We start from the raw sequence: 144,179 nt of genomic DNA, 5'->3' as shown, positions 1-144,179 counted from the left end.
AAGTGCCATGATAAACGCATGTTGTTTTTGGTTTCTTCCTGAGCAGCACCATATTTGATATTGAACGTCACAGTTGATGCACAGGATAAAAGAGAAGCAAGTCATTCTAAATATCAATATGGTGTCAATCTTAATGAAGCCTGCAGAAACAGGGTGTTGAAGATCTGATGGCACTTTTAAAGAGAAGAGAGCTTCTTCCAGTGTTCTGACCAACAGTCCTCCACATAAATTGGTCACTCACCACACAGTTTGAGGGACTTTGCTGGCACAAGTGGTTGCTCACACAATGAGTCACTAGATTTTATAGCAATTATTTGTGAAGTAGTTTGAGACATTTTGACATTATAGGTGCAAGTAAAATGCCATCTTTTTGAGTTCTTTCTCACTTATGTAAACGTACAGGAGTTTCCTGTTGAAATATAATCTTGGAAACAGAAGAAAACAATTGAGTAAATATTCTTAACTCAAGCCCAGAGGAAATCTCAGAGAACAACTGAAATGTTAATCAATTGGGAAACAATGGATATTACTGCAGGGGTTAGTGACCCAACCTCCTTCAATTGTTTCAAGTGAAAGTCAAGGGAGTCCAACATAGTAATGGGACTTTGGAAAAATATAGCTGTAGCCATAGCTTCCTGGCACTTACTGATTGTTAGGTGAGACATGCGTTTGTGGGACTTTGCTGTGGGCAAATTCGCTGTTTCTTTCACCCAGAACACAGTCACTCCACTTTACAATATATCCTGTGAAGCTTTTTGAAATGTCCTCCTGATGTGAAAGATATTGTTCCAAACGTAATTACTATTTTGTGCCTTGTGTCTTTTGTCTTTACCCGAAACCTGCCAGGATTAACAGAGATTCTGGAGCGGACAAAATTTATCATGATAAAAATAGAGTAAAATAGTAGTGCAGAGATAGAAATGGAAAGAAGAAAGAACATGAATGGGGAAAAGAGTGACACAACAACAAAATGACATTTGTATAGCACCTTTCATGTCGAGAGGACGTCCCAAGGCACTGGACAATCAGTGTTTCGGACTCTAGCTGAGGGTTTGGGATCGCGGAGTGTGGAGGGCAGTGGGGGAAGGAGGGTGACTGAAGGCACAGTTGAAGAGGAGGGTCTTGAGACAGGTCTTGAAGGAGGCAAGGGAGAGGGCAAGGTGGAGTGCGGGATGGAGTTCTAGAGAGTGGGGGCAGAGTGTCTGAAGGCCCGCACACCAATGGTGGGGCGAGCGAGGTGGTGGACATGAAGCAGGCCGGAGCTCACTGAGTGGAAGGAGCGGACAAGTTGGTAGGGGGTTAGGAGGTCACAGAGGCAGGGGGGAGCAAGGCCATGGAGAGCTTTGAAAGTGAGGACCAGGATCTTGAACTGTATCCTCTGTGTGATGGGAAGCCAGTGGAGTTGGGCGAGGATGGGGTGATAGGGTCACTGAGCCTGGTACGGGAGAGGACACGGGCTGCAGAGTTCTGGCTGATCTGCAACCTATGGAGGGAGGAGCTTGGGAGGCCAACAAGCAGGGAGTTAGCATAGTTGAGCCTGGATGTTACGTATGCATGTATGAGGGTTTCAGCGGCCTGCGATGTGAGACAGTGGCGGAACCGGGCGATGTTGTGGAGGTGGGGGAAGGCAGAGCAGGTCATGGCACAGGTGGGGTAGAAAGGACAGTTGAGGGTCAAACAAGACCCCAAGGTTCCAGACTGGCTTAGTGAGGTGGAGTGTGCAACCGTGGATGGTGACGCTGTCAGTGCCTGAGGTGAGGGGGAGCTGACGAGAGCCAATCAGGAGAGCCTCGGTCTTATTGATGTTCAACTGTAGAAAGTTATCTCTCATCCAGGACTTGATGTCTAACAAACATTCTTTGAGAACAGCAGTGGTCCTGGAGTCGAGGGTGAAGGCAGAAAGAAAGAATCGGGTGTCACAATACCCGTAATCTCTGAAACTCCTTCCTTCTACCCCTCTGTCTCACCTCCTCTCTATCTGTCTTCAAATCTCATCTAAAAGCTTACTTCTTTTTACTGTACCCGCAGTCAACCATCCATCCTTGCTCTCTCCCAGCATCTGACCCCAACTTTGTGAAGCACTTTGAGACATTATCCTGTGGAGTCCTGTAGCTCAGTGGTTAGAGCACTCGCCTCACAAGTAAGAGACCTGGGCTTGATTCCCGGCAGGGCGAAACGTTGGGCAAGTTTCCTTACTCCACACACTTCTGTTTACCTAGCAGTAAGTAAGTAGGAACCCGGTTGTTACTCAATTAGCGGATCGCCATTAGTTATCGCTATAGCGGATCGCTCAATTAGCTATTGCTATTCCAGGGATAATAATCCCTTTAAAAAATAATAACAATATTAATAATTTGGTCACTCAATTTGGTCACGACTGTTTGTGGGACACTGCTGTGCCAATTGGCTGCCACGATTCGCCCACAAATATACAGTCAATTCACTTTACTCTATATTCTGTGAAGCACTTTGAGACATCTAGAAGATGTGAAAAGTGCTATATCAAATGCAAGGATTATTATTATTATTATTATTATTATTATCCTATATAAAGGGTGCTGTACAAATGCAAGTTGTTTTCTTATATTCTGCAGCCTTGTTAAATACCAATAAGCTAACAAGCTTTGGAAGCTTTTCTTCAGTTTGTACAATGACTTCTGCACCTCCATCCAGGGTCTCCACATCTCCCAGATCTTGTTGAATCTGGCAAAAATGGCAATTCAACTTATTGTTTCCATATTTTGCTAAATATGTTTTCAACTATATGTTTATACTGGAAATCATACAGAAAATGTGAGCAATAAAATAGAAATATTTGGCGTAACAATCTGATCTTCATATGGGAACACTGCAAATTATTGCCACATTTATACTGTGCCTTTGCACCCTCCAGGAACTGGGTTTAGACTATCCAAATGAATTACATTTACAAGCCTTACCTTTTGAATGAGAAGAGTTTCATCCCATCATCTGGGCTGGATTTGATATGGGGCCCAGAGGAGAAAGATTATTGAGAGGTTCACTGATTAAAGTAGTATATTTTTCAATGTGCCTTTACAATCTTCCAAATCATTTCAGAAACATTCCTAATATTCCAAGCCAGTTCACCATCCAGATCTTATATTATAAACAGTAATATTTAGAATGAACACTCACAGACTCCATTATGCAACATACAAATGAGCTAGGCAAGGCAATTATTCTAATTAAATAAGTCTCATCACAATGTTTTATTTTCTTTGAACTTTCGCCAAGGCTGATGTCCAAACTATGTGGGATTGAAGAAATTGGTAGGGAATAGCTGCCAAAATGATAAACGTAACTATTTAGAAATAGATTATTTAAAAGATACCCTGAGCTTCTTAGTGAAAGTAATGGTTGGCATTTAAATATATTTTTTCTGTTCCAGAATGGCTTGAAATGAAAGTTCTGATTGTTTCTGAATGCATCTGATTTGAAATATCACTTGTAATATCTCCTGCAACCCTACTCCCTCGGCCACGTCTTCTTCTCTGCCAACTCTGGACTGCTTCATGCTGCTCAGCTGATCTGCCCCCACTATTTAAAGCTACCCATCTATACTTTTTTTATTTACGTGCTGCCTCTTGGTGACATCATCCACAGACACCAAATCTATTTCTCCTTTAGTCGCATCCCCAGTCTTACCGATGGTTAGAGCACCTCAGTGGTTAGAGCACTCACCTCGCAAGCAGGAGACCTGGGTTCTATTCCCGGGGGCAAAATGTTGTGCAAGATTCCTTACTCCACACGCTGCTATTCTGACTGACTGCTTATCTAGCATCGAGGTCTGGATGAGCTCCAACTTTCTGCATCTAAACATGGACAAGATGGATGGCATACTCCTTGTCTTCAAATAACATCTTCTCACCTGCAGTCCTAAACTCCTTAAAATTCCCTACTGATTTCACAGACTCATCAAAAATGTACACAACCTTGGGATCAGGTTTGATCCCCAATTATCCCTCCCACCCTACATCTGGTCCCTGTCCAGGACTGCCTTCCTCCATCTCTGCCATATTGCCTACCTTCGATCCTATCTTACTTCAAATGCTGCAGCAACCCTCATTAATGCTTTCTTCACTTCCCACCTCAATTTTTCATTTACACTCCCCAGCTCCACTATAAATAAGGTAGAAATGATACAAAACTGTGCCATAAGGCTCTGCATCCCCATCAAGTGAGTTCTTGCCAGTCTTCACCTGTTGCAGAATGCATCGATTTCAAGATCCTCACTCTCACTTTCAAATCACTTCATGGCCTGGCACCTCCTTACCTCTCCTATTTGCTCACATGGTCTGTTGTCCTTACTCAGCTAGCTTGATTCTTCTTCATATCCCACATTCCCTCCACCCCACCATGGGAGGCCATGTTTTCAGCGACAATGCCCCAAATCTCTGGAACTCCCTGCCTCAATCCCTTCATCTTGCCCCCTATGCTCAATCTTCAAATCACACTGACCTTTTCGACCATGCCTTCAGTCACCTCCCCTCTTTTTCCAGCTCGGCATCAAACCACATTTCTGTTAAACCCCCCCAAGATACTATCTGTATGAAGGAGCCTATATAAATGCAAGTTGTTGATCCCGTATTTTGAACAGATTTTCTATCTAGCACTTAAAGCTGTCCTACATTCCATAATAGTCTACTTTGTCCATTTATCTCCCATGTGGAACCCTATTAACTATATTTTGAACATCTAAGTGGATAAAATACTAAGCTTTTCCTTTATTCACAAAGTCAGTAATATCTTTGAGAATCTCCAGATAGTTACTGGAGCATGACCTCCACTGCCTGAATCAATCTAGCCATCCTTTATTAAGCTCTGCCCTTTCAGATGCTCCCTCATTGGAGAATGTAAAATTGTTTGGAAGATTTTGCTATATGCAAATAATGATAAAAGCTCCATTCCATAATTTCCAGGTCAGTCTCTATTTAAAATAGAAATAGAAATAATAATAATAAAATGTGAATGGAAAATGATGTAAATGGAAGAACATCTGAAGTAAAAATATAAAATGCTGGAAATCCACAAACAATATACAAAATAGAGATCCAAATTCCTATTCCTAAACCTATTCTGTTTGTTAAATTGCCAGAAATAATCAAGAGAGTGCATGAAAATGGTGGATAAAAATATGTCTTTAAACTCTGCTTTAAAGACAGTTTTGAGGCTGACTGCACCTCCCCCCTTCCAATTCAGAAACAAAAGGGGTTTCTATTCTATCTGATGGCAGTGTGCTGGGGTAAAACTATAGCACCTTATTGTCTTTAAGGCTTTTGGAGCCTCTAAGGCTTTGGACCTGGCAGCTTCACACTGCTGCGTTATTCCAACTGGCTGGGCTCCTCTCCAAATTCTCCATGGGAACACAATCCCCTGCTCCCTGCTCACAGTCGTGTGCCACCTGCTCTCCTTGCAGTTTGAACGATCAGCCCCAGCCTCAAGTGGTCCCACTGCGCAATCCGCACGTGCAGACCTATACTTTAGACATATACTAGACATAGCGCCTTTGGTGATGGAGGAAAAAATGGCTATGTGTCTACTCCTGATCTTTGTACAGAGATGTCTGCTGGAATGATCATGTGCGTGGATAATTGGGTGAGCATAGCTTCCAACACCTGAGAAAGCCGATCAGGTACACAACCCATCAAACAACTGAAGGATGCAAGCTTTCAACCATGTGTTCCATGTCATGGTTTAAGTTTGTACAACTGCTGAGGACTCAGCATAGTTTTGGATCTTCCGCTCCAAATCACAGCTCCAAGATGCTACCCCACATGAAAGGCACTATATGGATCACAAGATTGATCTGGATGAAGACGGTGTACATCCAATCACTTCTCTCCAGAACATACACCGTATTGTTCCCCCCCCCCATCAATGCATCAAGTTGCTTTTTCAATGAGTCCAGTATCCTGGCCTCCACCACCTTTCCTAGCAACCTGTTCCAGTTGTTGTTTACCCTCTGCATAAAGAAAAACATCCTGGTATCTGTCCTGAAATTACAATTCTAAACCTATATCCACTTGTTCTGTTGCCTTGATGCATCCTAAAGTATTAATCCAGGTTTACTTTTTCAATCCCATTAAAAAATGTATACACCTATCTGAGTTGTCTTCTCTCAAGACTGAAAAGCTGTAGCTTGTCTAATCATTATTAGCTCATAAGTTGTTGTTGATTTTGATTAAATAGGTTCTGACTATGATGAACCTAAGCTTACTGGCCTTCCAGCACCTTGGGACATGCTCTTGACGTGAAAGGCACTTTATAAATACAATTTGTTGTCATTACTGTGTTGCAATGGTGAACCTACATTTGTGTCCTCGTCTATCAGCTTTTTGTGCTTTAATTCTCTGCACTCCCCAAGTATATTCCCTCTATTGGACGTACAGTTTACTGATAGTGTTAGCAAGTTAGTTGAGTTTGTTAGAAGTGAAATAAAATCAAAGGGGAGTTAGCTTTATTCAATATTCCCACCAGCAATAGAGAAAAAAGGGCATTATAAATCAATTCTTTCTTTACAACAAGAAATCCTTGCTTTAGTATTCCCCCGGTACTTTCTTTTTCTGTAGCTGACAACACCAACGAACTTATGAGAAGGAGCTGTAGTAGTTCTGTTGACTTTGATGAAGTTAGTTAGGTGCTTAGGAGCAACCTTGGAGCCAAAGCTGACTGTCTCCAGCAAAGATTTGTGCTGACAAATGTCCAACAGAATGCAGGCACTTTGAAGGGAAGAGATTATTTTATAATGCACTCTCCCTCAAATTCTGGTTGAAGGGTTCAGACCAAAATCCCTCTTGAAGCAATACTCTCCAGGTGATGGCTGAACCATTTTACTTCCAATCCAACCATCCCCTGTGCATTTCTTCCTTGCTCACTCTAGCACTTGCTTTATGTAGTATATATGTAGTATGTAATAATAATGAAAATCCTTGCGTTTGATACAGCACCTTATCACATCTTCAAGACGCTTCAAAGCACTTCACAGAATATACTGTAAAGTGAATTGACTGTATATTTTGTGAGCGAAACACGGCAGCCAATTGCACAGAGTAGTGTCCTACAAACAGTCATGGATCGAGTGACCAAATTATTATTTTTTTTTGAAGGAATTATTACCCCAGGAAAAGCTATCCACCAATCGACTAACAACCGGGTTCCTGTTTACTGCTAGATAAACAGAAGCATGTGGAGTAAGGAAACTTGACCAACGATTTTGCCCTGCCGGGAATCAAACCCAGGTCTCTCACTTGTGAGAGTATTTCGTCCACAAAATATACAGTCAATACACTTTACAGTATATTCTGTGAAGCGCTTTGATACGTCTCGAAGACGTGATAAGGCACTATATCAAGTGCAAGTATTATTATTATTATATATTGATTGATTTGTTTTATTTTTAGATGAATGTAGTCTTAGTAACTTTGTTGTTAATTACATTAAAAAAAGGGTAAATCTGTGATTGGGATCAGTATTGAAAGAATTAGGGACAGATGCAAAGTAAGCTGAATAAATAATCCAAGGAGCACAATAATATTTGTGTTCCTGTTAGTCACGAACGATGGGTGTAATATTGCCTCTAGAGACACGGGGCCAGATACGGATTGTGAATATCCTTGGATGGAAACATATGATAGAACCTTTGTATATTGCCCTTGGGGTGTAATAGATTACATTCCACAAGCAAACCCTAGTGTAGGCCAAGACAGTATCCAGCCAAACATTTTGTGTTATACAAGGAAATTTAAGCAATAGACATACTTGAAGTTCAGCGCTATTATAAACAAATATAGATTTAAAATTTTGAGAACAAAAAGTGGTTCTCTATCTATTGGCACAGTAAAAAGGATCGAAAGATTAGGTAAACTTAGCTTTAGAGGGAAGTGGCTCATGTGGAGTACAAACACCAGTACAGACTTGCTGGGCTGGATGGCCTATTTCTGTGTTATAACAATCTGTGCAATTCTATTTAATTGAATAGGCTAGTTATTATCAACAATAAGAGTATGTTTGTTCTATGGTGTATATGTATATGCCTAATATACATTTAGTTAACTAAGGATAAAATAGGAGGGTGACAATCTATGATAGGCTGCTTTTTGTATTATCTGTGGAGGGAGTGGGCTTGCTGGCTAAATGGCTTGTTCTTATTTTATTATGTGCTTCAATGCAAGGATATTTTTGGTCAATGGCTGATCTGAGCTGTGGTTTAAAGAGGAAAAGCAGAACAAAGTGCTGGTATTCACTATGGGGATTCTTCAATATTCAAGAAATGTTGCTCAGCTGCTCTCAGGCACCCAGTGACTAGTTACAGAACATGATTGATAAGACTAGTCGCAGGTCACCTACCTCTCCTCTTAGTCACAAATTACTTGTGATGCTGCAAAACCCAAAGGGAGAAAAAATTGCTTTTTGACACTGAATTATTACATCTTAAAATATACTAGTAAGTATACCTTCTCTCACCGGCTGTATTTGCCAATTTGTGTAGTGCAAAAACAATGCCTCAAGAACTGTTTATATTCCACTTTCGCCACATAATAAAAATAATAATGCATTGTATATAGCACCTTATCACATTATCGATATGTCTCAAAGCGCTTCACAGGATTTACTGTAAAGTCTTTTTGACTGTGTATTTTGTTCCACTAAATAAAGTAAATCTAAACTCAGATGGATTTTCTCCTTGTGAATCTGTTATGAAAACTTCTCGTTGTGATCGTATTTGTACCTGATTTTCTTATACTTTATTTCAGTAGGATCATGGGATATTTATAGATCTTTTCCAACCACTTTAGGTCAGCTTTGCCAGAGATAATCTGCAGTTTGTCCATTTCTTTTCATTCCATTGTTGTATTGATTTGTTATTCTCTCTAAGAGGTATTGTGTTTGTGCACTTACCCTGCAGATTCATTTTATACTGTTTTCCTGTAAAGTATTGCCTAATTATTAATTCTGAACTTTAGATTTTTCAACACCTGACAGTTTTCAAGTATCTGTTGAAATGCTTTAAGAATGTTTATCGTGAAAAGCTTCCAAGAAAAAAGTTCAAAGCAACTCCTGCCCAAACTTTAGGTACATTGTACGTTCCAAACTCTTATTTTAGGTTTGCTGAATTCTTTGGAATGGGACACACATTGGATGGTTTGAAGTGATCAAGGTACTCAAATTGTTATTAACAACACTGAGGCTTGTTGTAAAATACAAAGACTCGCCTTTTAATTTTTATAGTGCCTTATCACATAAAAATGTTTCATTAATGCATTATATTTGTTTACTCTACCTGGTTGAACCTGCACTTGACTGGAGTCTGTGGAGTACTGAACCACAGTTTGAGATCATAGCTCTGATCTCCAAACAGTCAAACTTGCAGTCAATTGTTCCATTCAGATAACTGAGAAACACATTACTGAAGGAGTCAAATGGTGACCGCAGTGTTACTCATTAATTTTTTTGGCATTGTTAAGCCCCCTTTCATACAGAGGAATTCAAAGCTTGTATAGCTGCTGTCTATCAATAGATTGACAGCCCTCCTAAGGCCATTAACATTCAACAGACAACATTCAACACTCTGAGAAAGCAAGCAATGACTAGAGTTGTCTCTATCTCTCTAAAAATGTTTCTTCATACTACTGTGGAAATAGATAAACATTCTAGTTTCCTAAAACAGTGCATTTCGCCTGCTCTTGTACCCAGGTAAACACAGAAACCACTTCTTGTTAATTTGAAATTTCTTAAGCCAAGGAATGAAGGTTGCTTCCACTTTCAACCCTCGGGCTGTTGTTATTGGTGATTTTTAAATCAGTTTTCAACAATGCACATGGAATTACAGAATCACAGACTTACAGCATAGAAGGAGGTTTTTTATATCTGTGTTTTCTCCTGGAAAGAGTAAACCATTTAGTTCTACTCATTTGCCCTTTTCTTATGTCTTTTAATATTTTTTCTTTTCAGACATTTGTCCAATTCCCTTTTGAAAACTATTATGTATATTCCTGAAAAAAGTTCCCTGAAGCGATTGAAAAAATGATTTTTGTTTGATCAGCCAGGTGCCCGACTTGTGCAGAAACCCATCCGCATGTTTAAAAATATTCAAACTTGAACGAGAGTTCCACATATGTATGCCACATATGTATGGAAATTTCTTTGTGTCTGGAATAGAGTTTGCATTCTCTCCTCAAGAGAGACGGGCTCTGGTTACCTAATTCTGGAAGGTATTAGGCACAATTTGGGGAGATTCAAGGTTCAGGGACTCCAGCTTAACCACCAAAAACAACAAAGCTTACCATCCTGAACAGTTTTTGTAAAGCTTTCCACTACTTGACCAGCTAGGACCACCCCTACCCATCAGACTTTTGGTTGTAGGGTTAACAGGAGTCAGGTAGGAAAAATTCCTGGCCCCAGTGGCTGATCTGCCTCTCCCATTGCTGCTGATGAGCCAGGCTGGTGTAAGAGTACTACAGACCCACTTGGCTCAGGAACTGGACCATTGAGATTCCAACAGAGGTTTGACTCAATAACATTCTTTTGCAAAGCACATCACCTTGCATCAGCTTAGCCCCAAAGAAACCTTGCTTACCTCCTCCGTCAACCCAGAGGATAGGAATTAAAAAAAGAAAAATTCTTATATTTAATATAAGGCCTTTCATGTCATGAGGGTGTCTCAGAGTGCTTCACAGGATATACTGTAAAGTGCAGTGACTGTATTTTGTAGGCAAATGTGGCAGCCAATTTTTGCCATGAAGTGGATGCCCAATTTGTAGGCCAATTTGTAGGGATTGTCGGCTAAGACACTAGCTGGTTATTTGACGACAACAACAACAACAACAACATCTAACAAGCACAGGTTCAAGACATCATTTGGTGTATAGCAGGCATCAGGAACTCCCTGAGACCCCTGGTGAGCAGCGCAGATCAGAATGAAATACATGAGAGAATTATCACCAACCTGTTGCCCACATTTCAGACACACAATCCTGCTCATTGAACATCGGCTTAATTATTTGAATGTGAGGATCTTCAACGGCAGCTGCTTACCTCTCTGCTTACCAATCAAGGTGGATACCAAACCCCGAATATGTGTTAATGCTGATGAACCCAGACTCCAGTTACTGCGCTCCAGCAGTCATTATCCCAGTCCTCGGATACCTTGATATTCGAGAGATCCATCAATCCTGAGAACCAGCCTTAACCTACCTCTCCGACCTACTATCCCTCCACCTACCTGCCCATACCCTCCGTTCCTCTGGCTCCGGTCTCCTCCACATCCCCCGCCCCAACCGCCCTACCATCGGTGGCCGGGTCTTCAGCCTCTCAGCCCCGAGGCTCTGGAACTCCATCCCCCAGTGCCTTCGCCGCCTCCTCCCTTTCCTCCTTCAAGGCCGGTCTCAAGACCTTTCTCTTTGACCGTGCCTTCAGCTCCCCTCTCGACTCTCTACCCCCCTCCTCGCTCCCTCCCTTCCCTCCCCTCACCCTGACCATTTCCCCCCTGCTCGGGTCCTGACCCAACTGTACAGCGCCTTGGGACGTCCTCCCGCTGTGAAAGGCGCTCTATAAATGGAATCCTGTTGTTGTTGTTGTTGTTGTTAATTAATACCAACTTTATGCAAGTCCTCGTGTGAGGGGCTTTGAAAATCCATGTCCTCGTGTGAAGTGTTTTTTTAAGAATCTCTTTTAAGAACTACAGATAACAGACTTCATAGTTAAAACTGAATTTAACACTTTGCCAAATTCTGGATCAGCTCAAACGCTGCACAGCATAAATTTAGATCCCAAGTGGAATTTGTTGCTGTGTTAAATTTGTCAATATTTGCAAGATGACATTAATATTAAACAAATAGCCTTGGCATATTGACTGCTGTTTAAAGCATGATGGTTAATTTAACATAAATTCTTACTGGCCAAATGTTTTCCCATATTTCCTTACAAAATGAGGTAACGCAGACTAGAAAAACATAACAAGGTGCAAACAATTCCATCTGTATTTGTTTAGCATAAAGTGATAGCATAAAATAATAATGTATTTTGTACTATCTACAGCTCCCCCTACTGGAAATGTTACATTTAAGTAGATTATTATTATGTTAGCTGATTAAGATTGCAAACAGCTGAAAATTCATACTGACAATTCTGTCAAGTACCTAGTGTACATCAGTGAGAGCTGGTAACAATTATATTTTCATCATAATTCATCTATCGTGCAATTCAAAAACATAAAACTATTTCTTGGTTATTTGAAATTGATTTGTTCTGATATATGATGAACACAAGTCTACATAATTGTTGCTGGTGCCTCTAATGTTGTTTATACACGATGTTAGCAGTGGTGGAAGTTATGCTATGTCCAGGTTCTTCTGGTGTGGGTAAATGTCTTGTGCTCATGAATACCTCAGTAGTGTAAATCTGTATTGCAGTTCTTGCCAGATCGTGCCATTGATGTCAACCACAAGACCATTCCCAACAATTATTGTGAAGGACTTTGAACTCATAGTCAAGGCTGACACTCCAGTGTAGTGCTGGAGATACACTGCATTGTTGGAGGTGATGGGACTTCAAACCTAGGCCCCATCTAACTGTTCAGGTAGACGTTAAAGATCCCATGGCACTATTTGAAAAGAGAAGGGTGTTTCTCCCAATGTTCTGGCCAACAATCCCCTAAATAAAATTGGTCACTCATTTCATGGCCATTTGAGGGATATTGCTGTGCACAAAATTGCCTTATTATTATTATTAACAATCCCCCAAATAAAATTGGTCACTCACTTCATGGCTGCTTGTGGGACATTGCTGTGTGCAAATTACCTGCCACGTTCATCTACAAAATGCACAGTCACTACACTTCACAGTATGAGACACTGTCTGGCGTGGAGGGCGCTATACAAATCCAAGTTGTTGTTGTTATTGTAAAATCTCTGCAGTTTTGAGATGTCTCGGTGACATGCTAACGCTCTATATCAAATGCAAGGATTATTCTAAGGATTATTATTGTTAATGTTGCATATTTCAGTTATTATTTCAACTTTGCCAGTCGTTGGTGCTTCTAACAGTTCAAATTGGTTCTTTAATACAAAGTGGAGCATTTAAAGGCAAACTGGACTCACTGTAAACAGCCACACCCTGTCTGTGTTTCTTCCTCAGGAAGTAAGCTTTGTCTTTTTCATGCAACTGACATGAAGCATAATTAATTTTAATACTGGGTATGCGGTGAGGGTTAACACTATCTAATTCATCCATGTAGGTGATGTACAGTATTATAGTTGTTATCTAAATTACAGTCACATGTGATTTTGAGCAAATAGGGCACTGAGACCTCATTTGTGACAACATTTTAAATTCAGAACATTTGTTTTTGTTGTATAGCAAAACAAATGCCATTACTTTATATGTTACCACAATCGTATTTATGTTTGGAAAGTAGATTATGCCATCAGGTAATTTTTTAAAAAGTCATATGGTGGACATGCTTAGACTGTAAAATATATTTCTTTAATTTTACAAATATACTATTTATCGCAAGCCATGGCTAACCTGGGAGTACTAATTAACTATTATAAGTGAAATAAGATGTGAAAGCACAATAAACCTTTGGAATTTAATGCCCAGTGAGTAAAAAAACAAGCCTTCGAGAGCCTGAAATCAGATATTATCTAGACTTAATATTGTGGAGGAATAGTGGAGAGTAGTTCTATATCCTTCTCTGATGAATTTATGCTCTTAGCTGATTCCTGTGCTTAGCTGCTCTGGTTTGTAGCTCGCTTATGGAATATTGACACTGTAACTAATCCTCAAATTAGTTCTGCCTTAGCCTGTAATTTTTGTATAGTTTGTTATTTTTGTTTGTTATATCAAAGTAAGAAATAGCGTGTGTCCATCTGAACAAACTGGATATAAAGGATTCTACTTTGTCTAAGTTAGCTACATATAAAGTGCTATAGGGCACTTTAGATGGACGACATTCAACACGACTTATTCAGCGCCTTATCATGTCGTCGAGATAAGTAAGTTTCCTTACTCCACACAAACACACACGCACGCCTTTGTTTATCTAGCAGGAACCCATTTATTAGCCGATTGGCAGATCACTTTTCAGGAGGTAATAATCCCACCAAAAAATAATAATAAATTGGTCATTCAATTCACGACTGTTTGTGGGACACTGCTGTGCGCAATTGGCTGCCGCGTTTCGCCCACAAAATACAGTCAATTCATTTTACAGTATATTCTGTGAAGAGCTTTGAGACGTCTAGAAGATGCGATAAGGCACTGTATCAAATACACGGATTATTATTAAGACAGCAGATTGAGTTGATACAATTCTGGCCGGGTTAAGATGATAATAATAAACATTGCATTCGATAACCTTGCCTTTCACAACATCAACATGTTTCCAAGTGCTTTATAAGAGTTACTCAGGAGTGACTGTGCATTTTGTAGCTGAATGTGGCAGCCAATTTGCAAACAGCAATGTTCCACAGACAACCATGAAGTGAAGGATCAACCTTAACTAAAGGACTGTTGGCTAGGACACCAGGAAAACAACCCTTCTCCTTTTGAATAATGCCATAGAATGTTTAACGTCCACCCAAATATACAGAAGGATCTCGGTTTAATGTCTCATCCAAAGAACAGCACTTCCAACAATTAAGCTCTCCTCAAGCACTGTACTGTAGTGTCAGATCAGACTGTGCATTGAAAGTCCCATTGTGAGGCTTGAATCCACAACCTCTGAATCAGAGGTGAGAGAGCCAGGCTAACACACAAAATTCTGCAACGAGGCCTCTTTAGTTATATAGAATGACAAAACATTTGAGAGCAGTTTAAGAAACCCAAGTTACATGGAGTAATATTATATCTATTCTCCCCAGTTCAAGGGTAAAATACATATTTATGCATTGCAGATCAATTGCTGTGTTCAGCAATGTCAAGCACTGTGGGACACTACCCCATATAAAGGGCACTATATAAAAGCAAGTTGTTGTTGAACTTATTGTTTAAACATACCTAACTATTGTTCTAGCCTCAGAATATTTATAATAATAATAATCCTTGCATTTGATACAGTGCTTTATCACATCTTCGAGGCATCTCAAAGAACTACACTTCAGAGTGTAGTGACTCTGTGTTTTGTGGGCGAAATATAGCAGCCAATTGCGCACATCAGTGCCCCACAAACAGTCGTGGATTGAGTGACAATTTTTTTTTGAGGGTTTATTACTGTTTTTTATTTGTCAATAATTTTTCAAAATTATAACAAGATTTAAATACACAAGTTCAGAATAGGCAACAAAGGGATGTGTTGAATATAATAATATAATATTTACATCTGATATGGAGCCTTATCATATTATTTAAATATCTCAGAGCGCTTCATGGAATTTTAACTGTAAAGTATAGTGTATTTGTAGGTGAATGCGTATGTAAGAGGAGGTGAGGGGAATTACTGTACATGTGCCAGGAGTTCCAAACACAAAAACTGTGCTGATTTTAGATACAGATCACAACATTAATTTTGTAAGGTACAAATTTTTAAGGGATGTGCTGCCCCTTCAAAATCCTAAAATGGAGCTCGTTGGTTTGCAGATTGACTCATTGGTTTGCAGGTTGCTTCAGACAAAGTTCAACAATTGACAATGGAGAGGTAAAAGAAGATATACAAAGATTACAAATTAAAACAGAAACATGTATTTAAGCAGTCACCATTAAATTACAATCAACACCAGTTGACAAGTGTTGCAGTTATTCATTAAATAGAGAATAATGCACACCTGGAGTGTTCACAAGGCAATAATCTCATCATAAATCACTACAACAGTTTTGTAGCTTTCAATTTAGAGACGACCTCAGCCTTGAAAGCTCACCTTCCAAAATTTTATTGCACAATACATACAGAGAAGCATTTTGCTTTTCAGTTCTGTATTTGGTGGTCTGTTGTAAGCTACAAATTTTCAAGGGATGAGCTGCCCCTGTGTATCCATTAATTGTGTGTCCCAGTGTATCCATTAATTGCGTCCATCTAGTTTATTGTTGTGTATGTATTGTAACTGTATGTATTGTAAGCAATTGATTATCTAAATGGGGTTGCTTAGTAATCGCACCATATTAAAAGAATGTTGCAAGGCAAAGCTGTGCAATGAATTTATTCAATTGAAAAATAAGTGCTTTGAGACGTCTCGAAGACGTGATATAACGCCATATCAAATGCAAGGATTATTATTATTATCAGCTCAGTGGATCATTAAGAAGAACACAGATGTGAGGCTCTGAAAAGATGTCATGCTTCAGTACTGGGTCTTATAAACACCAAGACCTCAATCAGTAAAAATGTCATCCCGTTTTAAATTAAAAGTGGGGATTATTTTCTCACCTGATAACTCAAGCGTGTCAGCCTGGCTCAATTGGTAGCACTTTTGCCTCTGAGTCAGAAAGTTGTGGGTTCAAGCCCTACACTGAACTCACATAGTCTAAGATGACACTCCAATGCTGTGCATTGTCAGAGGTGACACCATTCAGATGAGATGTTAAACCGAGGTCCTCTTGGCCTGTTCTTGTAGGTAGTTAAAAAAATATTCCGTAGCACTTCTTGAAGAAAGAAGGGAGTTTCTCACGTTTCCTGACCAACAATTATCCCCCCACCCCCCCAAAAAAAATTGATAATTCATGGCTGTTTGTGGAACATTGTTGTGTACAGTTGGGCTGTTGTGTTAACCAAGACATACAGTCACTCCAATCTTGTGAAGTACTTTGGGTCATTGTCCTGAAGTGATGTGAAAGGAGCTATGCCAAATGTAAGGATTATTATTATTATTATACATAAGCCCCTTGACTCTTATCCAAGAGCATTCCTTTAACCTGAATGCTATGAGAAATCTTCACTCTCTTCGAAGTATAAAATTAACATACATTTAGGATACTACAATTTAACATAATGAATGTGTTATGGTAAACAGTCTATAGGCTGCTTACTATTAAACAGTGACTGAACAGTTTGTTTTTCAATAGAAAATGTTGCATGCAGCTATTGATCACTTTCAACTGGAATTGTGCTTCAGTACGTGAGTTATGAATGACTCCAGGAAGGATGTAATATGTTTCCTTCATGTGAAACAATGTTAATTCTCCAGAGAGGATGACACTTGCGCTTCTATGTACTTTTCCATTCAATGACATATTATATTACGTAGGGCCAGTGAGGAAGCTGAATGACTGCAGCACTTTTGGGTAATGGCTGTGTCTTTTTTCATGGCACTTTATTTTTTATAAGTTCACAATAACAATAAAACATTGAGGTCTAATGCATTCTGATTGTTTACATTGTTATCTTTCTGCCATATCTTTGAGGCATTGGAAGCTATTTTATTCAGTTTGCTATTGTTAGCAAATGGAATGAAATGCAGTAAACTTGAGCAGACTCATTAAAATTGGCAAATTTATTCCTGCAATGACCTAATATAATAGTAATAATAAATATCCTTGCAGCTGATATAACGCCTTATCACGTCTTTGAGACGTCTGAAAGCTCTTCACAGAATATACTGTCAGGAAGGACATTAAGGCACTGGATGAAACGGGGCAGCATATTGCACACAGCAGTGTCCCACAAACAGTCGTGGTTTGAGTGACCAATTTATTAACATTATTATTTTTTTTGAAGGAATTATTATCCTGGAAAAAGTGATCTGCCAATCAACTAACATCCGGGTTTCTACTTATGTTAGAGGTGTGTGGAGTAAGGAAACGTGCCCAATGTTTTGCCCTGCCTGGGAATCGAACCCAGGTCTTTTGCTTGTGAGGCGAACACTCTAACCACTTAGACTCCTGAAGTCCTACCATGTGAATTGAGCCCTTTATCCTACTGATGATGTAAAGTCTTTGTAGAAGTGGTCAGAGGATTAATGTCAAGGTTTAGGCCTTGTTGAAAAAAAAACTTACCATAGGCCACGGGTTTATGAGAACAGAGATACTTTACATTGCCAGGGAATGATCAAGTATTGGACCTCAGAGAGCATCTTCTCAAAGTAGAGTTGTGTTGTCTTCCCCAGAAAGAGCTGCAGGCATACTAAAACATTAATACCACTCATCCTGTTGTTCTGTTACAGTGCCTAAACATTTATGCCAGGAGGAGCTTCCAAGAAGGTATTGGGAATATCCCTTTAGTCTTAAATGCTGCACTACCAATGTAACTAATGGCATCGATAAAATAGAGAGTAAACAGAGTTTGCAAAGCCATCTATTTTGAATTTAATAAACATGTTTTTACTCTTCATGCTTTCTTAAGCAAGATTCAATCGTCTTAATACTCGTGCTTTAAAATGGTATAAGATGCTATGCCATTTAAGCTCAGATCTGCTAGGATAACTATAATTGACTTGTTAAGTAAGGTTGGTGAAAATCAATTTTTGTTTCTCTGATTTTTGTCAGAAAACATTGATGATTATTTTTAATGAATTTTTTTGCCATTTTTCTCAAATTTTTACAACAATTTTCGCACATGGAGAACATAAAACCGAGATTCATAGATTCATAGAATGTTACGGCACAGAAGGAGGCCATTCGGCCCATCGAGTCTGTGTGGCTCTTTGACAGAGCAAGTCACTTTCACTAACTCCAATCACCAGCTTTCTCCCCATAACCCTGCAAACCCGTCTTCCCCAGATACCTATCCAGTTCTCTCTTAAAAGCTGTTATCGAATCGGACTTCACTACCCTTTCAGGCAGATCATTCCAAATTCGAACAACTCGCTGAGTGAAAAAATTTCTTCTAACCTCCCCTCTGCTTCTTTTGGTAGATATCTTAAGACTGTGACCACGGGTCACAGACACACCTACCAGCGGAAACAGCTTTTCCTTATCTAGCCTGTCGAAACCTTTCATGATCTTGAAGACCTCTATCAGGTCCCCGCGTAACCTTCTCTGCTCTAATGGGAAAAGTCCTAACTTCTCCAGCCTGTCCTCATAGCTAAGGTTCCCCATTCCTGGTATCATTCTCGTGAATCTCCTCTGCACCCTTTCCAGTGCCTTAATGTCCTTCCTGAGTAAGGTGCCCAGAACTGGACGCAGTACTCCAGCTGAGGCCTAACCAGTGTTTTGTATAGATTAACCATAACCTCCCTACTCTTATACTCTATGCCCCTACTAATAAAGCTCAGTACACCAAATGCCTTTTTTACTGCCTTATCTACCTGCCCCACTACCTTTAATGATTCGCTTACTTGAACACCCAGATCTCTCTGTACGTTCACCCCCCTTAAGATTGAGCTACCAAGTCTATATTGCCTCCTATCATTTTTCCTACCTAAGTGTATCACCTCACACTTATCCACATTGAAATCCATCTGCCACATGTCAGCCCATTCCACCATTCTGTGTATGTCTGCTTGCAGTTGGTTACAGTCCTCCTCACTATTTGCTACCCCACCTAACTTGTATCATCTGCAAACTTGGAAATAGTGCTCTCTATGCCCAAGTCCAGATCATTAATATATATTAGAAAGAGCAGTGGTCCCAATACCGATCCCTGGGGGACACCGCTGCACACCTCCTTCCATTTCGAGAAACACCCATTAACCACCACCCTCTGCTTTCTGTCACTCAGCCAGTTCTTAATCCAAACTGCCACTGTCCCCTTAATGGGCCTCTAATTTTTTTATTAATCTCTTATGCGGTACTGTGTCAAAAGCCTTTTTGAAATCCATGTAAATAACATCCACCGCATTTCCCTCATCAATCCTCGCAGTCACCTCTTCAAAAAATTCTATTAGATTTGTTAGGCAAGAGATAAAACAACATTCATAATAATAATTCATCCACGTTTATTGTACGTATGCATGTTTCAGACACCCGTCGTTGAGTCACTTTCATGCATTTTTAGCCGCTTGTCTCTAACTCAACTTTGACATACAAAGAATAAAACGATCTCTCAATGACTCACAACAACAACAAGATTCCATTTATTGAGCGCCTTTCACGTCCGGAGGACGTCCCAAGGCGCTGTACAGTTGGGTCAGGACCCGAGCAGGAGGGAAATGGTCAGGGGGAGGGAAGGGAGAGAGTGAGGAGGGGGTAGAGAGTCGAGAGGGGAGCTGAAGGCACGGTCAAAGAGAAAGGTCTTGAGACCGGCCTTGAAGGAGGAAAGGGAGGAGGCGGCGAAGGCACTGGGGGATAGAGCTCCAGAGCATCGGGGCTGAGAGGCTGAAGGCCCGGCCACCGATGGTAGGGCGGTTGGGGCGGGCGATGTGGAGCAGACCGGAGCCAGAGGAACGGAGGGTATGGGCAGGTAGGTAGGGGGATAGTAGGTCAGAGAGGTAGGAGGGAGCGAGGCCGTGGATGGCCTTGTAGGTGAGGATGAGGATCTTGAATTCGATCCTCTGGGGGATGGGGAGCCAGTGGAGGCGAGCGAGGGTGGGAGTGATGTGGTTGCGAAGCCTGGTGCGGGACAGTACACGAGCTGCAGAGTTCTGAATGACCTGCAGCTTGTGGAGGGAGGTGGCGGGAAGGCCGGCGAGGAGAGAGTTCCCATAGTCCAGCCTTGAGGTGATAAAGGCGTGGACCAGAGTTTCAGCAGCGTGAGGGGTGAGGTAGTGCCGTAGTCTGGCGACATTCCGGAGGTGATGGAAGGCGGTGCCAGTTGTGGAGCGGATATGGGGGAGAAAGGACAGCTCAGGGTCGAGCAGAACCCCGAGGTTCCTGACTGGTTTTGAGAGGTGGAGAGTGCAGCCTTGGATGCTCACATGAAAATATCCTTACCAGTTCTTTAGTAATGGTGTGGATCATTTATCACAAAGAAACATTAATATTTGTATTTCTTTCTTGAACAGAAAAAATAGTTTCTTGAAAGTAAAGTAAACAAATTGTATTTGAGATGTCTCTGCTTCCATTTCTCTTACAGCCGCAATCCAAACATAACACAGCTGGAACTGTGTCACACAGTGGGAACTTGTTGTCTTTGTGCAGCACTGCATTTGCGGATAAAACTATGAATGGCAAAAACACCAATGTGACTGGCAATAATTCAATGTCTCCTGCTATCATGTTCCACAGATCTCTCCCAGCAAAGCTGTTTTTAGATTGTTCAAAACCTTATTAACCTTATGAAAGCCAAAAAAGCCCACTTATTTCAGGAGCAAGAGAAATATTGAACCAATGTCAGAAACAAGCTCTTCATCTAGTGGTAAGACTGTATTACGTGCCCTGATCACTATCTTTTTTTCTGCACTTTATAATACAGTTCCAGAGTAATAATAATATCACACGCTTTGGGGCATTCTCCGGACTTGAAAGACACTACTGTATATAAGTGTAAGTTGTTTTGTAAAATTGCATTTTTAATTCATTATTTTATTTTCCCTTTCACAACAGAACATAATTCATTAAATTACAACTAGAGGGGCACATTTAAAATTGTGGAAAAGGATAAGAAAAAAAAGAACCAAATAAACATTGTGAAATGTTTATTTGGTTCAACCGAGATGCTGAGGCTCCCACAAAGGTAAATAAACCCCAGGATGGATGGTGGAAGATTGATATCAGATAGGCTGAGAGACCTTCTTCCACCTGCATCCACCATTATGTTGTCCCACCCCAAAACGCCAAGACTTTCGCAGGCATCACGTCCAGGCCAGACTTTTCGAATACCTTTCTGAACATAAACCCCAGCTCCTCCCTGCACAAGCTATAGATCAACCAGAACACTACAGCTCATGCCCTCTCTCACACCAGGTTCCATGAGCCATATCCTCCCTCAGCTCCACTGGCTCCCAATTCTCCAGTTCAAATTCAAGATTGTTGCCCTCATGTTCAAATGCCTCCAGAGCCTCACCCCACACTTTATCTGTAAACTCGTGCAACCCTTCCATCCTGGGTTGCCACCTCTGCTCAGCAAACATCAACCTGCTTCATGTCCCCTCTGCCTCACACCCAGTTTCCCCACCTTGAAAGCCTGTTTTAAGATCCTTCTTTTTGACTGTGATTTTGGTCAGCCTTTCACCCTACCTTCCTCAGCTCCCACATCGCCAGTTCAGGCTCTAAGCATCTTTGAGATGTCCATATGACGTGAAAGACACTATATAAATGTAAAATTGTTGTTGTTACTGTCTTCTGACCTTTTGATTTAAATATGAATATTTTATTATTGCTGAGGTGTTTGAATCTTACAGGATTTGTTTGAATCTTGAAAGGTTTTTTTAAGAACATATGTATAATTATTCTCCAGTGAAATATCATTTTCAAAGATTGATAGTAATATAGTTCCTTCCTAACATAGCCAGTCTTACCCTCATTGTCCACTGACTAATAATAATAATCCTTGCATTTGACATAGTGCCTCATCATGCTGTTGGGATGTCTCAAACCACTTCACAGAATACATTTAAAGTGAATTGACTGTATATTCTGTGGGCGAAATGGGGCAGCCAATTGCGCACAGCAGTGTCCCTCAAGCAGTCTTGGATTGAGTGACCAATTTTTTAAAAAAAAAATTCAAAGGAATTATTTTCCCCGGAAAAGCATTCCGCCATTTAACTAATAACCGGGTTCCAATTTACTGCTAGATAAACAGGTGTGTGTGGAGTAAGGAACCTTGCCCAATGTTTCGCCCTGCAGGGAATCAAACCCCGGTCTCTCGATTGCAAGGCGAGTGCTCTAACCACTAAGCTACAGGACTGTATTTTGTAAAGGAGTCTCTCCTATAGGGTTTTGCCTTTGGAAGAGTAGTTATCCTATGCCTTATGGTTTCCCACTGTTAAGCTGTTTTCAACCCTGTTGAATCAATTCAGAACCTTTGTTTTGCTAAAGTCAAAGTCCTGGATCTGACATAAGCATGCTGAATGTTCAATGACAATTTTGGTTGGCTCCCTGATACAAATCTCCAAGACGTGCTCATTGAATATGCTTACTGTCTCCCACTGTGCTTTTATTTTTTTTAAAATACCATTTTAGGTCTTAGAATTTTAATGTATTCTATAATTGCTGCTATATTATTGAAATAATTTCTTTTGATTTATGCTCTGCATCTGGTGCTTTGTCCCTTTCAAGCCCTTTCTTACCTCCTCTAATCTATCTCATGACCTATTTTATAGTATTGCAGTCAGTTCACTGTTTCTCTCTCTTCCTACAAGCTTTGTAAATCTTTCTGCCTTTCTTTATTAACCTCCCTTTTTCTTTTCATGTTTATCCATTTTGGCCCTGGTGCACTTAGGTAAGTACTGTGTACTGCATGCTCCACAAAATGTTTCTGAACAATATCCATTTCTCAACACTGATTGAGCAGTGCCTCCCAGGCTATTTCATCAAGCGCCGTGTAAAGACAATTGGTGAGAAATTCCATCTGGTTCTAGATATATTCTATTTATACTGAAATATATCCTGTGAAGTGCTTTGAGATGTCCTCCCAGCATGAAAGGCACTATGTTAAATGTAAGAATTATTACTTATGTCGCATTTCAGAACATCCAGGATTTCGAAAATTGTTAAAGTGTTAACTTTCTGTAATACTTAAAAGAACTTACAAACATATAACTATATAATTAAGGCTGTATTTAAGAATTTGTCAAATTCTGAGCTGTCTGAAATACTACACAAGTAAATCTAGACACAGGTGGAATTTATTTTTATGATAAATAATAATCCTTACAGTTGATATAGCACCTTATCACATCTTATGTGATTATCTTAAATTTGTGCTCAAACTGTGAATTCGTATAATGATTTAAAATCTCACACAACCTTGTGTGAGGTTTTCTTACTTCAGAATATCAATAAGAACTCAGTGAATATGAAAACCAACAATCAATAATTTCATGTGAATAAAAGCTGTGTCAACGTGAGGTCAGTAAATAGTACTGTAAAGGCCTTTGACAGCATTTAGTTCTGCAACCTGATTTATAACCTATCGAAAGCAGAGTGAATATAGATCAGTGAAATCAATGTTCAAAGCAGCTGTATGAGTGCCCCCAAAGCCCCATAGTTTTGAGTTGTATCCCATGGAGCTGTGACATTAAAGCTTAGGATTGTGGCACATTGCAGAAACATGCCCACATATTGTTTATCATAATTCTATGTGGCTGGTTAGCAGCTTTTCATTTTATTAATATGATCAGCATTGACACCAATAGTATCAAAATGATGTGCACAGCCCTAAATAGTCAACTTGACCATCTGCTGTTAATCTGACAGGTCCTCTCTCTGGTTGGAAAACTGAATGTAAAGCCTCTCAAAACAGACAGGAATGTTGATTGTCATGCTTGACGTAGGGCAAAAAAAACAAAGAAGCATCCCTCAGAGGGCTTGTGCAAAACAGATTAAAAAACAATGTCATAAAATATCACTCATAGAAATACTCTGCAAGGCATGTGGTGGAATCATTTAGGGAAGTTAATGTTTTGAAGCACATACACAGTTCTTGGTATGCTATTGTGAATGGTTATATTTTCAATGCAGCCTGTTCCCTAGGTGCTAGTTTAGAGCAAATCATAGAATGCGTACAATGATTCTGCTGATGCAGAGAGTGAGTTTTCTATTTTGTGCATTACCCAGTTGACATTTTTTATTGTATACATTATTTATAGTAAGCAATTTCTTTCAAGAATATAATTAAATACTTATTTAGTTTACGTAAAATGTCTGTTCTAAATAAAATCATAGAAATGACAGCCCATGAAGACATTTAACCCATTGATACTTTACCATGCTAATCCCAAATGCTTGCTCTTTCTCTGTACTGTACTTACTTAAATTCCTCTTGAAATACCTATCCAATCTATCGTCTGGAACTTCCCATTTTTTATGATAAAGCGCTGTATCAAATGCAAGGATTATATACGAGGGAAAAATGCATAGAAGGGTATGATAGAATAAGTACAACAACACAACAACAAGATTCCATTTATAGAGCGCCTTTCACGTCAGGAGGACGTCCCAAGGCGCTGCACAGTTGGGTCATGACCCGAGCAGGGGGGAAATGGTCAGGGTGAGGGGAGGGAAGGGAGGGAGAGAGGAGGGGGGAAATGGTCAGGGTGAGGGGAGGGAAGGGAGGGAGCGAGGAGGAGGAAGAGAGTCGAGAGGGGAGCTGAAGGCACGGTCAAAGAGAAAGGTTTTGAGACCGGCCTTGAAGGAGGAAAGGGAGGAAGCAAGGCGAAGGCACTGGGGGATGGAGTTCCAGAGCCTCGGGGCTGAGAGGCTGAAGGCCCGACCACCGATAGTAGGGCGGTTGGGGCGGGGGACGTGGAGCAGACCGGAGCCAGAGGAACGATTCATGTTGAGTAAAAACACTGGGACAGACCAGTTGGGCCGAATATTTCAGAGCTGTTCAGTCTATGTAATTCAATGTAGCCAAATGTTATATAAAATTTAACATACCTTCTTTACCTTTGAATTCAGTATCCAGTAAACTCTCAAATCCCATTCACCTATTTAATGTGTTTTTGCACCCACACTGTATAAATTTTTTTGATTGAATATTTCTTGGTTTATGCCATAAATCAAGAAATATTCAATCATGAAAAAACTGGAAACAAAATATTGATTTAAAACAGACTCACTGAGACTAGTGCAAATGTTCGGTGGGACACTTCTTTATTTTTTACTAACCCATTGATATGTCAATGTCAATGGGTTATTAAAAACTGTCCTTGAGTGGTTTAAGTGGTTTAGGTCGTACCTCTCCCACCGTCTTTACTATGTTTCCACGAATGGCTTCTCCTCCAGCCCCCGCACTGTCTCGTGTGGTGTCCCTCAGAGCTCTGTCCTAGGTCCCTTCCTCTTCACCCTCTATATGCTCCCCCTGTGGTGACATCATCCGCAGACATGGAGTTAACTTCCACATGTATGCGGATGACACCCAACTCTACCTTTCCTCCACTACCCTCAACTCCACGACCACTGATGTCCTGACAGCCTGCCTGTCCGACATCGAGTCCTGGACGAGAGACAACTTTCTTCAGCTCAACGTGCGCAAAACTGAGACCCTCCTGATTGGCTCACGTCAGCGCCTCCGCACCTCAGGCGCTGACAGCATCAGCATCCAAGGCTGCACTCTCTACCTCTCAAACCAGTCAGGAACCTCGGGGTTCTGTTCGACCCTGAGCTGTCCTTTCTTCCTCACATCCGCGCCACAACTGGCACCGCCTTCCATCACCTCCGAAACATCGCCAGACTACGGCACTACCTCACCCCTCACGCTGCTGAAACTCTGGTCCACGCCTTTGTCACCTCAAGGCTGGACTATGGGAACTCTCTCCTCGCCGGCCTTCCCGGACCTCCCTCCACAAGCTGCAGGTCATTCAGAACTCTGCAGCTCGTGTACTGTCCCGCACCAGACTTCGGGACCACATCACTCCCACCCTCGCTCGCCTCCACTGGCTCCCCATCCCCCAGAGGATCGAATTCAAGATCCTCATCCTCACCTACAAGGCCATTCACGGCCTCGCTCCCTCCTACCTCTCTGACCTACTATCCCCCTACGTACCTGCCCGTACCCTCCGTTCCTCCGGCTCCGGTCTGCTCCACATCCCCCGCCCCAACCGCCCTACCATCGGTGGTCGGGCCTTCAGCCTCTCAGCCCCGAGGCTCTGGAACTTTATCCCCCAGTGCCTTCGCCGCTTCCTCCCTTTCCTCCTTCAAGGCCGGTCTCAAGACCTTTCTCTTCGACTGTGCCTTCAGCTCCCCTCTCAACTCTCTACCCCCTCCTCGCTCCCTCCCTTCCCTCCCCTCACCCTGACCATTTCCCCCCAATGCTCGGGTCCTGACCCAACTGTACAGCGCCTTGGGACGTCCTCCCGATGTGAAAGGCGCTCTATAAATGGAATCTTGTTGTTGTTGTTGTTTTAATTTGTCCGGCATTAGCTTTTTCGAATGCTCTCCACAGCCCACTTAATTCTTAAAGTGGCTACCAATTTCAGCTGCATTGAGTATCGCTCCTCTCGAACACATTTCAGCTGTATTGCTTTCTGTTTGGTACTAGACAAGCAGAAACTGGCTTGGAATGGATAATTCACAAACAGGGATGCATTTCTCAGTCTCATATCTCACCCAGCTTATCTTCCAATTATAATTTAACTGATGATCCACTAAGAAGATTAGCTTGGTATCCAGAAAAGAATATAAAGGATTTAGTAAAATAAATAAAATAACAGGAAACTAAATACAAAAGTTAGGCAGTTTCAAAATGTAGTTTCAACAGCAGTTTCTTCTTGAAACAACTTGGTACAGTAATTCTCTAAACTGTGTATTTTGTCTCTCTCCCTTTCTCCAGGCCTGCTGTGACAGTTAATTAATGAATCAATCTGTACTTTAATATTGACTGAGTACTCAGTTTTAAAGCCTCTTGACATATATAATTTGGCTTTCAAAACAGTCTTCCATCATGTAAGTTATACTTCCAAATGTTTTTCAGCAACATATGTTGTATATTATAAATGTAGCGAAAGGCATCTCCAATGCAATCAGGAGCCATTCTCATAGAATTCAACCTCTCTGTGTTATTTTCAAAAATATTCTACTACAATGTCCATTTGCAGATAAATGACTTCATTTTTGGAAATTGCAGTCATTTTTATACAAAACCTATAAAAGGCAATCCGTTCCTCTCGAATACAGCTGAAATCACTTATCGTATGAATGCTGCGAGAATGAAGGCACTTGAGGTGCATCTATCACCCAAGGGCAACATATACTGAGGATTCACAACCAAATAAACAATACAAGCTTGTATGCGGTGTAAATCAACCCAGAGTGGCTCACAAACAAAAAGTAACTCCTACGTTGTATATTATGGAATCTGAGTATTCACCAGTTTCTATATATTCAAAAGTCCTGGTCAGATCCAAACCAATTACAGAATGCGTCATGATGTTCATTTATGACAACCATGGTGTGTCCACGTTTCTGTTTATCTAGCAGTAAGTAGGAACCCAGTGGTTAGTTGATTGGCAATCATTTTCTGGAAGTAATAATCCCTCCAACCATGCTCCTGGAGAGGATTACAGTGGGTCTCTGTCTTCACAGTGACGTGCCTGGTGAAGGGAAATCAGAGGACTTAACTTAGATGATTAGATGATCCAAAGCTTGAACCAGGCAGGTCCATAACACTCCAGGCACCGTTGATAATTGACAACAACAAATTGCACTTGCATAGCGCCCTTCACTTGGAAAGACATCCCAGGGCGCTGGACAATCAGGGGTTTTGGACCCAAGCTGGGAGTTGGGGTCAGAGAGGAAGGAGGGCAGGGGTTTGGAGGTGGGAGGGTGGCTGAAGGAACGATCGAAGAAGAAGGTCTTCAGACGGGAGTTGAAGGAGGCAAGAGTGGAGGTGAGGTGGAGGGATTGCGGTATGGAGTTCCAGAGTGTGGGGGCAGAGATGCTGAATGCCAGACCGCCAATGGTGGGGCGGGAAGTGCAGGGGATCTGAAGCAGGCCGGTATCAGCCGAGCCGAGGGAGTGGACAGGCTGATATGGGGTTATGAGGTCGGAGCGGGATGAAGACCATGGAGGGCCTTGAAGGTAAGAACAAGAGTTTTGTACTCAATTCTCTGAGGAATGGGGAGCTAGTGAAGCTGGGCAAGAATGAGGATGATAGGTTCCTGGAGCTTGGTGAGGGAGAGGACACGAGCTGCAGAATTCGGAATAATCTGCAGCTTGTGAAGAGTTGGGAAGTCCAGTGAGCAGGCAGTTGGTGTCGTCAAGCTGGGTTATAATGAAAGAGTGGATCAGGGTCTCGGTGTTCTGCGGTGAGAGGCAGTGGCGGAGGTGGGCAATGTTGTGGAAAGGCGGAATGGGTCACGGCACGGATGTGGGATTTGAAGGATAGCTGAGGGTCGAAAAGGACACTGAGGTTTCAGATTGGCTCAGCGAGGTGAAGAGGGCAGCCATGAATGGTGATAGTGTCAGCAGCTGCTGTGAGAAGGCACTGCTGGAAGCCAAGCAGGAGGGCTTCTGTCTTGCCAACATTGAGCTGGAGGAAGTTGGCTCTCGTCCAGGACTTGATGTCAGACAAGACAATTAGCCAGGACATCAACAGTCCTGGAGTCGAGGATGGAAGTGTGAGATAGAGTTGGGTGTCATCCGTGTACATGTGGAAATTGACCCCATGCCTGCAGATAACATCGCCGAGCGGGAGCATGTATACATTGAAGAGGAGGGGACCGAGGACAGAGCTCTGAGGGACGCCACATGTGACAGAGCAGGGGCTAGAGGAGAGGCCGTTGGTGGCCACGAAGTGCAGACTGTAGGAAAGGTACGATTGGAACCAGGCATGAACAGAACAACAGCAACTTGCACTTATATAGCGCCCTCCACCCAGGGTAGCATCTCAGAGTGTTTAACAGTGGCGAAGTCTGACTCCGAGAAGTGGGGGGGTGGGGGAGGTGGCCATAAGCACGGTCGAAGAGGAATGTTTTCAGGTGAGACTTGAACCATTTAGATGGAGGTGAGAGGAGAGGTGGTGGAGAAGAATAGAGTGGTCAACAGTATTGAGAAGGACGAGGACAGAGACAGCCCTGGTTGCAGGTGGACAGAATGTCATTTGTCATTTTGACCAGGGCTGTCTCTGTGCTGTGAGCAGTGTCACGGTCACCCCTTTTGTTTTCTATGCTTTTCTACTGTTTAAATATATTGAGTAGCGCTTTAAATACACTTTTTTATGTATTTAACATTTTTGATATTTATTGGTCCCATCAAGTCTGATACGATGACAGTGTCGATTGCAACAATTTGGCAGGTAACTGACTATTCTAATATGCAAAGTAACTGGTGCAATACAATTACCATTCAGTACCTTAATTTGGGGAGGGGCTCAATGCCCATAAAAGAACAAGCACTCATAGTCGCTATTTTTCTCCACGATGACAACAAAGGTATGTGCTCTGACTATTAATGAGTAGTAGTTAGAGGTTGGTTCTTCATGCACTTTTACATTAACTTGATTACAAGTGACTGCTAGCATGTGTAGTGTGATTAATAATAATAATAATCCTTGCATTTTCACGTCGGGAGGACATCCCAAAGCGCTTCACAGAATACACTGTAAAGTGAATTGACTGTATATGTGTGGGCGAACGCGGCAGCCAATTGCGCACAGCAATGTCCCACAAACAGTCGTAGATTGAAAATGACCAATTTATTATTGTTTTTGGTTTTTGGAGGGATTATTATTAGGCTCTGTGTGGAGCAAGGAAACTTGCCCAAGGTTTCGCCCTGACTTGCCTGGAATTGAACTCAGGTCTCTTGCTTGCAAAGCGAGTGCTCTAACCACTGAGCTTGTTTGTTATCTCATAGTTGTGTTTGTTGATATTTATCGTGTCGTTTAAGATTTAATGCCGAGGGTTGTGGAATTCATTGAAGTTGCAATAACATTCTGTTGAGCAAACTTAACTGCTTAATTCGAGCTTTCTGAAAAATCAAAGGAGGGAATACACAAACGGGTTCAGCCTAGATCACAGAGGTGTAAAATAAACCTCTGATTGACTGAAGCTTCCCAATTTGCTTTCACTTAAATAGCAATTGGTAATACCTGTCATTGTGGAAGAACTCATTAGTCAAGTTACACCTTGTTATAGGGACTTGCATTCATTAGTGAGGATTGAACAGAGAGGCCACCCAGTACACTGCGAGGGAGAGCGAGCCATATCGTGGATGTACATATAAAAGTGACAGAACCGTCACAGCAGCACAAAACCCAGATTGGAGGGGTTTATGGACGGAATGCCAGGAGAGGAAAGAGCAAAGATGAAAAGCGACAACTTGTTCCATGACCTTTGACAGAAAAAGGTTTGAAATGGGTCATTAATTGGATAGCAGAGATGGGTCAACGGAAGGTTTTTTGAAGGTAGGTTTGATGACAGCTGTCTTTGGGGGGGGTGGGTATGGTACCAGTGGATAGGGAAAGGTTAATGAGGTCTGTTAATAGGGGGGCAAGGAAGTGGAACTGGGAGGTGAGGAAAGGGGTAGGATTAAGGGTCAAGGGAGCAGGTTTCATACGGGAAATGATGGCAGTGAGTTAAGAGGGGGAGACAGAGTCAAAAGTGTGGAGAGTGGGATGGAGTGGGGGACTGGAAGGAGAGCGGGTAGTGGGTGCCAGTAGGGGGGGGCTAGAGGCAGCAGAGCAATCCCCTCAACTTTGGACTTGAGGAAATCCATCTTCTCCTCGCATTTGTTGTTCGAGGAGAGGATGGCAGAGACATGGAAGGGTGGACAGAGGAGTTGGTTTATGGTAGGAGTCTACGCTTATAACATAATAATCCTTACATTTAATATAGTGCCTTATCACATCGTTGGGACATCTGAAAGCGCTTCACAGAATATACTGTAAAGTGAATTGACTGTATATTTTGTGGGTGAAATGAAGCAGCCAATTAGGCACAGCAGTGTCCCACAAACAGTCGTGGATTGAGTGACCAGTTTATTATTACTATTTTTTTTTTTGAAGGAATTATTACCCCAGAAAAGCGTTCCGGCAATTGACTAACTGGGTTCCTACTTACTACTTGGTAAACAGAGGCGAGTAGAGTAAGGAAACTTGCCCAACATTTCACCCTGCCGGGAATCAAAACCATGTCTCTTGCTTGCGAGACGAGCGCTCTAACCACTGAGCTACAGGACTCCACAATTTCCTTACTCCACATGCCTCTGTATAACTAACAGTAATTAGGAATCCAGTTGTTAATTGATTGGCAGATCACTTTCTGAAAGTAGTAATCACTTGAAGTCGATCCGTTCGATGATGGGGAGCCAGTGGAGCCTGGCCAGAACTGGAGTTTAGTCTGGGTCAGTAAGCGGGCAGCGGAGTTTTGAATGAGCTGGATCTTGTGAATGGTGGAGAGACTGGCAAGGAGTGCGTTTGAGTAATCCAAGTGGGAGGTGACAAACCAATGCATGAGGGGCAAGGACAGTTGGAGCCGGGCAATGTGGCGGAGGCTAAAAGAAGGCAGTCTTGGTCAGGGACCAGATGTAGGGGAGGAAGGTCAGTGGGGGTCAAACCGGACGCCAAGGTTGCGCATTGGTTTGGTGAGTCTGAGGGAGAGCCCAGAGAGGTTGAGTTTAGATCCAGTGAAGATGTTGACCAGTAGGAGTGAAGATGTTGACAGGAGCCAAGGAATATGGCTTCCGTCTTGTCCATATTCATCTGCAGGAAGTTTGCACTCATCCAGGCTTTAATATCTACCAGACAAGCTGATAGAACATCAGCAGATCTGGAGATGGTACTGGAGAAGGCAAAATAGATTTGTGTGTCATTTGCAAACATGTGGAAGTTTGCCCCATGTTTGCGGATGATATTGCCCAGAGGGAGAATATAGATAAGGAAAAGAAGAGGGCCAAAGATGGAGCCCTGGGATACCCAGGTGGGGGCGGGAGGAGAAACCATTTGCCAAGATGAAATGGAGGCAGTTGGTTAAGTAGAAGTCAAACCATGCAAGTGCCGTCCCACCAAGGCAGATGAGGGAGGAAAGGCGGTGGATGAGGATGGTGTGGTCAAACGCAGCAGAGCGATCCACGAGGACGAGGTGGCAGAGGGAGCCCTGGTCACAGAAAGAGGACATTGTTTGTGACTTTGACAAACGCTGTGTCTGAGCTGTGGGGACGGCGAAAACCAGACTGCAGGGGCTCAAGGAAATAGTGGAAGGAGAAGTGTGACCAAAATTGACCTGCAATAATGCATTACAGGACTTTGACAAGGAAGGGTAGGTTGCAAATGGGCCGGTAGTGTGAGAAATTAGAGGGATCAAAGTTTTTTTTTTGTTTGTTTTAAGTATATTTGGAGGTACTTTAGTTTACAAATTAAGTAGGGTTGAATTGTTAGCAAACTTTCTGATATATTGAGAAAATTTGGCTGCAGATTATTTCTACGTTGAAGGTTTTGTCATCATTCATGAAAAGACTTGTGCACATGATGGAGATTAAGATAGGATATCTCCAGTTGATTATTTTCTGAATGTTTAATTTAGTTGAGTGATGGCTGGAATAATAAGTGATGTCTATTTTCTGTTTGATACATTAAATTGTCTTTGATATACACCAACTGACAGTGGCATTGGCAATATTATCCTGAACATTTCATTCTGCTGTCATATTGGAGCAATGTGATAATCAGTAAGTGAATTGGATTCCACCCTTCTGCAAGGATTTTTTGTAACTATGATGAAGTACTGCTCTGCAGATGAGCTTTGAAAGCTGCAAATTGATTGCAGCATTGCTTCTGTTTATTTGTGCTTTCAAAATAAAGTTCTGTTATCTGAAGCCTGAAATTTTTCATTGTCTTACCCTGTTGAGAGAACAATAGGGTGGGTGCTCTGGAGGGATGAGATGGGATGGGCTGAAGGGCCTTCTTCATCCCGACCAAATCTTGTGATCTTTTGTTGCGGCAACCAGAACTGTATGAGGTACTTCAGTTGCAGCCTATGAATGTGACTACTCTACAGATGTCTCTGTAGAGCAGCCGGATCCAGTTCAAAATTGCCTCCTCAAAACCCATTTTGGAAAGCACCTCAAACATGTAGTCATGCGATACTCTGTCGAAGGCTTTCTCCTGATTAAGACTGATCAGGCAGGCGTCCATCTCCATCGCTCTCTCCTGCGCATAGGCAATGGTATCCCTGAGTAGTGCGATCCTAGCAGAGATTCCTCGGCCCAGAACCATACAGGTTTGGTTAGGGTGGATCACAGTCTTGATCCACTCGGAGATTGCCTCGGCCAAGATCTTATAATCTACAACGAGCAGCATAATCAGCCGCCATTTCTTCATTTCCTCCTTCTGCTTGTAGAAGAGAGTGACCATGCTTTTTCTCAAGGAGTTTGCTATGCTCCCTGCCAGCAGCATACTATTGTATGCTCCAAGCAGTTCCGGGCCCATCACGTCCCACAGAGACGAGGAGAGCTCCATCGGGAGGCTGTTGCCCCCACCCGAGGGTCTTACTTGTCTGGAGGGCATTGACGGCCCTGTTCAGCTCATTCAGGGAGAGCAAGCGTTCCAGGTGCCCCCGGCTCCTCTCATGCAAACCCTCGGTGATGGCCGACAGAAAGTCATGGGCGGCCATGCTCTCCGTGGGCTTCTCACAGTACAGGTCAAAATAAAATGATCTTGCGATCCTTTGTACGTCTGCCTGCACCGTGTGTACATCCTCATCCCTCAGTCCAGCGATCTTTTGATATGAGGAGTGATAAGGTAACAAACTTAGAACTTTTTCAACTTCACTTTGTCAATTTCTATACCATCCATGAAGTACATGTGCCTCCTCTTACTTCATATATCCGTATCTGTATTGAACTTCATTTGGTAGTCATCAGTCCATTTCCATACTCCAATAAGCTCTCTTTGTAAGACTGTTTCTGATTGCACAGTTCACCCAGCTTGGTGCCATCAACAGTTGTTTGACTACCTTACACTGAGTCAGCAAATCCATATCATTAATGTATACAACAGAAAGCATCCCAGTTCAGACCTCAGAGGCATCCAACTTAATACCTCGCCCCATTTTTTAAAGCTGTACACTGGAGGTTGGTTGCCATTTCTCAAGTCAATTTGAATGTTACTGAGCTGTAATCATTGTCATCCAGTCGATCAACTACGTCTGTTGAATAGTGCTTGGATCACGAACTAAAACCAAGTCAAGGAGAGAACTGCCCTTTGTGGGCTCCCTGGCACACAGTCAGCAAGCAGTCATATTACATTGCTCAGCGTATGGTATTCCCAGTGTATGTTGGGGAATATCCCCAACACTATATGGGGGACTTCATAGTCACTTTATTTGTCACGTACACTTCTAATATGTAGTCCATTTCTTTCACAGGCATTATGCTTTACCAAGAATACTATCCAAATGCATTTCATCTTCTGACAAGAGGCTCTACATATTAATTAATCAATCTAGAATACTTATAATTATAAAAGTTAGTGGAAACAGTGTGCAATGTCTTTCTTGTTCTAGATTTTAAGTGTAACATTTGGTTGTAGTAACTGTGAGCTTTTTTGATCTTGCAGGACATTAAAGTGACAAAATGTAGAGCTTGTATGCCGCAAAGTGACCAAATGTGATTTTACAATGTTGAACCAATATCATTGGGACCGCTGTTGCTATGAAAAGTTAATGTGTGCTGAGGGCATGAAGGATAATTTCAACAAATATACACCATCTGATAGGTTATACCTGTTTTTCTTTGCTGGATTTTATGAATCCACACTCAACATGAGTTGCTAAAAGTGTTCTTTGCTCTGCGATGGTTCTCACCCCTCCATATACCCTGCGAATGTCAGTAACGCGAAGAGTACAAGGCGGCCTCAGTATTAACTCCTAACTCCGTGAGTGCAAATTCCCATCCTCTGATAATTTGACTGCGTCAGGGACACACGATGACAGGTATTCCTGATCAGCTTACTGAGCCTGCGATCGGAGGCTTTCCCGAGTGCCTTATCGCACTACCAGGCCACTAGGTATGGTAGTACGATAAAGCTAAACCTAATGATGTTGCAATCACTGTTGTCCAGATGCTGTCCAACTGAAACTGCTCGACTTCATTCTTTAGAACTAGACCCAGCACTGCTTCCTTCCTCATTGGACTGGAAACATACTAATCCAGAAAATTATCCTGCACACATTTCAGGAATCCTTCCCCCTCCTTGCCCTTTACACTGTTATTTTGTCAGTCTATGTTAGGATAATTGAAGTCCCCCATTATCACTACTCTATTGGTTTGCATCTTTCTGAAATCTGCTTACAGATTTGCTCGTCTATCACCTTCCCAGTATTTGGTGGTGTACTAACAAGAGTAACAGCTCTTTTTCTGCTCCTTAACTCTAACCCAATAGATTCGGTTTTTGGACTCTCTAGCACATTGTCCATTTTCAGGGCCGTAACTGCGGCTTTAATCAATATTGCCACCCACCCCGCCCCCCCCCCCCACACCTCCTTTTTTCCTTCCCTATCCCTCCTGAATACATTGTAGCAAGAAATATTCAGCTCTCAATGCTACCCTCGTTTGAGCCAGGTCTCCAATATTGCCACTACATGAATAGGAGATTCAAGGGTATCACAACACTTATGAAGTCTTACATTTGATACATTGATTATTGCTGCTATATCAGCTCAACGAGTCACGTACTCGAGCATTTGCTGCAACAAAATGTTACTTGTAGGGGCGGCACCGAACAAATTCCGAGTGCCAAATTTACATTCAAAGGGAGTTCGTTACAGTGAGTAGACATGGATCGGATTCGAGTCGGTTCCACCAACAGCAAACCGGGTGATGGGAGTCAGTGGAACTTGAATTAAAACAGGACCTGCTGAGATCTAGTCGCAAGAAACTGAGAATACACACTGTTGACTTGGGTCACAAGGGCCCATGTGAGGACTGAGCTCATGGTCTCAGCTGATATTCCAGTGCAGTGGGGGGCAATGTCAGGGTGCACACAGGTCCCTTGGATGTAATGTTAAGGCAACAACTCCTCCACCAGTCCAGTGAGAAATGGAGATCATCTCCATGACCTGACTCCACCCCATCTCTGTGACTCTCACAACAACAACAACAACAAGATTCCATTTATAGAGCGCCTTTCACGTTGGGAGGACCACCACCACCACCGCGGCCGCTCCCTTGCTCAGCAAACACGGCTCTGTCCCCACCAACTCGAGATCCACCACCACCGTCACCACCGCCATCGGGTGGCCAGCAATTAACACAGCTTTGTAGCCCAGAGCCCCAGCACACACTCGCCCCAAAGTAGCCCAACGTTACCAGTTGACTCCCATTGGCTTAGCGGAGCGGCCAATTTAGGTCAGTGCTTTTGAAACTGCGGGAGAGAAGGTCTTCGAAGGAAGTTTATTTTTTTTAAATTTTTTAAAAAAAAAAGAAAAAAAAACCGCCTTTCGTAGGTTCAAGTTTAAAAACAATCGAAACGAGGCACCCGCCCAAAGCCGTTATTTCACGCGCAGCGCCACAAAAACCCGCCTAATCGGTGGCGAACCCGCCCAACGAGCCTTGAGCATCACGTGGCCGCCTCGAAGCCTCCGAACGTGTGGAGGGCGGGCGGACTGTGCCAAAACCCTGACCTGCGCAGGAACGAAGGGGGGGGAGGGGGGAAACAAGCGCGCGCGAGAAGGCCGTCCATCCCGGTGGGGTGTGGATTGGGGTCGCAATCCCTGCGGTTGGCGAAGTCCGTTAGCGCGTGTCGAGAAGTGCGGGGCGGGGGGAATGTGCCATATGTTGCAACCCGTCGCGCAGTCACACGTGCACCCTCTTTGTTGGTGAAATGGGCGCTTCCGCTGGCGGGTGGTATAAGAGCGCGTGTCGGGCGGGCCTCGCCCTCTCGCTCTTTCCAGCAGATTTTTATCGGCTCCCACTCAACGGCTTGTGGAGAAAATGGCGGAAATGGTAAATGGCGGCGGCGGGAGGAGGAGGAGGAGGGTGTTGTTGTTGATGGTGGTGGTGGTGGTGTTTTCGACGTTACTTTCTCACCTTTCGTTCTTTTTGTATTTCACACCTTTTTACACACAAAAAAAATAATGTTTGACTTTGACGGTGAATCCCCAGAGAGGGGGAGAGAGAGGGGGGGAGAGAGGAAGAATGGAGTTGGGGTGTGGTGGTGGGGGGTGTGAGGTGGTGTCAGTGACGCAGGACGGACGGCTGCAAACCCCAACAGGTCGAGGGCGCCTTTGAGCGCGTTCTTTACCGTCCCCGACCGACTCTAATCTTCATAATAATAATTAGTAATAAGCGTTAAGAGGGGGGACGGAGGACATCGAGAAGATAAACCCGGGCAGGACAACCTCTGGATGTTGCGCGCGTCCATCGTCAACCCGTCTGACTTATTTATTTATCGATTGATTGATTTATTTATTCCCCTTCACGACAAGGCAACAGCAACTTAAAATAAAATCGCTCCTTTAAAACGAAGAGGGTTTTTAAAAGTTCGAAGTTCCCACCTCCCGCTCTTCTCGACTCGGGTCAGTCGCATCTCGTCGAAGGCCGCCCCATTTTTGTTTTGGCGGGGAGTGAAAGGCGATGCTGATTTTATATATGTGTTTATATATATATATACACACACACACACACACGTATACAGGAATCTTGTTAAACGATCAACTTGCGTTGCGTCCTGTCACACACTCACACCTTGTGCCACTCCCCCCCCCACCCGCCAGCCTTAAAATGGCCGTCTGCTCTGCTCGCCTCTCGCAGTGCGGTTCGTGAGCTTGGCTGTCGGACAGGGATGAGGGGGATTAAAGCCGTGAAGTATTTATGAACCCTCCCTCCCTCCCTCCCTGGTGACCGTCCTCTCATGGCAGCGCGGGGGCCGTTGCTGTGTGTACTGTGCACTGGAGCCGAGGGGGAAACCAGCGCGTCTCCTCATCCAACCGCGTGCTGTAGTCGCGGCGCTGGGGTTTTGCACCCCCCCCACACACACACACACACACACACACACAAAAGACCTCACTGGCCATAACTTCAGCAAACCATGTTTCAGATCCTTTCGAAGTTTAGATGTTGGGATGAAGTTCGGATGTTGGAACGTATCCCTGACTTTGTTTCATATTCCTGGTCGTGTCAAAATAGGTTGTGTTATTGTGCGAAGATTAAGGGAAAGGTGATGATGTGGATTGTGGGGGTGTGTGTGGGGGGGGGTCTAAGCAGGTAGATTTGTACTAGTTTTCATGGAAGTAGTTACCCGTTTATTTCAGTTGTGGCGTTGTGCTAACTTGAGATTTCTGCTCGTAGAAAAGCTAAAGACCTATTCAGTACAAAAATTGTATTATAAGTGTAATTACTGAAAGTAACCTATTTTCGACCTTTGCCAGATATTGTTTTTGTTTTCCCACTCGAGCAGAACAATTTGTTTGAAGTAGTTATGTGAGATAAGCCAATCTTCATTGAAAATGCTTGTCAAACTTTGTTAAATGCCAAGATGTATTTCTGAGTACAATAGAGACCAGCAAATAAAATCTATTTGATTTGGGGAATGTAGGCCTTGACCTTCTGACCTGTACTACCTACTGAGCTAAGCTGATACTCTGTAACATGGTGAAGAGAACTTTAATTTTCAAACAATGTCATTGTTATATTTGCCATCTTACCCTTTATAATAATAATCCTTGCATTTGATATAGTGCTCTTCATGTCTTCTAGACATCTCAAAGCGCTTCACAGAATATGCTGTAAAGTGAATTGACTGTATATTTGTGGGTGAAACGCAGCAGCCAATTGCGCACAGCAATGTCCCACAAACAGTCGTGGATTGAAAATGGCCAATTTATTATTTGTTTTTTGGAGGGATTATTATTAGGCGTGTGGAGTAAGGAAACTTGCCCAAGGTTTTGCCCTCTGCCTGGAATTGAACCCAGGTGTCGCGTTTGCAAAGCGAGTGCACTAACCACTGAGCTATAGGACTCCACAAGCCAATCAGTCTTGTACTGAGTGGCTAATGTTTTCATTTTTTTGTCAAGTCTTATTGTTTTTACGATTACATTTCTTGTATAATATTGACTTGGCTGAGCAAGTTAAGGAGTTTGAACTTTTTTGAGTTGTTGTTGTAGATGACTTGTATCTTGATGGATCTCATTTATAAGTCCATGTAACATATGGGCCACTGCAGTTCTTTAGTTGAGAGAAATCCAAATGCACAGGATCAGCTTCTACCATTTTAGGTTCAGTGTTCCAGACAATTTTGTTCCTCTTCAGTATTGCTGTACTATTTTTGTATAAACTCGAGGGCAACGTGTTTCAAGATTAATTTACCTAGTGGTCCTTGATAACGTCTAACTGATTAAAATATACTGATCTTAAATATCCAATTTTTTTCACGGATTTTGCCTAGTTTGAAGATTCATGTGACCTTCCTTGCAGCTGTCTTATCAGGATGTTTAATAATCTTTGAATTTGATATAACGCTTATCACGTCGTTGAGACATCTCAAAGAACTTCACTGAATATACTGTAACGTGAATTGACTGTATATTTTGTGGGCGAAACACGGCAGCCAATTGCGCACAACTCTCCCCCAAATAGTTATGGATTGAAGTAACTAATTTAATACTTTTTGAAAGAATTATTACCCCTGGAAAAGCGATCCGCCAATCGACTAACAACCAGGTTCCTACTTTCTGCTTGGTAAACAGGTGTGTGGAGTAAGGAAACTTGCCATCATTTCGCCATGCCGGAATTCGAACCCAGGTCTCCCGCTTGCGAGGCGAGTGCTCTAACCACAGAGCTACAGGCTTAGTTGAACATCCATTAAAACCAGTTTTTTTGATAGGTGCTTAACAATTTTAATCTTTTACAAAACTATTTTGGTCTAAAACCACAACACTTGTTTTAGACTGCTGATCACAAATGTTGTTTATAAGATTCCTTTAAGCTGCTGATATGAACTTTCACAGAAAATCACTTTAACTTAGGAAATGGACACTGATTTGGACACATCTTAATGAAGATTCCACTTCCTGTTCTCAGAATTTTCCTTTTCACATACTAGTCATTCTGATTAAAATTGCGAATGGAAGTATTTTTTATTGATATGTATCCCTAGTAACCAGATTTACAATATGCCAAGCAATTACACTTGGCACTCTTACTGTGGTGAAGAGGGGAGATTTTCAGGCATCAGTGTAGGCTCAATTCGTGGCATCAGGGGTTCTAGAGCATGAATTGAGTCTACGCTGATATCTGGAAATCATCCTAGTTCACAGATTTTTGCGTCAATTTAACTTTTTGCTATCAACGATTTCTCCATGTTTAAATCCCCAAGGTAAAACCTAAATTTATAGCAGCCTGAGTTAGTGGAGATTTCTTCCTCATATTCCTAAATCTTTTATCTTCCAGTCCGGGAGAATTAATGAAGCACAAGATGGTGATGCTGGTCAAGAACTGGAGAACCAGTCCTCTGCAGCACCCTCAATGAATCGAAGATATGTTTTACCAAGTGGAAGAATCATGCCAAACACTATTTTTGTTGGTGGAATTGATTTTGAGGTAGGATATATCTTATTCAATGATAATAATTATATAATGATTTTTTTCTGCCTGGTGGTAATTTTTATCATTCAGTATATTAAATGGAAATGTATACTGTAAAATTGATTTTTTTTGGTGGCCCATTGTGCAAATTAAATGATGTTTGAAAAATAAAAAAAATCACTTGCTTTTGATGTGATAGAGAAGACAACCCTCAGTGATTGCCTAAAGATATAGCGCCACAATAATAGTGTCACAAAGTAAGAGCATAGGCCTGCTCCATGGGGGAGGGGTGGGGGGTAGTAGGTGCCAAAGTAAATGGGTTTGCAGTATATTCTAAATTCTGAAATTCACTTCAGTTTGACCCAGGTATTACTACGCTGCAGGTTTAGATGCAATGTAGGCACACAATGGACAGCAAAATATCAAAGTGCATTACTTTCTTATCTGCCTGGCCTGTTTTCTCTGCATGATGTACAGGCACAGAGAGCTTCCTGACATCAACTGCTGCTGCTCTGTGGCTAGCATCATTCCACATGCTCAGTGAAGTCAGCAACCCCAGAAGTGCTGAACAGCTATAAAGTGACCAATTATAATGTAGAATAGTATTTTATGGACCCCAATTATACCATTATGTGTTTTTAGTGGTTATTTGTGCACCTGTAAAACACTAAAATTGAAAAGTCTTGCCAAATAATATTGGACTAAAGTAGTATTTTTGAGGACACTTTAGATCTTTTAACCCTCAGCTGGTTTGTTTGACTAATGCTATTGTAAATTTAAAAATTGCTTAAGAATCAAACTGGTGGAACCCTTCTCTCCACTTCCTACATCATTCTTAATGCTGCTGTCTGAAGGTAGATGCTTAGCTTTCATCTCATGGCATTCAACTGTTGCTTCATAGGATCGTGACTACTAATTTTTTTAAATGAAAGCCCTGATCAGTGCTAATTGGTTTGGCAGGAATTAACTTTGGGAGTGGAGTGGGGTTGGAGCAGAGAATCTTACACATTCACATTATTAACATCTCTATATTGCAATAGCCACTAATGAGTATATAACATAACATGTAGGAGCAGGAGTAGGCCATTCAAGCCTTCGAGCCTGCCCCGCCATTCAATCATGGCTGATCTTCCAATCTAACTCCAGCTAATAACCTGACCTGCCTTATCCCCATATCCCTTAATCACTTTTGCAATAAGAAATCTATCAATTTCAGTCGTGAATATGTTCAAGGACTGAGCATCAACAGCCCTTTGGGGTAGTGAGTTCCATACATTCACCACCCTTTGAGTGAAGAAGTTCTTCCTCAACTCAGTGAGAAAGGGCTGGTCTCTGATTTTAAGGTTGTGACCCCTGGTTTTAGTTTCTCCAACCAGCGGAAACAATCTCCCACTATCCACTCTATCACGCCCTTTGATGATCTTATAGGTTTCCAGAAGATCCCCTCTAATTCTTCTATATTCTAGGTCAGCCTATCCTCATAACTCAACCCCTTCATCCCTGGTACTAACCTAGTAAATCTACGCTGCACCCCCTCCAAGGCAAGTACACCCTTCCTTAAATAAGGAGACCAAAACTGCACACAGTATTGCAGGTGTGGTCTCACCAGGGCCCTATACAGTTGCAGCAAGACTTCCCTACTCTTATACTCTAATCCTTTCATAATGAATGCTAACATACCGTTCGCCTTCCTAATTGCTGCTGCACCTGCAGACTAACTTTCTGTGATTCTCGTACAAGGACACCCAAGTCCCTCTGGACGCTAACACATTCCAATCTCTCCCCTTCTAAAAAATAATCCGCTCAACTGTTTTTGCTACCGAGGTGGATGACTTCGCACTTCCCTACATTATACGTTATCTGCCACCTACCTGCCCAATCACCTAACCTATCTATGTCGCGCTGCATTCACAAATTGATACATTGAAGTATGATTGCAACTATGAAGCAACCAAAATAAGCCTGCACTGAGTAATAATAGCACAGTAATAATTTTCCTCGCATTTGATGCTGTGCCTTATCATGGTATTGAGACGTCTCAAAGCAATTCACCAGATAAATATGCTGTAAAGCTGATTGTCTGTATTCTGAGGGAATAATGAGGCAGCCAGTTTGCACACAGCAATGTCCCACAATCGGGCTTGAAATCTATTTTGGGGATTTGTTGACCAGGACACCAGGAGAAACTTGAATAGTCTCATGGGATCTTTAACGTCCACCCGAACAGACAGTGATATTCTCCTTTTTAAAATAATTGTTTTGTGCTTTATTCAAATTCTGTCAAGTTATTATTCTGTCACTAAGAGGGTTGTTTTCGACAAGCAGCTCTCGGATTTCTGCCAATGGTGTTTTGATGGAGGTGGATGAGATCTTTATATAGTAATGTGAAGAGAATTGCTTCTTTTTGACAGCTTGGTTCCATTCTAATCAGGAATACTGCATTTTGAGAATTGCCCAAAATATACGTCCTTACACTAGAATATAGAAAATAATTGAGAATATTGCCTTCTCCAGAACTGAGTATTGTGTAGTTTTAGTGGGAGTTGCTGCAGCTATGGATATTCATCATTTACAACAGTGCACTGGCATTGGTTCTTTAAAAGCAAAATACCTTGGAATTAAACCTTGAACCATTGACTGCTTGTAGCATTTTCACAGTATTTTCTTTTCTTCCTGTATCATAGATTTACAAGTTTGAAAACGTCATTAAGAAGCCTGCTTTGCAATAGGTTTTGCTGATTTTCTTAAGCTTAGTCAGCCTTTAGCTGCTCAGGAGACAGTTTTGTCTAATCAATGCGCCTGAAACTTCCTGAATCTATTTCACTACATTTATGTAGCATTTTAGATGTCCAAAATTAGCAAATTGATGAATTCATTCTGAACTATGAAGTTGATTTTCTGTAGTTCTTTAGAAGCTTACAGAAAACTGACTTCAAAATTAAGACTAACAATTTGCAGATGCTTTAAAACGTACAGGAAATCTAGACCATTCTGTATTTTTCCATATAGTGGTGGTCAACTATTCAATTTTTCTTATTTTTAAATGCTATAATTGGATAGAAGAGGGAGATAGATTTTCCTTAAAGAAAAATGTGTAAAATTCAATATTAGCTTACAAAACAGTCAATCCACTTTACAGTGTAGTATATTTTTAAAAAATGTTCCTTTTGATGTAGTGCCTTATCACATCATGGAGATGTCTCAAAGTGCTTTACAGGATATACTATAAAGTGGTATGACTGTATTTTGTAGGTGAAATGCAGCAACCAATTTGCAAATAGTAATGGCCCACAAACAGACTTGGAGTGAGTGACCAATTTTATTTGTAGGATTGTTGGCCAGGACACAGCGAGAAACTCCCTTCTGTTTTCAGATAGTTTCATAGGGTTTTTAATGTCTACTAGACAGGCAGATGAAACTTTGGTTTAAATTGTCATCCAAAGGACAGCACCTCTGACAATGCAGCACACCCCAAGCACTGCACTGGAGTGTCAGCATAGACTGTATGCTAAGTACCAATAGTGGGCTTGAACCCACAATCTAATTCAGAGGTGCAATAGTACCGGCTGAGCAAGACTGACACTATACTTTGTGAAATTCTTTGAGACATTCTTCTGATATGAAAGGCACTATATCAAACATATTTTCTGTTGGGGAGAAAATTGCCTAGTTAAATACAATCTCCATGGATGCATGAGGTTTGAAACCCATCATCAGAATTGGTGAAAGTATATTACAATGGGTTGAAACCCAACCATTTCATTTGGATTTGGAGACACTGTCTTCAGAGCATTGTCTTGAAGTCTTTATTTAGCTTTCTTTCATGAAAACAAAAGGCTAAAAATTGTATAATGTTGCATTATGGAACAAATTGAGTTGTATTTATAGTTTTAAATGCCAAATATGTTTCTGATCTTTCCTATTATAGATGAGTGAAGATGAAATGCGGGGTTTCTTTGCAAGATATGGTGCTGTGAAGCAAGTTAAAATAATCAGTGATGGAGGTGGTGTTTCCAGAGGGTAAGCAAATGTATTGGGCATATACATTTTATGCTTAATTGTTTGGAACTACAGTATATTCAGAAATTGTTTGCTAAATGCTATACTTTTTGTAACTAGTTTATGGCGAGCAGAGAGCCCAGCAGAGTGAGGAGGGAACTGAGTGAGGTGGAACAGAGTGAGAATTCTGTTAAGGAATTTGGTGAGAGTGGGAATTCTTGAGCAAGAGAGAACTCTTTATGTTAGGAAGAGTGGGAATTCTTTCTTGAGCAAGAGAGAACTTTTCAAGCAAACAGGTAAGCAAGTCAAATAGGCAATTAGTCACAGGCCAGGTGTTAGGGATTGGTTAATATTTGCTGACCGGTTGAAACTGGTTGTGTCAGAGGCCTATATACGGGAGATTTGCAAGAGCCTCACTCAAGCAGCGAGCCCAGCAGAGTGAGGAGGGAATTCTTTCAAAAAATCACTGAATACTGGAGAGGTGCCGGGGACTGGAGAAAGGCAAATGTAACTCCTAGTTTTAAGAAAGATAACAAAAGTGACCCAGGAAACTACAGACCAGTAAGTTTGGTGTGCATTGTGGGTAAAATTATGGAGACTCTTATTAAGGGTGAAATCATGGAGCATCTGGACAGAAATAACATCATAAAGGATACCAATATGGGTTCATGAAGGGAAGGTCTTGCCAATTTAATTTGCTGGTTTTCTTTGATGGTGTGACAAGGGTGGATGTTGTATAACTGGATTTCAGTAAGGCCTTTGATATAGATGCTCTTGACAGACTGGTGCTGCAAGTAAAGAAAGCTGGAATTGGTAGAGGTATATTACAGTGGATACACAACTGGTTGACCGGAAGTACCCAGTAGGTGGTGGTTACAGGTGGTGGTTACAGACATGGAAAACGTTACCAATGGAGCTCCACAAGAGTTTGTTTTGGGACCTCTTTTGTTTAATATTTTTATGAATGATTTGGAACTAGGAGTTGCAAGCACAGTGGTTAAGTTTGCAGATGAAACCCAGCTAATCAAGGGGGTAGATTGAGAAAACTGAACAAGCTAGGTGACAGGAAGATTTGAGCATACTTGGGAATCGGGCAGATTGGTAACAGATGAAATTCAATGTGGAGAAATGAAAAAGCTCTTCACGTGGGGACAAAAAATCCTGGAAGAGATTATTTGAATGGAAGGAAAAATATGTATGGAAAAGGACCTGGAGGTCCTGATTGACAATAAATTGAAGCTCTCGCAACAATGCTCTGTGCCAGTGAGTAAAGCAAACCAGATGTTGGGATGTATCGAAAGGTCAACAGCAAGCCGAAATAGCGGGGTAATTCTGCCAGTGTATAAATCATTGGTGAGACCGTATTTAGAGTATTTAGACTGGGAGTCGGTGCGGCCACCAGGTGTAACTGTCCTATTACAACAACTTGGATTTATATAGTGCCCTCCATGCTGGGTGGCATCTCAGAGCGCTTTGATGTGTAATGAGCTTGTTTAGGTTAAAACTCATCAACGATAGGAGTTGGGAATGGAATATTGTAATTGAGAACCCTCAGATTGGTCGTCCAGTTCCTGGGACAGACAAAAGGGTTATATAATGTGGTTGCCCTATAATGTACCCACGGCTTGTGGGTTCTCATGAGTCATGGGAAAGAGATTGTGTGGGGTAAGTATCTCTTTCACTTCTCAGCTTTTAGGTTGGAGTTGGCTCTAATAGCATGTGTAGAATGCTCCAAGGTGTTAGTCTGGCCCAATTGATAGCACTCTTGCACCTGGGTCAGAAAATTGTGGATTTAAGCCCCTTGTGGGTATTTAAATATAGTCCAAGGCTGATACTATTGCAGCACTGGGGCAGTACTATTTTGTAAGGCACCATCCTTCAAATAAGTTGATAAACTAAGGTCTGAGCTATCTGTTCAGGTTGGTGTTAAAGATCCCATGGCACGACTCATAAAGAGAAGTGTGTCCTAGTCAACACCCCCAGAAAAACCTGATCATTCAATTCATAGCAATATTTGTGGGACATTATAATTTGCAAATTGGCTACCATGTTTGCCTGTATGAGGCAAACAATTCAACTTTTTAAAAAATTGGCTCAGCATAATATGTCTGATGAATCTGTTGAGGCTTATTTTGTTGTCATATTTGTCTATGTGTCCTATTTATTTTCAAAAACAGATATGGCTTTGTGTCATTCCATAACGATGTTGACATTCAGAAGATTATTTCTGAAGTAAGTGATTTTTTATATGCATTTTCTTTTGAGTAGTTAATGATTTATAGAGAGAGCATGTTCTAGTTTGCTTTTTAAGTAACTTATTCTATCCTGATCTTGGTGATGGAGAAAATCAGATTATGGGAGTATTTTCAAAGTGAATTACTGTCATTTAGAAAAGATGAGGAACATCCATTAAAAGATGCCTCATAACACCATTTATACTGTCAATAAGTGCATTCCATTTCAGGGAGATTCAGGAATTCCTTGCTGAATTTAGTGATTTTTAAATAAATCTCTGTAGGAAGGAGAATAAATAAATTGCATCAACATTTTCTTTTATTATTTTTCCAACAATATACTCAACTTTCATATGACAATCTGCCAGGTTTCAAGAGGGAAGTACACAGGCATATGAAAAGGGATCTGGGGATGAGGCAGGGAGGTCAGGTTGAATTGATTTCCTTGTTCTGAGCTGGTGCTGATTCGATTGGTTGAATGGTATCCTGTGCTGTAGATTTAACTCCTGGTATAAGTCATCATTCTCGCAACAATTCTTCTAACCTTTCGGTTAGGATTTGGACAGACCCAAATAAACCTTGCACAGACAGTAATGAGAAAAGCACAATATACGAAAAACATTTGAGATGTGCATAAATATTATTAGGGAACAGAATTGTCGGTAAAGTTATGATCGGCTTAGCAGTTGAGACTATCGCTTTTAAGAAGCAGCACTGTTTTGATGCTAAAGCTGGCGTAAAGCTGAGGTAGCAACTGCATACCTCATGTGTATAAAAGCACAAAATTGTGATTTTAAAGTGTGATGCATGCTGATAAGCCAATTGGCTTTTTGGATACATGCACATTAATGTTGCCAGTCACTTGATTGGTCATGTCATGATGGCCTAATTTGAGAAACGCTGCTTATAGGTGATGGGTATATTTGTAGATTTTATTTCTCTACTGTAGCAAGGTACATTAAAGCATAGTGGAACCCCATTATAATGTTGGTTTGCTAATAGTGTGACGTCGAGTGTAGGCTCTGACATTTACAGCACTTGCCAAAATACAAAAAGCGGGCAGAAATCCAATCTGCTCCATCACTTTTCAATCTACGACTGTTTGTGGGACATTGCTGTGCGCAATTGGCTGCCGCGTTCGCCCACAAATATACAGTCAATTCACTTTACAGTCTATTCTGTGAAGCGCTTTGGGACGTCCTCTCGACGTGAAAAGCGCTATATCAAATGCAAGGATTATTATTATTATTATTATCACTTGTTTTAGATTGTGAAGTTGCACTTCAAAATAAGTCATTGCGAGATGACTTCTTTTGAGTCATGAGATGATGCATTACAAAGCACAACGTTGTGATTTAAATCATGATGCATGTTATAAAGCTAACTGGCTTTTTGGATACATGCACATTGACGGTGCCAGTCACTTACTTGGTGATGTCGTGATGCGGAAGTGCTGGCCATCGATAGAACCCATTATAAAGCTGATTGGTATTTTATGGACCTACAAATACCATGTTTAATGGGAATTCTACGGTACGTACCTTATCCCTAGACTTTTCTCCCTTTTTAAGGATGAAGAAGACTGCTTGTAAACAATTGTTTGCTGTACAAAGAAATGTACAGGGTCAGAGAATACCATTGTGTTGCCTACTATGCCAATTGAAGTTTTAAGAAGTCCTCTACTATATACTATACTCATTTTTCAATGTGATTCTGACTTGAATTTGGTGACTCAGTGGTGTCCGCCATCTATTTCACTTTTCAAGTCTACCATTACAAATGGCTGTTTGCTGTTAACAAATTGTGTTTGGGTAAGAGGGGCTTGATTTGTTTCAATTACAGTCCCAAATCAACTTCAAAGGCAAGAAATTGAAGATTGGACCAGCAATCAGGAAGCAGCAGGATTCATGTAAGTTTTCTTTCTTTCCATTAGCTTCCAAATACAAGCCAGAATTTCCTTCCATCCCATAAGGATGGGAAGAAGAAAAATCACCTAATATTGCCCCTTTATATAATCTCACAGTATATCAAGTGACCTTCCCTCCCAGCTCTGCTCTGATTCATTTTCAGGCCGAACTTTGTCTTTTAGATTCCCTTTCACTATACACATTTGACATCCTTGATTTACATTGGTAATTTTTGTAGGTAGTGCATGTTGACAGTTTGTGGTGGTTTTATCGCATTATCGCCTTTGGCAAAATTATCTTTTATTTTGAAGAATCATAGGCCTCATCCGTCACTTTTTATGTGACTGCTTGCTCATTTCCAACCTCCAACTCATGTAATTTCCCTGGTTGAGTCTTGGAGAAATGTTGAATTTAATTTGCCTTTAGGATGGAAAATAAGTGATAGCTGGCAGTGAATGAGCAAGTACCTTCAACAAATCTCTTACATCTCATGCTAGGTATGGCCAGGGATGAGGCATGGAGTATTTAAGATATCAACTCCCACAGTAACAAACCAGTGATCCAAAATCTTATTTTGTTTAAAATGTCTTGACTTTTTTTAAGGTGTATAGGTGAATTTCATTCTTTAATAAAATATGAAAGCCAAAAGCAGATATTTAGGCAATGTCATCTTTGCTTCTATTCTGTTATCAAGATCCAATTCAGTTAGTTCAAGCCAGGCCAGCTCCCCTGATTGCATCACCAACCTCTTGCATGTACCAAAATACGGATGCATGCTATCAGTCACCTGGATTTCCTGGATCTGCCTCGCCGTATGTACAGGTAAAATGAAAATAAATGCTAGTTTTATTTGCACAGTATTTTCATCTTGCGAATGTGTTTTGCTTCAGTTGATTTTGAATTTCTTCATCCATGGTATAGTACTTTTTTTTTTAAGTCCTTCATGTACCACCAACATTACATTGGCAAAGAATTTTAACACATTTTTAGCACCATAATTTCTTTGAAAGATGCAGATATCTACAATCAACTTGTGATGACTAATCAGAATGTATAAATATTGCAACTCGATGTCCATTATCAGAACTGGGGAAACCCACTGGATGCAATTCTGGTACACCAAATGACTCTTTATAGTAGAACCCTAATTGTGACACAGCCTTCTTCGATTTTACCAGTACTTGGCTGATTTCCTCAACAGATTGTCTGAAGAATCCCTAAAGCAGATAGTATACAGAATATTAACTACAGTTGTGCAGGATGGAAATGGGCTATTTGGCCTAACTAGTCTGCGCCAGTGTTTATATTTCACATGATGTCCCCCCACCTTTCACTTATAACCTTAGAATCATAGAATATTAAAGCACAGAAGGAGGCCATTCAGCCCATCGTGCCTGTCCCGGCTCTTTCGAAGAGCTACCCAATCAGTCCCACTCCCCTGCTCTCTCCCCATATCCTTGCAATTTTTTTGTTTTCAAGTACCTATATAATTCCCTTTTGAAAGTTACTGAATCTGTTTCCACCACGCTTCAGGCAGTACATTCCAGACCGTAACAACTGTTTATAAAAAAAAATTTGCCAATAACTTTACTTTTACTTATCTTAAATCTGTGCCCTGGGTACTGAACCACCTGCCAGTGGAAACAGTTTCTCCCTATCTACTCTTATCAAAACTTCTCATAATTTTGAACACCTACTAAATCTCCTCTGCTCTAAGGAGAACAATCCCAGCTTCTCTAGTCTCTCCACATAACTAAAGTCCCTCATCCCTGGTACCATTCTGGTAAATCTCCTCTGCACCCTTTCCAAGGCCTTGATATCCTTCCTAAAGTGTGGTGACCAGAATTGGGCACAGTACTCCAGCTGAGGCCTAACCAACAACTTATAAAGGGATAGCAGAACTTCCTTGCTTTTGTGCTCTATGCCTTCTGTTTCCTTCTCCCTCAGATTTTCTTTTAAATACATTTTTGATTCAACCAGTTTCCAGCAGTGCGTTTCATATTCTCACCACCCTCTGCATGAAGTTCCTCTTATATCCTCAGGGCTCTGTCCTTAGTCCACTCCTCTTCAGTATCTATATGCTCCCTCTTGGTGACATCATCTGCAGACATGAGGTCAACTTCCACATGTATACAGATGACACCCAACTCTATCTCTCTGCCTCCACCCTTGAACTCCAGGACCACTGCTGTCCTGACAGAATGTCTATCGGACATCAAGTCCTGGATGAGAGTTAACTTTCTTCAGTTGAAAGTCAACAAGACTGAGGTTTCCTGATTAGCTCTCATCAGCACCTCCTCACCTCAAGCGCTGACGGAATCACCATCCATGGTTGCATACTCCACCTTGCTAAGCCATTCCGGAAACTTGGCCTCTTGTTTGACCCTTAACTATTCCTTTCTACCCTATGTTTAACCCATGGTCTGCTCCATGACCCGCTCTGCCTTCCCACACCTCCACAACATTGCTCGGCTCCGCCACTGTCTCGCGCCTCAGGCTGCCAAAACTCTCATACATGCTTTCATTACATTGAGGCTTGACTATGCAAACTCATTGCTTGTCAGCCTCCCCAACTCCACCCTCCACAGGTGCAGATCATCCAGAACTCTACAGCCCGCGACCTCTCCTGGACCAGGCTCCGTAACCCTATCACCCCATCATCGTCTGACTCCACTGGCTTCGCATCACACAGGATCCAGTTCAAGATCCTGATCCTCACCTTCAAAGCACTCCATGGTCTTGCTCCCCCCTACCTCTGTGACCTCCTTGCCCCCTACCATCCAGCTCGCTCCCTTCGCTCAGTGGGCTCTGGTCTGCTTCACGTCCCCTGCCTCAATCGCCCCACTATTGTCAGGCGGGCCTTCTGCCACTCTGCCCCCACCCTCTGGAACTCCATCCGGCGGTCCCTCCACCTTGCCCCCCTCCCTTGCCCCCTTCAAGGCCCATCTCAAGACCCTCCTCTTCGACCGTGCTTTCAATCTCCCTGCTTCCACCCTCCCTGACCCCCAGCTCATGTCCGAAACACTGTCCAGTGCCTTAGGATGTCTTCCCGACATGAAAGGTGCTATACAAATGTAGTGTTGTATAACACAGTGGATTTAATTGATTTATTTATGCCAATTTTATTACAAATCTAGCACTGATGGGAGTGGAGTTGGCTCAGTTGGATATCATGTGGTGGTAAAGAAGGACGCAGCAGATGCTTCGTGGATGATGACCATATTTCGAAATAGATGCTCTGCGAAAACAATCTTATGCCATTTTGAAATCATTGATTCGGTTGCCACTTTTGGAAAAGCCATTCAGTACAAGTGGCAGTTTGATAGATTTCAACTACACCAGCTTGCCTTCTCACTATTAGCTCTTAATCACTAGAGAAATTCCATCATCTTCAGCTCAGAAGTCTATTACACTTTAATTTCTGAAAATGTTCCTACTGACTTCACTTCTTACTAACTTCCTACATTTTAATTTCTGTTCCTTGAAAATTGAACTTTCTTTGGATCATCTTTGTTGAGTTGGTTAATTCTAAGGAATGCCTGTTTGGGACATTCTGTCCCTCAGCATTGTTATTCAGAATTACAGAAAGGAAGACATGATGACCGATGAGTAGTTAGATCTATTGCAGTGGTTTACTGATCTTCCACTTGATGGTGTGCCACTTGAAAAGCCTGCCCTATTCAGTTGGATTTCAGCAGTCGTTCTTTTCTTTCAGGAAAGTTTAAAGTTTGTTAAACCAACTGGAAATGATTCTGTTATTAATTGGATATGGCAGTAATAGTCATAAATGGACCTTGTTTTTTTTGTCTAGCATCTCTTTTGTTCTTAATATGGGATATAGTACATAGGTAGTTCAGGACATATGTGCATACGACCGTCAGGAAGGTGGACCTTGGTCTTTTTTTTGTCTAGCATTTCTTATATTCTTAATGCAGTTTTCCTTGGATTTTGATTTTTCTTGTGATTTCACTTTTATTGAAATTGCTTCATCCTTGTATGTAGAAACTTTTAATTCTAGTTTTTTTCTGTAGACATACTCATACCCTAGCCCTCCAGCTGCAGCAGTACCACAAGTCCAAATGGGTTATCAGTATCCTGCTTATGCTTACCAGGTAAATTTTAGCAATTAATAAACAGTGCTATGAATGTTGGCTTGATACTTTAAAATGATTAATATGCATTGAATGGTTAACTCATTGCTCACCATGTCAAACCAGTATGAAGCAGCAACAAATAAGACAAAAAGGGTTTACCGAGAGCCCTGTCTAATCAGCTTCCTGCTGCTTGTCCAGCTAGGACCACCTACCTACTTGTTATGTTTTTGGCTTGGAGCAGGAGCTGAGTGACAAGAATCCCTATTCTCAGTAACAGGTCTGACCCTTCAAGTCCTGTCAATGAATCTGGTTAGTCTGTTATTAGTAGTGTCCTGGAATGCTGAGATTAAATGCAGTATTGGGACATATTGACCTCACTGCTTTAGTTGTAGATTTTTTTAAAAACACTGAAGAGATGAAGACCATGTTCATCTTCTTAATGATCTGCATTTGTGTTTTTTAACATTTGTGATATTTATAGGTGCCACCCCAATGGCCTCCAGGAAGTCAGTGGAGATGGATGATACCTCAGGTAATTATACAACTTCAATTAAGGTAATTGGACTAATACAACAAAACCCATGGAGAGTAAACCTGAATGGTGTCAATATACACTAAGCATCCAACAGGACCATTGCTGAGTCTTTTTGCCATTTTTGCTGGATTGTTTATCTCATTTCTGCCTTTTGTTCATATCCCATTGTACCATATAGTTTTTTCTCTTTCCTTTTTCTTCCTTGTCAACAGTAAATGCATCAGTGCAACAAGTTCTTTACACATGTTTCATAGCAAATTTGATGACTGAAGTTGTTCATCAAAGTTGGTTTTGCAATTTTTGTTGTTGGTTGTAAAGCAAACTTGTAATTTAAAAATTGGATGTTTTTTTAAAAAAATCAACTAGTGAAGTATTAATCTCTTCTATGATGCAGTGTACCCAGAATTGTTTGGCTATCCTTACAAAACATGGCAGTCAAAGCATTGAAACAAGCTTTGGCTATGGTTGGGAGAAGGTGATCAACTCTTTTACCTTCCTTTTAAATAATGGGAGTGTTTAACTTCCATCAGTAAATACAATGCAGATTTACTCCTTTTTCATAGTTGGTTCAATAAATGAGAAACAAACAGATGTTTCTATACTTCAAATTAAAGTGCAAACTAGTTGCAAGAAACTAAAAGATTGTTTCATTTCTTTTCAATATTAGACTACCTCAGCAACCTATATGAATTTTCCATACCCTGAAATGATCAATCCAGGACCTGTAGTTGTTCAAAGAGAATGTGAAGCACAGCAGGCTCCGTCTTCAGCTTTAGATCCTGTGGAAAAGGTAATAAGTGGCTGATGAGACTGGATTAGTAGTCATTCAAATAGGAACTGAATAAGCACTTGAGCAGTAAAAATATTAGGATGTATGGAAAGAGTTGGAAAGTGGGCTTTGTAGTGACTTTACCAATTATCACCATCACTTCATCTCCGCTTACGATTTTTGCCCTCCTCGCCGGTCTCCCCAACTCCACCATTCTCAAAATCCAGCTAATTCAGAACTCTGCCCCCCGCGTCCTCAACGCACCAAACTACTCCCTTTTTCACTGGCTCCATGCCACAGAATGGATTGATTTCAAGATCCTCATACTCCTTTGCAAATCAACTATTTACCTGGCATCTCCCTATCTCTCCGACTGCTTACACCCCACTCCCTGCTGTCTCCAGCCCCTGCATGTCCCTTTTTTTTGGCAGCCGGGTGTCTGTTACATGCAGAAACACATTACCGTGTTTAAGAGTATCCAAACCAAACAGAATTCCTTGAATCCCAGCTACACATGGAAATTCCGTAGGTAAATTGTTGGAATGGAATGCTGAGTGCCCCTCATCCCCACCTCATCAATGGCCATGCCTTCAGCCACTATGGTCCTGAACCAATGGGTCTCTATTCATCAATCCCTCCGCCATGTCTCCTTCCCTGCCTTCAGATTATACCTGAACACCAACCTCTTCGACTGTGCCTATGGTCATCTCCCTCTTCTCCCCAGTTTGGCGTCAAGTTTTGGCACATTTAAGTGCACTGTTCATTGCTCTGGTGAAGGTTGCTATATAAATGCAAGTTGTTGTTGTAGGACCTTTTGTGGATATGAAGACTATGAATAATGGGTCATCCTGCAAAATAGAAATTGGCTACAATGATAACGTCTTCCATCAGGAATTGTATTACAATATGCCACCACTTTGTCTTTTTCTTCTGCCTTTTTCTTTATCTCCCTACCTCCACATTGTACCTATAACAAATGTACTTAACACTGCTGGTTCGATCATGCTGCACATGTAAATCATGTACTTTGGGAATCATGCACACCTGTTTTTTTTGGCTGGCATTGCAGTTCTATTTCTACAGCAGATCCCAATAAGTTGACCTGTGGATAATCAACATGTGGTTATGTGACATTCTACTGAACTGAAAGGTGATAATATAGGTAGCAGAGGAGCAGGCTCAGTGAATTGTATGGTCTTTTATGCTGAACATTTGTGCAAGTCTTATGTGAAACTATATGCAGTCATTTTATTCAATTAAATATGCCCCATATTATGGTGCACACATCAATGAGCTGTTGTTTTATTGGATTGTTTAAAATTGTGGTTTAAGCTTAATATTGTTTGAATGTAATAAAGCTCCTTTATCGTTTGATTATATTTACAACTTCACACCAGTATAGAGTAAACTTTGTTATCTGTTCAACTTTCATCACTTGGAAAGGGAGGAGAGAAATTTTCTCTCCTCCCTTCCCAAGGGAAGAAAATTTTTCTAGAAGGGAGGGAGAGAAATTTTCTCCCTCCCTTCTAGATTTTTATTTTTCAGGTTATTGTTCCTTAATTTTACTGACTTGTTCTATTTTTCTAGATGAAACATTCAGTCTTTCTTGTGTGATTCACACCTGGCAGATAACCAGTTGTTTCAACTATTTTGTTTCTGATGTAGCTTTGTTCTGAATAGTATTGAAATTTGTTGCATTTTTGGGAGGAAAAATATGTGCTTGTCCTCTATGTGCTGCATTGTGATAACCGTTATAAAGGACTACATTAAACATACATTTTTAGATGTTGCTCTATAATTGGAAGATTCAGATTGTGCCGTTTCATTGTGGGTGAGTGGGGGGCAAAGATTTTTGAGAAGCATTGCCTTTCAGTTCTTTCAACAGGTGCTGAGCCATGTGAGATTTTGAAAGCAGGAAAGCAAAGGGTGGGTAGTAGTGTTTTCTGGTTAATATCAACAATTGTCTCCAACACTCAGTGGAGTTCCTCAGGGCTCTGTCCTTGGTCCCCTCCTTTTTAATATCTATATGCTTCCTCTTGGTGACATCATCTACAGGCATGGGGTCATTTTCCACATGTATGTGGATGACACCCAACTCTATCCCTCTGCCTCCACCCTCAACTCCAGGACAACTGCTATCCTGACAGAATGTCTATCAGACATCAAGTCCTGGATGAGAGATAACTTTCTGCAGTTGAATATCAACAAGACGGAAGCTTTCCTGATTGGCTCCAGTCAGGCCTGCACACCTCAGGCGCTGAGAGCGTCACCATCCAAGGATGCACACTTCATCTTACTGAGCCAGTCCAAACTTCTTGTCCTTTTGACCCTCAACTATCCTTTCTACCCCACATCCGTGCCATGTCCTACTTTGCCTTCCTCCACTTCTGCAACATTTCCCGGGTCCGCCACTGTCTCACACCACACCCTCATACATGGATTCATAACATCCAGGCTCGACTACAAACTCCCTACTTCTCAGCCTCCCCAACTCCTACCTCCATAGGCTGCAGATCATCCAGATGCACATCCAGAAGTCCTCTCCCTCACCAGGTGCCATGACCCAATCACGCCTATCCTTGCCTGCCTCCACTAGCTTTCCATCACACAGGATACAGTTCAAGATCCTGGTCCTCACCTTCAAAGCCTTCCATGGCCTTGCAGCCCCCTACCTCTGCCACCTCCTAACCCCCTACCAACTTTCCACTCCCTCCTCTCAGCAGACTGCTTCATGTTCCACTCCCGCCCCACTCTGACCCCACCCTCTGTAACTCCATCCCACAGACCCTCCACCTCAATCCCTCCCTGGCCTCCTTCAAAATCCTCTTCGACCATGCCTTCGGTCACCTTCCACCCTCCCTGATTCCAACCCCCAGCTCGAGTCCAAAACTGACTGTTCAGAGCCTTGGGACGTCCTCCCGACATGAAAGACGCTATGCAAATATAATTTTGTTGTTGTTGTACTTTTGTTGCTGTTGGTGCTTTTGGATTCAACTACATTTTAAGGGACGTAATATTTGCAAATTCCTCTGATAAAGAGAGAGTAGCATTTTTTTTCTTTCGGATCGGCCAGATGGACTGCAATGGTCTTTGTCAGTCCTTTTAAATTCTTATATTCCTAAGGCTCAATGTTTATTTTTCAGAGTTATGTTGATCGTGGAGTGCAGACACAGTCATGGATGTATTTGCCTGTGAATAGGCACAGAACCCATCGTCGCACATCAGCTGATTATGTAAAGGCGAGTTATATTCACAGTGAGATGCTTACAAGTTATATTTTTAATCTGAATATGGAATCCTTCAATTTTTCATCAGATCTTAAAATGTAACTACAAAAGCTTAATAAGACTTAGTGTGCAGCAGGTTTAAACTAACAGTTCTACTTGTAGTACAATACGTTCTCCTGATCGGCTCTTGCTTTTCCTAAAGCCTGATGAGCATGGACAACTTTTTTGTCAGTTTTGATTAACAATTCATCTGGCCCTGTGGGTGGAAGGGCTGGGCCACCCTGATGGAGAATGCTAGATTCTGACTCCCCTTCCAATGAGGAATCCGGAGGTGCGTAATGCTGCCTGATTCCTCATTGGAAGGGGAAAGATGTTGGTACATAGTCGATAGAATCAATAGTGTCCAGTGCCCGACTGATTTTAAAGATGGTTCTCTTGTGTAGAGGAAGTAAAATGTCTTCCCTGTTCAATGTCTCCTTTGCTTCTGAGAAAGCTATTTTTGAGGCAGCAATTCCATCTTGGAGTTCCTCTGACTCACTCCCCATCTTCTTTCAAGGCACATCTCAAAACATATCTCTTTGACAACAACAAAATTACATTTGTATAGCGCCTTTCATGTCAGGTGGACATCCCAAGGTTCTGGACAACCATTGTTTCCGACCCGAGCTGGGGGTTGGGATCGGGGAGCGTGGAGGACGGGGAAGGCGGGTGATCAAAGGCATGGTCGAAGAGGAGGGTCTTGAGACTGGTTTTGAAGGGGGCAAAGGAGGGAGCGAGGTGGAGGGACTGTGGGGTGGAGTTCCAGACGGTGGGGACAAAGTGGCTGAAGGTCCACCAATGGTGGGGTGGGGGACGTGAAGCAGGTTGGAGGATGCTGAGGGGGGAGCAAGGCCATGGAGGGCTTGAAGGTGAGGATCATGATCTTGAACTGTATCCTCTGTGTGATGGGAAGCCAGTGGAATCGGGTGAGGATGGGGGTAATAGGGTCACGGAGCTTGGTGCTGGAGAGGACATAGGCTGCAGAGTTCTGGATGATCTGCAGCCAAAGGAAGGAGCAGTTGGAGAGGCCAATAAGCAGGGAGTTTGTGTAGTCAAGCCTGGATATTATGAATGTGTGCATGAGGGTCTCGGCGGCCTGCAGTGTGAGACAGTGGTGGAGCCAGGTGATGTTGTGGAGGTGGGGGAAGGCAAAGTGGATCATGGCATGGATGTGGGGTTGAAAGGATAGTTGAGGGTCAAACCAGACACCAAGGTTCCGGATGGCTCAGTGAGGTGGAGTGTGCATCCTTGTTGATGATGCTGTCAGTGCCTGATGTGTGGAGGTGATGATGGCAGCCAATCATGAGGGTTAGGACTTGTTGATGTTCAACTGTACAAAGGTAGCTCTCATTCAGATATCTTGCAAATATAACTTGATGTCTGAAAGACATTCTGTCATGACTGCAGTGGTCCTGGAGTCCAGGGTGGAGGCAGAGAGGTAGAGTTGGGTGTCGTCCTCATACATGTAGAAGTTAACCCATGTCTGCGGATGATGTCACCAATAGGGAGCATATAGATATTGAAGAGGGAACCAAGGACAGCCCTGAGGAATGTCGCACAAGATGGTGCAGGGGCGAGAGGAGAAGCTGTTTGTGGAGATGAAGTGAAGATGGTGTGAGAGGTAGGATCTGAAACATTCAAGGTCAGAACCATGAAGGTTGAGGTGAGAGAAAAGGCGGTGGAGGAGGATAGCCGTCAACTGTATCGAAGGCAGCAAAGAGGTCAAGGAGGACGAGGAGGCAGAGGTAGCCCTGGTTGCAGATGGACAAAATGTCTTTTGTCACTTTGACCAAAGCTGTTTCTGTATTGTGGGCGGCATGGAAACCTGATTGGTCCGGTGCGTGAAGTGAGTGGCGGGAGAGGAAAGAACGAAGCTGGGAAGCAACTACTTGTTCCGGGATCTTGGAAAGGGAGATTGAAGATGGAGTGGTAATTTGAATGCAGGGATGGGTCCAGGGAGTTTTTTTTTTAAGGATAGGAGTGATGATGGATGTTTTTAAAGGGGTGAGAACAGTGCCAGTGGACAGGGAGAGGTTTTTGAAATGTGAGTAGAGGGGCAAGGAGGTGGAGCTGGGAGATCAGGAGAGGGGTAGGGATGTGGTCGAGGGAGCAGGTGGTCAGTTTCATGTGGGCTATAGTAGTGCTGAGAGAGAAAGGCGAGACGGGTTCGAAGATGTGGACGGAGGGATGGGTAGGGGCTGGGGTGTGGTTGGCGAGGAGCTAGTAGACGGAAGGGCAGAGGTAGCTGAGTGGATCCCCTCGACTTTGGTTTTGAAGAAGTCCAGCATCAATTGGCGTTGAAGGAGAGGATGGGTGAGGCATGAGAGGGTGGGTGGAGGAGTCGGTTGGTGATGGAGAAGAGGAGCTTGGAGTTGACCACACTTTTGGTCTTTCCATGATCTGTAATTTGAAGGAGCAAGGACATCACAGTCTTGGAAATGATGCAGTGGGTGCTAGGGTGGGGTGAGAGGTCATAGTTTTTTTCTGGTAGAGTTGGTTGTTGGTGGAGGTGGTGAAATCTTAAGTTTTTTTTGATCAGCTGAGTGTCTTGACACATGCAGAAACCCATCACTGTGCTTAAGAGTATCCAAACCAAGCTGAGATTTCCATGCAACCCACCTACACATGGAAATTCCAGGGATAGGTTGTTGGAATATGTTTTCACAGTTCTGAAAGGGCAAATGGAGAAAAATCATTTTCGCTAATCTGCAATTGAATAATAATGTAGATGTAAAATTAAGGATTATTACTAGAAGAGGATGGTTGGAAGAAACATTTACACAGAGGACTTTTAGAACATGGAATGTCTTAGATTAAACTTCAACAGGTATTTGTTCTAACAACACTTGAGAGAAATTAAATAATTACTTGTTCATGTTCAGAAGCTTCAATAGAAAAGCTAACGCCAGCATAGACTTTATTGGCTGAATGGGCTTCTGTACTGTAATTCTGTGTTTTTTTTAAAATTTGTGTAATTTTCCCCACTCCACCTCTCTCGCCTCCCACACTCCAGCCTGGCTGACCATCCATCACTGACATGCTTTTAGACGTCCTCCAGATTGAAAGGCTCTATGTAAATGGTATTGTATCATAGAATCTTACAGCACTGAAGGAGGCCATTTGGCCCATCATGCCTGTGCTGGCTCTTTGAAAGAGCTATCCAAGTTAGTTCCACATTTTTCCCATAGCCCTGCAATTTTTTTACTTTTCAAGTACCTATCCAATTCCCTTTTGAATGTTACTATTGAATCTGCTTCTACCACCCTTTCAGGCAGTGCATTCCAGATTGTAATGTTAAACCACATTGAATACCTGTATGGTTTAGTTTCCTGAAACAAGTTTGTTTTGAGTAACTAGCTTATTCACATGGATATAGTTGTGGTTGAAGGAGCAACTCTTATAATATCATATTTGATAGAATGCTTGATCACATTGAACAACAACAAGATTGCATTTATAGAGCGCCTTTCACGTCGGGAGGACGTCCCAAGGCGCTGGACAGTTAGGTCAGGACCCGAGCGGGGGGAAATGGTCAGGGTGAGGGGAGGGAGCGAGGAGGGGGGTAGAGAGTCGAGAGGGGAGCTGAAGGCACGGTCAAAGAGAAAGGTCTTGAGACCGGCCTTGAAGGAGGAAAGGGAGGCAGCAAGGCGAAGGCACTGGGGGATGGAGTTCCAGAGCCTCGGGGCTGAGAGGCTGAAGGCCCGGCCACCGATGGTAGGGCAGTTGGGGCGGGGGATGTGGAGCAGACCAGAGCCAGAGGAACGGAGGGTACGGGAAGGTAGGTAGGGGGATAGTAGGTCGGAGAGGTAGGAGGGAGCGAGGCCGTGAATGGCCTTGTAGGTGAGGATGAGGATCTTGAAATGTCTACATTGCTTATACTTGAGGTACTTTCATCTTTAGCAGGTTTATAAATGCACCAAACATCTATGCCCTGTAAAGAAAAACTAATTGAAAGACCAACAAGCTTTTTTGTGGAATTTGAATGGAGGAGGATTATCATGAGGGCATTTCCTGCTTTTCAAAATACAGTAGATCCCTGTTTTTAACATGGGTTGTTTTACAGTGAGATTGGAATGTAAACCCTGATAATTAGTTACCAAAAAGACTGCAGAAAGCCAGCAAGCTTGTTTCAAATTATGTTGCTTCAAAAGCTGTCTGTCTTATCACGTTAAAAAGTGGAGACTTGCCAGTCATGGCAATGTGCAGTAATTGACGATGATGATGATGAACTCAGACGTGGAGCCAATTTTTAGTGGTGGACGCCAATCAGCTTTCTGTGAGCATGTGTAATGCCCTATTATAACGCTGCTTGGGATTTTATGAACCCAATGTCATGTTATAATGGGATTCTACTACATTGTAAAGTTTACATAAATGACCAGAATAAACGTGTGAGTTTTGTGTTAATGCAGCACTCCTCCAGTAATATACTAGAATTTCTTCCTAGATAAAGAGCTTAAGTCTCACTATGAGGTTTTGAACCCTCAAGCTTCTGAACAAGGTGAGGATACTGCCAACTAAGCTAATTATTTTTGTTAAGCGAAATTAGGCCCTACTCATCCTGAATAAGACCAAAATGCATTCCTCCAGGGAACAAGGAATGCACTCATCCACCCCCTAAACACTCTTGGATCCCATATCGTCAAAGGATGATGCAGACGTGAAACCTGTCTTCATAACCACCCGAGCAAGACAGGTGACCGAATCACCTCTCCCACCAGGCAAGTCCGGCCTGACCCTAGTGATCAAGTGCTCAAACTAGTTCCATTTTCCTCGGCTTCCTCTCCTCAGATCAGAAGTACTGCAATATCAATGCCAGGAGCTGAATCCTCCCACAAAGCTTTATGGGAAGATTTGTTTGTAGACATGTAAACGCAAGCAAATCTGAAAAAGAGATCTTTCTGGCAGGCACATATCCCAAGGAGTAATTGACAAGAACAGATACTACACTTGATATTAGCCGAAAGGACCAGCCAATTGAGTTTAATGCAACAGATGAAACAAAGCCTTGTATTCAGCAGTGTGTGGAACAATTGTCCAATTTTAACCTGTCTTGCCTCACATAGCTTCTCTCTCTTTGATAGTGCCAGCCTTCTCTTTCCTTTCGTCCCTCACCCCCACAGACAGTGCTAACAACGACAACAACAAATTACATTTGTATAGCTCCTTTCACGTCAGGAGGACGTCCCAAGACGCTGAACAGTCAGGGATCCACACCCGAGCTGGTGGTTGGGATCATTTATCTGCCAAATGGGGACAGTTCAATTAGTGTAGACAATTGGATTCACTAAGGTATGAACCTGGAAATTATATTGTGACCTAGTTATACTGGGCTTCAATAAACTGAGTTGAGCACACTGGTACACCGTGGCCCTGCAGTATCCAGAGAGGACTTCCTGACATTAATGACATCCCCAGAAACTGCTGGAAAAGCTCATGATATCAGTCACCACTGATTAGAAGTTGCACTATGTCTCTTTTTGTGAATCCCAACAACTGCAATATAAGTGAATTGCTTCAGGACTCTGAATAGTTACTGCGGAGTCTCGTTTTTCGTATTGTGGCAAAGGCAGTACTGATTCAGAGTTTGACAATTGTTTTTAAATGTAAGACAATTCATTTATTTGCGGCGCTCACCTGCCACTTCTATTAATTAATATTACAAATGCAATTTGTTTGAATACGATTTTTTGCTGAAAAACATTGCATTCTTTTAGGAGAAAAGAGTACACAGATTTACAGTCTAGAAGAGGTAAACCACCTACATCTGAAGTGAAGTAACTGGTCCTGGCTACAGTAAGGATGAAACAACTTGATCTTTAAGTCTCAAATGTGATTTTCACTAATCTGTACTGTTGATCCAAAAAATTGAGAAGCATTATTACGTTGGTCTTGTCAGGCACCACTTTTTATCATGTAACACTTAAATCAGTTTACCTACTGGAAGCACTGAATTGTGTGTTCCTTTGTCACATTCCAGTTGAATCACTCTTGTATCTACAGCCACGTTTCGTAGTAAGTACCATAGACCCACCTCTTATTGCTCGGAGGCACCACACAATCTCTAACGTACAGATTTATGGATGGTGGATGAGTCTTTAAGGCTGTAATTTTAAGTTCAGATGATTGGCCATAAAGCCAAAGGACAATTTGTCCACTAGATTAAATTGCATCCTTACTGCTGTCTACCATTGTTTTTTTAATGTAATGTAATCTGAATAAAACTAGAATGCTAATAACAGGTGACATTACACTGATTCAATGCCCTAATTCACAGGAGGGTATAATAAGGGAATTTTTGCAGTTCTGAACCTAAATTATAAGGGATCCAACTATACATTTTGTTTTTTATGACTCCTAGACCAATCAAGAACCCATTATAAACACTCCCTTCCAAATTGCTATTTTGCAGTTCCAAATAGCAATATGCAGGGTTGTCTATTTGCTGACGAAGCAATATTTTTATTTTAAAATTCATGTCTACCAACAGAATAATTTAAATAAAGATTCAAATAAATGCACATTTTATCATTAGTGGAAGATATCACGTATTGTAGTAGAATTTCATGATTTGTTAAAAATGTCTACCAAAACAATTAGATTCTCTTTAGGAGGAAGTATTGAGATTTCACTACAAATCACGTGATTCAGATCCTGTAATTTATATCCATGCCATTTTTATTGATGGGCTGATTTTTGTTGTAAAATGGGGTATCCTTGTTCTAGCCCTAATTAGGCTGTACTTTCAAATCTTTTGGAGACTGTCGCTTCAAACTCAGTCTACCCAGCGAACATTTTAACATACTTCTCTTGCAGTGTCTTGTAGTTTCACAACAAAGTAATTGAACTGTGGGCCACAGTTATTTAATGGGCCTGTTTTTAATATTGTGAAACTGGATGTCTTTTTAATTTACTCATAAGGCAGCAATGGCAATACTCTCAAATGAAACTCTGGGCTACAAGCAACTTTTATTGAGTATAGTAAATATCATTCTCCGATATTTTCTGTAATTTATTTTTGATTGAAATTATTTCATCTGTATAGGAAAACGATAAGGGATATTCTCCACTTATCTAGCCATTAACTGCTTTAGAGAGATTGTGGGTTTCCGTTTGTAGATCATGTCTTGCTGGTTCCTGCTGGCTGAAATACATAACCATCTCAGGTTGTATCTTTTTGTTCAAAGTATTCCCCCATTTTATGGAAAAAAATATACTGATTGGAATTTTTCAAATTTTTGTAAAAATGCCAATTTGCTTACCAGCATGGAGCCCATCTTTCAGGGTCTCCTCCCCAACTCGGTTGCTCTGGTGATATCACTTACATGGAGCTGCTCCACAGGAAACAGCGGGAGCCACATCTTCAAATCAGCCTGAGAACTAATATGGAGTCATAGGAAACCACTCTGTAGGCTTGGTATTCTCCACCTCAGTTTATAGCATGGTTTCCAGGTGCCCAAGTGAATCTATACTATCAACTAGATATTGGCATCTGAATCTTTAAATATTACTTGCTTGGAGGTTTTCCCTCAAGTGTATTTTAACTATTCGGGTTTTTGTTTGGTAGTCTGGTACCAACTTGGACTTGCGAGTACTCCTTTGACGCTGAAAGCGATATCAACTTTCTGTGTAGAAAATCTTGAATGACAATGCCAATTTTAACCTTGGATTAGGGATCACATTTCCCAGATTTAAGCAGGGTCGGTACTTCCTTCATATTATATCGTACAATATACCTACTTGGATAAATTGCCTAGACCCCCCCCCTTTTCAGTAGTCGAAACAAGTAAAATGTTTTTGCTAGAAATGCAGTGTAAACTTTAAAACCTACCCTCCTCCATATTAATGGAAAACAAGCCTTAACAAATGTACAAAACAAATTATTTGAATGTAAGGTACATGTATAAGTTTATTTTTAAAAAATTAAGCTTATTGTCCCTGCTGAAAATGTGGAAAATTTGTTCTATTGTTGTCTGTGAATAGTTTGCACATTTAAAATGTTAATAATAGATGTGCTCAAATTTTTGCAACTTTTATACTTTGAATGTAAATGTTATGTACCTTTACCCTTTCTATAAGTGTAATGTGTTTAATTGTGTATCATATACTTTCTGCTTGTCTTTGTATGTGCATTTTGTCCCTAGATATCTTGGATCCAGTAATAAATAATTAGATTAGTCTTCAGTGACTTGTATACTATGGCTTGAAGGCAAATCTGTTTTTTTGAATAAACTACTGCATTAAAGTTTAATTGTTTTTCTTACAGCAAATCGTTTTAGAAATATTTTGGTAGCAAATTGGAGTTAGAACGAAATGCAAAAGGTATATCCTTTTCTATGTTCAAAAAACACAGGGGTGGGTTCGTAGAAACCAAGCCAGAATTGGATTCTACTGGAATTGAATCAGCCAAAATCCATATGGCTTTAACGCTGAAGGGAACTGATAAGATGGCTGTGGGATGTCCATCTACGCTGTTGGCTTTCAGGATTATCAAGATCAAGTAGGAAGAATCCCATTTAAGAAATATTTGAGAAGAAAAGGGGCAACTGAAGAGTGAGGTGACCTTTTTCTTCTAAACATTTCTTAAATCTGTTGTCTTAATGGAAATATGCAAATCTAAACTGTCATTCCTCACAGCCAACATCAACATCAAATTACATTTGTATAGCACCTTTCACGTCAGGACGTTCCAAGCCGCTGGACAGTCGGATCCGCACCCGAGGTGGTGGTTGGAATCAGGAAGGGGGCACGCTAGGGGTAGGAGAGTGACCAAAGGCACATTCAAAGGGTTGTGAGACTGGTTTTGAAGGAGGCAAGGGAGGGGCCAGCTGGAAGGACTGGAATGGTGTTCGGGGGGGGGGTGAAGCAGGCCGGATCCTGTTGAGAGAAGGGAGTAGACAGGTTGGTAGGGGGGAGCAAGACTGGAGGGCTTTGAAGGTGACCAGGATCTTGAACTATATCCTCTGAGTGATGGGGAGCCAGTGGAGTCAGGTGAGGATGGGGATGATAGGGTTGCAGAGACTGGGACGGGAGAGGACACGGGCTGCAAAGTTCTGGATGATCTGCAGCCTGTAGATGGAGGAGTTGGGGAGGCCAACAAGCAGGGAGGTTAATGTTAGACTTGGAAATTAACATGTTATGTTGTTATTGCCTTTAATGGAGACCAGTCTTATAGCAAACTTGTTATAACTAGCTTCGCTTGCAATCAAAGCATCCAATATAGAATGTAGATTGACAGGCAGACATTTCGTCTTTATACTCAGCTGGGAGAACTCCTTTAATATATTTTCTCTCTGTCTCCCTCAGTCTCTCTCCCAGGCTCCTCCTCCTCTATCTCCCTCAGTTTCTCTGTCTCTCAGTCTTTCTGTGTCTCCCACAAAACAGTCACTGCACTTTATAATATATTCTCTATCAGTGTGTGTCTTGCCCAGTCTCTCTCACTATCTGTTGGTCTCTCTTGTCCAGTATCTCTCACTATCTGAAGGATAAACCAAGCTTGCAAAGCAACAGAGCTGTTAGTGAATCAGTATATACAAGAGGTGAAAATGCAGCATTTTTAACTTTTTGCTTTCCTTCTCTCCTAACACAGGATAGAGAGAATTCAAAATTGTATGTGAATTTCAAAGACAACACTTAAAATGAGTATCATCCTGTCTTCCATATTATAGGCTTTGAAACTCAAAAGAGAACCAAGAGCAGTAGATAATAGAAGTGAAAGAAATTACCACTTTGCTATAATAAATAACTCCAATTGGTGAACATCACCACCCCCCCCAGATTATTTTGCTTAAACATTGGTAACTGCAGCTATTGAGCTCTGACACTTCCATCCTGTACATCCTGTCCCTGCAGTGTTTGGGGAAAACTTAAAACTTTCAAACTTTTCCTGAATATAGTTGAGCTTCTTAACTCATAGCACAATAACACATTAAACTTCAAATAAAGTTGCTTCTTCCCATTTAGTCCTTATACAGAATATTCCCTCACCTTTACAGACTGAGGAACCCTACAGGATAATAGGCTTTATAAATAGGGGCATAGAGTAAAACTCAGGAAGTTATGATGAATCTTTATAAAACACTGGTTAGGCCTCAGCTAGAGTACCGTGGGTCTTTCACCACCCTTTAGGAAGGATGTCAAGGCATTGGAGAGGGTGCAAATGAGATTTAGCAGAATGGTACCAGGAATGAGGGACTTCAGTTATGAGGGAAGCTAGGATTATTCTTCTTGGAGCAGAGGAGGTTGAGTGGAGACTTAGTTTTCAAAATTATGAAGGGATTTGATAAGGTGAACAAGGAGAAATTATTTCTACTGGCGGGTGGGAGGGTTGATAACCGAATGACACCGATTTTAAAATCGTTAAAAGAAACGGAGGGGATTTTTTCATCCATCGAGTTGTTCGGATCTGGAATGCATTGCGTGATAGGGTAGTGGAAGACAATTCAATAACATCCTAGATATAGATTTGGGGAGAACAAGTTTGCAGGGCTATGGGGAGACAGCAGCGGAGTGGGATTGAATTGGATAGCTTTTTTCAAAGAATCAACACAGACACGATGGGCCAAATGGCCTCCTGTGCCGTATGATTCTAGGATCCTACATCAGGCTCTGTGAGCCTATCCCTTACAGAACTCCCCCTAGTGGATGTGATACTGTTGAACACATACCTACAACCACAATTTTGACTTGTTCAGCTCCACTGGCTTCACAGTTACCCGATCAAAATCAAAATCCTTGTTTTCATGTTCCAATCGTGCCACAATCTCAGCCTGTTCTGCGACCTGCTGTGGCTCTTATCACCCTGCTGCTCAACTAACACAACCTGCTTCACATCCTCCACCCAGTCTACCCCATTGTTGGTGGGTAAGCTTTCAACTTTTCTGCCCCACTTCCTGGAACACCATTCCTGGAGTCCCTTCACCTCTCCAGCCTTCCCATTTAAATGCTAGCTGCTTTGTCTTCTCGTTTTGAACCACCCCCCACCCCCATCCAGCTGAAGTGTGTGGTCAGCTGTGTAAAGTCCTCTGGATGTGAAAGGCGCTTTGCAAATATAAATTGCACTAAAGCACTAATATTTTTACAAATGTTGCAGATGTGTAATATTTTATCACCTAAATGTTTTTGCAAGGAAAAAAAAATTTCCATATTTTAGAAGTGCAAAATGAATATCCCTAGTTTTAAGTTTAAGATAAATGTGGTTCAGAGCTCCCCCTGATGGATGTATTACTGTTGTACATATATGTATGACTACAAATTGACTTCTGAGACTTCAGGAATAAAGGTTCCCTTATGCTCCTATTAGAAAATACCATTTAGCAAATGCATTTGTTGACCTTTGTACATTATGTAACCGCACAATTTCAAATCCTGTAATGTAACATTTTAAATTAAAATGTAAAGTGATTTTTCTCTTTAGTGCACATTTTTCCCCTCCACTATTAGGCTTTCAATTTTTGTGAATAGATACAGTCCTATAGTAGTGTGGCTATTCAGTATTGAATGTAACTAATGCTGCTTTAATGCACAGTCACTGCAATACGTGCATTCAGGAAAACGTTAATAAAATGTGCGCATTACACTGGTAGAATGTCAATCTTAGAAAATGATGTTGCGATGTACAGTATGCACACTTAACATTCTGAATCAATTTTACAGAGTACTCCATGGCATCGATGGGTATACTCCTTGTCATATGTAATACTGACAAAGTCAAATAGACTAGTTCTGTCAGAAGCAAGGGCATCTTTGGTGTTTCATCCTGAGTCAACCCGCTGTTGGGACTTTATGAAATAGGCCAAACTGATGTACAATGGGATATCTTAAGAAAATATCCAGTGAGAAAAGGGCATTCCTTCCAAGTCTGCACCTGCTATCTTTGCTATCTACCCCATAATGAACTCCACCTTCCTTGTAACGATTAACTCATCCTCCCTCAATTGTCCTGAGAAAAAGTTCAACATAAATAATAAAATAATCCTTACATTTTATATTGCATCTTTCATGCCTGGGGGACATCCCAACATGCTCACAGGATATACTGTAAAGTGCAGTGACTCTTTTATGGGACTTACATATTTCCAAGTTATTCAAACAAAACTTCAGAATATTCTTCCATCTCCACATCTCCCATTTTTAAATATGGTCTGTGCACTCCAGAGAGCAGTCATCCACTACAGTCCCAGTAGCATCTTGCCCTTAAAACATTTGATATTTTAGTTTATAGCTGTTGCGATAACTGCCAATCTGTTCCCTACCAGATATTTATCCACCTCTGGTCAAGGAATTGACTCAGCCTCGATTACTTTTGTTGGAAGTCACCTGGACAAACCCACGACTCCATGAAAAATATTTTTTCGAATCTAGTCTTCTATACTTGTTAACTTTAAACTTGTCATCTCCAGTTCATCTCTCACAGCCTAGGTCAGGATTCTTAATGCTTGGAAAATGCCCTCCACCTTTTCTCCAATAAAAATATGTTCAGTTTTGAGTCTCACTTCATAACATAACCTAGACACTACACCCTGGAATTGTTTGGATCTTGTTTCTCTGATTCCTGTCCCAAGCACAAGTGTCTTTCTCAAAGCAGGATGATCAAAATGGCATACAATGGGTTGAAAAATGATTGTGATAATTATCAATCAAGCCATCCACTCCTGGCTGACAACTGCTGTTGGGGATTACTCAACTCCTCCATGTCGTGCCTGACTGAAAATAATTTTGCCCCAATGCAGCAACTCAGCTGACGGTTAGGATTTTTGATTCTCCTGTAGCAAACATCCCAACATTTCTTCTTTTTAAAAAAAGTTTAACAATTTATCACCGGTTGTAATTATTGTATCATATACCCCATTTCAACCCTTCAAATGTAGCCTCACCAAAGATCTATACCACTTGACAACACTTTCTTTCAAATGCACATCTGGGATTCATAACTGATGGTCAAATCGTCTCTCCCCACTTGCTAAAATTAAATTACCAGTGGAATAATGTATTATTGAAAAATTAAGTAACAACTGAGAAGTTACATTTTTAAGTGGACAAAATGCACTTGATACTAATGGATAATTGAGAATGGAATGGAATTTGCACATAATGATTAAGCTGCATATAATATAGTTAATTGCCAAGAGTGCATAGGCACGTTCCTACTGCAAAGCATTGGGCATTTTAAAAGGAATGCAAAAAACACTGGTTCCCATTTTGCTGCACGTAATTACAAATGCCACCAGGGTGGGAAATCTGTAACCCACAATATCACTTTGGAAACAGTTTAAACAGGTAGGTTCATCTGTTTCTTCTGATACACAATAGTCAAAACAAGGTGTGTTTCTTGTTTGTATTTTCACTCATTGTCTTGCTACCTCCTTGTGGCATGGTGATTCTTGCTGGGCTGTTAATCCCTGGATACTGGCAGCTCTCCTACCTCACCCAGGTTGTCATGATTCATGTGGAATCCCGTAGTTTAGTGGTTAGAGCATCCGTCTCGCCCCTAAGAGAACCCGGGTTCAATTCCCAGTCAAGGGTGAAATCTCAGGCAAGTTTCCTTACTCCACACACACCTGTTTACCTAGCAGTAAATAGGAACCTAGCTGTTAGTCGATTGGCAGATCGCTTTCCAGGGATAATAATCCCTCCCAAAAAAATGTGGTTACTCAATCCACGACTGTGGGACACTGCTGTGCGCAACTCGCTATTGGGTTTCGCCAACAAATTCAGTCAATTAATTTTACAATACATTCTGTGAACAATATGATAAGTCACTATATCTAATGCAAGAATTACTATTATTATGAATGATCTTAGAAATATCAGCGATCATTTGAACTGGAGATCAGCACAACTGAGTATGATCCATTCAGACCCAATGTCCACCAGCAGATGTCAGTGAACTAGCAATCATGAGTGGGAACCGTGGTTAACATATTTCTTCAAAAACGTAGGGGTACTAAGAGGAATTGTTCAGGTGGATGTTAAAGATCCCATGGCACTATTCAAAAAGAGAAGGGAGTTTTTTTCCAGTGTCCTGGCCTACAATTCCCCCATTAAAACTGGTCGTTCACTTCTAGGCTGTTTGTGGGACAATTGCTGTGCGCAAACTGGCTGCCACATTTTGTTCACAAAACAACTAATCAAAACAGTATATTCTGTGAATTGCTTTGAGATATCTCAATGATGTGATAAGGTGCTATGTCAAATGCAAGGGATATTATTATAATTTGACAGCCATAAACTACTGACTAAATGAATTGAAATTGAAATCAGCTCTAAATTACTGTGTTTCCCTGGCCATTGGGGAGTATCTGGAGTACTGCCACCACTCACAGAATAGTACGTACTCTTCGATCTGAATAAACTGAATAAACTATTCCCCACATCTACATTTATATTAAGCGCTCCGAGACACTATCCTGTGAAAGACAGTTCACACAGGGCAGAGCAAGTTCTTTTCAAGCCACTGAAGAGAAGAGAGATTCATTTATGATTTACACATTGGAAACTAACAGGAGTGAAGATGAACTGTTTGAGAAGGAACAACTGAAAGGGAAGTTTGACTTGTTTTACAGTGATCAGAATGAAGAATTGGCTTGCCTTTTGATATCTCACTTAAAAGTAAGGTCATACTTAACTTTTTTTGAAAAATTGCATGCATCTCTGAAAGTGCTCAATACTTTTAATAATATATTTACAATACAAATTAAAATACAAATTTAAATTTGTAGAGCACCTTTCACATCATCACTGGTGTCTTGCGAGGTCCTCCTGACGTGAAAGGCTCTATACAAATGTAATTTGTATTGTAATTCCCTGTCTAACTTGCCTGCCCAAATTAATAATATCAAGAACATTTCTTAGTGTCAATGCATTTCAAATGAGTTCAATGCCAGTATACAGATACTGCTCAGTTACGTTCAATACAACACCATCCAGGGCAGCCAGGTTGAGTCTCAAAGTGCATAGTCAAGGCCTCTCACACAAGGACCTGGATTAAGCAGCTGGTGCAGGATTGGATTTAGACCTTGAGAGCATCAAGGTGGCTGGCACGTCACAAGCTCTCCTGCGAAGGCAGATGTCCTCCAGATAACTGGTAAGGAAACTGAGGCTTGGGGCTGCTGTTGGAAGGCGTTGCCTGGAGTCCGAGTTCCTGATCACGCATTTGTACGTTCAGCGCCTGGAATGCCTTGATTGGTTTGAGAGCTGCTTAAGCTTCACACCTCAAACTGGTGGAACCATCGCTCATTGGGAAGGAATGTGTGTCTAAGTTGTGGATAGGAAGATGGTGACCTCACGCATTTCATGCTGAGCTGTGTGGCTCTTGTCCTACCATCCAACGAGTGAGGGCTCAAACCTCTTGTTGGCGGTCAAATGACCATTAGTGACTATCCTCCTGGGGGGATGGCCAACCAACACTTACTGGTGGCCACAGTGTGACTTTTAGTTATCTGCATTACTTCCTTCTCAAATCAGCTAGCGTGTGAGGAGAGGTGGAGAGGAAGGGAGAGAATGGGCAAGTATGCCTGACCAGCCGCTCACCGCCTTCACGGAGCTCCCTAGGAGCTGTAATCTGGCTGCTCCCTCCGCACCTTGGATGTCCTCACAACATGAAAGGTGCTATTCAAATGCAATTTGTTGTTGTCTCCTACATTTCCTATTTTTACTTCCTACATGTAGTGCCTTGCAGGTATCTGTATTAAATTGCACTTTCCTTTCTACTCGCTTGATTGACTTTAGCCACTACAATCTTTGCCTCTCTCACACTGCTGAACCTCCAACCCAATTTATTGTCTAGTTCCAAATCGCTCGTGCCCAATGTGCTGTTATTTATTTTGTAGATGAGCACAAATTTACCCTGATCACAGAAGTTAGTCTGGATGCACTTACACAAAGAGCGGGCCAAGCGGAAAAACAGTCCTTCCAATTGGACAAGTGGCTAAGTTTATAAAATAGTATTAAATGGCTAGTTAGCTGCCTATGAAGACGTAATTGGGATGCTATTTTGTTTAATTTAGTAAATGTTATTCTTTGTTGGTTTGCAAATTTACCGAACATCTTATGACCAGTTTATACAGTAGTGGCAAAATCCTTGGCATAACTTCACACTACCAAGGCCAGTACATTTACTGGCAATTGGTGAATCAGCCCTTAAGTATACTGACTCATCAGTTTGAAATAGGTAGGTTGTGAAAATGTAGGTTCCAATTGGAAACTAAAAGGAGTATCGCATACAATGCAAAAGTTTCCTGTCTTTGTGCTGTTTTACCCTTTGTTAAAAACATCCCTGCATAGTTCGCTTCCGACTGACTGGTGTGAAGTGTGAAGAATTGATTTTAGACAATCCTCAGGGAGTTGAGATTTCTCCCTTTCCTACACTTACACCATGCTCAAGCCCTTGATAAACTGAGGCCAGCTGGTGGGGGCAGAGGTGGGGTTAAAAGGAACTAAAACATTTTCCAGCATCTTTTGCAAAGTCACCAAACACCAATTTCTCGAACGGAATTGGATGAATACAATTGCAAAAAAAAAACCTTTTCCAAATTGGATGTGGATCAGTAAGAAATATCAGCCAATAGATAGGAAAGCTAAAGTATCTGATCTGTACACATGCAGAATGAAGCAGGGGTGTGCAACTAAAGGTGCAAGGTTTTTATGGAAAATAATATTTAAGTGGTTTTGTACACTGGCAAACATGTTTTACCAAGGACGGAAAGTAGTAGAAATCTATCATCAGATCGTTTCCACTTGATGGTGTGATAAAAATACCACGCATCTCTTCACTTCTCATCTCCTCCCTCACAAAGATAAATAGATAACTTTCTTTAAGAAGTCGCTATCTGCACTAACAGCAATCTGGAGTGAGAAACGCCTCCCTTAGATGCTTCTCTCTGGCAGAGAGTTGGGTTAAAGATTGTGTTAAATTATTTAAGTTTACACAAGGTGACATACTGTTTTATGGCATGTTTAATTTATCACTGCACATTTCAAGTTTATTAGATAAGTCTGCTTAGATTTGTGTACTTACAGTCACGTTGACATTTCATTTTGCTGATGTTGTATTACTTGTCTGGTATTTTCCATACTGTGTCGATTTTGCTAAATGTTCATATACCAATAACACATTGGCTATTTTCCTTGCATTTCAAGAAATCGGTTTCGATTGAACGTTTTGAATGGATTGGGGGCTCAGTAATGAAATTAGATGGGAGTGTGGATTTTTGAAAATACCTGATGTTTTTCATTTACAACTACTTTCTTTCCTCCTTTTATTACACATTAGCCTTTCAGGGCTGCTAAACCTCAAAATTCCTGGCATTGACATAGACCAGATAATTAAGTCCCTGGTGGCTTCTCTTTTCAAAACAACCAGATCTTTTTTTTTTGTTTTATTTAAACGAAATCTCAATTAGTCCCAGTCTGTCCTGGGGGGGTGGGGGGGGGGGGGGGATTGCCCCCCTTTAACAGACTCCTCCAGAGATTCAAGTAATGGATTTCAGCCTGGAAGTGGGGTGGGGGGTTGCTGGAGGGGTCTTCAAATATGAATTTCATTGAAGAGTGGTGAAGTCAGTGTGTTGGCCAACCCTGTCTGGCTGCAAGCTGATGCTGTCTGTCTGTCTGTCTGTCTGTCTCACTCACTCACACTCACACAGCTCAGCTCAGCTGGTTAGATGTTAGCAATGCATTCTTGTCTGGCCAGTCCCACTTTCGCCTGGTACACTGGTCATTCATTGCAGTATTTCTGGCACGACAAGGAGCCTGCAGTTGTGATTTGAGCGGAGAAGCAGGAGGGAATGAGAGAGAGAGAGAGAGAGAGAAAAAAACACTGAACTGTCACAGGATGTGGTTTTACTGAACACGCACTGCTCGAGAGAAGAACATTTTTGGTGCATGACGTTCTCAACAGCCAGAAGGAAGTCGAGGGATATATTTAGACCCCAAAAGCTTGAATTGTAAAGTTTGTCAAAGGACATTTATTCGGATTGGGTTTTTTTTTTGCATTCAGCCTGATCTCCCCCCAGCCTGAGCCTGAGCCTGAGCCTGAGTCACTGCTTGTACTTGTTTTGTGTTCAGTGTTGATCAAGACCACTGTGTGGCTGCTAACTCTGTTTGAGTTTCCTCGGGGTAAGTCACTGGAATGAGTGTGTGTAACTGTGATGGTATGTTAACTGCTCACGATCCTTCCAAGGATGTGGGTGCTTCCCTCACCCACATTATCAGGGCATCCCTTTCATCCCCTCCTCCAAAACAAAAAGGTACCCTTGTGTGTGTCTAAACGTCAGGATCAAGGGTTTAAAATAAGTTGTGTTTAAGGCGTTGTGACTGTGGCTGTATTCAATTGCAATGGAAACGTATATGGCCATTTAACCGGGATCTTCCAATATAATAATGATTTGTGGCTGAAATTGCACCGTCAATTTGCTGTGATTAAAGGTTACAAACTGCTTGTTACATCCTAAGGGCGAAACTCTCTGTGGTGTGATCTGTCTTTAACCATAACCTGTATAAGTTTCCTGTAGCCTCAAAGACAACAGGGTGACCAACATGTCGTGATACCATTACAATGTCTAATCAATCTTAAATAAATTATGGTTTTTTTTAGATAATAGGGTAGATATCACGACTTTTTGTCACCCTGTATATAGCCTGAAAGCAGCATTTATATGGCAAAAATAGGATTCTGCGGATTTCCATTGAATGTTTTAAAGAGTGCTTCGAGCAAAAGGAAGACTGGTTTCTCCTTTTACCAGCAAACTGACGTTTGTGTGTGTGGTTTTTTTTTTGCATTACACGTTGAAGAGCAACACTGAGCATCTTCAGTTAAACTTTCGGTGTAGTTTTTATTGGATGCACAAATAGTGTTTGCATGACTCTGACGTGTGTGGAAATACAAGTGCCTTGTGACAGCAAAGCCTGTAACACTAAAACAGAACAACACTTGAACTGAGTGTGCATGCTTTCACCTTTGAGGTTTGTTAATGGATCCCCAATTCTCTACACAAATTCCAGAAATAACTGTATAATCACATTATTGATATACTATATATATACACAATACACACACACACATATATAACCATAGATGTTCTGTCTTCTGGAAGTCTCAGTCTCAGCTGCATTTTGTCTGCTGTTAGACAAAGTATGCATCGGGCAATCTGTTATGTACTTCATCGGAGACTGATATATGATCTACTGAGTGCTATGCCAGTCTTTGTTTTTGTTTTCTGGGGAAAAATTAAACTAGAACAGCTGTTAGAGCTGATACGTCCTGTGACTCTGTTAGTTAACACAAGAGTCCAGACCCCAAACCACTTCAAAATATCTTTGTCGACTTCCTTTTTTTTCTCTCTACTAGCTCCACTGTGTTTTGACTGGTTGTGTGGAAACAAAATTATGCAATTACCTTAAAGGTAAGAAAGACAAAGTAAATCTGGGCTAATTGACTATACGTGATTCTATTATATAGATAGTATATCTATCTAATAGTCTTCAAAAAAACAATCACAACATGAGTAGTTACTGTAAGGCAATTTGAGATATGTTGACTTTTGTGGTGCTGTAAAAATGCATTTTTTCTTCTATGGGCTGTGAACTGAGATGAAAATAAAAATAATAATAATAATCCTTGCATTTGATGTAGCCCTTTTCATGTCTTCTAGCCATCTCAAAGCGCTTCACAGAATATATTGTAAAGTTAATAGACTGTATATTTGTGGGCGAAATGCAGCAGCCATTGTGCACAGCACAAACAGTCGTGGATTGAAGTGCCTCATTTATTATTGTTTTTTTCTTGAGTGATTATTATCTGGGGTGTGGAGTAAGGAAATTTGCCCAAGGTTTTGCCCTGCTGGGAATCGAACCCAGATTTCTCATTTGCAAGGCGAGTGCTCTAACCACCGAGCTGCAGGACTCCACAAAAATGAACAAAACATTGGTGCCATAAGGGATGGGAGAATTAATATTATTCAATGACTGAAACATTCCCAAGCATAACAATAAAACTGATCTTACGAATGAATAGACCAAACTCTGCTGCTTATGAAAACGATGTTAGCATTCATAAGGGAATCAAACCATAGCAATCTCCTTTTGGGGAAGTTATATGGATTATGAAATAATCAGCAAAAATTAATTTTCAAATTAGTCCAGGCCTTATTCCCGAGACCTCGCTTGACTACCACTATTTAAAAAATTCCCCCAAAACAGACTTAGGCAAAATGATAGAATTAGTCTTCTCATGTGATTGAGGTTAGCCCACAACCAGGCTGACAGGCTATTAGATTCTATCTATAATCATAAAAACATAGAATCGTTGAATTTACAACACAGAAGGAGGTTTTCCTGGTGCATTGTGCTGTGTCAGCTCCCTGAAAAATCTACCCATTTAGTCACACTTCCCTGCCCTTTCTCCTCAATATTTTTTTGAATATTAGTCCAAACCTGTTCCCTACAAACTGATTTATTGTCCAAGTCTAGTTTATCTTTTTAGTAAAATAAAGTATTTGTATTTTTATAGCATCTTATCATGTTGAAACATCTAAAAGAGTTTTGCAGTATTTACTATCAAGTGTATTGACTCTTTGTATAGACAAAGACAGCAGCTATTTGCGCAAAACAAGATCCCACAAACAGTGGTGCAGTGAACCTTGTAAAGTGATGAATTACATTTATCTGGAAATATTGTTGGCTGTATAGAAAAGTACTAAAGGATCTTTAACATCTTAATGAACAGACAGATGGGATTGAATGGTTCAGTGTCTCATCCAAAGGACAACACTCCCCAGCAATGAATTTGAAGCTTGAGCCAACAACGCTCTGACCTAGAGAGCCAGTGCTACTGAAGCCTAGCTGAATCTTTGTCTGTAGTGACTGTTCTTCAGAGTTATCAGGAGTTCTGCTTTTTATCAGCTTATGGCAAGATAAATTGTAATTTGTTATGCTAATTATCATCAAGTGGAATCAGGAAAATGTGTGGCATTATATTTTCTTAGTTCTTTGTAACTCAAAGAGACATAATCTTCTCACTGCAATTTGATGCAGAAACTCTACATTCCTGAAAAAAAGAAGTACTTTCAGTTCTATTTTTTTGCAAACCCAACCTCAGGAGCTGACAGTATCACAATTTGTGGTTGCACTCTACACCACACTAAACCAATATGGAACCTGTGTCCTGTTCGACCCTCAGCTATCCTTCATACCCCACATTCGTGCCGTGACCCGTTCAGGCCTTTCCCACCTCCTGCTCCAGGTCCCCTGCACTTCCTGCCCCAACATTTGTGGTCTGGCATTCAGCATCTCTGTCTCCACACTCTAGAACTCTACTATCCCACATCCCCTCTTTTGCCTGTTTCAAGTCCCGTCTAAAGACCTTCCTCTTTGACCGTGCCTTGGGCCACCTTCCCACCCCCACCCCCAACCTCCCTGCTCTCCACCTCTCCTGACCCCAACTCCCAGCTCGAATCCAAACCCCTGATTGTCCAGCGCCCTGGGCCGTCTTTCCGATGTGAAGGGCGGTATACAAGTGTAATGTGTTGTTGACACAAATTAATTTTTGTTTCCTGATCCTTGGACAGTATCAATTCCAGTCACATATAATTCAGGTTACTAACAGCTTTGTAGATCCAACGGATGAATATCCCATCTGTTTGAATCATGTCTCCCTTTTTCGGAGTCCAATCCTGCCCTTGCAAAGGGTTATGAGATGTTACCCTATGTGAAATGCAAGTTGTTGTGGTTGTATTAAGTTTTAGGCATTTACAGAACATCAGATGCAAATGCATAGTAGAATATGTGCAGATTTAGAATATACAAAACAGCTGTCAAAGGGTTACTTTTCCTTTCCAATCATTTTAAAAAAAGTGCTCAAGAAACTAAAATCATTTTAAAGTATCAGATAATGAGCAGCTGTGAGCCAATTTCCAATAAAATTACATTGATTCCAAACTATTTTAGCCCAGCATTTGTGATGTGGTATGAAATAACATAAAGGGCTGAATTCCAGAGTACTAAATCTGGAGAAAAAAAATCTCCTATCAATGAGATGCAGCAATGCATTGTTAATGCTGTTAAATCTATTGTTTATGTCTGTACTGCTATAGGGTGAATTGCACTGAACAGAAACTGGCTTTGGCATCTATGATAAATAGAATTCATCCACTGGCCCAGTTATTTGATTATGGTTTATTACACTTCCGAAAGGAATCTGAAGGTGTCATTTATTGCTGCTATTTCTACCACATCTTGTGTTTTCTACTTTAAATTAGAAACTGAGAAGATGGGCTGTGGACTGCCAAAGCTGGAGAAGCCCAGTGAAAACAGCCCAGGCAAAATCTACTCAACACTGAAGAGAGCACAGGTAGAAACCAAAGTGGGCATTGCATATGAGTATAAACTCCTGGACTTCACTACAACGCAGAATGGTAAGGGGTTTAACTGTTCCCATTACCGCAAAGTAAACTAATGAATTGTGAACACAATGGAATATTTTTTCACTCTGTATTGCTAAGCATATGTTACTTGCCAAGTATTCCTGTGACTGACACACGTTTTGCTTTGTGGAACAGAACCACCCGCCAGTAAATCAGTGTGGAGCGTGAAGTCTGATATATGCATCCTGCACTACACTACTGTGAATCAGGAACAAAACAAATATCTATAATAATAATATATTAATCCTTGCATTTGATATAGCACCTCATTGCATTGTTGAAACATAACAAAGTGCTTCACAGAATATATTGTGCAGAGCAGCACCAAAATCAGCTGTTAGATTTCAACCTTGCAGAAGAGGTGGTCGTGGGATCAGCTGCAATTCAAAGTATGAACAAAGAAGGAGCCCTGTGTGATTGGTACCCATCACAATTTATACTATGTGCAGATATGAATCTCACTGCTGAAACCATCTTTAATTTACACTTCTTGTTGGAAAGCAAAATTATAGTGGTACAATGCCAAACATGCATTAGGTTCCTTAGGTGGCATATCATGTCTTTCATTCAAAGAAAGGGAAAGGGAGATTCAAAAATTCTGATGAAAGACAGGGTGAAAAAGATGTGTTTTTCAAAGGTTTTCGTAGGACGGAAAGACATAGTAAGGCAAAAATATTTTTGGAAGAGAATTCCAGTGATGGTAGGCAATTATTAGTAGACCTGAAAAAAATTGTCGTTTTTAAGAATTTGAGGAAACCTGCCACAAACTGGATAATAATAACCCTTGAATTTAGTATAGCACCTTACATATCAGGACTTCACAGGATATATTGTAAAGTGGAGTGTCCGTGTATTTTGCGGATAAACCAATTTGCAACCAATTTACGAACAGCAATGTCGCACAGACAGCCTTGGAACGAATGAACAGTTTTATTTGGGGGATTATTTGCCAAGACACTGGGAGAAACTCCCTTCTCTTTTTGAACAGTGCCATGGAATTTTTAGCATCCACCTTAACAGGCAGACTCGGTTTAACATCTCATCTGGAGGACGACATCTCAATGCAGCACATTCCTAGCACTGCGTTCCAGCGTCAACTTAGACTGTATGAGTTCCAAGTCCTGCTGTGGGGCTTGAACCCACAACTTTCCGACTCAGAGGTGAGAGTGCTACCAACTGAGCTAGGCTGACAAATTAAGACTGAATCTATGAATTCTTGAAAATTCAGCAAACTATAACGTTTTAAGACATTGTCCTACTGCTGAGAAATTACAGTCCATAAGAGTCCACTGTGAGTCTATGTATCTGAAAAGCCACTGAGACAAGACCTCCCTCTGACAAGGCTGATTTAGTGTGTTTGTGCCATCTACAAGGAGGCTGGATTTCTAGATATCGTGTCTCCTTTTATGACTATAAAAAATGATTGATTCAGTATAATGAAATGTAACAGTTTCAAATTATTTACAGTAACTGAACTTTGTGTTTTCTCCATTTTATGGTGAGGTCATTAATACATGAATCAAATACTGTAGCTCTGTATAGTTTGCCCATTTTATAAGTTTCCGTGGTTGTTGCCCAAAATTGGTAATTGCCCAAAACAAGACAGGGGTCGACCAGAGAATAAGGATGTGAAGTATATTTTTAGGACACACGATGAGTATTTACACCAAGACTAAATACCAAAAAGTATTTTCAGCTCTCCAAGACATTACCCCACCTGAAGTGTGTCATATTAATGGAAGCTGTTCTTTACACAGTGAGTGTCCAACAGCTGGAATGGGTTACCAGGAAAGGGTGCTAGAGGCCAGGGAACTTTATAGATTTACGAAGCAGCTTGATACTGTAATAGGAAGCTGTTAGAGTGGATATTCTAAAATAATTAGATTAAATGGGTTGAATGACCTTTATCTCAAACCTTGTGATTTAGGTCCACTCTGCCAGTTCAGGTGCACATTAAGGAACCCATGGCACTTTTTGAAAAGAGAAGGGAGTTTTTATTGGTGTCCTGGCCAACAATCCCCAAAATAAAATGGGTCACTCACTTCATGGCTGTTGATGGGATACTGCTATACACAAATTAGCTGTTGTGTTGGCCTACAAATAAGATCACTATACTTGGTTATGAAATCCTCCGAAGCGATTTGAGACATTTGACAACGTGACGGCATATTCTGTGAAGTACTTTTAAGATGTCTCAAAGATAAGGTGCTGTACCAAATGCAAGGATTATTATTATTATTATTTATTATTATTACATTGTAAATCCTCTTCCAGTTTTTCTGGATGCTGTTGCCAGATGATGTTCCATCTTCCATCAGTTCTACCAATACCTATGTCCAAGTGCTTCACTGATCAGTAAAAGAAGTGTTTTATGTTAGAGAGAACAAAGCACTGAACCAACTATAAGTTCCCTCCTAAACAGCATTGGGGAAGTACTGTCGCCATCAGAACTGCAACAGTTAAAGAGAAGGGCAAATATCACCTTCGCTGGATAACCAGCGTTGAGCAATAAATGCTGACAAAATGCCAGCGATACCCACATCCTGAGACAGAAAGAGAGGCAAACGCTAACAATGATGTCTAACATTTGATCTGAATTTTGAATTGATTAACCGTGAATTACTCCAATGCGTCAAGCAGTATTCACTTCCCCTCCCTTGGTACCATGCTCCGAGTTGACGTCAGTGAAACCAGGTTATGCATTCGGTTTCCGGCTTTTGACTGCTGATTAGTGACATGACAGTTTTCACTAACAAAAATAGCATTAGAAAAGCTGCTATCCCACTAACCACTAAGGCTATCTACAGGCCCAGCTTTGTTTACATCAGCACTGAAAGCAGAGTTTGAGGGGCAGGGTGAGGTTTGGTAATTTATATTCTACAGTTAAAAAATTTAATAAAAATCTTCATTTTTGATATAGCACTTTATCACACTGTCAAGATATTTCAAAGCTCTTCATTGTAAATTGTAGTAACTGTGAATTTCTAGGCAAATACAGCAGACAATTTGAACACAACAATGTCCCACAAACATCCATGAAGTGAATGACCAATTTTATTTGGTGGATTGTCAGCCAGGACATCATGAAGAAACTCTCTTCTCATTTCAAACAGTAGCATGGGATCTTTAAAACCCATCTGAATAGCCGACTGTGAGTTCAAAGTCCCGATGGAGGGCTTGAACCCACAACTTTCTGATTCAGAGGCGAGTACTACATTTAAACTGCACGTTATTTGCTGTTTAGTTTGGTGATCATTACAACTATGACAAAAACCACGTGGGTAATTTTGAGGGGGTTCTCTTGCTGAAACTCTTACTTGGAAAGAAAGAACTTGTACTTTCATAGAACCTTATTATTGTCAAAACATCTCAAAAGATTTCACAGATAAGGCAAATATAGTTGTAGGCTGTTGTAGGCCTTAGCCAGGTCCCACATGCAGTCATATTGAAAGACCAATGAATCTGAAGGATTGTTGGCCAGGACATCAGGAAAAACTCCCTTCTCTTATGAATCATATCATAGGATCTTTAACTCCCACCTCAACAGTCATCTTCCAAAAGAGGATGTCTTTGATCGTGCAGTCCTCCCCCTAGTACTGTGCTGGATTGTCAGCCTGGCACAATCTTCTTGTGAGTCAGCCTGGGGTAGTCAGTAGCACTCTCACCTCTAAATCAGAAGGTAGTCAGAAGATTTTAAGTGCTCTGAGACCCTACCCTGCATGGAGGGCACTATATGAGTGCAAGTTGTTGCATGTTAAAGCCTTAAGTTGCTGGCTGCTTTGAACTCACATTAGTAGTGTCTAAACTGACACTCCAATGCAATACTGGGGATAATAATAACAATAATCCTTGTATTTGATATGGCACCTTACCACGTCTTTGAGAAATCTCAAAGCGCTTCACAGAATATATTGTAAAGCGAATAGACTGTATATTTTGTGGGCGAAACGCGGCAGCCGAGTTGCACAGCAGTGTCCCACAAACAGTCCTGATTGAGCGACCAAATTATTATTATATCTTTTGAAGGGACTGTTACCTCCGGAAAAGCGATCCACTAATCGACTAACAACCGTGCTCCTACTTACAAGTTCCTACTTGTAAACAGAGGCGTGTGGAGTAATGAAACTTGCCTAAGGTTTTGTTCTGCCCAGAAATCAAACCCAGGTCTCTTGCTTGCGAGGCAAGTGCTCTAACCACTGAGATGCAAGACAGGATATGCTGAATTGTTGCAGGTGTTGTGCTTTAGATGAGACATTTAACCAAGGTCCTGTTCAGGTGGACTCTAAAGTTCCCATGGCACTGTTTGAAAAGAGAAGAAAGTTTTTCTGGGGTCGTGGTTGATAATCCCACCTCCCACCAGAAAATTTGCTTATTCACTTCACAGCTGTTTCTGGGACATTGATGTGCATGAACATACTTTCCTAAATTCTCATATAGCCAGTCTGCCCCTGTGAATACTGAAGAGCTTTCACATCTTATTTTTATATGACATTCAGAAAAAGGTTGTCCCTTAATCCCAAATGATGAATCATCCCTGATATCATCCCAGTGAATCTCTTCTACACCCTAGATACGGCCTTGACATCCCTTCTACAAAGAGGCATCCAAAATTAACTGGACATAATGCTCCAGCTGCAGTCGAAGTAAAGGTTGAGAGATCATATTTGTGAAGGTACTGGTTCATCAATGAATGAATTAGTTCAGTGGACGAACTCCACCTTTCACTGTCTTTCAGTCGAACGAATAGTCTTGATCGACCTGTCATAGTCTGTAGGAAGCGTTGGGGTGTAATGTTTGACCAGAAATTACTATTAATATTTTGGTAGAAAAACTATTAATTGCCCTGGTTTGTTGGGGGAAATGGACACTGCCACAGAATACAATGAGAAGGAGACGAAAGGAAGGAAAACAGGAGTTAAGTGTTGAAACCATACTGACAGCTGAAAGAGCTTAACGCAGTCAGGCTGTCTGTACATTTCACAACCCACGACACATTCTGTATCTTTAATATTAAATTCACTAAAAGATAATGCAACATATGCCGTTCAGAGTCTGTTGTGTTTTTATTCGAATTGAACAGGCTGTTAACAGTCAAACGTATACAGAATTCCCAGCAACATATGGAACTCAAAACACTCACACTCTGTTGTGAAGACTTAATTTGATATGTAGCTGATGAACCGGTACTAAAAGCTAACCTCTGTGTATTTGATTTCTAAACTATCTACGCTTCAGTTCATATGTTTACAAAGAAGTTGATGAAGCAGCAGCAATTTTAAAAAAAAATGTATTTACCTAAACATTTCAACAGTTCAGTTGATATGTTTAGAAACTAATTGGTCAACCGGTACAACATCACTGCAGAAGAATGTTGAGGCATTGCTCAGAGCATCTTTTGTTAAAACGTGTTAAAGACTTCGTGGCAGCTTTCCAGAGAGGCTCCAAAGGGAAATCACTGACTAATCTTACATCTTGAAGAAAGCAAGGACTTGCATTTTCGTAGTACCTTATCACGTTGAAACATCTCAAAATGCTTCATATCAAGTCAAAACGTCTCAAAGTGCTTCACCTACTTACTGTCAAGAGTGTTAAAAACAGCAGCCATTTGCACCAGCAAAGTCCAACAAACAGCTGTTAGGCAAATGAACACATAGATGCGACTTTCATTCAATGCCTCACCTGACAGACAGCAGCTCTGACATTACAGAACTCCCTCAGCACCACACTCGAGTGGCAGCCGAGACTATAAGATCAAGATCTGCTGACTTGGGATTTGAACCCACAATGACCAAAGGGTGAAAATGCTACGAATTGAGACAAGCTTGTTTTCCTTTAAACAACGTCAAAACATCAACCTTATTAACATGTAAAAAGATGCTTTCATCTTTAATGAGTATTTTCATTTAAATTATTTTGTTTGTCTTAAATCTGTCTGTTTTGGTAGATATTCCACAAAGCTATTTTTAAAGAGAAGGGAGTTTCTCCCAATGTCCCAAGCAACGTTGGCCAGTTGTTATGTCTCTTGATGATAATTACCTATAATGCGCTTTGAGATGGTTTGACATGAGTTCGTTCACAAAACACACAGTCATTCCACTTCATAGTAAATCCTGTGAAGTGCTTTGAAGTGTCCTCCCAACGTGAAAAGTACTATACCAAATGTAAGGATTAATATATTTTGCTGTTATAAGGCTGCTTAACTCCCAGCTCAGAAACAAATGTTTCAATCATAGATTCAAATGAATCTATGATTGATGGGACAATGGTTGGATTTGTGCCTCTGCACTTTAGTCCCTATCCTGAAGCCATTCACTGAGCAGCACTAACACCATCCAGAGAAGAAAGTCACAACCTAGGTTGTCTCTCTTTTAACAGGAGGAAAATAGAACTAACAAAATATTTTACAGTGACGCCCACAGAAGGTCAACCCCAGATAACCCGGTCTCTTGTAGATACTGTCATCTGTTTTGTTTCTCTTAAGCACAAATTTAATTATCTGTTGTTATTTTATCTGTAGCTATTGTTGTAGAAAAAGCAGGCACAAAATTCATTTAGGTTAATTTAGGTCCTGTCTACTGTGTGATCAAGTGGACATTAAAGATCATCCACTCTTCCCCCTTCTTAGCTGTTCTTAGCTGCCAGGTATCATAGAGACAATTCCTCCACTGATGCAAAATGTACAGAAGTCTCTTCTGCTGTTTTCTATATTAGGGAGCTTCTGATAAACTGCTAAGTACAATAAAAGAAAGATAAAATGATGAATTAAGTATGTTCATGAGACGTTCCTTTGTCTCACCCTAAAAAATATTGGCAATATTTGCACTATGAAGAATAAGGATAATAAAATTTACACACGAGCGCCAATGTATTTTTTGTAAAACACCACAATTTCAGGCAATTGTACTCACTACTCTTTTACCAGCCTAATATTTCTCCCTTGAAAACTAGTGTGAAAAACATAGCCATCAGTGTGGAAATCGCCCAACTTTCAGGAAGGAATAAAACTTAAGTTGATTTTGGTTCAACACGTGCTAATATATTTTTGATAGATAATAATAACAATAATCCTTGCATTTGATATAGCACTTTCTAAGCACTCCATGATGCTACCCCGCGTAAAGGGCACTATGTAAATGCAAGTTGTTGTTGTTGTTATCACATCTTCGAGACCCTGCAAAGCGCTTCAATTGACTGTGTATTTTGTGGGCAAAACGATCTCTGATGTCAGTGAATTAGTGTCAATGATCGCTTGCTTATGCCAAGACTGGATGAAGAACCTAACAAGCAAAGCTTTCTGATAGCAAAATAAAAACGAATCATAGCTGACTGAGACGGAAAGTCTATAAAATGGCAGGAGATTAAAGCAGGCTAAGGGAAAACTGATCCCACTCTGTCTTCCGCCTGCCACCCCCACCCAGCACATAGTAAATTAGAAACCTAAAGGCTAGAGATTGCCAGACATCTCTGTTTAATCTTCTTTCTACTGATGGTGTTCATATGAGCGCAGAGTTGGGAAAGTTTATGATGACTAGTACAGACCAGAATGAAAGGGAGATTTGAACCACAAGAGTCAGAAGAGAGTGGAGTGATTGTAATATTATGCCCACAATCCCACTGTAGTACTGTATTTAAAAGCAGGGATGGCCACAGTAACAGTTACCCCTCACCTGAACTGGTGTCACCCCCTCCTAAGCTGTTTTCATTGTATGGATATTTCAAAACGGTAAATGGAATATTTACAAGAGCAAATTGTTATTTTCTGTTTTGCACAGTTTCTCTGGAAAGTTAAGTAATGAATGGGGTAATTGAAACCTCACATTGCCAGGCAGTCACTGTATATACCTGGGCAGTCAGTACTCGCTGACCAGTCCCTGCAGGGAGGCACTCATCTACCAGAGTTGCTGCTTGTTTGCTCAGTTGAAATCTGCCATTATAATAATACAATAATAATCCTTGCATTTAATATAGCACCTTATCACGTTCTCGAGACGTCTCAAAGTGCTTCACAGAATATACTGTAAAGTGAATTGACTATATTTTGTGCGTGAAAAGCAGCAGCCAATTGTGCACAGCAGTGTCCCACAAACAGTCATAGATTGAGTGACCAAATTATTATTGTTTATTTATTTTGAAGGGATTATTACCCCTGGAAAAGCCATCCGCCAATCGACTAACAACCGGGTTCCTGCTTACTGCTAGGTAAACAGAGGCGTGTGGAGTAAGGAAATTTGCCGAACGTTTCGCCCTGCCCGGGAATCAAACCCAGGTCCTCTCGCTTGGGAGGTGAGCGCTCTAACCACTGAGCTACAGGACTCACATATACATTAGGTTTATTATCAAATGGAGCCATTCACAGTTCTGACCTATAGATGGATATCCTGTTTAGTTTTTACTGTTCAAACTTTTGTTTATTTTGCTTTTATACAACTGATCTTTTCCTTTAGGCACAGGTAATGAGTGACACTTGACAGATATGTACTGAGATGTGCAGTGTGACCGAAGTATGTGCTCATTGTCATGTGCTCCTGCATTTTACTCATGTGTGTGCAAATCTCCTTGATGGATGCGTTCACCTCCCAATTGCAGGAGTTACACTGGTGGGTGAGCCCATTCCTATCTGCAAGCATGCAGAGAATACATACAGATAACAACAACAAGTTGCATTTATAAAGTGTCCTTCACGTCGGATGCCATCTCGGAGCGCTTAGAAGGTCTTCTGAAGCGCTCTGCTGAAGGTCTGCTAAAGCAGCATACAGAAGGTTGGCTGCTTTATGGACCCATGTGCTGCAATCATTGTGGACTCGGTGCCTACTGAGGCTTTATTAATACTCTTATTATTGAGCAGAGGCTTAGATTGACTGCCTTGCGGTCATACCTAGCAATGACATTGCTTTATACTGAACACTGTGGGGCACTTGAACACTTTCATTAAATTCTGTCAAAAGATAATGTTGAATTAAGATTTAACGGCTTCTTTTAATGATGTGAGGAATTTCTCGTCTTGGTTTATCGGTGAGATAAACAATCTCATTTACAATTATTGTAAATTTACTTTTAATATTCAAAATGAAACAAATTATTTCATTTGAACTGTTTTTTTTCATATCAAGTTGCCTTCATTAATATATATTATATATATATGTTGATGTTTCTGATTTAAATCTCATCATGAGCTTATAAATATTCAGTTCTCAGTGGATTTTTTTTCTGGATTTCATAATAAAATGAATCCGTGCATTTAATATACCGCCTACCATGTTAAAATTTTCAAGTGGTGTATTTGTAGGCAAACATGGCAACCAATTGATGTTTAGCAAGGCTGCGCTAATAATCATGAAATGAAAGACACGATTAACACAGTGAATTGCTGATTAATCCTCCACTGAGCGAAACTCCCATGATACTGTCATAGCAATTTGCTTCCCTTTTCAAATACTGTCATGAGATCTTTAACATCCATCTGAACAGCCAGGCAGGAAAATGGTTTCACATCTCATCCAGTGTTCCTTCATTGTCAGCCTAGACTGGGGGTCTCCAACTGGACAATCCCTGCTAGGTGGCGCTCTGGTGCACGATCAAAAAGACAAGAGAAAGGAGAACAGCCTTGTTATTGAGCCTATTGAAAACAAAGCCAGATACACAAAATACTACATGCATCTCGAAATAAAAATATAATCTTTAATATTTAAATTCTGGTAACTATTGCTCCTGCCTCTTGTTTTTATTGAGAATGACACTACCTAGCAGGAATCGACTGGTTAGACACCCCTGGCCTAGACTATGAGCTCAAAGTCACTATGTGGGGCTTGAACCCAATAACCTTCTAACCTAGACTCAAGAATGCAAATAACTGAACCAAACTGACACTGAGAAAATAAGAGAGGGGAAAACTCAGAAACAACTCTTAGTGTGGTGTAGTGACTGTATTTTGTAAATGAACATGGCAGCTAATTGATGTGCAGCAATATTCTGCAAACAACCATGAAGTGAATGATCAATTAAGCTGCAATTGTTGGTCAGATACCCAACGAATCTCACCTTCTCTTATCAACTGTCTGATCTGAAGGACAGTGCCTCTAATATTATAGTGCTCCCCAACACTGCCCTGAACTATCAGCCTAGATTAGTAGCTCAACGTCCTGCTGATATTACCAATTGAAGAACCTCTCCAAGTGCTTTACATGATTTACTGTGAAGAATAATGTAGATTTGTAGCTGATCATGAATTAAATATCCCCAATTGGAGTCACCATCAGTAATTTCTTACTACTTTACTCTGAGATTGAAAAATATTGTTATATTTGAGTAGAAATCTCTTTAACAAACACATTTTATATTTTAGATAGTCCTCTCAAATGTTCAAAGCATCAGAGATTATTTCTTCTGTAATTTCAAAGTTTGTATTCCTTTGTAGATTCAAAAATGTAATCTGTTGGCCAGAGAGAAGGAAAATTAGTTTTATTGTTTTGCTAGTTATTAATGTTCTATCTTAATCATCTTAATAGTGCCACTATACATGTGTGGTGCACATAGCAGGAACTACCTGTAAAGTGGATCAATGTCATTTTGACCATGAAGAGCAATTGATTTTTATCAGACGGCATGGTATTAATTAAACATGATTTTGGAAGTCGCTAAAGCTAATCACAGGAAGTGAGCTCTTTTCAATATTGTTATGTGATCACCTCTCTTTTTATTTGTTTCCTTCTGATCTTTTTTTAAAGTAATTTAAGCAAAATTCCCCACAACGTGATTTGACCGGGTTGCAAGCAAGTTAATGCTCCAGCTGTGATTTCCTTCCTAGCTGTGTGAGCTGCTTAATGGTTTTATTCTTTAGAAGCTAGCTTTAACAAAAGAGCCATTCACACTGTATTAAATTTGCCACTGTTAAAAGGTGAGTAGTGACAGCTGATAATAATACTCCTTGCATTTGATATAGTGCCTTACCACGTAGTTGAGATGTCTCAAAGCGCTTTACAGAATATATTGTAAAGTGTATTTTGCGGGCGAAATGCGACAGCAGTTTCCTACAAACAGTCACCAAATTTTTTTGGGGGGATGGATTAGAAAAGCGATCCATTTCCCCGGAAAGCGATCCACCAATCGACTAACAAATAGGTTCCCACTTACTTCTAGGTAAAACAAAGGCCTGTGAAGTAAGGAAACGTGCCGAAGTTTTGTCTTGCCTGGGCATGGAACCCAACCCGGGTCCTCTTGCTTGCCAGGCGAGCGGACTAAACACTACGCTGCAGAACTCCAAAATGGAACGGAATCTAATCTATTAGTGATCATTTGGCGATCACTAATCATAGCGATCTTTTTATTTCATCCAAACACTCAGGTTTAGGCAGTAAGATTCAATTGATGATTTATGGATCAAATTTGTTTTATGTTTTGCAAATGAATAATGCCTATTATGTATCATTATTCTTAACTCCCTAGTGCCTAAAGTTTAGGAAAGCCCAGGGGGTTGACACCTAGCTGTGTCTAATTGATTTTTGTTATTAATTGGTATTTTGGTTTCCAAAGCAATTACTTTGATCTTATGTAAACTGTATTGTGAGAAAACCTGGTCACCTGATTAGATATTTTTGTCAAAAAGGTTAGTCATCACAAGAGAGGTTTGGTTCAAGAAGGCCTCTCGGCCTATGTGATCTCATTCTCATTAATTAACCTCTAGGTAAAGAAATACTTCCTGATATCTTTTCTGAAATTGCCCTTTGCAACCTTAATCCTACTATGCCTTCTCATATTGTTGTCTCGATGCATTGGAAGAAACGCTCTGAGAGTCAAATAAACTCACAGTAAACAAGCTGAAGAGAGTATGGATTATTCTTGTTTGTCGTAAATAGCCTTAAAATGTTGGATATTTCAGACCTGATTCTTATCAGAACATTAATGGACAGTCTACCATGGGCTGCTCCTGTGCATGCATTAGTGGCCTGACAGGAGAGTGGCTTTAATGGGTCGGATAGGGAAGAGGCTGGTTGCCTGCTGTCTCAGGCAAGATATGATCTGTGGCCTGAGCAGACTTAAAGAGAAGACTTAAGAGGGATATAATCAGTGTAATTATTGAATGAAAAATGCAATGTTTCAAAACAGATTTGATAATTATATGCTTCTTGGACATTTTGTGTTTGTTCTCCTTGCATGTCCCCTGAGACAAAGAAAGGATGATTACCATGCAAAGTGCTTCACTTTTCTTTGTAAGTACAGTAGGTTGTCATTGCCCATGAGAGCCAGGCAGTCTGTGAGAAACAGCATTAGCTCAACTTACAGATCAGCTCTCACTCCTCTCAAGCCCCAGTTTGAACCCTTTGCAAACCTAATTATGAAACAGAATTTTCCTTAAAATCCTAAACCTCCATTATCTTTCTGTGCCATGTACATGCTAAAATACACATGTAAAATTTGATTTGTTTGCCTGCCTATATTTTGTGCAGAAAACCGAGACACGGAACCAAGCTTTTGTTTACAAATGACACCAGAGTTGGTGCTCATCTCAGAGTGAGGAATCAGCCCTGTCAGTCATTGCGGATCACATTCTGGTTTTAATCTGTTTTAATCTGTTTCACATTTATAAAAATATTTATGGCATTGTAAAACATGGCCCCATTATAACATCTAAAACCAGAAAGGGACAATATTTTTTTTAACTGTATATTTTCAGTCTTTGCAAACAAAAATGAACAATTTAATACTTAATTGAAAACACCGATTATTATTGGGAGGATAGATATCAAGTCTAAAGGCCTGAAATACAACATGATCTTAAACTGTACGGTGATTTTGTTTCATAATTTTAGACCACAAAAAACTGTGGCAAATCCTAAAATTCAGTCTGAATTTGGAAGACAGCTCCTGTGAAGAGCTGCAGTTGACAAACTAACAGTTAATTGAAGGATTTTCCACTATTCTGCACGCAATTAAATTTTAAGGCAAAATGGCTCACAGATTAATACCAGGTGAAATTCCAGATCTTTAAAAGGCACATCATTAAAAATGTGTACTATGATCATATTGTGAGAACGTGTCCAGAATGCTATTCTGGATGAGAGCAGACCCAGTAACCCAAAGCAGCATAATATCACCCACATGTTTGTACTGAGTAAAGCCTTGATCGTGACTGAGGCAAGAAATCAGCAATCAAGGTTGGGGGTGGGTTGAAGGGGGTGGGGTTGGCGGAGGGCAGCCTGATCCTCTTCTCACCCAACATCCACAGGAACCTCCCAGCAAAGAGGTTTCAGGAGTGGAAACCCTGACAGATTTTCCTCCAGGGCTCTAACCCATGTTGTAGTACTGTTTTAGGTCAGGCTGAGATCAGCTAACTAAGCATGGGGCAGGATTCAAACCTATCACTTTCTGTCCTGCAGGACCAAGTGCCACAAACCCTCACACGTTAAAAAAGATTGGAAGCAATCTCGGTACCTTTAAGCATCAACCAGTGCTAGTGTGTTTTGGAAGTTCTTTCCAAAGTCTGAAAAACTTAAGTTGTTACTGTCAGGTGTTGAAATTGAGTTATACAGGTGTTTGATCTAGATGGAAGAAGATACTAATTAATTGATCATTGACATACTCCTGTGCATAAATGTATCCATGATATTCTTCCACAAAATAGACAATCACTACTCTTTGCAGTAATTTCTGTGAAGTGCTCTGAGAGGACTTCCTGATGTGAACAGCTCTATATCAAATGCAAGCATTATTATTATGTAAGGTATACAACAACAACAACCAATTGCATTTGTATAGTTCTTTTACATCGGGAGGATGTCCCAAGGCACTGAGCAGGAGGGCACAAAGAGGTTAAATACAATAAACATGTATTTAGAGAGAGATCAATCTGCATCTGTGCCAGGGAATCGTGGAGAGAGAGGTAAGTAATAGAGCCACTTTCCTGCTTGAGTGGAAAGAGTGATCAAGCTAAAATGTTCCAAGTTGGTATGTTCTGCACATGTTGTTCAGTTCTGCGAAGCCTGCGAACATGATAATTGAGAGGAGAGAAAATAAAAATGTCAGCTATCTACAGTTAATTCTCACAGTTCGTAATGTGATGACTGTTCAAACATGGGACTGAGTGAAAATCAATTCTCTGTGTAGGCTGTATATATGGGGTGAGAAATGCATGTGATATGATGGTTCTAACTAGATGTTTCACCCCGAGGATACTGTGTACTGCATTGGGGTGGGTTTACCTCCTGTTGAGAAATGTATTAGATTTGATTGCATGTGTGTAATAATTTTTTTTCCAATCCAAGTACAATTCCCAAACCTGGGGATTAATTCACTTCTATCTCTGGTGAAAATGACAATAACTACACATCCCAAAGCAACTGCACCTCACATTAACAGTGAAGGCTGTTTCAATATATTGAACACATTCTAAGACTTAATTCCTTATGCAATGCCTTATGATATTTTTAAAACTAAAGACTCCAGTTTGGTGAAATGAATGTTGTTTTGCAAGCGCTCAGCAATGGTGCGCTATATCTAACCTCTTTTCTCTTTTGTTGTGGTGCCTCTTCAGAGATAACCACGCTATCTGGGGGCAGACTCTCATCTCTGCAGGATTTGCCAGCTCAGCTTCAGGAACTCTACCAGAAAGGCTTTGTCTTGACTGCCTTCCATCCCTTTGTCCTGCCCACGGATAAGCAGACGATAACTCCAGAAGAGCAAATGTTCAGGGCCATTCTGATCAAACCAGCAGTGAGGTAAATTTAGCATGTCAACTAAGTGGGATTGGAAATTACTGTAAGGTCACTGGGGTCACATGCTTCCATGGTACAGGTAGCTTTCTGTTTGTAGACAATCGAAGGGTATACCTGACAATTTAAGAAGATTTTATTTGTAATTAGCTGCAGAATTTACCTTTGTGTAAAGAATAAGAAATATGAGTCCAAATGTTTTTGATCCTCCTTGGAGCTGGCACCAAGGTGACTTGCTTGGCAACCTGAGATCACAATTGAGCCACAAATTTGTGGCGGTCTCGGTAGTCCAGTTCCTGATCCAGTAGGTCCACAGTACTGCAGGGACCTGTTGATGACAGATCAGCCTCATCAGCAGGATGTGGTAGGCAAACCAGACACTGGGGGTAGGGATTCTTCTAACTCAGTTCCTGGTTACCCTGCGAGCTAAAGACCTAGTAGGGAGGGTTGTCCTAACTGGACAAATAGCACAAGGCTTATCAGCTAGAGCTCTCATCGACACTCGTCGTGGATTTAATGGTTATAAACTCCAGCAATATCCCATCGTACACTGTGTGGTCCCCAAGCCTTGCCTCTTCCCAACCTCTTGCCTGTTACTCTCTTCTGGAATTAGATAAGCAAGGTGCATCCCTTTGGGGAGAGAGTGTGCACTCCATTCTCGACACAAGGACATTTCCATTGAAGGTGGCTTCCATTCCATTCCATTGAGAGCATAATGACAGGACAGACATGTATCAGACACCTGGCTGAAAAAAAATATTTGGGGAATGATAACAAGCATCGTAAGGAGTGCTGGGGCAAAATATCTTTAGGAGATAATTTTTAAAAGGTATGCTTTGCAGAAAAAAGACAGTGGGAGTCTATCATGTGATAACCACGAATATAGCAAACTTGGGTTACATGTTTATAATGAGATTTCACAGATCCCACTTGGGGGTCTCTGAAATCCCATTATAAATGTGTTACCCAAAGATCACTTGGGCCTTCAATGGCACTTTTTCCAAGAACTGGGTACATTCCATCCTGTTGTGGGTCCTATTCCATCCAATGAATTTCCTGAGGGAAAGTTCAGCACAAATATTCAACAATCCCCAAAAGAATTTCAAGAAAAACACTGAATATTTAACCATTTGTACAGTTAATACTGCTGCACTTGATAACAGTACATGTGTTGCTTTGTGATAATATCGTTTGTAATTCCTGGATTTTAATTTTTGCTGAAAGAAAATACTTTTGTCCAATTTCAGCGAAGGCAACTTAATCAGTTTCTGCTGGAGCTGGCAGGTTTCCAGCTCTGGGGTGGGGGAGGGGAACTGTTGAACTTGGTGTGGCCCAAATTAACTGAAAGTAAAACCTGGCTTCCAAATTGAAACATCGTGAAGTGATTATCCAGTACATTTAAGGACAGGACAAAACATTGAAATGTTTGGGTCCAAAAAACTGTCATGTGGCATCTTATAGAAATAAAGATTGCAGTCGGGGCTAAACACAGTGAATCATTCTTCCTCAGGCTAGAGATAGAGTGCAGCATTAGTTGTCCGTTCAAAGTCACTTCTATAAGCGACGAGCACTGGTTTACTTTGCAGTCAAATAGCTACTGAACCTACATAATAAACACTGACAATAATGCTTATATTTGGTGTAGAACCTTTCATGTCAGGAAGACATCTCAAAGGATATCACAGGTTTACTGTAAAGGGTTATGACTCTATTTTGTAGATGAACACAGCAGCCAATTTGTGCAGAAACAGCGAAGAAGTGGTGACCCATTTTATTTGGGGGATTTTTGGCCAGAACCACTGTGAGAAATTCCCTTTTCTTTCAAATAGTGCCATGGGATCTTTAACACCCACCTGAACAGGCAGATGGTGCCTTGATTTAACACGTCATTCTAAAGCTTTGCCACCTCCAGTAATGCAGCACACCCCAGCACTGCATCTGAGTGTCAGCCCAGACTATGTGTAGACTGAGGCAGGCTGACATCTACTGTTTGCTGACATTAATTAGCAAGGAGAAGTGATGATTAATTAATTAACTCAATATTTATTTTCCTGGTATCAAGCCACACACTTCATCTCTTATACTAGTCCCATCATGCTGTTTAGTTAAATGGCTGTATCTGCATTGTGCTGTGTCTCCATTGTATAAAAGTGATAAATGCAAAGTTCACTCAGTGCATAATAGATAATACTGTTACAAATGTCTGGCAGTGCTGGAGTCAAAAATTCAAACCCAGCAGAACTTGAGGTCAGTTCTCTTTTATCCATTATATTTATGAAAACAGACAGCTTCTAATATCACAGCACAGCTCTAATATCACAGTATATCTCTCAGTTTTGGCCTGCAGCCATGATAATTCTGTCCATTTCAATTTAATCAAGTCTGATGCTTACTTTATAACCGTGGCAATTTTTTTTTTGCATGTTTTACAATTTGTCACAATCACCATTCCTTGAAGGATCAGAGAATGAGAAATCATTAGCAATTCATGTTATGAAACACAAGTTAGATTAGAAGCTGTTGCTATCCTCTCGTGATTCTCGCCTTGAAAAGGCTGTGTTTGATATGAAAATTATAGCGGGTTTTAAACTTTTCACTGTAATCATTTTCCATGTAAATATTGTTTTAATTCATGTAGTTCCTTTGGGAAAGATCTCTGAACGTGTTTGGAAGATCGTAAGAATGAAAAATGGAAGCGATTATTCTTGCCTCGTTTTCTCATTTTTCAATATAATTCAAGCATATTATTTTAACCTCTCCACCCAGTAGTGGGAGTTTTAATAAGATTGTTATCTGGCAAAAATGTCAAACTTCAGGAAATTATGTTATAGAACAGTTAGTCTGGGAGAGGTTTTAGTCAAGTAAATATCACGTTCACAAATCTAAAGTCTTATTTTTTTTAAAAAAAGTAACACAGAGACATTTTCAGCCAGTAAAAGTATACTTCTGCACACTTAGTAGTATAAACAATGTGATGTTTGTTATAGGATAAATGGAGCACTGTAGCAAGTAGCCAAGGGTTAGTACATTTCGTTTTTAATGTCATTTCAGCTTCAATGTTTCTTTGGAAACAGCAAATTTACGAATTTGTGTTGTTAGCACGCACATATTACTGTAATGCATGCAAACACCGTGCGGTGTAAGAAGGAATGTAAGATGGAGACTTGACAAATCACAGGATCGTTGCATTTGAGTTTATTGAACCTCAGCCTGCAGAAATTAGAGAGGTGGAGAGTGCTGCTATTGTAGCTTTGTTGGAACTGTAACTCATTCCAAGCTCCAGTGATCCCAGCAATTTTACAATGGGGAATGGTATTAGCAGTGACCAGGATGATCAGCTTCTGCCATCACTGTGGAAAAGATAATAACATGCTACATTCTTTCTCTAATTGAACCCAGACTGTTAATTTAATCCAAATGTAAAGTTCTGCACTGTTAGACTTTCAAAAACCCATAGAAACTCTGGGTCAGAGGCTTGGCATAGAATCATTTCTGCTCCAGAAGAGTTTAAAAAGTCATCATTGCAGTGCGCAGGATAAGGCCGCCTCTGTTCAAGTGCCCTGCCTCAGGCACAATATTAATAAGACACTTTTATACCAGTGATAAATGTCTCTGCCTTCCCCCATACCCTTGCTGTCTTCTTTGCTTGGAGGTCTCAAGTTAATGTTTTTGGTTGATGTAAAACATTCAGTGGTTGTTTAATTTAATGTAATCTTTGTTTAATTAAAATAGCAGTTTCTGTTATTGTGGGGCTTGAGAACACCACCATGCAGTTTGCTGGCGTTTTCTACTTTTGGGTGTGACCATAATAATAACAACAACTTGCCCTTCATGCAGGGTAGCGTCTCAGAACACTTTACAGTGGGGAAGCCTGACACTGAGTCGGGGGAGGGAGGAAGTCACCATGAGCAACGTCGAAGAGAAGATCTTCAGTTGTGATCTAAAAGAAGGGGAGAGGACAAAGCAGAGGAATTGAGGGAGAGCGTTGTAGTTTGTGGTTCGTGAAGCTGGAATTACAGCGTGAGAGTCAAAGGGTTTCTCTGACCCTTATACTTCCATATTATTGAAGTGATTCTCTGCAGCGTGGTGAATGTCAGTAAATTACTTCAATTGAATCGCTGCTTCCATGTGTTAACCGAGCTAGGTTAGTAGCACTCTCTCCTCTGAGTTAGAAATCTGTGCGTTAATAATAATAATAATCCTTGCAATTGATATAGTGCCTTTCACATCGTCGAGACATCTCAAGGTGCCTCACAGGATTTCCTGTAAAGTGTTTTTTGTGAGTGAAACATGGCAGCCAGTTGCACACAATGTCCCATAAACAACCATGGAGTGAGTCACCAATTTTAGATTTGGGAGATTGTTGCCCAAGACAGCTTGAAAAACTCCCTTTTCTTTTCGAATCTTTTCTCTACCCTCTTCTCGCTCCCTCCCTTCCCTCCCCTCACCCTGATCATTTCCCCCTGCTCGGGTCCTGACCCAACTGTACAGCGCCTTGGGATGTCCTCCTGACGTGAAATGCGCTCTATAAATGGAATCTTGTTGCTATTGTTGAATAGTGCCATGGGATCTATAACATCTATTTAAACAGGCAGATGGGACCTCGGTTTTAACATCTCATCCAAGGTCAATGCACCTCTGCCAATGCAACCCTTCCCCCCCCCCCCCCCCCCCCCCCGCAACTCCAGGACTACATTGGAGCGTCAGCTTAGACTAATATGGGATTTGAACCCACAATTTTCTGACTCAGAAGCGAGAACGCTAGGATGTGTTCAAGCCCCACATCAAGACTTTGAACTCACAAATCTAGGCTAACATTTAAATATAGTGCATTGTTGGAGGTGCTGCCCTTAAGGGGATAGAGGGGTGTAGGAGGGCTCGGGTGGCATATAAACACCCACAGAGTCCAGTTGAGCCAAGTGACATGTTTCCATGCCGTTATCATTAAATATAAAATCCTATAGAGCTGACGTTCTGGCTTTGATCAGGAACTCACTATGTGTGTCATCAAAGGTATGAACCAAGCATTTGTTATTATATCACTGATGCTTGCCTTGTCTTCCCAATCAGCACAAGACAACAACAACAAGATTACATTTGTATAGTGCCTTTCGCGTCGGGAGGACATTTTACTTAAAACGTAATTCAGCCCTGAAAGATCATTTCTATAAAATGGTCAGCGTTTTGTATACTTGGAATGTATTATTATTATGGAAAGTACCAGATGGAAAGTAACAAATCCAGGATATGAGAACCAAATGCTGACTCTAAATTATATCCTGCATGCTCAAACCCCGACATTCCTGACTGCCCACAACACCTTGCGGTCACTTCACTGGTTGCCTGCAGCTAATGCTGGAGTACAGCATAGATGGTTGCATGAGGATGCAATGAAGACTGGGAGTCAGGACAGAGACCATTGGTCAAAGAGAAAATGAGGAGAATTACCCAAATAAGGCATCACTACCATGTTGTGAATGACTCTGGAACATGACTGTTTTAATCTGCCTGAACAAATATTATCAGGCATCCGATGTCCATCAGTTAGAGCCCTGGGTGTCAGCATAGTGCTCTATATTGTTCACATCAGGATTTGGAGATGAATAATAATAGCCCTTGTATTCGATATAACAAGGATTATTATCACATCGTCAAAATGCCAGAAAGCACTTCACAGGATTTACCGATAGTATGGAGTCCTGTAACTCAGTGGGTAGAGCACACACCTGGGTTTGACTCCCAGCAGGGTGAAACCTTGGGCAAGTTTCCTTACTCCACATGCCTGATAATAATCCCTCAAAAAAAAATTGGTCATTTTCAATCCAAGACTGTTTGTGGGACACTGCTGTGCACAATTGCCTGCCACATTTCGCCCACAAATATATACAGTCAATTCACTTTATAGTCTATTCTGTGAAGGGCTTTGAGACGTCTAGAAGTCTAGAAGCTATATCAAATGTAGGGATTATTATTAATAATTATTAATACAGAAGAATTAGAGGAGATCTTATTGAAACATAAGATTCTTAAAGGGCTGGATAAAGTAGACACTGAGGGTCTGTCTCCCCTGGTAGGAGAATCTATAACCAGGGGTCACAGTCTTAAAATTAAGGGTCAGCCTTTTAGAACAGAGTTGAGGAAACATTTCTTCACTCAGAGGGTAGTGAATTTATGGAATTCACTACCCCAGAAGGCTGTAGATGCTCAGTCCTTGAACATCTTCAAGGCTGAGACTGATAGATTTTTAAAAAATAGAGGGATTAGGGGATATGGGGATAGTGCAGGTAATTAGAGTTAGGTCTGAAGATCAGCCATGATCTTATCGAATGGCGGGGCAGGCTCGAGGGGCCGAATGGCCTACTCCTGCTCCTAATTCTTATGTTCTTCTTATTATTATTAGTTGCCTATGTTTTCTTGTAGGCAAATGCAGCAGCCAATTTGCATAAACAGCCATGAAGTGAATTTTTATCTGGGAGATTGTTGGCCATGATACCAGGAAAATCGCCCTTCACTTTTCAAATAGTGTCATGGGATCTTTAATCCAATTTTAATGGAAAGTACCAGATAATAATAAGCCAATCTGACCAGGCAGACATGACCACTACATTTTTTAATTCAAAAATATCATTCAGGTCAAGTTTCAGCGTAAGGGATTTTGGGAGGCAAACTCCTTTTGACTGAATACAAACGCTAACTGATGTTTAATAAGGAAGGAAATATAGTGGTGAAGAGGGAGAAGTGAGAAACTTTAGGGGAAAATATGATTAAGTAGAAACTGTAGATTAGAAAATCCCTCTAGAATTATTTGCATACTTTAATGATTTTTATAGCTGTCTTAATAATAATGGAACCTGGCAGTTCGTCATTTGTCTCATTGCTGGCATAGACTTGTGGTTCACTGGTCACATAATAATAGTGATGGCTTCCTCCTGCAAAGTACTTTGAGCTGTTTCAGTGTGACAGGATTTTGTATTAAATGCAAGCATTAAAGATTTTATTCAATAGTACTGGTGCATCTGAGCAATCCAATAATGCTTATTAATGCTTAATATGAATTTGAATTGATTTATGATTCAGTTTCATAATCTTATAAGAGCAGTATTAAGAATCTTAATGAAGATAATTAGGAAATCGTAATTTAATAGCTCAAGTGTTTGTGTGTAAGATTCCCACAGCAATCTGTAAGAGGCTCCGAAAGGTGGCCTAGTGGGTAAAGGTACTAATTACTCAATTCACCACTCGGCTATATAGACTGGATAATAATATAATAATAATAATAATAATAATAATAATCCTTGCATTTGATATAGTGCCTTATCATGTCTTCGAAACGTCTCAAAACGCTTCACAAAATATACTGTGTTTTATGGGCGAAACGTGGCAGCCAATTGTGCACAATAGTGTCCCACAAACAGTTGTGGATTGAGTAACCAAATTATTTAAAGGAATTATTGTCCCCGGAAAAGGTAGTCCCAGATTCCATAGTCTCAGTCTGTGATAGTCTGTGCTGTTATCTCATCTCAGCTGGCCTCAGTGTCACTGGGAGGGGAACATCAGTCAGTGTTTCTGCTCCTGGTCATTATTCAGGTGTGGATATTGGAGTCATAGTTGAATTCAACTTGGTTGTGAATCCCTCCCCCCTTTCATGGTCAGGTGAGATGTTACACTGATGACCTGTTTGCCTGTTCAGATAGACGTTGAAGATCCCATGACACTATTGGTCATACACTTCCTGGCTGTTTGTGGGACTTTGCTTTGCTCAGATTAGCTGCTGTGTTCACCTGCAAAATACACAGTCACTAGACTTTACAGCAAATCTTGTGAAGCGCTTTGAGATGACTCAATAAAATGATAAGATTATTTAAAAAGGCTGCTTACACTAGAAGTCGAAGATCATATATGAATAATAACTAATTAAATGAGACTCCTTTGCTGGGGGATGTTGCTGATGCTGGCGGTGAATAGTTTTTTAAAAGGCAATAAAACATGAATTTCTGTTACCAAACAGATATCTTTGAGGATGACTCTATCTCTTATTTCTTGCCCTACAATCTCCCCAGCTCTGAAGACAATCATATCAAGACGGAGCCATGCAGCCTGGAAGTAGAATTGTGTTTGCAGTCGGAGCAGCTTCTTAACTCCAAACTGCTAGCAGATGTTCTACAAAAAGTAAGAATTTAATCCATTTTTGTTTTCTGTTAAACCTGTACACTGCATTATTGTCACATAACCAAAACATTGTTGAAGACCTTCTAATTGCAGGTGTTGACTTTCAAACTGGAACTTGGATAAATTCCCCAGACCCTGTGTGTTCAGTGGCTTGGCTTAGTTCCACCCTGAATTAAGGCACCTCCACTCAGGAAATGTAACTTCCTCTCGATGTGGCTGCTTACTTTCTTCTGCAAACACTGTTTTCAAATCAATGGAGAACTTCAGATACAACCAGCAATGCACTTCTGTATTGAACTAATCTGCTCACAAAATACACACGGCCACATCACATTACAGTATATCCTGTGAAGCGCTTTGAGACACCTTGATAAAAACAATACTAAACACAAGGATTATTATAACTTGCCTGGTAAAAATTTGGTTCCCTATCAATCTTTGAGACATTAAAATCTCTAGATTAAATACAAAGATTGTTATTTTATTAAACACAGAATCATTTTAACTTTCTGAGATCTGAAGAGATTATTTTTGAGTGTCTCAGTTGCACAATCCAAATCGCTGAATCTACGAAAACACAGTGAGGGAACGTATTCAGCATGAGTCCTGTTCAACGAGTATGATTAAATTGTGCTTGAAAGAAAATGGAAAAATGTCCACTATTTCTTGATGTAATGGATGGATGCTTTCTGAATCAAATCATTATTAATTTACTGGCAGTGGTAGTTTGAACACCAGGAGGCATAAAAACGCTTAATATTGTGCAGAATTGTTTAACATTCTGACATCAATCTTCAGTGGGAAGTCAGTTTTCAAGGTTCTTAAAATGAACTCGCTTCCAAATTAAGACTGAGTTGAAGAAATTTCCAAAGCAAGGAGCCTGTTAGGACTTTGGCTTGCGGGGTTAACAGGAACTGATTGGGATGTATTCCCTGCCCCCAGTGACTGCTCTACCCTTCCAGGTCCTGCCGATGAGCCAGGCTGGCTGTGCTGTCATCACCAGTGTCCCAGAATACTGCAGACCCCCTGGCTCAGGAACTGAGACCGCTACAGAAGGCATGTTGCCAGGCATGTCACCTTGGGGCCAGTTTAGCTGCAAGGAGAAGGCCCTTGCCTCAAACCCCCTCCCCGCCCCACCCCCCGCCCCCCACCCCACCGATAGCTGCATTATAAGAGATGCTGTCCTTTGGTTGAGATGTTAAACCAAAGACCCTTCGAACTGTTCAGGTGGATAAAGATCCCATAGCACAGCTCAAAACGAGAAGGGAAGCATACGGCATTGAATCCTGAGTCAGGCCTGAAGTTGGTGAGGTTTACGAAGATGAAATGTAGTGAGGAGGTGATCAGAAATGAGAACAGTGTATTTTTAATCCTGACAGAGTTATGATTGTAGCAACTATTGGCAGCTGGAGGGAAGAGGGTCTGGGAGTGCAGATACTAATACTTCCTAAAATTATACTTCACAACCCTGAGCTTGTCCTGTTGTCTTGGCATATTTGAAAGTAATGTCCTGCTGTACAGGCAGACATGACCTTGGTTTAATGTCTCATCTGAAGAATGCCACCTCCAACAATGCAGGACAACCCTAGCATTGCTTTAGCGTGTCAACCTAGACTTTATGAGTTCCTGTGTAACTTGAACCCACAATCTTCTGACTCAGAGTGCTACCAACTGAGCCAGACTGTCACACGCAGACCTTGCCGGTTCAGTTTTATTCCCCCTGCATTTTTTAAGCAAATTTCATAGAAAGTTCTGCAATTTGAATCACAAATAGGAAATTACCATTAGCGCAGTGGCTTCCAATCTGAGCAAACTGTATTTGCATTGCTGCTCATTCCATTATTATTCTACAGTGAAGAAAAGTTTGTATCAATGTTTTTGTCAGCTCTCCAAAGGATGGCTTAAAGATGGGAACCTTAACCATGTTTGTTGTTCAGCATCAGTGCTGAATCACCAGCACTTGTCACCATACTTCATATAATGGTAACCGGGGGAAGGGGGAGTGGGTTGTTCTGTTATAAACAGCCAACTAATACCAATGGTACAGTGAGGAAATGTAATGATTACAAAATACAGTTATGAATAAACAGATCTGATTTGTAGTGTGCACTGGGTCCTGAATATGTACAGTTTACCCACTGTTAAAAAGGTATACCAGCCAATGACGGTACATTATCAATGAATTTAAGTGGTCTTTAAAGTCTAACGGGGGCTAATACAGTTGTGCAGTAAATATTATCTGAAGTTAAATGTCAAATCGCGAGCAAAGATGCTTTGCAACAGGAAAGAAGTAATGTGCTGTGGTGGAAACAAGCCTATATCCTTGCAGGGAATGTTACAGTTTCCAGGTAGAAAGAAAAGAAAGCAATAAATAATAATAATACATTAGCCTTGCATTTGATATAGTGCCTTTATATTAGGACTACAGCAGTTTAAAGAGAAGTCGCTTCTCAGGGCAACCAGGGATGGGAAAGAAATTCTGGCCTCAGTGTCACTCGCATCCCGAGATGAATAAAAAAAAGTCAGAATATCTCAACATACTCATAAGTAATTGTGGTAAAGTGCAGTGATTCTATATTTGTAGAAAAATGCGGTAGCCAATTTGCACAAAGCAATGTCCCATAAACAGCCATGAAGAGAATGACTAATTTTTATCTGGAGGATTATTGATCTGACATTGGAAGAAATTCCCTTCTCTTTTTGAACATTTTTATGACATCTATAATGTCCATCTGCATAATTGGAGCCTTGACATTGTAAAAAACACCTGAAATAAATTATGATCTTAGCAATGACCCCTGTGTGCGTCACTTTGACCTTCCATCAACAGGATCTCATTTAGCATCTAATCCAAAGGACAGCACACCTCCAACAACGCAGCACTCCCCCAGCACTGCACTAGAGTGTTAGTCCAGGCTGTGAGCTCAAAATCCTGAAGCAAAATCTCAAAAGCCTGAAACCACAATTGTCTGACCCAGAGGCAATAGTGCTACCAAAATAAAGAAACCAAATAGGATCTTGTATGGTGAGAGATAGGATATCACAGGTCATTGTGACATACATGGAGGTCCCTGCTAAGATCATAATTTATATTAGGCGTTCTTTTGCAATGTCAAGGCTCCAGATATGCAGATAAATGCTTTGTAAACACCACAGTGTAGATGCAAATAAACAGTAACTAAATGGCAGTGTTTGCTCTTGATGTTTACAGAATTATAATCCGGCATACTTATCATGCCAGGAGAGAAAATAAGAAAAAGCTGAAAAAAAAACACATTATTTGAAAAATAATGGCTTTCTTATTGATTATTAGGTGCAGGAAGGATCAGGAAAAGGGATACAATTTGTTGGACTTGTGCAGCGTCAATATTCCAAGGTAAATTTGGCTGAAACTATCGCAGAGACCTTAGTGAGTAGCGACTCAAAAGAGGAAAGCAAATCTGTGGAAAATGTGCAAAATGGTGTGAATACTGATGAAAGTACAGAGAATCAGGAAAAAGAGGCTACAAATGGGGAGTCAAGACAGGAAAGAAGCCCAGAGGAGAGGTCACAATCTGAAGGAGAACAGGAACAAGTGAAAGATGAAGGACAAATCAATGGACAAGCTCTGGCAGATTCGGCAAGCGGGGAAGACAGTGGACTGATGAAAAACGAGAGCTTAGTTAGTCATAAGACGGAAGATAAAGCAAGTGATGAAGAAGGAGTTTCACTTCAAGCAGAGAAAGCCAAAGCAGCAGAGGGACTGCAGGGTGGGGAGGCAGCTGGAGGTGAGCAATCTGTCATAGAGACAAGTGAACACCCTGAGGTGGAGAAGAACCCAGGAAGCATTGAAGCAGATGAGATCACTTCTGAGTCTGATCCTAAAAGCAGGAAACATGAGGGCCAGTCGAGTACAGGAAAGCCTGAAGAGGATGGAAAGAAAACTGGAGTGGGTGAGTTGATGTCCTTGTGCCGTGCTTGGGATATTTATCTAGTGTCAATAAATTGCGAGATGTGAAATGATGATTTTCACCAGTGATAATGTCGTAAAACAGAGCAATCGAATCTGCAGAGGTGAGGGGATTATTTTAAATGAATCGAAAGTAGTCAGTGTATTGCCACAATCAGCCAATTTAGGGAAAAAATGTCTGTGCGGGTGAGAAACAATCCAAGTAACAGCTCCAACAATTGCGAATATGGCAACACAAATTGTGACAAAATAGGGTCTCGGGATATAAAGTGCATCAACAAAAACAACAACAACAAAATTACATTTATAGAGCGCCTTTCACGTCGGAAGGACGTCCCAAAGCGCTGGGCAGTCAGGTATCGGGGCCTGAGCATGGGGGAGGGGTGGGAACGGGTGAGGGAAGGCAGAGAGGTGGGAGGGAGACCAAAGGCACGGTCGAAGAGAAGGGTCTTGAGACCGGCCTTGAAGGAGGCAAGGGAGGAAGCGAGGAGAAGGGACCGTGGGATGGAGTTCCAGTTCCAGAGTGTGGGGGCAGAGAGGCTGAAAGCCCGGCCACCAATGGTAGGGCGGGTCGGGCAGGAGACATGGAGAGGGTCAGAGAGGTAGGAGGGAGCAAGGCCATGGATGGTCTTATAGGTGAGGACGAGGATCTTGAACTCGATCCTCTGGGGGATGGGGAGTCAGTGGAGTCGGGCGAGGGTGGGAGTGATGGGGTCACGGAGCCTGGTGCGTGAGAGTACACGAGCTGCAGAGTTTTGGATGATCTGCAGCTTGTGAAGGGAAGAGTTGGGAACGCCTATGAGGAGGGAGTTCCCGTAATCGAGCCTTGATGTGATGAATGCGTGGGTGAGGGTTTCGGCAGCCTGAGGGGTGAGGCAGTGGCGGAGTCTGGCAATGTTGCGGAGGTGGTGGTAGGCAGTGCCGGTCATGGTGCGGATGTGGGGGAGAAAGGACAGTTCAGGGTCAAACAAGACGCCCAGGTTTCTGACTGGCATTTTGTGCAGTGAGTCCCAATCCTGATCTGTGGGACCTCATTTCTAGCACAATTTGGCAGTTTCCTGATGAATGTCTTTTTAACATCATTGTGTTTGTGTCAAGTTTCTGTCTTTGCTTCAACAAGCATGTTGTTTTCTCAGGACATCCATCCTCTATATGCCTCCATCAGTTACTTTGCTTTTAGCTGGAAAATAAGTTGATGTTGTTTATTGTACAATACATTAAAGGATACCAGAATTATACAGATACTAAACACTTCAGCAGTCAGTCTAGAATATTGACACTGTTCTTGTAGGACAAAGGCACCTCTTACAAGACAATTCCCCAGCTTTCTTTTTTAATGATTTCCTGTCCGAAACCAGGCTGATTTTTCTGGGGGCTGTTTACAGAGATCTCCAGGTGCAGAAATAAGAAAAGATTCATATCTGATCACAGACCTTTAATGGTAATGAGGACACTCCAAAAGTTTGTAATGTTTTAGCTGGCAATAACAAACAGCATTACTTCAGATTTTAGACACATTTCTTATATTTGCATAATAAACAGCTAAAAATTTCCATTTTAATGAAAATATTATAATTAATTAATTTATAATTAAAATCCTATTAACAATTTCAGATTTTGTTGACTTAAACTTCTCACGTTGCTGAATAATAATGTTTTATGTCGTCTGCTGGAAATGCAACATCAGTCAAATGCATCTGCTTGTTGTCTTTGACAACCAATTTGTTTTTGGTATTTGCTTTCCGAAAAGCAGGCTGTAAATTCAGAAGGCTAGAAGGATCCAATTAGTCCTCTGCCTTCAACCTATAAATCAAAAGCTTTATTTGCCATCTTGGACCATAAAGACTGATCAACATTTTCATTATCAAAATGAAGAATAAAAAGAAAACGTAATAAATACCACATGCTATTAAACCACAACTGCTAAATTGCATTTAAAGTTAAAGTTTGAATGGATCTTTAACTTAAGTGTTGCAATAATAGGAAACATGAGAGCCAATCCCAGCAGATGAATGGGACATATAACAGAAATGTTTAACTAATAATAATAATCCTTGCATTTGATATACCACCTTATCATATTGTTAAGACATCCCAATACACTTCACAGAATATGCTCTAATGTGAATTGACTTTATACTTTTGCCAATAACATTCACAGTTAATTCACTTTATAGTATATTTTGTGAAGAGCTTTGAGATGTCTCAAAGACGTGATAAGGCGCTATATCAAATGCAAGGATTATTATTATTGTTATTTTGTGGAAAAACGCGGCCACCAATTGCACACAACAGTGTCCCACAAACAGTCATGGATTGACTAAATTATTATTATTTTATTTATTTATTTTTGAAGGGATTATTAACCTTTCAAAAAAAAATGTATTTTAAAATGAATAACATATTCTTGCCTTCTGTGGCTCTGGTGAAGTTTTCAAGAAAGTTTGACTCCCTACCTCGAGCCCTCCTTACTGTTTTAATGGCTTTAATGTTAAATAATTGAGAAGAGACGGCTCATATCAATGAATTCAGGAACAAAACAATTAATAACCAATGATTTATCTGTCTCAGAGTGGCAGGAATCTTTAGTAAACAGTACCTTTAACACTAGGTGCGTTACATAGAATGAAAAGGCACAGAAACAGGCCTTTCAAACAACTAGTTTGTGCCAGTGTTTATACTCCACACAAGCCCTCACCCCTCCAAATCCCCTTATTTTTTCCTCTTCATTCCCTTCTCCCTCATGTAAGTTTTAAATGAGGTTCCAGAAAAGTGAATGGGTTAAATTTACAGTCCGTGTGATCACATCAAATGTGGACTTTCCTGTTACTGTTCTCAGAGTAGCCGGGTTGGAATTCTAGTTCAGGAATTGGATTCTGCTGTTGGCTAGAAGGTTGCCATCCTTTTGGTAAACCAAACCTGAAAAATTTGGTATCTCTCTAACACTCTCCAACAGAAGACATGTTTCATGAGCTACAAATGCAACAAGCGGACCTATTCTCAGATTTCACTATTTGGAAGAGCACCGTGAAGGTGGATACAAGGAGAGATGGGTATCTACTGGTGGCCATTTGATGTGATAAATATCACATGGACTGGAAATCTGACCCCTCAGTGAGTTAGGGTGAAGAGGATGCTGATCTGAGATGAATGAATTTCCAAGATGAAGAGCAACATCTTAAAGAAAACAATAATAAAGCGAGCCCTGAGATGAAAATGAGACAGCTGTTAGAGCTGTTAAATCTTCATAAAGCACAGGGATCGATTAACTAGCAAATTGTATTTTTCCTGCTCTGTGGCTTTGATTTATGGTGCATTATTTTATTTTTATAAAGATGTTTGAAATGATGAACCAAATGTTAGTCATTTGCAGATCATAATGGCTAGAAAAATAGTTTCAAAGTACATGTCACAGAAGGTACTGCACCTATAGAACAATAAATTCAGGAGTTCAGATATTTGGCTCCATGTTAAAATGTTTAAATATATAATAGCAATAATGTAGCTAATCTAAGATATATACAAGCTATTGGCATATCCTAGAATATACAGTGTATTTAGTATTAGTGCCTGATGAAATTTAAAACTATGAAGCATAAAAATGAAAAGAAGTTTCCGACCACTATTTGTCCTTATTTATCCCAGTAAGGTCTGATTATTTTCCCATATGTTTTCCAGCATATAGGCACTGTGCATGCACAGAGACCTGCTGTGGAGGAGGGGAAGGGCCCTCTGTCACAGATATTTCCTAGAGACTAATGGCACTCGCAGATGCAATGCCATGTGCAATGTAACAGTGGTTGGCTGTGGATACAGATTAAACGTTTCCTGCGTGGACTTCAGCTGTCGGAAATACTTTTGCCAAAGATGTCGGCAAAACTCCAATTAAACTCATTAACTTGAGCCTGAATCCAATTAAAGAGGTCCCACATGCAGTTCACTGATGAATAATGCTCAGAGCTGACTCTGTGAGGATGGAGACAAAATACTGAACCAAAGAGAGGGTTTATAGTGTAAGACTGTGCTACCCTGGCCAATGTTCTGCAATGCTGAAAAAGAACAGCTTCTGAATTAAGACTGAATTTATGATGGTTTTTCATACTATCTCACATTGAAAGACAATGGTGTTAAGCCTGAGAACATGAAGTATTTGGGGCCCCTAGTGTGGATTAAACCGAGAGAAAGCAAAGGACTGTGTCCACCTGCAATGGAAGCCACCAGTGCCATCTACCAGATGAGTCAAAACCTAATATATTTTGACTGAGCGATAGATAAGTAGACGGAACTGGCAGCTCTTCTTCTATTACTGCTTTGCCAAGAGCCCTGGGGCGTGATCGACTGTACGAGCATTGAATTAAAGACACCTTAAGTAAATGCATAAATGAGACAATGCCATTATTTCGGTTTTAACATTGTAGAAATATGCTTTAAAGCTGCATAAGTTAATCCTGTTTTGTTCCTTCTTTTTCACAGAAAATGAGTTTTTTGTCCTTTTTAATAAGCCGCAAGAAAACCAGAAATGCTACAAGTACTACACTGCTACAATTCCCCTGAAGATCTTTAAAAAGGGACAGGATATTAACAGTATTGAGGCAGACTGGCTGGAACACATGACCCAGCACTTCACAAAGGGAGCCTCGCTGGTCGACGCTTTGATCTGCCTTGGAACCTTGACAGGTACTGAAACCAACCTTTTATAGAAAATTACTGTAGCTTTCTTTCCAATGATAGATTGCACTAATATTACACACTGTACAGCAATCTGGTTTGGAGATGGACTTGGTCACCCGTGTATCTGAGAATTGTGAAAAATAACAATAATAACCCTTGCATTTGATATAGCGCCTTATCACGTCTTCAAGACGTCTCAAAGCACTTCACAGAATACACTGTAGAGTGAACTGACTGTATTTTGTGGGCAAAACTCAGCAACCAGTCGTACACAGCAGTGTCCCACAAACAGTCGTGGATTGAATAACCAAATTATTATTATTATTTTTTGGAGGGATTATTATCCCCGGAAAAGTGATCCACCTATTGACTAATAACCGGGTTCCTACTTACTGCTAGGTAAACAAAGGCGTATGGAGTAAGGAAACTTGCCCAACGTTTCACCCTGCCGGGAATCGAACCCAGGTCTCTCGCTTGCGAGGCGAGTGCTCTAACCACTAAGGTGACCTGCTGTGATGTTTAATAGTTTCTAATACCAACTACTGGGAACTCTCAGAGCAAGGTGTTTGTTCGCTAGTTCTGCAATGCACAGATTCTCCACAGATTCATATTGGCAAAACACAAAGATTTACAAAGAATGTAAAGCATGGAAACAGGATATTCGGCCAATAAAATGTAAAAACTTGCACAGCCACACACAGACATAAATTGAAACCTCCAAAAATAGAATGGATTTGGGATTTTGTGAGACTATCTGGATAAAAAGAGTTGAACTTCACACTTGATAAAGGAACGAGACAATATTGCAGAGAAAATGATCCTCTATTCTTCTTGTTTCCCTTCTGCTCTGTAAAAGCAGGGTGTCAGTCAGTTCTTAGTACTCAGACCAATAATCTAGGCTTGCACTCCAAATGAGGTGTTGGTGGAACACTGCATCGTCGGATGGAGGTGCCATTCTTTGGATGAGACTTTGAACTGAGGTCCTGTCTGCCTGATCTGGGTTCTGGTGAACTTTAAAGAACCCATATCACTATTTGAAATCACAGGAGAATTTCCAATACTTCTCTGATTTGAAAGCAATTAGAGATTCGCCTCATGGTTCACGGCTGTTGGTGGGATATTGCTGTGAGCATATTTGATGCTGTGGTTCACCTACAAATACACGTCACAACACTTAATAATAAACCTCTGTGAAGTGCTTTGAGACTTTTTGACACAATAAGCCACTATATCAAATGCATAAGTTATTGTTATTATTTCTGTTATTATTATGTGTAGACTGGCCTTTGTGAAAATGTCAAACAGTTATGTAATTCACAGTGGTTTTATAGTTACTGAGTGCATAAAAACTAAAGGAAAATGGCTTGGGAGGTTTGCCAACAGCAAGGTAGTGCAATAATAGCTGCTACCCAACAAGCTACAGTTAGGTTTCCCTGGGTGCATTCCTAATGGATCATGTTGTTGATTTAGGCAAGATTCTCGTTTGCAGCAAATAAATCTCACACGTACTAGCTTACTTATTAACAGTTAGCGGTGATTTAAGTACAGGTACTTTTACAGATCCTGATGGGTTTTGGATGTAGATTTGCAGAACATACTCATTGCACGGGTAATAGCTGGCACCGCTGTCTGAGGCTTTCCCTGACAATCAGATAGAAGAGATTAAGAAGTGACGGGCTGGAGATGAGCTATATCGAGACATATGAGCACATTTGCTTTATATACATACCATTATATACACATACCATACAAGACGTACAGGATTTGTATGATAGACACACATGCTTTGTTTATTTACTTGCCCCTCTCTTTCTAAATCTGCCTTACCCCCTCACTCTCTACTCCACTTAAACTATATAAAACGCGTTTTGACTGTGCCCTCAGCTACCTCCTTCCTTTCACCTTATCTCCCACTGTGTTTGGGTTGCCACTCTTTGTCTGTGAAGCACTTTGACTCGTTCCCTATGTGAAAGTGCTGTTCAAGTCCTATCTAAGTGCAAGTTATTTTGTCTGCTGGACTCATTAGAATCCTTGAAAAATGATTTCTTACCCTTCCATTACCAGACACATAGCAGCTTGTCCTATGACTGTAAGCTGACCCACTGTAATAGTGCATGTGGGTTATACAAAGCTGTTGCTGGTCATTTCTCATCTCTCACTTGAGGTTGATGGTAAGATGGGTGTTCTAGAAGGATGAGACCAGATGGACTGAAGAGCCTTCTTCATCCAAACCAATCTTATGATCTTTGTTCACGAATCCTTTCCCAAATTTGGATTGAAAAATTAAATATGTGAAATGGTAAGTATCAACTCTCTGAAAATTGCTGTCCAACAGTCTTTAGCTATTGTCTGCTTTCAGTGTGACTCCCCTCGCGCCCCTCATCCCACTCTCCCCCTGCCAGCGTCTGTTGGACTTTAGGACACTGGTAGTTTAGCCAGACGCTGTCTGAAGCTTCACTGCTCTTGATGCACATGAAGCTCCATGTTTCATTGCTGTCACAAGGGATACTGTACTCACTCAGACAGGGATAATCGTCACATCACAACACATTTTGATCCCTTGTTTCTATCCCCTCCTTGCCTTGGTCACTGTTTCTTTCATCACTATCCCTCTGTACTCTCTGTGGAATGTTTAGTGGTGAAAGTACAATTTTGGAAGTTCTACATCCTCTTTTTCACCGCAGTTTTCTTCCCAATCACTGATCTCCCCAAGTCACTGAGAGAGTGAACTGATAAACAGCTCCCTTGCCTCTGGTTGATCTCGAGTAAGCCATTTTGAGTTGCATAAATATATGAATCCTCAATTTGGTGGCAAACTCTGGCATCTTTCTTTCTGTAATTCATCTAGCGGCTTCAAACTGTTACTGGAGTGTTGATCCATCAGTCTAGCACTTTCTGGTTCACTTCACTTCTGAGGTAAATACAATGCGATGTGAATTACAGCGAGCACTCCTTTGTGAGCACAGTTAACCTGAGGCACTGCCCTGATATCTGCTCATTACCATGTTTATTGATGTGTCGTGGCAGATCAGCCTAAAATCTGTTTGCCACTTCTTGCAAGATATCTGAGCTGTTGGTTAACAGAAGCTTGAATCTGAAATCTGAGATCCATGTCTCTTGTATCTTGGTGCATCCACTCCATCCAATAGCACATATCAGCCACTTGAAATTAGAATTATACCTCGCAAGAGGGGTTTAAGTTAACAACGCACTTTAATCCATTTGGACTCATCGTTCCATAGCACAGGACAACACAGTTTGACATGAATAAACCATATCTTAAAATTGTACAGTCATCAAAAAGCATTGTTTGATAAGATGTTAGTAATATTTTGTAAATTAGAAAGAGTGCTTGTTAAGCCCACATTACTAGCTCAATCTTTAATGTGTTAAGGTGCTTTCTATACAACACAGATTATCCTGAAAACAAATGAAAACACCAAGAGTGCATGGAGGTTCTTCAGTTAATTGTAATGGAAGTAGAGCACCGGAATAAACTTTTTTTGACATTTGTGAGAGCTGTGATGCATTATTTTATGATTAATATAATAATAACATAGAGAAATGTAAATCACCAGTTGAAGGGTTGGCAGATACACAGATATTTGTATGGTAATTACTTTTTTGACGTTCTGCACACATATGTACTGACAAAACATATTTTATGTTTGAACAGATTCGGCATCAAAGTCAGTGGATGGGCTGTTTATCTTTCAAGAAATATCTGAGGGCAAGTGTGAAACCTACGATGCAATAGTTGTAGAACAATGGACAGTGATTAATGTAAGTTGGCAGTGGGCTGAAAGGAGCTTTCCATTGTAAACCTCTACACTGAACTGTTAACATCCATCTGCTTTAGACTGGCCAGGTCCATCATTTCTAAAATACAAGCACGATAAAAACTAAACTCCAATCTCCATGTCAGCTTGACAGACATCCATTTATAGGGAGATCTGATATTGGTGAACCCCTTTCAAATCCTATTGCGAATTCCATATTTTCAACCCTAATATGTTCATAAATCCATATGGAGTGTAGAGACCTCTCAAGCGAAAAATATAATTAATATTGTTCTAGGAACACAAACTCTTCTATAATTCCCAATATACTATTGGGATATCTGAAAACAGTTTGTCTATATTTTTACCTGTGTAAAATATATATATATATATATATATATATACACTGAGAATACAGACAGTTAGGAACAAGTTCTATTGCAGTCTTATCTACTGTATTGTTAATATGCATCTTTCAATCAAAATTACCTTAGCATTGTTGAAATGATTACTTCAAGAGACAGATTTAGTCTACCTGAGCTTTTACAGAAGTTGAATATTTTAAGGTTGCTTCTTGTGGAGATTTTATTTAGGTCATATGAAGTTCAGAGCTCCACCTATCTATGCTTTTAGACAATATGAATAATTAATTCACTCTGTGTGAGTGCAGCTTTCAAAACAAACTAGAGGTTTGTTCGCCAACATTAAGTGGCGGCTCAGCAAAACCACTTGAGCTTCCTGTTGTGCACCCAGATGTGAGACATGTGCATAAGTATACTAAGCAGTCAATACAACTCATTTTACTTTAATACCAAATCCAAAGTCATGAGAACCATGAGGGTAATCAAAGATTGGTGCTGGTGGGGAAATATTGTGTTAAAAATATGTTAGAAATTGAATCTTCATGATCTAGTGCATAATTGTTAAAAGATTGATGTTTGCGCAAAAGATTGCTTCATTGGTTAGCCTCCACAGTAAACAAAATCAGATCAAGTGGTAAATTAATAATACATTGGAAATAATTTCCCTATGGGGTCCTGAAATGTAGTGGTTAGCGCACTCGCCTCGCAAGTGAGAGGACCCAGGTTCAATTTAGAGGCAGGGCGAAACCTTAGGCAAGTTTCCTTACTTTGCATGCCTCTGTTTAACTAACAATAATTAGGAACCCGGTTATTAGTCAAGTAGTAGAGCGCCAATAATTCCTTCCCCCAAAAAGTTTGTTTGCTCAATCCATGATTATTAGTCGGACACTGCAGTACACAAATGGCTACCGCATTTCCCCCACAAATACGCAGTCGATCCACTTTACAATATATTCTGTGAAGCACTTTGAGACATGAATGATATGATGAGGTGCTATATCAAATGCAAGGATTATTATTATATAATTATAAGTTGGAGAAGAAGTGAATATTCTGAAAACCTTCACAAATAAAAAATCTTCTTGTGGTCCAATCCCTCTCAACTTCCCAGAGAAAATTAGGGATGTACATTATTTTTAACATATAAAAGATAAGGAGCTGTTTCATGCCCTATTCACACCCCTCCATCTGGTCCACATTCCTGTGTCATATTTCAAGTACCGAGGAGTACTCAATCCCAGGACTGGTGCTCCCTTAATGTTCATCCAATTTCATTAGTACTGAGTGATGTTGGTTCATCTCTCGAGTCAGACTTATTTTTAATGACAGATAAATGTTTCCGTTCCATTTGAACATTGTACTTCCCTTCGCCCACAAAGTACACAGTCACTCCGTTTAACGTTAGCCTGTGAAGCACTTGGAGACATCTTCCTGGCATGAAAGGTGCTATATCAAATGCAAAGATTATTATTATCTTTATTATTGTAAAGCATATCTGAGCTAGTGATAAACGTTGGAAAATGTACTATTGCAAGGTTGATACTGTACTGTGGTGTACAGTACCACATCTCCTTGATATGTGTTGACAGAAAAATATCAATCTAACAATATCCAGGCTCCTGTGATTCTTTATTTGGTAAAGGCACTGCCTGATCACTAAATCATATGGACCAGAAGATCTGATCTAACAGATGAGATAGCAGATAGGTTATAATTTACCTTAGTACCCCCAATTAGGGAGAGAGAGTCAGGAAATTCTCTTCTGATTGCTATCTTGATATTCATGTGTGGACAGTGGTTGTGGACAAAATGGGCTTGGGTGTACATGGCTACTGTGGTCAAATAGCATGCTCACTCTAAGGCTCACTCAGGAATAAAGGTCATTTTGGAGAGTTATTGCCACTCTGCGAGCTGGACTCCAGTGGAAGGAGAATGTGTCAGACGCCCACAGGAAATGAGAACCGGGGAGAAAACAACTCTATCAAAAGTCTAACAATGCATCATTAGATCAGCTCTTGTTCCAGTCCAGTGCTTTATATTGCTTCAGACAACAAAATAATCATGATCCTATAACTATGAACGCGTGTCTCTGATTACAGTGTGGAAAGGAAGAATTCAAGCAAACAGATTGAGTGTTAGATCTTCACAATTGACCAAATACGTTTCAATAGTTCAGAGACCCTGAATTACAACTTGTCTTAGTTTGCAGATCATTTTGCCTTAAATCTTATGATGACACAGAAGTCTGGCAAATATTTCAATTCAGTTTTAAATTGGTAGGTGTTCTTCCTGCTAAGACCAGGTGGAATTTTGGGCTTCGGGGAGGAAGTCTTACCATTGTAAACTACTGAAGTTTACATTCTTGTCCACAATATCAGCCATTGGGAGAGCCGTCCATTAGATCTCTGAGGTTCCATAGAGAAAGTGAGCAAGTGTCAGAGGCTTGGAAACAGATCACCTGCAAACTCTCTTGTCTGGAGAACATTAAGGAAGTGCTTCCTGTGAGTAGGTGATTTATCTGTCACAGGGTTCAATAGTTGAAAGAATGAATGTTTGTTACTCTGTGCGGTATATGGTACTTGTTAAGTGCAGTGTCAGGCAGAGGGATTAGAACCACATAGAGGGATGCTACAACTGCAGCGATACAGAATCAAAAGGAGAATAATCACAAACAGAAACCGGAGGGTTATTGTGCAAAGTGGAGAGCTGTGCTACAGAAATCTGACTGCAAAAACTGCAGCTGAATCGTATTCTGAATGTTTCTATGTCTGTATAATAGTCATTAAGTGGGTTTTTATTGGTATCACATCTAACCTTATATTTTTAAGGGATAGTAATTTTTAGGTTTGTCTGTTATGGAGCGCCAGAAAATAAGATTTAAACCAACAATGAAAGAACTAACTTTTGTAGGGAAAAAGTTATTTGGTAAAAGGGGATGCTCTATTTTAGATATCTTAAGTACAAGCTTAGGGTTTAATCGATAAAAAGAAAGCATCATTCTAGATCTACAACAACAAATTGCATTTATATAATGTCTATATATAACGTCCAGCGCCTTTGGTTGTCAGGAGGACATCCAAAGGTGCTGGACAGTTGAGGTTTCCACCCGAACTGGGGGTTGGATTCGGGAAGTATGAAAGCCAAGGTGATGGAAAACTGACTGCTGAAGACTCAACCGGCAACGGAAAACCCAAACTGCCTGCTCCCTCCACTCAGTCTTGGTACTGTGGGCAATATGGAAGCTGGATTGATGTATAGAATGCAGGGAGAGGAAAGAGTGATACTGGGAAGTAATAAATTATTCCAATACCTTGGAGAAGAAAGGGTGTTGGAGATGGCATGATAGTTAGGGAACAGAGATGGGTTGGAAGGTATCTTGAAGAGGGGATAATGACAGCTGTTTTGAAGCGGATGGGAACTGTATCAGTGGACAAAGAGAGGCTAATGATGTCTGTTAGCAGGGGGGCAAGGAGGTGAAGCTGGGAGGTCAGGAGAGGTGTGGGGATGGGGGCAAGGGAGCATGTGGTGGGCTTCATTCGGGAGATGATGGAGGAGAGAGAAGAGGGAGAGACAGGGTTGAAAGTTTGGAGGGAGGGATTGGTGGAGGCTGTAGGGGGAAGGGGTGACAATCGTGAAGAGATGGTGTGCTTGTCATGGATTGAGACTCATTTTATTTCAACATTTTAATATTTCAACCATTTAATGTGGTTGTATTACTGATAATTTGATAATAGTGATAATACTGATGGTTGTATTACTGATGGTTTGAGGCCACAGAGCAGATATCTCTGTAACTGTCACATCCTGTTGGACACTTAAAGATTGACTGATAAAATGATTGTTTTTGATCTATTTTTCAGACTAGTAAACAATCCGAAGATTTTTATTTTGTTATTTAAAAGTTTACTGATTTGACGAATGACAAATTCTGTGTCTAATAGGGCTGAGACAATACAATATTAATCAAATCCAATACAATAGTAATCAAATCAAGCAATGGTCTCTTACACGTTCAGTGTGGCAAAAAAGTACTGATCAGACCGAGAAAAAAATATTTTTTGAGCAGCTTATCTAACTCCTTAAATTATCACTATGGTGATAATATTAATCATCCTCATAATCATCATTATTAGCATCATCCTTACATTTGGAATAGTGCCTTTCACATAAGTAGGGTGTATCAAAACACTTCACAGGATGTACTGTAAAGTGGAGTAACTATGTGATTTGTGGGCAAATGTTTGGCAAAAGCCAATTTGTGCAAAGCAATGTCCTACAAACAGCCATGAAGTGAATGACCAATTTTATTTGGGTGATTGTTGGCCAGGACACCGGGAGAAACTCCCTTCACTGTTCAAGCACATTTCGAGCACTCATATAGCACATTACATTCCAGTGCTTGATATCACACCTATGCAAATTCTCAAAGAACATTTTGAAATTACTCATTCAGTGTAAACTAATATGCTCTTTTGCAGTGACACTTCTCAAGTAGTAAAATGAAGTTGATACTTGATATTATTGGCACATGCACAGCCATAAACACACTCACAGGGGTATAAATCTCAGGAACTGTGCTAGTGTATGTAGGTTATAATATTCTCTGCTTTCCTGTGGTAAAATGCACAACACTCTATGGACACTTCAACCAAACATCCCGTTTCATTTGTCTCAACTCTCACTACGTTGTTTTTGCATGAGCCCCAGGCGATTCAAGACTCTACATCTGGATTATATAAGAAGGATTCAACTATATTTTTTACATTGGTGTAATCCTGCGTATTTGTTCCCAAAATTACATGTGATTTAAAATCTTACCCTAATGAAACTTCTCCAAGACAGGTCGAACAGGCTGGAGAACAGATTGTTAATGATAAGTGGAGAATCTACCTCAGTTCTTTCAATGGCAATAAACTTCACTCTTTTGGATAAGCTTTGTATGAATTGTCAAAACTAAGATAAGACAAATGCATAATGTGACCTGTAAAACATTCCTTCCCACTGTGATCAAAGTAAACTATGTATAAAGTACTGTGCAGCCAGACTGATCTGAACAGTATCACCAGATCCCATTGTTTGAAATAACACAGTCTCCTTTTCCCCTTGTTCCATGTTCAACTTTGTAGTATAATGTAATATTTATGGCTAACGTAATTCGAAAGTATCCTGAACTAGTATTATATTTTGATAAAGGTACAAAATAAGCAGCAACAAATTCAGCATCTGATAGAGATAGATAGATTAAGGTTCTGAGTAAAACTCTTCGTCGGAACATATGTTACAGATCAGCAACTCAGTAAAATGTGGGATTGTATTTGCGTTCCACAGCTGCATGGCACAGTGCCACTCAGCTCTTACCAAAGTTAACTTAATAACAGCCGGTAAGCACTATAAACTGTTGCGAGAATGATTCTCAGATAACTAAGAAATGTAAACTAATGCCAATAGTTATCTAAGTACAAAACTAGCATTGTCATTAATAACAGAAATTAATCCGGCTAAAATTCACAGCCTCTTTTTTTTTCTCTGCAGGGAGTGGAGGTGAAAACAGATTATGTTCCTTTGCTGAACTCTTTAGCTATCTACGGCTGGCGGTTAACCTGCGTGCTTCCTACTCCCATTGTAAAGAGAGACAGGTATGGATGGCATTTTGAGCGGGACTCAAGCAGTTTACTAAATTGAGGCAGCCTGCTGTTAAAATGCTCTGTTTCTTACTACTTCATGGAATACTAGCTCAGTTGACGTAGTGCCTTATCACAATGTCAAGACATCTCAAAGCACAGGATTTACCTGCAAAGTGTAGTGCCTGTGTATTTTGTAAGGAATCGCAGCAGCTAATTTGTGCGCAGCATTGTTCCACAACCAACTAATGAAATGTGCAACCAATTTTATTCTTTTGTCTTGATAATGGGAATCCCGTCCTAAAGGTACAACAAAAACACATCAGCATATGATAGATGTTAATGACTCTCCTGCATAGGTTTAGGATACTGTACTCAGTCTCTGTTCTTTAGTCAAAGTTCAGGTTTAAGGAACAAAGCTGAAACAGCAGAAGTACTGTAGATTGCTTTGGCTCGTTGAAAGATATGCCATTTCCTTTTACCTCTTCAGCTTTCCTCCAATGCAGCAACATCTGCTGTAACTCAGGAAGATATGCTACACTCTGGTATTCACAGTTCCTGTGTTATCTGTTATCTCACGCAAAAGTATACAAGAAAAGATAACAGGAAAGATGTTATACCCCAGCATTGTATTAGTAGCATCTTTCACTGCAGTGAAGATAATAATTGGCTATCTGAGTCATAATGTCAAGAGAACTAAATAAACAACAGCTTGCATTTCTATAGCGCAAGTTCACATGGGGTAACGTCTGGGAACACCTCATGGGGATGGGGACACTGAGCAAGGGAGAGGGAGCTGGCCATAGGCATGTTCAAACAGGTAGGATTTGAGGCAAGACTTCAAGACAGAAAGAGAGGGCAAGAAAAAATGGTAGAGGGAGGTAATTCCAGGGTTAGGACATAGAACTGAAGGCTTGGCCACTAATAATGGCATGGATATAGCGGAGGACATGCAGCAAGCCTGTTAGCTGAGTGGAAGGGACGGGTGCAGGAGTGGAGTAAGAGGAGACATTTCAAAACATTTGAAGACATTTAGTTTAGTGATACTTCGTGAATTTACCAACCTTGGCGGTGTGAGCGTACAGTAGGACTTCCTTATCTATATGCTCCCTCTGGGTGATGTCATCCGCAGACACCGGGTAAACTTCCACATGTTTGCGGATGACACACAAATCTACTTTGCCTCCTCCAGTACCAACTCCAGGTCCGCTGATGTTCTATCAGCTTGTCTGGCAGACATCAAGGCCTGGATAAGTGTAAACTTCCTGCAGCTGAATGTGGACAAGACGGGAGCCATACGCCTTGGCTCCCGTCAACGTCTTCACTCCTGCGGATCTAAACTCCTCAACCTCCTTGGGCTCTCCCTCAGACTCACCAAACCAGTGCGCAACCTAAGTGTCCGGTTTGTCCCCCAACTGTCCTTCTTCCCGCATATGGGGTCCCTGACCAGGACCGCCTTCTTCCACCTCCATCACATTGCTCGCGTCAAACTGTACCTTACCCCAAATGCAGCCGAAACCCTTGTGCATGCATTTGTCACCTCCCGCTTGGATTACTCCAACGCACTCCTCGCTGGTCTCCCCAGCTCCAGCATTCACAAGCTCCAGCTCAGTCAGAACTCTGCTGCCCGCATACTGACCCAGACCAAACTCCATACCCACATCTACCAGTTCTGGCCCAGGCTCCTCTGGCTCCCCATCGCCGAACGGATCGACTTCAAGATCTTCACTCTCGTGTTCAAATCCATTCACTCCCTGGCACCTCCCTACCTCTCTGAACTCCTCACTCCCGAATCCACCACCTGGTGCCGCTGCTCGACTGGCACCTGGTCATCCCTCGCACCCTCTGCCCCACCATCAGACGTCGTGCTTTCAGCCACTACAACAACAACAATAAAATTACATTTGTATAGCGCCTTTCACGATGGGAGGACGTCCCAAGGTGCTGGACAGACAGAGTTTCGGACCCAAGCTGGGGATCGGGATCGGGGAGGATGGAGGGCAGGGAGGGGAAGCAGGGTGATCGAAAGCACAATCGAAGAGGAGGGTCTTGAGATGGGTCTTGAAAGAGGCCCCAAAACTCTGGAACACTCTCCCTCAATCTCTCCGCCTTGTCCCCTCTCTCCCCCCTTTCAAGTCCCGCCTGAAGACTTTCCTGTTCGACAGTGCTTACAGCCACTTCCCACTCCCCCCGGCTTGGAGTCAGGCTCCGCCACTGTTAAGCGCTCTGAGATGCGTGGAGGGTGCTATATAAGTGCAAGTTGTTGTTGTTGGGTGCTTAATCATTCAGTACAAAAAACGCATTATTACTTCACATTGTCAAGGTTAGTAAATGTATGGACAAACAGAGAAAATGATCCACTTGCAAAGTGGATAAAGTTAGCGATAATCAGTCATTTTACAACATTGGCTAAGGAGATTTGCATATTGGGAAGTGAATAATTAAAATCTGTGGGAACATGCTGAGTATGATAGATCCTATTGTTGTAATTGAGGTGAATGTCACTCAATAACCTTAAAGTGATTATGACATGTGCAGATATTATGACCCATTAATAACATGGAACGCAATGGCCGTTATAATAATTATCCTTGCATTTGATATAGCACCTTATCACGTCTACGAGATGTCTCAAAGTCCCTCACAGAATATACTAAAATGAATTGATTGTATATTTTGTGGGTTAAATTAAACCTACTTCCAAGGAAAATAGACCGGAACTAAAATAATAATAATAATTAATAATAATAAATAAATCCCAATAAACTTCCTGTATCAGTTTTGCTCAATCAGCAGTTTTCATGTCTCTGGATCAGAAGGTTGTTCGATCGATTACTGGATTAGGAGTTGAGCTCATTAGCTACACTGATCTCCTCCAAGTGCAATACTGGAGGAATGCTACACTGTTAGAGGTTCCTCAGATGAGATGTTGAAACATCTTTCTCTTCAAATCCTATGGCTTTATTCAAAAACAATAAAAAATTTAATTTATATAGCACCTTTCACATCAGGAGGATGTTCCTCAGCGCTGGATAGTGAAGCACCTGAGCTGGGGTTTGGTATTAAGAGGGATGGAGTACAAGAGGTGGGAAGTTGACCGAAGACACGGTCAAAGAGGAAGTTCTTGAGACGGGCCTTGAAGGAGGCAAGGGAGGGAGCAAGTTGAAGAGACTGTGGGATGGAGTTGCAGAGGGCGGGGCAGAAAGGCTGAAGATCACCGACGGTGGGGTGTGCAAGGCTGGGAACATGGAGCAGACTAGTGCCTACTGAACGGAGGGAGCGGACAGATAGGTAAGGTTTTAGCAGGTCGCAGAGGTAGGGAGGGCAAGACCGTGAAGGGCTTTAAAAGTGAGGATGAGGATTTTAAATTCGATCCTCTGGGGCAGGAATGGCTAATCTGCGGTCTGTATGACTTCTACTCATGTGTAATGGGAGGGCCCATGTGGGTTACCCATCCCTGCTCTGGGGGTGGAGAGCAGGTAGAGAAAGGTGGGGATGGGGGTGATAGACTCATGGAGCCTGGTGCAGGAGAGGACACAAGCTGCAGAGTTCTGAATAATCTGCAGCTTGTGGAGGGAAGATTTTGGAAGTCTGGTGATCAGGGAGTCAGCACAGCCAACCCTCGACGTAATGAAAGCGTGGATGAGGGTCTCGGCCACCTAAAGGGAGCCAGGCAATGTTGGGGAGGTGGGGAAAGGCAGAGCGGGTCATGGCAAGGATGTGGGGTTTAAAGGACAATTGAGGGTCGCACAAGATGCCAAGGTTCTGCAGTGTAGTGAAAGAATTTCTCTTAGTCCCCTGGTCAACAATCCTCCAGAATGCTCGATCACTCCACTGTGCCTAAACTGGCTATCTCTTTTTTTTACAAAAACAGTTACTGTGCATGCTAACAATTATTGTGAAGCAAAATTTCTGACATTATAGGCACTATAAAAAAAATAACTTTTTCTCTCCAGAGCATATATTTAAAAAGAATTATTAATGCTTGAGAGTGATTTCAAATCATTATCTTAGATGATGGGTCAGTGCTTAATTTATGACGTCATGTGAATCCCTGAGGAGATAGCTGTCTTGCCATTCTTCCAATTAACCATGTTTCCCTTCATATTCCTTATAATTAACATATAATTAATGTGTCGTCTTGGCTCACATGATTGATAGAACTCTTGCCCCTGGAGAAGAAGGTGTGGATTCATTCCCTATATCAGAACTTGCTGCTCACAATCGACGCAGACACTCATAATAATAATAATAATAATAATAATAATAATAATAATCCTTGCATTTGATATAGCGCTTTTCATGTCGGGAGGACGTCCCAAAGTGCTTCACAGAACACACTGTAAAGTGAATTGACTGTATATTTGTGGGCGAACGCGGCAGCCAATTGCGCACAGCAATGTCCCACAAACAGTCGTAGATTGAAAATGACCAATTTCTTATTGTTTTTTGCTTTGGAGGGATTATTATTAGGCGTGTGGAGTAAGGAAACTTGCCCAAGGTTTCGCCCTGCCTGGAATTGAACCGAGTGCTCTAACCACTGAGCTATAGGGCTCCACTCCACTCCACTGACACTCCAGTATAGTTCTGGGGGAGTGCTGTGTCACTGGAGATGCTGTCTTTGGAAGAGCAGTTAAACCAAGGTCCTGGCTATCTGTTCATGTGGACATTGAAGATCCAACGGCATTAATAGGAACGTGATTTTCTCATCAATCCTTCAAATTAATTGGTTGCTCATCCCATGGCTGTTGTGGGACCTTCCTAGCACAAATGGAAGGAATATATCACTCCAAAAATAGTCACTATTAGTGACAGTAATTGCTCTGCAGTGCTGTTTGACCTGATATGCAATGACATTTGAAAGTTACAGCAAGGAAACGGGCCATTCGGGCTAACACAGTGCCACATGAGCCTTTTATTCCCCTCTTCCATACCCCTCTATTCATCTCTCCTTGTGTATGCAAAGTATGAAGTTTCCTCTTTAATTAGTTGATGCTTTACGCTTCAATCAGAGCTTCCAGCAGTAAGTTCCACATTCTCATTACCCTCTCCATGAAGACGTTTCTCCTAAGCTCCCTTTTAGATCTATATTTATATTCCCTTGTTATGGACTGAGGAACAAGTGGAAAAGCCTATTCACACCCTCCTCATTGAATCGTTGCATGATTTTAAACATCTGTATCAGATCCCCTCTCAATTTTCATTAGTAAAGCTCTAATATTGTGCAATGAAAGACAAATTCTTCTTATCCTGAGTACAAAAGGCTTACTGCTTGTGTGAATGTAAAAATAGATGTTGGTATTTAATTGATCTTTAATACCATGGTAACACGTGTTAAATATTACAGATAAGCAATGTTGTCAGTTAAAATCTGGAAGGGAAGCCTGTCTCCCTGATGGACTGCTGGGTAAAAGCATGTACCAGTGACCACTGGGTCATGCAGACCAGAAGGTTGCAAGTTTCCCACTCTGCTCTGAGCCAGCTGATTTTAGCTGAGGGAATTGTATGGAGCTCGATGAATGGCCTCAATACCTCTGGATGGTGAGGGAGAAAATTAAACATAGTTTCTTCCCATATTTGAAAAGAGAAGGGCGTTTCTCCCCGTCCTGGCCAATAATCCCCCAAATTAAATTAGTCATTTACTTCATGGCTGTTTATGGGACGGTGCAGGGAACAATTTAGCTGCCACATGCCCCCGGATAGTCTCCACACTTTACAATACTGTGTATACTATGCAGCACTTTGAGACATTCTCTTGACATGAAAGGCATTTTAATAAATGCAAGGATTATTTATTTAATAAATTCCATCTGGAATCCTCCAATTTACTGCAATGAGGCTAATGGTTATACTTATTATGAGCATGATTTAGAAGATATTGATCAAATGATAATAATAATAATAATCCTTGCATTTGATGTGGTTGAGAACATTTCTCAAAACTCATTACAGGATTTACTATGAAGTATAGTGTCTGTATTTTGTAGGCAAAATGATGATGTACCAGCACTGTGTTGATTCATTTTGAATAGGTTAATGATCTAACAGATTATTTTAAGATTAATGTTTGTAAATTGCTCAACTGAATATTAATTTACTGATGTCTTAAGTCAGTGGTTTAACACAAATCTTTGCAAAAGTTGCATGAATAGCTGACACAGGCACAGGACGTTGACATTTCCCCAACAACAGGCATGAGAACACAAATGGGGTTGTGTTACAGAGTTCTTACAAATTTTACAGTGTCAGCTGCTCTTTTCCAATTCTCTTCAAAAAGAGTCTGTGGTTAAAATGCAGTTGGCTTGGTCTGTCTGCCATCACATTTGTTGCCAGTGAAAAATATTGCTTAGGAGCTGATATGTTCAGTGTTTTAAAACTGAAAAGCTATTGAAATGGAGCACCAAATGAGCCAAAGGAAAGCGAAAAAGATCAGAAAAGTGGTGTGAGGAGAGGGTTGGGTGATGACAGAGAACCTTTAAAATGCTTCTTATTCATTTGTGGTTGCTTGAACTGAGGGACATGTAAGAGTCATAGGAATGTATAGGACTGGATGAAATCAATAGAGTCCATCTGTTCATAAAGAAATATCTGTATATGATAGTGTTTATGCGATTTGTGTTTTGCAGCGAAGGGAACCTTGGTACAAAGCAGATTGTTTTTCTTCAGAGACCCTCATTACCCCGCAAAGAAAAGAAGAGAGAGTCAAAGGTAAATGGCCTAACATTCCTCTTTTTGTTTTCCTTGGCAGCAAGTGCAGCTTCACAGTAATTCAGCACAGCAGTAAATTTGTATGGGAAACTGCTTTAAAAGTGTGTGTTTTAAATCTGCAGGGTCAGCACATTAGTGTTTAACCCTGTTGAGTTTAGAGTTTAATTGAAGCATGAAGGTTGCAGCAATTGCAAATCCCTTTCTCCCCTTTATTAGAATCAGGATCTTATTCAAGTGACTGTCAAGAGGACTATTTATTGTAGAGGCAGAGTGGAGCCAGGACAGACTCTGCTAATATTTATTGCTTTGATTTTTTTTGCTATATCTTGACAAATAGATAAAGGGTCAACAAATATTCCGGCGTGGCAAGAAGGCCTTGCCCCTTTAATTGCTGGAAATGAACTTTTTCCCTTGACTTCTTGATTGTCCAGAGTGTGGGAAAACATATGTAGTCTGGCAGTGATATATTCAAGATTCACTATACGGTGTATTGACTGCTTATTTGTTAGGCAGCTAATTTTTATGCACAGCTATTTCCCGCAAACAGCCATGAAGTGAATGACCAATTATACTGGGGAGGATTGTTGGCCAGGACACCGGGAGAAACTCCCTTCTCTTTTTCAAATCGTGCCATGGGATCTTTAACATCCACTTGAAGAGGCAGACAGGACTTTAATTTAATATTTTATCTGAAAGATTGCATCTGCAACAAGGTGGCATACTCCAGCAACGTATCGGAGTGTCACCTTATATTGTGAATTCAAAGTTCCAACGTGGCTTGAATCTGCAAGCTTCTGACTAAGAGGTGAACTATTATCCTTGAGGATAATAGTTGTAATATTGATTTTTTTTAATGAGACAAAAATTTTGTTTATTAACATTTAATAATATTATTATTAAATTAACATTTCAGTGCCTTGGGACATCCTCCCGACTTGAGAAGCTCTCTATAAATATAATTTTGTTGTTGTTGTTGTAACATGTTTGTATAAAAAGCTGTTTAAAGGAACATTATTAATATTATACTATAGGTCTACTGTACGCAACTAAAATCAATTAATGATTAAGGATAAATTATGACTTTAACCTTTTAGATTGATCTAATTGTTGGAGTTACACCCTGATGTTTTCAGTTAAGTATCACCCTGGCTCAGTTGGTAGCACTCTCACCAGTGGGTCAGAAGGTTGTGGGTGTGAACTCAAATTTGGCTTATCTGACACTCCAATGCAATGCTGGGGGAGTGTTGCACTTTCAGAGGTGCCATCCTTTGGATTAGACGTTAAACTGAGGTCCCATTTGTCTGGATGTTCAGATGGACTTTAAAGATCCCATGGTGTTATTCGTAGAACTAAACATAAAACGTTACTGCATAGAAATGTGCCAATTAATCTGTGCTAATGTTTATACTCCACATGAGCCTTCATGCCTCTCAATTCCTTCTTCCAACCCTTCCTTTTCTTTCTCACTAATGTATGCATCAAGTTCCTCTTAAATACTTATATATTAAAATATTTTAAATGTTAAATTATTCTAAAAGAGAATGATGGAGTTCCACTTTCCTAGCCCAGCAAACCCTTGGATGAATTGACACTTACAAAGTAGTACTTATAAAGAATGTACAGCACGGAAACAGGCCTTTCGGCCCAACCAGTCCATGCTGGTGCTTATATTCCACACAAGTCTTCACCCATTCCTTACTCTTTCCCATACCCTTCTATTCCCTCTCCCTCATGTGAAAGTATAGCTTCCTCTTGAATGCATTTACACCATCTGATTCAACCACCGCTGCAAGCAGTGAGTTCCACAATCTCACTACTCTCTGCGTGAAGTAGTTCCTCTTAAAATCTCTTTTGTATCCCCTAGTCGGTATCTTAAATTTGTGTTCCCTGGTTCTGGACTCCCCAACCAGTGGAAACAGCCTATATGGTGATTCACTTCAAGGTTCTCTGTGGGACACTGCAATACAGAAATTGGCTGCTATGCTTCCTACAAATCTGGAGGTACAACAATTATCAATGAAGTGCTCTGAGATACTTAGTTTTCTAAGCCCTTTGGCAAATCTAAAGGTTTATTATAATATAATTGTCTATGCAATTGTTTGGCCACTGAAAGAAACTCCCCTCTCTTTTTTGAACAGTGTGCTATCATCTTTAAGATCATGATACAATATTCAAAAAAGAGAAAATGGAAAAGATAGCATAAGAACGTATTATGATGTATTTTTTCTAGGCTTAAATAAAATCCAATACAGTCATCTTGCAATACAATCTCCCAATCACTATAACTAACTTAAATGTAAGTTATTAATACCATTTAGAAATGGCTTTGAGGAGAGTGCTCCTCGATCATTTTGAAAATTTAGTGATGCTTAAGGAATGGAGAATGGAGTTTAGTGGTAGATAACCTCAATGTAATGCGTATACTCAGAATGAAGCCCATTCAGCGATCTATTCAAACGTGCAAATCTTTGCTTGTTATAGAATCATACAATTCTACAGCATAGAACGAGGCCATTCGGCCCATCGTGCCTGTGCCTGCTCTTTGAAAGAGCTTTCCAATTAGTCCCACTCCACTGCTATTTCCCATAGCTTTGCAAATTTTTGCTTTCCAAGTAAATATCAAATTGCTTGTATGTTATCAATGCTTTTATATTCCAACACCCTTTTATAAAGCCCAGGAGCCCATTAGCCTTTTGGGTTGCTTTCTGGCCCTGGAAATTTGCTTTTAGCAAGCTATTTATTTATATTTTAAAATCTTGTTATACATCCACTGCGCCCCCCCCTCCCCCACACCAGCCTCCCGCCTCCCCCACCACCCTACCCCCACACACCACCCCCTCCTCCCCCCAAACCACCTTCTCTGCTTCCCCACACCACCCCTCCCCCAAACCACCCTCCCCCCTCCCCCAACACCACCCTCCAACAAGCAAAATTTGTGTTAATAAGGAATCTTTGCGGCCAAAACACACAGAATTTTGGTGTTTGGCTTGGAGAATTCAGGAGTAGTCCACTTGATCATTAAAAGTTCATGTTTTGAGTTGAGGAAACCCACAGAAGATCCACCACAGAAGATCAACACTGAGACAGCACTATTTAACAAGGAAGGAACTTACAGCACAAAGTAAGGCATAGAATTTACAACATTAAAAAGTCCTTGTGTCAGGGTCTAACAAAATGGTTGTCCTGGAGGGGAGCAAACCACTCAAACAAGAGGGAGGGGTGTCTTTCTTCTTGTAGTTAAACAATCCTTGAATAAGAAAAAGAATGCTCTGAAACTATTGCAATTTTTTTTTGTTCCTGCTTTAACCAGCTTTTGCTGAGGTGCGAACCACATATTGCAACAGCAGAAGTACATGTGCAATACAGATTTGTCAGCAATTCCATCATCAGAATTGTTTTCCTCGCAGCACCACCTCAGAACTATGTGGCAGACTTTAATCCTTTCCACTCCAGAGAGGCCCAATGTTACTTCATATGGATTCAAATCTCATAGGGACCACATGAGTCATACAGCCTCTTTTCTACTCCCTATTTACAACACCAAGAGAAAAAAAAAACCTCTTTCCTGCAGGGAAACATCAAAGAAATATATCATTAGCAAACGATAAGCTCCATTCATTTGAACAGATACTGTAGTCTCGCGAAGCAATTCTGTATTTCTGCATCTTAAACTATTGCAAATTGATGAATTATCAAAGCAAAGTTGAGCATGAAATGCTGTGGGTGCTTTAGACACATTTGAATGGGATTGGTTTGAACTGCATGGATTACATAATCCTTGCATTTGATGTAACTAATGCCTTATCATATCAAAATGTGTCAATGAACTTCACAGTAATTACAGTTAAGTAAAGTGATTGTGTTTTTGTAGATGAACGTGCCAGGCAGATTTTACGCAGTGACATCCCCCAGACACACAGAAAGTGAATGACTAATTCAACTGCAGGATTTGTGGCCATGATTGGGGAAAAAAATCCCTTCTCTTTTCGACTAGTGTCATTGGTTCTTTAACGTCCACCTAAACAGGCAGACAGCTCATCTGAAGGATGACACCCAACACTGCACTGGAGTGCAATCCTAGACTGTAATTTCAAAGTCCCTGATATGGGATTTGAACCCAAAACCTTCTCACGCAGAGGGGAAGGTGCATTGTGTGCAAACTGCAAGCTAGAAGGTAGAGAAGTTGGCCTCCTGGAAAAACAATAGAACTGGGGTGACAAGTTATGGGTGCAGCTGTGAAGAACAACTGCAAAGTGTGTGGATACTGATGTGATTTCTTTCCTTGCCTTCAGAAAAAATCGGCAAAAGATGATAAGACAAGCAAGCAAAGCAAAAACTGCTCAAAGCTGAAAAATGGCAAACTGGCTGACGCAAACAAGGCAGAAAATCAGGGGCAAAGCACAGCAGGGGTGGAAGGCAAAGTGAATGGTGACAATGAAAATCCCTTGAAAGCAGAGGAAGATGAGAAGGAAAGTGCTGCAGCAGCTGAGCCTTTGCAAGACTCTGACTGTGTGCAAAACACAGAAAGGCAGAAAGCTGCAGAAACGACTGGGTGTGCTGGTGAAATCTCCGTTTCAGAAAATGCACTGGATAAAGGCAGTGACATGAAAGACATTTGGGAAAAAGAGGATCTTAAAGATGAACGGGAAGAGATTGAGAATAAATTTTGGAACGACACTAGTAACAGATGTGAGGAAGAGGTCAGTCAAGCAGAAATTGCAGCTCCAGTGAGTGGTACGTACCCAGGCCCCAGTCAGGAGCTTGGCATTGCTCCAGCTGAAGAGGCAGCAGCTGAAGCCTCAGGGGAAACAGCTTTGCCTGGCACACAAATAACTGAGTTGGTACCAGAGAAAGAGGAAGATGGAACAGCAACGTTTGATGGTGGTAATGCAGGCGCTGAGTAAAGCAGAACTCCGATTATAACTGAGATCAGAAGAAAATAAAAATTTATCGTGTTTTATCCTGTGGAATATTCTTTTACCTGCTAGATTGTAATATACTTTTTACTGTTCTGATAAACTTTTTAAGCCTTATTGACTCTTTATTGACATAGTGAATGAGGTCAAACAACTTGTACCCCCTTTGCTTGCTGTGCAATAGAAACTAATACAGATGTAGGCCACTGGTTCATGTCTTTTCTTATCTGATGCTACAATTGTTAGTGTTACATTTTAACAACAGAATTAATAATGTGTAAAAATATTCAAATGAGATTTTTTTATTGCTTTTTTTCACATGAGACGAATTGATGTAACAATCAAAAATGTAACATTTTTATACAAAATGAAATATGTTTAATTCAGTAACAATCATTATTTTCCAGGTTATGTGTGTTTGATTTCATTTTTCTAAATAAAGCATTCTTTTATCTGGGAAAAGTGAATTGAAGCATTTATACAATAAACTTTGCACAAATGCTGTAAAGTATGGTACTGGGAAATGCAGATCAATAATCAATCCCAAAATCGATCCTTAGCTTTTGCCTTAGCGCTAATCTTAATATACGGTGGAGATAAGCGCTCGGCGACGCAACCCCATTTGAAGAGCACTATATAAATGCAACTTGTTGTTGAGAAAATCAACCCATTAGTATTTTTATTCCTGATCCCAATCCAATGACTTCTGGAATGTGCAAATGTGTGGACGTTGGGTACAGACAGGATCAAGCTTGAATGGCACATCTCTTAGACGTGTGTAACGTCACCTTTTGACATGCATATATGACAAATGGCCACTTAGCCAAAGTACTAAAAAAGCTGTCACTTCCTACAGAACTTGTTGTAATCCACCCCATTTCATCGACTTCAGGAAAGGCAAAGAGAGCAATGGACAAAAATATCATATACGACCTTTAAAGAGGTTTTAACATTTGTGTATTAACGTAACACAGCGTGTTTTAATCCTGTACAGAAGTTTATTGCCATTTAAAAAATGCTTATATAAGCAGTAATGTTGTTGAGGAACGTTTCTGAAAGTTCACCTGTTCTTCTGATCTCATTGTCCCTTCACAATACAAATTTCCATTATAAGCGCACGTTGTCACAACTGGGGTTCTAATAATAATAATAATCCTTGTATTTGCTATAGCACCTTATCACGTCTTTGAGACATCTCAAAGCACTCCACAGAATACGCTGTGAAGTGAATTGACTGTATATTTTGTGGGTGAAGCATGGCAGCAATTGTGCACAGCAGTGTCCCACAAATAGTCATGAATTGAGCGACAATTATTATTTTTATTTATATCNTTTTTTGAAGGGATTATTACCCCTGGAAAAGTGATTTGCTAATTGACTTAACAACTGGGATCCTACTTACTGCTGGTGAATAAAGGCGTTCGGAGTAAGGAAACTTTCCTAAGGTTTCTCCATGCCCGAGAATCAAACACATGTCCTCTCGCTTATGAGACAAGTGATCTAACCAATATGTTACAGGACTTCACAATTTATTCTACACAAATCTCACCTAAAAATTCATTCTCATTGTATACTGAGGACCTGAGGCACAGTGACAGCTTTGACATAACAACTGAACGGAGACAGAATAAAACTTCCACTTAAAAACATACATTATAAATAAGAACAAGTATTTGAATAATGAAAGTCTGTATTGTTTGGTTTTACAGGACAGTTAAAAAGTTCTTTAAACTACTTTTTTAATATATTTTATGAGACTGTCTGAACCCTTAAAATTATTGCTGTCTGCAGCATGCTACATCTGGTTTAACAATGCAAGAAGCTGTTATTGGGATAGGATAGACATTGGGGCGAAATTTACAGTAAATTTCTTAATGCATTCCTTACGATAATTATCGTTGATTCTAAATGTCAAAATGGGAAGAAATTTCCAATTGTAAGTTGACGTTAATTGTTATTGGTAATAATTATCACGAGAAAGATAATATGAAATACCACAAATTCCACCCCACTATTTAGGCTTTACTTAAAAATATGCTCTTAAAATACACACAGTGACTCTACTACACTTGACAGTGTATTCTGTGAAGGGCTCAACGATGTGAAAAGGCTCTGTATCAAATGTAAGCACCATTATTATTATTATTATAACTTCAATGGCAGCATAATTTCATCAGCACAAAGGTAGAAGTGCATAAAACAGTACGATTTAAAACTTTTTATCATAGCCAAATATCTCTTCACCTTTGGAGGAGCTTACAGAAATACTGATATACATTCCCTGTAGGGAATCTCCCATCCTTGCTCAGCTAAGCCTGTCGGCATGTCTCTGACCTAGATTTGCAGAATGAAAGTGTGCTGGAGGTCCTATTGTACAGGAATCTGACAAACCCTGTTTTTGGAGCTTTCCACAAAATGCCCTGCAGACGAGCGCCTGCTGGTTTGTACAATCATTCCCCAGAGATGTGTTTAGACATTTTCAGGAAGGTGGCATATCATGTTTGTTTAAAAATACTACTGGGTCCAAAGAAGCACACTTTGTGAGTTCCACCATAAAACAGGGATAAATTCTAATAAACTGTTTCTGTTCATAACAATGTCCACCCAACATTAATTTGGTGATATATATTTTCCCCATAATGACAGAGGGTGGTCATATACCAGACAATGTTTGAGAAGCTGTGTTTCGCAGTCTGTATAATTGCACCACCTACAAGGACCACCTACACGACAGTCATGTGTGAATTGCAGGAACATTAATTCTGAAAGCACAAATGCCTCGCTTCAGTCATTCAGTAAAGTACCAACATTATCTTATCAGCTACACAGGATGAGCATAGAAGATGTGGATAAGTCAGGATAGGTCACACGCAGAGAAGAGCTTGTTAGGTAGAATCCAGAGTCTTAATCCACAGTCTCCGCTTAACCTTCTCTGCTCCAAGGAGAATAATCCCAGTTTCTCTAGCCTTTCCCAATAACAGACATCCCTCATTCCTGGTACCATCCTGGTAAATCTCCATTGCACCCTCTCCAATGCCTTAATATCCTTCCTAAAGTGTGGTGCCCAGAACTGAACACGGTCTCTAGCTGAGGCCTAACCAGTGTGCAAGGTTCATCATAACTTCCTGATTTTGTATTCTATGTCCCTATTTATAAAGCCTAGTACCCCGTATGCTTTTTTAACAGCTTTATCTACCTGTCCTGCCACCTTCAAAGATTTACCTATATGAACCCCCGGTCTCTCTCTTCACCCCCTTTAAGATTGTACCATCAGCTTATATTGCCTCTCCTCATTCTTCCTCCCAAAATGCATCACATCACATTTCTCCACATTAAACTTCATCTGCCATATATCTGCTCATTTTACCAGTCTGTCTATGTCAATTTGCAGTCTGGTACTATCCTCCTCACTGCTTGCTACTTTCCCTAGCTTAGTATCATCTGCAAACTTGGAAATTTTACTCCCTATACCCAAGTCCAGGTCATTTATATAGATCAAAAACACTTGCTTCCAGTCAGAAAAATAATCGTCTTTCTGTTATGTATTTAACTAAAATGAAGATGTAACAAAAAGGTTGCTGTTTTTAGTGATTAGCGCTTGCCTTGTTAAAGACATAACACAAAGACTGATAGTAGCTTATGATAATGGGCATTAAAAACAACCGCAAAACAACAACACCAGCTTGCACTTATATAGCGCTCTTCATGTCGGACAGAGTCTCGTAGCATGAAAGGAAAGTGAGGTGATTGTTCCTGTTGAAAGCACCACTTACAAAAATCCTTACATTTGGTATAGCACCTTTCATATCAGAAGGATATCCCAGAGCACTTTGCAGGATATATTGTAAAGTGCAGTGTGTTGTGTAGGCAAATGCAGCAGCCAATTTTTATTCACAGCAGTGGCCCACCAACAACCATGGAGTGAATCACCATTTTTAATTAGGGGATTGCTGGCCAGGACATGGAGGAAACTCCCTTTCTTTTATAATAGTGCCATGGGATCTTTATTGTCCATCTAAAAAGGCATGCAGGGGCTTTGGTTTCACTTCTCCGAAGGACAGCACCTCCAACAATGCAGCATACCCCCAGCATTGCATTGGAGCATCAGCTTAGACTATATGAGTTCCAAGTCCTTACGTGGGGCTTTAACCCACAACCTTCTGACTCAGAGGCAAGAATGCTACCAACTGAGCTAAGCTGACACAGACAATTTTGGTGTTTGACCATCTGAATAATATCCATCTAAACCCAAACATTTCCAGGGTTAAATAACAATAATAATAATTATAATCCTTGCATTTGATTTGGTGCCTTATCACATCTTCGAGACGTCTCAAAGCACTTCACAGAATACACTGTAAAGTGAATTGACTGTATATTTTGTGGCCGAAACATACTTAAAATAAGTGTGTGCACCAAAGAGGCTTCTTCGCATTTACAATGTCACTTTTGCATGGTCTATGCTCTATAGGATCTTTTGTACGGTATAAAGAGAAATACTGTACAACCCATACCATGCCTTTCTTTGATGATAGTGGAGTGGATCAGTTCTGAAGATTCTTTTCTCACTAAGCTAGGACTTCAGTCAGAATTTTACAGTGTGTGAGAGAGTAGGAGCCCAGAGAGAGAGGGCTGTAACTAGTGCATTTTAATATGTCCTTTCCATGTTAATGGATAAGTTACAAGAACTGATCAAAGAACTTCTTTTAGTTTTTGCCTTGAGAATAATATGCGCAGTCATGGATTGATCTCCTTTCAGAATTATTCATTGAATCCTGAGTGAGTGTCTGTATGTTCCATAGTCTACATTCAATCCTTCCTTGCTTCCTACTTGTTAAATTCAATGTTCTGATTTTTTTAAATGTATCTATAGGAATATGCAACTGCAATATAATCTCTTATTACTGGCTATTCTGCTTCCTACAGTTTGTCAGTAGTGCCATATTCAGGCTGTTTGGTCTGAATGGACCAAGATTAAGTATAGGCAGCAGTCAGGGCTGAGATTGACAATAATTTGAATTATGCACTGAGTAAAAAGACAATTCCTGCACATCTGGCTTTATTCATCTCCAAGTGTCATTATAAGCCACTTCTTTCATCACAAAGGATCAATCTTGGGATTCCTATCCAAAGGGATCCTTGTTGCGTTTGAATTCACTGACAATCTGGCCAAAATACTGCTGCTATGTTAAAGGCTTACAGAAACTAGGAAAAGCATGAAGAGAATTATAAAACTGGCAATTTATATCTTGTCAGCAATGTCAAAATATCTCCAAGAACTTCACCATTGTGAAGTGTGGTTTTTTTGACAGCCGGTTGTCTGATTCTTGCAGAAACCTATCTCCAGGTTTGAGAGTTCCACGCATTCCTGTAGCTCAGTGGTTAGAGCACTCGCTTTGCAAGTGAGAGACCTGAGTTCAATTCCAGGCAGGGCGAAACCTTGGGCAAGTTTCCTTACTCCACACGCCTAATAATAATCCCTCCAAAAACCCCAAAACAATAATAAATTGGTCATTTTCAATCTACGACTGTTTGTGGGACATTGCTGTGCGCAATTGGCTGCCGCGTTCGCCCACAAATATACAGTCAATTCACTTTACAGTGTGTTCTGTGAAGCGCTTTGGGACGTCCTCCCGACGTGAAAAGCGCTATATCAAATGCAAGGATTATTATTATTATTATTATTCCACCTCCATGTGGATATTTCCATGTCTGGAATGGAATAGATACTCTCTCCCTGGAGAGACACACCCTGCTTACGTAATTCTACAGAATATTAGATATAGGTTGGCAAGAGCGAATACCACTGTCAAGCATAGTAAGTAATAATAATAGTAATACTAATCCTTGCATTTGATATAGCGCTTTTCACATCTTCCCGACGTCTCAAAGCGTTTCACAGAATATACTGTAAAGTGAATTGACTGTGTATTTGTGGGCGAAACGCGGCAGCCAATTGCGCACAGCAGTGTCCCACAAACAGTCGTGGATTGAAATTACCAATTTATTATTTTTTTTGAGGGATTATTATCATGCGTGTGGAGTAACAAAACTTGCCCAAGGTTTCACCATGCCGGGAATCAAACCTGCGTCTCTCGCTTGCAAAGCGAGTGCTGTAACCACTGAGCTATAGGACTCCACAATTATGTATTTTGTAGGCAAACATGGCAGTCAATTTTCTCACAGCAATATCTCACAAAAAGCCATTAAGTGAATGACCAATTTATCTGGACAATTGTTGATCGGCACCTCAGGAGAAACTCTCCTCTCGTTTCAAATGATATTGTGAGATTGGTTATCGGCTATTTGAAAGGCAGATAACAACAACAACAAAATTAGATTTATAGAGCGCCTTTCACGTCGGAAGGATGTCCCAAAGCGCTGAGACAAAACCTTAGTTCAATATTTCAATTGAAGGACAACGCCCTAAACAATAACAAATTGCATTTATATAGCACGTTTCACGTTGAGAAAACGTCCCAAGGAGTTGGACAGTTGAGGGTTTGAACCTGATGCAACAGTACAGCACTCCTGCAGTTCTGCTCCGATTACACTCCACTGCTGAAAATCCCAGTTCAAGGGGGAGGAATGGAACATGAGTGACAGATCCACAGGTGATGCAGCAAGAGTCACTATGGTCAAAGAATTGTGTGAGTGGACAGAGTGGACATTCAGAGGATTTTTGAGGGGTGGGTCAGTCAGGTGTCTGACACATGCAGAAACCCATCTCCATGCTTAAGAGTATCCAAACCAAGCTGAGATTTCCATGCATCCCACCTACACATGGAAATCCCAGAGATAGATTGTTGGAATGGAATGCACACTCTCTCCCTGGAGGGATGCATCCTGTTTACCTAATTCCGGAACGTATTAGGTGCAGGTTGGCAAGAACCAAGGCTTGGGGACCCCAGAGTGTGTGTTGGGGTAGTGCTGGGGTCTAACCAGTTAACTTGCAGAGCTTGTCATTGACATTACTGTCCAGCAAGCTTTCCCGCTGCTTGTCCAGCTAGCCAGCTAGGACCACCTTGCCCATTAGGGCTTTGGCTTGCAGGGTTGCTTTCAGAGGATGAAGGCAAGAGTGACGAAAAGATAACTACTGTACTAGAACAAGGGAGTGGAGCGAGCGCAGTGTGTGTAAGTGAAGTTAACTTGGGAAGAGTACAAAAGGGAGATGACCTTGCTTTCTACTTCCCTGTCTCAGCTTTTGCAATGAAAAACTAAGTGGAGATCTGGACCATCAATACAATTTGTTTCAATGGGCTGCCCGGGTAACATATTCCAGATGTCTAATAACCTTTCTGTGAGTAGTTGAGGCTGAATTCCCTATTTCCTCCTAATTTTTAAATTATGCCTAGTGGTGTTTAGAACCTATGTTAGAGTGAGTAACATATTTGGTTTAACCATTTCAATTCCTTTCATAAGTTTTGAACTTCTCTAAGGTCACCTCAAAGTCTTTTCCGACAAGAACTCGCTGAACATTTCCTCAAAGCTTAGATAATTTTTGTCGCTCTACACTGCATCTCTCAAAAGCCACCAGGTTCTGCTTAAGACAGGTTGACCTGTATTAAACTCAATACTCCAGACAATGTCTAACAAGCACCTTCCTCAGAAACAATATTCTTACTGATACAGATTGGTATCCGAGTTGACTTTTTCACTTTATCCATACGCTAGGGTCTACAACATAGCTATTTTTTGACTTAAATAATTCTTAAGGAATACGAGCAGATATTTCTTCTGATAACCAGAAATACTTTACACGTCACCTCAAACCACAAAAACTGCACTCTCAAAGTTTATCCCAACAGTGAGAGTTCTTGCTAATCAGGGTGACATGCATTTGTACCATAAATTTCAGAAACCCAGCAAAGTAAAATGCTCTCAAGCAACACCATGGCAAAATCAAACATGAACATGACTAAAATAGTAATGGCTGCTTCAACAAAAAAACTTCCTGGGCCTCCTGCCCGACCTTCAGCCAGTAATCCAGCATGGTACAGCTCCAGGGAATTGTTGTCTGGAATGTGAAGTTTCAACAAACTCCATGGTCAAAGCTCAGGCGTTCCTCCAGTTCTCTTCATAATAACAATCCTTGTATTTGATGTAGCGCAAAATAACATCAAAATGTCTAAAAATGCTTCACCGCTCCTATCAAGTGCAGTGACTGCGTATTTGTAGAAAAATAGAGCAACCAATTTGAAAACAGCAATGCCCCCCAAACAGCCGCAAAATGAATGACTGATTTCCCTTCTCTTTTTGAATAGTGCCACAGAATCTTTAACATCCATCTGATTAGATAGATTCACCACTTATCTGAAGGATGACATCTCCGACAATGCAGTGCTCCCCCAGCAATATATTGGAGTTTCTGCCTGGATTATGAGTTCAAATAATAATAATCCTTGCATTCGATATAGCCCGCTTATCAAGCCATCGAGACATCTCAAAGTGCTTCATATGATATACTGTAAAGTGATGTGATTGTGTGTATTTTGTTAGATGAACATTGGCAGCCAATTTGCATACAGCAATGTCCCACAAACAGCCATGGAGCGAATGACCAGTTTTATTTGGGAGATTGTCAGGAGAAATTCCCTTCTCTTTTCAATAGTGCCATGTGATCTTTAACATGCACCTTGGTTTGCAGACGGGACCTCAGTTTAACATGCGATGAATGGCACCCCGACAATGCAGCCCTCCTCCAGGACTGCACAGGAGTGTCACCATAGACTGTACTGTGTACACTGAAACATTGAAACACTGTCCAGAGCATTGGGACGTCCTCCCGACATGAAAGGAGCTATACAAATGTAATCTTGTTCTTGTTGTTGTTGCATGGATTCCAAGTCCTGAAGTGGGATTTGAGCTCACAACCTTCTGACTCAGGTGAGTGTTGTCACCTGAGCCAGGCTGACAGAGGCCAGAAACCCCAAACAGGCCATTCGAGATATTTAGAAGGGAATTAGACAGGCACAGGGAGCAGATTGTATTCGCCTACAAAATTCTATTTTTTAATATTATTAAACAACTGCTCCCGCTCTTTAATTACTTTGAAACATGGATTAATCGCTCCGAGACGCTGCACCGCGTAGAGGGTACTTTATAAATGCAAGTTGTTGTTGTTGAAAAAGTGAGCAAAAAATATCAGAGTTCCTATTTTTGCAATGTGCAGAAAAATTATCAATATCATCTTTATGAAAGACTTACATACTTAGCTGGTCTGGAAAAAACAATGGAGCCATCTATAATTTAAAAAAAGGCTTCTCCTCCCATTCCCTGTGAATACTTGCAGTTACGAGCCTAGCTATTTAAACATCAGTGTGCATTGTTTGTAGAGACACACTCTGGGAAGGGAGTAGGTACTTTAAAGTTTAGATGAGTACATGGTTTGATTTGTTCAGAGTTTTCTGAATACAAAATGCTATCGAGAAAGAATTTTTCAAATCTTAGGTATCCGCACTGGACTCTTAAGTATGGGGATGGGTCCGCAAGTCAGACACCTGGCTGACCCCAAAAAAATCTCTTTGCCCAGATGAAAAGCAAAACAATGAATGAGGAAATATGAAATAAAAGCAGAAATGCTGCAAATCCGCAGAAGCCCATTTTGGGCTTCAGAAGCCTTTAGTAACTGCATGCCCCAGCACTGCACTGGAGTGTCAGCCGAGACTGTGAGTTCAAAGTCCTGATATTGGGCTTGAGACCATAATCTTCTGATGCTACTAAGGGAGCCATGCTGACAGCTAGGTTGAGATGTTAAAACAATGTCCTATTTGCATGTTCAGGTGGATGTTAAAGATCCAATGGCACTACCTGAAAAGAGAAGGGTGTTTCTCCTAGTGTCCTGGGAGAATAGCACAAATAAATCCTCCAAATAAAACTGATTGTTCACTTCATGGCTGTTTGTGGGACATTACTATTGGCAAATTGGCTACTATGCACAACTCAGTCTAGGCAAACAGCATTTGTACTAATGGGATTCCAGAAGTTATAAATTGATAACAACTGCAAACTTCAAAGCCAGAATGAAAACAACCCCAAATACATTATCTTTCCACTCACAATGTTCACCTATCATTCGTCTTCTGATGCCGATGGACTTGCTGTTAACTTCCAGCACTTTTAGATTTATTTTGTCTCATATCACCGGGTTCTCTTGATCAGAAAAACACTGCAACAATTTACAGCTCACATCAAGGAAAATCCATTGGCAAAATGTCCATTTCTAATAATATCTTTTTACACAACACTGATCTGAAAACCTGAAAAAACCTTTGTGTCCAGTATTGTGTTCAGTAGCAGGGGTTTTCAAAACTCCCCAGTCAGTGTCTGAGCCTGCCCTCAACAGGATATCCTGTTGTGCTGATTCACCTTCAGCTCTGCCAAAACTCTAGTTAAAGTAACATTGTTTCTGAGAATTAACCAATCCTTCTCATTCCCAAAGGAAACCACTGCAATATGTTTTACACTGAAAATGAGACTAGGAGGTGGCCTTAAACCTAAACACTCGTTAAACGTTTCTTTGCAACCGTCACAAAAACATGTCAGACGTTTTCAGGATAAGAATCTATAGAATTATCTTGAACGCCATCAAAATGATCTGTGTAGCTAGAAATTAGAAAAAAAGTTATGCAATGTTTGGGAAGCTACAAATTTAAAACTAAGACTGAGACGTGTATTTTTTCCATCATTGACTTTGCGGACCCAGCTGAACCACTTGATGAAGCGGAACACCACATCAACAATTTCCACTTAGATCGCGTTTCTCAACATAACCGACACCAGGAGAAATCTTCCTCTCTTTTTAAATAGTGCTACGACATCTTTCACATCCACCTGAAGGTTGGCATCTCCAACAATAGCGTGCGCTCTCAGCATTACATTGGAACGTCAGCCTAGAATGTGCGTTCAGAGTCCCAACGTGGCACTTCAAACCACAATCTTCTGACTCAGAAGCGAGAATGCTCCCACCTGACCCAGTCTGATATTCTGAAATTAACAGGGAGAGAGTGCGCTTTCCATTCTAGACAAGGGGAAATTTCCTTGCGAGGGTGATAAGCATATGATGAGCTATCAGTCTGGTTTGAATGATGATGATGGGTTACGATTTTGTCAGACACCCAGCTGACCAAA

The 144,179-nt window shown here is 40.9% G+C and overlaps 2 protein-coding genes and 1 non-coding gene across 5 annotated transcripts; 2 read left to right on the top strand and 1 right to left on the bottom strand.

The window, feature by feature from the left end:
• The first annotated feature begins 37,245 nt into the window (after positions 1-37,245).
• On the top strand, positions 37,246-64,280 carry dazl (deleted in azoospermia-like). 2 transcript variants are annotated; one of them, XM_007897596.2, is made up of 10 exons: positions 37,246-37,368; positions 40,813-40,962; positions 44,876-44,967; positions 47,124-47,178; positions 49,023-49,089; positions 49,782-49,909; positions 53,119-53,199; positions 53,663-53,713; positions 54,384-54,506; positions 63,469-64,280. In XM_007897596.2, exons 1-10 carry the CDS (start codon positions 37,357-37,359, stop codon positions 63,496-63,498), a joined length of 789 nt encoding a protein of 262 aa, XP_007895787.1. In that variant the 5' UTR covers positions 37,246-37,356; the 3' UTR covers positions 63,499-64,280.
• An 11,156-nt stretch (positions 64,281-75,436) lies between these two features.
• On the top strand, positions 75,437-133,501 carry rftn1a (raftlin, lipid raft linker 1a). 2 transcript variants are annotated; one of them, XM_042332386.1, is made up of 11 exons: positions 75,437-75,865; positions 77,097-77,151; positions 80,005-80,160; positions 94,697-94,880; positions 102,935-103,043; positions 106,357-106,975; positions 111,466-111,669; positions 115,340-115,446; positions 121,337-121,440; positions 128,052-128,133; positions 132,426-133,501. In XM_042332386.1, the coding sequence occupies exons 3-11, from the start codon at positions 80,016-80,018 to the stop codon at positions 133,035-133,037; spliced, it is 2,166 nt and encodes a 721-aa protein (XP_042188320.1). In that variant the 5' UTR covers positions 75,437-75,865; positions 77,097-77,151; positions 80,005-80,015; the 3' UTR covers positions 133,038-133,501. The 2 variants fall into 2 exon arrangements, with proteins under 2 accessions (XP_042188320.1, XP_007895790.1); XM_007897599.2 differs by lacking the exon at positions 77,097-77,151.
• Positions 88,410-88,483, bottom strand: trnag-ccc. Its single transcript has one exon. It is a non-coding gene; the product is annotated as a tRNA-Gly (tRNA).
• Positions 133,502-144,179: the final 10,678 nt, after the last annotated feature.

Source organism: Callorhinchus milii, unplaced genomic scaffold, assembly GCF_018977255.1.
Source record: "Callorhinchus milii isolate IMCB2004 unplaced genomic scaffold, IMCB_Cmil_1.0 Scaffold2, whole genome shotgun sequence".
Classification (NCBI taxonomy): domain Eukaryota; kingdom Metazoa; phylum Chordata; class Chondrichthyes; order Chimaeriformes; family Callorhinchidae; genus Callorhinchus; species Callorhinchus milii.
The sequence above is the reverse complement of the archived record's forward strand: the minus strand, read 5'-3'. Positions and strand labels throughout refer to the sequence as shown.

Excerpts from the sequence above, each read along its gene's own strand:
- dazl (XM_007897596.2), top strand. Across the intron at positions 40,963-44,875 it reads TTGGTGGAATTGATTTTGAG|ATGAGTGAAGATGAAATGCG; the intron begins GTAGGATATATC and ends TTCCTATTATAG. Across the intron at positions 53,200-53,662 it reads ATCCTGCTTATGCTTACCAG|GTGCCACCCCAATGGCCTCC; the intron begins GTAAATTTTAGC and ends TGATATTTATAG.
- rftn1a (XM_007897599.2), top strand. The coding sequence starts at position 80,016 with ATGGGCTGTGGACTGCCAAAGCTGGAGAAGCCCAGTGAAAACAGCCCA. Across the intron at positions 80,161-94,696 it reads CTTCACTACAACGCAGAATG|AGATAACCACGCTATCTGGG; the intron begins GTAAGGGGTTTA and ends GTGCCTCTTCAG. Across the intron at positions 115,447-121,336 it reads AACAATGGACAGTGATTAAT|GGAGTGGAGGTGAAAACAGA; the intron begins GTAAGTTGGCAG and ends TTTTCTCTGCAG.